The sequence below is a fragment of the Phasianus colchicus genome, chromosome 1 (assembly GCF_987193195.1).
Source record: "Phasianus colchicus chromosome 1, bPhaCol1.hap1.1, whole genome shotgun sequence".
In the NCBI taxonomy this organism is placed as follows: domain Eukaryota; kingdom Metazoa; phylum Chordata; class Aves; order Galliformes; family Phasianidae; genus Phasianus; species Phasianus colchicus.
This window is the reverse complement of record NC_143436.1, coordinates 99,937,417-100,059,312: the sequence shown is the minus strand read 5'-3', so window position 1 is coordinate 100,059,312 and position 121,896 is coordinate 99,937,417. Positions and strand designations below refer to the sequence as shown.

At 37.6% G+C, this 121,896-nt stretch overlaps 4 protein-coding genes across 9 annotated transcripts; 2 read left to right on the top strand and 2 right to left on the bottom strand.

The window, feature by feature from the left end:
* Window positions 1-12,655: 12,655 nt before the first annotated feature.
* HSPA13 (heat shock protein family A (Hsp70) member 13) lies at window positions 12,656-20,887 on the top strand. Its single transcript, XM_031612588.2, has 5 exons — window positions 12,656-12,811; window positions 13,348-13,688; window positions 15,072-15,285; window positions 15,832-15,999; window positions 17,386-20,887. The coding sequence occupies exons 1-5, from the start codon at window positions 12,787-12,789 to the stop codon at window positions 18,054-18,056; spliced, it is 1,419 nt and encodes a 472-aa protein (XP_031468448.2). The 5' UTR covers window positions 12,656-12,786; the 3' UTR covers window positions 18,057-20,887.
* Window positions 20,888-25,703: 4,816 nt separating this feature from the next.
* LOC116241980 (multidrug resistance-associated protein 1-like) lies at window positions 25,704-58,868 on the bottom strand. Of its 4 annotated transcripts, XM_090121122.1 has the most exons (28): window positions 58,678-58,868; window positions 57,656-57,717; window positions 54,230-54,371; window positions 53,002-53,159; window positions 51,778-51,955; window positions 49,753-50,007; window positions 47,783-47,848; window positions 47,044-47,181; window positions 45,564-45,710; window positions 44,269-44,353; window positions 44,089-44,155; window positions 42,281-42,407; window positions 41,537-41,713; window positions 40,882-41,049; window positions 39,294-39,480; window positions 38,139-38,208; window positions 37,178-37,235; window positions 35,861-36,080; window positions 35,299-35,453; window positions 34,145-34,300; window positions 33,080-33,279; window positions 32,183-32,309; window positions 30,811-30,912; window positions 29,833-29,976; window positions 28,831-28,989; window positions 27,958-28,124; window positions 26,837-27,031; window positions 25,704-26,366 (listed from the first exon to the last, which is right to left on the bottom strand). In XM_090121122.1, the coding sequence occupies exons 1-28, from the start codon at window positions 58,717-58,719 to the stop codon at window positions 26,255-26,257; spliced, it is 3,864 nt and encodes a 1,287-aa protein (XP_089977248.1). In that variant the 5' UTR covers window positions 58,720-58,868; the 3' UTR covers window positions 25,704-26,254. The 4 variants fall into 4 exon arrangements, with proteins under 4 accessions (XP_089977248.1, XP_089977259.1, XP_089977255.1 ...); XM_090121133.1 differs by lacking the exon at window positions 34,145-34,300; XM_090121129.1 differs by lacking the exon at window positions 45,564-45,710.
* An 865-nt stretch (window positions 58,869-59,733) lies between these two features.
* RBM11 (RNA binding motif protein 11) lies at window positions 59,734-68,766 on the bottom strand. 2 transcript variants are annotated; one of them, XM_031612609.2, is made up of 5 exons: window positions 68,508-68,766; window positions 64,761-64,923; window positions 64,002-64,080; window positions 63,158-63,251; window positions 59,734-60,790 (listed from the first exon to the last, which is right to left on the bottom strand). In XM_031612609.2, the coding sequence occupies exons 1-5, from the start codon at window positions 68,607-68,609 to the stop codon at window positions 60,458-60,460; spliced, it is 771 nt and encodes a 256-aa protein (XP_031468469.1). In that variant the 5' UTR covers window positions 68,610-68,766; the 3' UTR covers window positions 59,734-60,457. The 2 variants fall into 2 exon arrangements, 1 of the variants encoding a protein (XP_031468469.1); XR_004169645.2 differs by lacking the exons at window positions 59,734-60,790; window positions 63,158-63,251; window positions 64,002-64,080; window positions 64,761-64,923 and adding an exon at window positions 65,042-66,599.
* A 2,149-nt stretch (window positions 68,767-70,915) lies between these two features.
* LIPI (lipase I) lies at window positions 70,916-88,774 on the top strand. Of its 2 annotated transcripts, XM_031612598.2 has the most exons (10): window positions 70,918-73,043; window positions 76,230-76,606; window positions 77,732-77,840; window positions 78,658-78,759; window positions 80,040-80,129; window positions 81,282-81,449; window positions 83,007-83,099; window positions 84,188-84,299; window positions 84,663-84,836; window positions 88,375-88,774. In XM_031612598.2, the coding sequence occupies exons 1-10, from the start codon at window positions 72,965-72,967 to the stop codon at window positions 88,460-88,462; spliced, it is 1,392 nt and encodes a 463-aa protein (XP_031468458.1). In that variant the 5' UTR covers window positions 70,918-72,964; the 3' UTR covers window positions 88,463-88,774. The 2 variants fall into 2 exon arrangements, with proteins under 2 accessions (XP_089977279.1, XP_031468458.1); XM_090121153.1 differs by lacking the exon at window positions 80,040-80,129 and having other exon boundaries at window positions 70,916-73,043.
* The last annotated feature ends 33,122 nt before the right edge of the window (window positions 88,775-121,896 follow it).

Sequence of the window (121,896 nt, the reverse complement as noted above, 5' to 3'; positions counted from 1 at the left end):
GGACGTAGACCAATTATTCTCATTAGAGAACAAAGACAGAACAAGAACTAATGGGTTTAAGATGCAGCAAGGAGTAATTTAGATTTAATACTAGGAAAACACTATAACTATTTGAAAAGTTAGGCAATGGAACAAGTTAACTGAGAAGACTGCAGAATTGCCACTACTAGAGAAATATGAGGCTGAGAACAGACACGCGTCTGTTATGGCTAGTTTAAGACTAACGGTGAAGTTCAGAATCCTTCTCTAGCATACAGGGATGTTCTGGACTCCCTCGCAGACAGATGAGCAGAGGAATCGTAAATAGAAAACCATCCCACGAAAAATGTGGGGTTCATGTATACGAACATGTGCATGTACACAAATACTGCTGATGTTATACAGGTAAGAAAGAGTTCTTGATAGTCACAGCCCTTTTTGTTTTGTCCCAAAACACCATGCCTTCATATCAATCTCTCTCTAGTGCTACCGAAACAATAACACTAAAATTGTCACTACATTTTTGGATCCCAATTCTGCTTTTATGTCTCCAGAGGATGACAAGCTCAGTAGGGGACCAGTAGTAGCTCCAGTAGTAGCTGGAGCTGATTGCGAACAAAAGAGCGTATAACATGGAAACTAACAAACTACTACGATGGGACATATTGCTATAGCTCTATCATGTCCAGCCTTATGCCTTGGTCAGATACAAGTGCAAAATGAAAACTAGATCCTTCCCACTCAACGATTACCTTAAATGTAAGCCAGAAATCATGAAAGGTACAAAAGGGGAAACCGCAGATGTTAATGGAAGCACTGAGTCACTCCTATTGCTACCTGTGGTGTTTGAAAACTGCAGAGACTGCACTGATAAACAGCACTTCTTTGCTATGAAAACAGCATGAAAACACAGGGAAGTAGCAGTATCTTAAACTCAGATACTGTATTACATTTGCATGATCACTACCACTTCTGTTAAGTCCTAAATGCTTTGAAAATCAACATAAGAAACTACTATGCTTTAGAAGGTAAATAGCTGTCAAGGTGTTTGGTGAAATATTTATAAAACATGAATTTCACCCTTTGTCATTAAAAGACCGTCCAGTCCAAAACAAAAACACACCCATTCCAGTGGGTCCTCTAGGGCTATTTGAATCATTTTGATATTTTGGAGTAAATAATTCAATTAATCATGGGCAAGCAGTATATGCAGTATTTAGCCTAGAGTGAGGGTTTATTCTGAAGTTAGAAAATCATTTGAAAAATGCAAATGGGGATGAAGGTATTATAAACGAACTGTTAGCCCAACCATGAAACACTGAAAATGGCGACAGTGTAGTCGAGTGCAAGCACAAACTACTTATTTGCTAATATGCAGGAGTCATTTGGAAAGGCTCCTCTCCTTGCCGTAGGTCAGTGCACCACAGAGGTTATCATCACTGACCAAGCTCTTCGCAACATTTTTGAGGCTATCGTAAAGGCAAGCAAGAAGCATGTGTTGATAAAAAACTGATTTGAAATGTCAGCCTTATGGGAGAAAGTGCCAGCAGAGCTAGCTAGCTTTGTTTCTAATAAGTATAAGAGGATTAAAACCTGCCTGGTCAAGAAGCAAACCCTCAGGAAAAGCAGACAGAAGTCTGACAGGTTTGTGAATCTCATAGCCATGGCAATAATTTTGGAAATGACTAATAAAAAGGAGTCGATAATGCAAAGGACAATCTCTGAAGTGGAGCACCAAATTCCTTGAGGGAGAAAATCAATTATCTCCTATGCAGCTTTGTGGCTGCACAGCTTACAATATGTAAATGCACAGAAGTTACCATAGTCACAGAAACCTGAATATCAAACTTAAAAATGCCATGGAGTTTTACAAGAATCACTGAAAGAATATCCTGCTCATGAATGGATGCATATGGGCTTTATTGAAAGAGATACAGTGTTATTCTAATATTCTTCATTACACAGGCTGACAGCCGTCTAGAGATGTCAGCATCTATGAAAGAGATGCTGCACTGTGGTGAAAGCGGAACGGGGTGACTGGGTCTGGTAGGCAGTACAGAAATCAAATTACCATCAAATACTGTGGGCTGATTTTTAACATCTTTACTCTCGCTGAGTGGTGCCTTATTCTATAACTGGGTCACTGAAATTAATGGAATTGCTTGCAAGTAAAACACTGCTCAATGCACCTTAAAGCACCAGAGCCTGACCCACAGTACGTGTTCAAACATCACCTTAAATTTTAATGTATCTCAGACTTGAGGGTTTTTAAAAATGATTATTAATTTAGAAATACATTCCTTATTGGGATCATGCCTTTTTTATTTTTCTATTTTCTATCTGTATTTTACTAGATGCACAAATATCTGTAGAGGAAATGTCTGAGGATTTGGTCACTTGTTATTAAAAACTCCATTTCCATGCATGTGTGATCCATGTTCCCTGTAGGTTTTGAGAGCAAGGAGTTTATTGTTGATGAAAAGAGAGAAGTACAGCCTGAGGGCTGTTTGGGAAATCCGGACAGACAGAAGCCTCCAAGAGGAGGGTGTTCTGCTCCAGTGTCTGAGGGTGAGCAAGGAAAGGGATGTATGAGACAGAATTAATTTACAATACAGTAAAGTACTGGCTATGAGCATGTCACTTGAAACACGTTTAACTTTTGGATTGAAGGGTCACAAAATACTGTTATCCCTGTTGGGAGATAATTGGCCAAAGAACTGCATCAATTGTGCTTGGAATGAAGGGTTTCCCTAATTAAAAGCATCGTCTTTATGACCACACAAGGGATACATCTGAAAAGGATGAGATCGAGATAGGATAAGGAAAGTTTCTTCAAGAACAGACTCATCAGGAGTAAGGATTCTTCTCAGTTTTGATGTATCACTGACATTTTCTAAAAATGGACATCACCTCTGCGATGTTAGAAAAAGCTGAAATTACTTGGACTCCAGCCATGGAAAGAGAGCAACCCATTGAGGGACATGGATAGGGACCTCCTAGCATTATGGAATGATGATGAGAGAATGGACAGACACTTCTCTTGGGGTAAAAGAGAGACAGTGAACTTGGGAACTGCTGTGTAAGTAGGGCAATAGTTACTCTTTTGGAGCAGCATTGAGTTATGTGCATTTCATTGTGATATGATGCATTTTAATATTAAAAATATGTACATGGAAATAAGAATAAACATCAGGGTTTAGAGATTACACATGATTAACCCATGCAGCTGGTAATTCTCTTAGTTTTGCTCATTATTAATAAAAATTACCATTCTTGAGGAACACACTGTTCTATCTAATGCAGTGAGCAAAAGAGCTGCCCCTGGAGGTGCTATGAAACACTAAAATACATAAATTCTTGGAAGGTATGTATAGCATATGAAGGCCCTAGAAAAGTTAGTCCTAATACCTGTTTTGTACAAGCTGGCCAACACTGCAACTTGAAAGTCATCACTGCTTATATTTATTCCTACTGTCAATCTGAAAGTCTAGTCTGAGGCATCCACAACTTTTAGTCTTATGCAAGACAGGTCACATCAAGAATTCAGTTCACTAGGTCTTGACAGGTACTTTTTTTTTTATTATTATTGAATAGCACGGGGAGCTTATATATATATTTAAAGATAACACAGGAATTGGTTGCCTTAGTAACAGGGTATCTCATCCACCGTGTTTAGTATTTACTCAGAACTGGAAATTTATACTGTATTGAGAGGAAATGTGTTTTTTTTTGTTACTCTACCCACTATTTATGCCATCAGCAGCAAATGTATGCTGTGTAGCCAGAGTTTCCATTTGTAAGCTATGTGAAACCTCTAAGAAGACAGCATGCAGAAATGAAACCGGGGCACCAGGTGTAATGTACTTCTGTTGCAAGTATTTTGAGACAAAAAAATTGTTCCGAGAGTTTAAAGCACTTCACTAAAGATATTCCTTGTCTCATAATTCTAACCCCATCAGTAAAGGCATTTATTTCCCATGGTTTCATATTCCAATGAAAAAAATCTACAGAAAATAGTTATGAAAGAGGATATTTCTATGATGCCAGTTTCCACAACTGTCATAAAGTGCTATACAAATTTAAAATACTGTATAATACTATGTTTTACCTGACATCTAAGTGGGGAGAGGAAGTAAAGGGAACATTTGAAGGGCTGTTTCCAATCTTCTTCAGCCTTCTTCTGGAAGAAGCAAGGAATTAATTAAAGCTGCATCAATTAAAATGCAGGAGAAATTTGAATTAAGCAGAAAAAATCCTTTTAATTTTAAATATAGCCAGGATGCCAAAAGGTTTATATCCATTCTTCTGCAAAAATGCCACAAGATTTTTCATGCTCCCAGAAAACCTTCAGAGACTAAGCAGGTCCTACCACCTGCAGTTGCTCTATGCCACCTGCAGGGCTGCGGGGCCAGAGGAGTGATTTCTGGGGGACAATGACCTATTGAAGCACCAAACCTTGCTCATAAATCTAAGTTTCATACCCTCTGCCTCTGATGGATTTTAGATCAAATCCTAAGGATAGGATCTGCACATTGCCACTTGTCCAGCGAGAACACGGGATGGTGAGGGAGCCACCCAGGGGGCTGGCAGCCCCAGGCACCAGGGCTGAGGCTGGACAGGCACAAGCAGCACCAGCTCCCCTGGCAGCTCACTTCTGGTAATGGTCTGGGCACTGCGCTCACGGGACTACTACGCCAGTGAAAAATCCATTCCCAGGCTGCTCTCTCATTATAATTTCAGATAATGTAAAATGTTTCTATATTAATATCAATTTAATATCTGAAACAACCTCTTTCATGGTACTACAGCAGCCCGTTACAGGATGATGGACTCCAGTCTAATACAGCTTTTCCTCCTCTAACAACTGTGATCTTCTATCCATTTTACCATTCTCACAGAAGACTGTCTGTTCAGGCAGAAAAGCAGATATTATAGTCACATAGAATAACTTAAATGTAAAGGCAGATTGAGACCATTTACTCTACATTAATAAAAGAAGAGTTTGAAAACAGATGTAGAAAGGCATGGTGGTGATTAAAGTGCTATCCAACAAGTACAGTCTTTTTCCTTCACCGTGAACAACTTTCTTCCTGATCCTGACTTCTAGAATTTTGTCTGGCTCTAAATGCTGTTGCATAGATGGGTTTGCAAAGAGCTGGTTAACTGCTGGGTAATAAAGTGCTCCAAAAGGAGCCAGGTTGGGTGTTACTGAGGGTGCTGTGCTACTTCAGAGGGGCAGACAGGTGAATCATGATGCTGGATGCATAGGACTTCCCATGCTGTGTGAGCTGGAAAGCTGCTGGCAGCACACAGTACTAGGGAGGGTGGAGAGGCTGAGCTGCATGGAGACCAATAGTAGGAAGAACAGACCTGCAAAAGAATTTCCTAGAAAAAATTCCTTCCCTGAACTTGTGCATAAAAAGAAAACTGTTACTGTTTCTGTTGCCTTTGCTGTCCTTTTGGACAAGGAAAGCATCATGCTTTGGTCAAAAAAAAAAAAAAAGATAGATTATATATATTGTTTAAAAATGACATAGAGATGCTAAGCTTGTTTTCCTCACAGACTCTCCATGAATTATCGCATTAAGATTTTCATAGGCTGTAAACAAAACTGCATTCTTCTCAGGACATCCTTATACAGGAAGAGCTCTGCTCCTAACTTCTGATCACAAATTTCAGCTAAAATCTATCAATTTGCACTTAAAAAATAATAATAGAGCTCTTCTGAGAACTGGGGAAAGGTTTAAGCTAGTGAAGCTTTTGCCTAATGAAAATTCCAGAAAAAAAATGGATATGCTTTGCTTGTCTTGATGAACTAAACTAAACTATATAAACCACTCACACAGAAGAAGGCTAATCCATAACATCTGTACTCACACACAGAACTCAGAAGGAAGAAATGGAATGGCAATGAATTACCAGCCTCCAGTGGCTGCAGGTAACACTCAGTTCAATGTTATTTTATGGAAGATCTACCATAGGAAATTAAATTACCAAAGAGGCTTAACTATTTGGCTTCTAGTCATGTACTCTTTGGAACTATCTAGACATGCCATATTTCCCCTTGGATTCAGCAAAAACATTTAATACAACTTCAAAAAGCTGTGTGTTACTGACTGTGCACACACAGGAGGATATATGATATACAAATTCTGTTCTGCTTTAAATGAATGAAATAGCAACAAGGATTCTGATGCAGATCTTTCAGTTCAGATTATTTATCACCACTGAATTTGCAAAACCTTTCTTTACCGTTTGCTTTTATTTTGCTGATTCACCTACAATACCTACCAGTATATCTACTGCTACTATAGATTTGTAGCTGCCATCTAACTTTTTTTTTTTTTTTTAGTAAAGCATCATTATATATCTACATCTACCCTACACTTTTCCTGTCATACCTAGCTACTTTTGAAATGAAAGCATGGAAGTTGGTTGCTGTAGCACACAGCAGAGAGAGGACAGATAGCACACTGCATTATTCCTTGGATCCCTCTTACCGAACCAAGGCTAAGGTACTGATGTTTCTTGATACAAACTGAATCTGTGACACCTTGCAAGAGAGAAAACAGCTATTGGGGGAGGTAACAGGTAAGGAGAAAAATGAAATAAGTTTGTTTTTCCTGCAGCAGAAGCTGTCAAGGTCCTTGGGAAAGGGAAAATCTGAAAGAATCAACATCCGTCAGCTCTGTTCACTTTGGGACTGACTGACAGCAAGAAATGAGCTATTATACTGAGACTAGAAATATTTGGAGCTTGTCCAGACATATGAAGAGATGCATTCTCTGCCCAGCAATTCAGTGGAAATTAATATACTTCTATTACATTCTTCTGAGATTGTAAAATCCCTCTGTCTCCCTCATTCTGCTGTTTAATTCTTATTATTGGTACTGTGGGAGCACCTAGGCATGCTGACAGCCCCAGGCCCTTTTTTTGCTATGTGCTAAAAAGAGCAAAAAAAGAAAAACAGACCCTCCCTGCTCAATCAGACTGTTTGCACATTATCAAAATGTTTCTCAGAATGATAACGTAAACATACTGTTACATTTTTAACACTACTTTGTATTCTGCAAAAAAATTCTGAAGCTTAAGGGCTCAGTGCCCACAGATCTGCTGGCACGCAGATTGCACATATCTTGTAAAGTCTACTACGGTGCTGGTGTGTGCATACGTAGCAGCTGATTTCTCAAATGGGCAGAAGCATGCACTTGCATATCTGAGCAGCAGGACTGAGCCAAAAGCATGAGGATGAATTATTGGCTGTAAGAAGGTATTGATGCAGTCCAGCAGACCTATACACAGCACAATCATTCAAGTAAGAGAGGGAGAGCTGGCACGGGGCTTTTATTTTATTGTGATTGCAAGGAGAGGCTCATTTCTGCTTTGGTGGATGGATCATTTTCAGCAGCAAAGCACTCTTTTTTTCTAGAATGGCTCTAACTTTACAGTATCTGCTTCCAACAAACTTTTCTCCAGGCTAAACAGACACTTGCTACTCACATGACAGTGTGTGGGGGAATGATGTTGAGAAAAGAAGACATGCTGTGGCTAACATCTTTGCTTGTCTTGTAAGAGTAATCTGACTAATGTCGGAATGATTCCATCAACATTGTCAGAAATAGGTTTAAGAACCCTGCAGGTACGTTGTAAGCCTCAGCATAGGCAAAGGCTCATGCAAAGCAGACATCAATTGACTAGAGGTGCTGGGAAGGTATGAAGCAACATTAAGGACCTTGACTCAGGCTGATGAGCTTGAGTTTTCTTTTTGTGCACTCTCAAAATTTTTTTCTCCATTTCAGATAGACTAGAGTACATAAGAGGCATTGTGGGATATGCTGTCAAGTGCTACTGGTTCCACATATCTCTCTCTGAAATAAAACCAGACTGAGTTTGTATAACGCTAGATGCGCTTGCTCACATCTTAGTCATATTTGAACTATGTATTGGTTACACTGAAGTATGCTGGACATTCAGAAAATAATGACAACTCCAGCTCCTGCACACAGCTCTAGTTCCTGTACTCTAAAGACAATTAGGAAATGCCATTACCACTTTCCCCAAAGAGCAATGTATAAATGAGGACACTTCTGACCCATTAGGTCTTTGATGGCTACCCTTGATACAAGTCCCTTTCCTTAAAGGAATGGAAGAAAGTTGATTCTGTAGGGACCTCTCTTGAGTGGTGTTTGATACAGCTCATTTCAAACCATACTTGGTCTCCACACTCACTGTCTGTTCTTGAGTTGTACAGTCAATTTCTGTGTTCCTTCAACTGCACACTGTGCAAAGAACAACCTATTCTATTCTATTACTTATTGTTTCTTTTGTATACTTAGATTAGAAATAATTTAGGTCGTGGAATAACTCTTCTATGAAAGTAGGTATGACATAGCACAGTTGCTCCTAGTGTACCAGAATACTATTTCTAAATGTTAAATGAAATAGATTGTCTATGCCAGTGATTCATCAGAAAGACCCGAATGTTCTTATCACATGTACAAACTCACTGATGTCCCCTTGGTGATACTTTCAGGAAAAGAACAGAATCACTGTAAAATAAATATTCCGAGACATCAGCATCAGTACCCCACAAACAGAAAAGAAGGACTTTTCTCTATCCAAACATTTTGCAAAACCTCTCAACCTTGGCCTCGGGAGCTGTGTGTTAAAGTAGTTATATCTGAGCACGTTCCTCTGTTTATCCTTTTGTTGTCACGCCCAATAGATAAAATTGATATGTCTGACTGACATCTGTATGGATTTCATATACACATCACAACAGAAATGAGAAAACGGCCTCCTGGGAGACTGCTAGGACTCTTGTTCATTATCATTATCACTCTCATGATTCAAGCAGATGATGAGACTTCCAATCATATCCTCATTCCTGTGCTCCAGGTTGTGATATGCAGCACATTGTTTCCACCAAACCACTGTACAAATGATTGATTTTCCTGTCACACAGTTACTGCAATATGGCTGTCCCTACTTCTAGATGGGACACCTTAGCTGAGCAGAAGTTGAATTATGTGCTCCAGACCTAGGGACAAATTTAATCCAAGATCCAGGCCCACCAAGTCAGGCTACTGGTGGGTGGGGAGGAAGTAGCTGATCTCACAGCAGCATTCAGCTCTTGGCCTTGCAACATCTGCCATAAACGACACTGTAGTAAAGCAAGAGTGAAGCTTCCCAGTCATTAGGCCAGTAAATGCCAAACTTGTCTCATCTCTTAAATAAAGGGGTCTCTGCTTTTTTTTTTTTTTTTTTTTTTTTTTCCCCACATCACAGCAAGCCATAATCAGTGTGCAGACCAACAGAAATTCAAGTACAGATGCAGGAGAGAGACCAGTGCAAATCCCATTCTGCTCACAGACTTTTTTTCCTGAACTGCTTGTATGACTGCAGCTGTATTCATGAGAGAGGAAATAAAAATTTCATTGTTAACCTCAAAATGATTTCACAAGGGTTCAGTGAAATGGAGATGTTAAGAGAATTAAACAAACTGCACTGAAAAATGAGACACCATTTTCATGACTTATGCCTTTACAAGAATTTGGATAACGACTGCAAAAGGTTAATATGCTTTATATGAATCTGCAGGTTACCCTTAAATATAAAAAGCAATCCTGCATAGCAGGGACATCTGCTGGAAGCTTGACGCCAGTGTCTCACCCCTGCTTTTGGCTATGAATCTCCAAGCAACCCTGCAGCAACTCACAGTGCCGCCAGCCGGAGAGCCAGCTCCTGACTAATTAAAGATTCCCTGCACACCTTCACAACATCCAGGCAGTGGGAGCAAGAAATCTTTAAGCTATACTCGGGAATTTAAATGGAAACTTTTGCATCTCAATTGAAGGTTATACTTTTCTTCCAACCGCCTGACATTGAACTGTCTGTCACAGAGGAAGATTGGACACTGATGAAATCCTTTCCTTCCCCAACTAGATACAGCTGGAGAAGGTCAATGTTTTAATTATGTAGAGGAGACAGTACTCTGCATTTCTGTAATTTTGGTATACGATTGCACCAAGGCTAAGAAGCCACCTTTATTGAATTTAAAATCAAAACATGAGATTTCATATTATAGCATTTCAGTAAATTGTCTCTTTTCTCAAGGAGACATTGACCACACCCTCCACCTGGGAAGTGGCTTCCAATCTCTCTCATGCTTGCTCCTGCACAGTGGGTTTGAACTCTGGTACTCTGTGTTTTGATTTTGGACAATGTTTTGGAAATTACTGCGATGGTGCAGAAAGCATTCACTGAGTCTTCCCTAAGAAGAGGAAGCCCTGTTCTGTGCAATGGCAGGAAAGAGAATGCTTTGCAAACTCAGTTCCCTTTTCTCAAAGTGCAGGAATACAGCTGATGCAGAGCATTCTAGAAATGAAAACAAGTTTTATGTGATTCAACAAATGCTTGAACTGTGTTTAACACATCATAGGTCTATGTTTTCATGGGTACTCCTCGGTGTAATAGTTTCTTCCTGCAGATCCCATCTAATGGGACAGTTCCCATCTAATGGGAGATTGCTTTAAAACCAGCCTCTGCTCTTACACTGTAAGAACAGTTCTCCCCGTCGAGCTATTTGTAGACATAAATATGTTTACCTTCACCTGTTAAAGCACCAGGAAAAAATATTATCCCCTTGAAGGAAATTAATCCCCCAAAAGCTTTTGAAATGTTTTAAAAAGCTTACCACCAGAGTGAATAGATACACTAATAAGCCTAACTAGGCTCTTGGCCCAGACCTCCAGAGACAGGTCTCATGTCTACCTTCTGCTCACATCAAGTGGCAGGTAATGTTGACAGCCTGGTGTGCTGTCCCCAAGGGTTTATCAGCACTGTACAGCCAGCACAAACAGACAGATCAGCAAAGATACCAGAAAGTGTCACCAGAGGCCCTGATCTACTGTAGTTGAGGTGTATGGGTCTGAGTTTGCATTGTTTACCTTTGGGTAAGTGCTAAGCACTGCAATATAGGCATTGCCAGCCATTACAGGGATGTGGCTAACACATCATTTCAGGAAAAAAAAATCTACTTTCCAGTGTCTGCTTTTAACCATGCCTGTGTTCACCAGGCAGTCAGAGTGGCAGGAACTACCCACAGTTTTCCCTTCCCAACTAAATAAGGCTCTTCCTCTGGACCAATGAAAAAAAAAAATTGCTCTATGCAAAGTCAAACTTTTCTCAAGAAACCCTGAATGCAGCATGTCCTGAGGTAAGGGAAGAAAATGAGAGCTGTGTAAATAAAAGAAATGGTTTTAACACCACTAAGAACTCCATCCAGAAGACACTCTGGTAATACCCCAGAAAAAAATGCAAGCTCACTAGGATTATTTCTGCCTATTCTGCAAATGCAAGAGGAATCATCTTTCTGTAGGTCATGGATTAGCCCTAAGCAGACCCTGATACATCATGGAGATGTAGGATTAAGAATAGGCACTTCTGGACTTCATTTGAGTTCAGGTGTTGAAGAACTAAAGTTGCCTTCAAAGTATCACAGGGTGGATACAGGCTTCAATAAGACAAAAGTCAAAAACAGACACAAGGAGGAAGGTGTCTCCTGAAGAAGTGTCTGGTGTGATGTGCAATTGCTGCAGTGAGCAGTATAATGTTCTCCTTGGTTTGACTCCCAGGCAGGTGTTCCGTGCTGTGTAATTCTGTAGGGAGCAGGCAGGCCTCCTGGGAGACAGAGTGAGGCAGGGAGGCCTTGGCTGATCCACTGTGTTTATGAGGCAGCTTTTTTTAGGAGATGGAACAGAAGTATAGGAGAGGGCATGTGAATTCTCTCCTTCAGCATGCACCTCACTGAGTGACCCCAATGCCTCTCAGAGTTTTAATCTCACGTATAAAAACAGAGCCTGGCCTGCAGTTCAAAAAGGATGAAATCTGTCATGGTATTTATAAAGCATCCCTGCACGTCAGTCTTCAGAAGTGTGAGATTTCAATGGGGTCCATATGTACTACTGCATGTGGTGACTATCAAAGACAAAAACTTCAGCAAACTCCTGCTTTTGCTATTTTACTATATGTAAAAGTGCCGGCTCTTGAGTTACATGGGCGAAGAAATACTGTAAACGACCATTGGCACACAGCCCAGGGAGGAGGTGGGCTCACTGTCCCCGGGGGTGTCCAAGAGCCGTGTGGATGTGGCACTGAGGGATGTGGTCAGTGGGCACGGTGTGATGGATTGGTGGTTGGACCAGATGGTATCAGTGGTCTTTTCCAACTTTAATGATTCTGTGATTCTATGATACAAGCTCTCCTCCACTCAGTTAGTTTTAGAATGGCCACTTGTACAATGACACCATTTAAAGAGACGCAATGGAAGTACTCAACACCAATGTCGGGAAAATAAGTTAGACAAGGCCCATAGGGCTGCCTGTCAGCCCACCGCCTCACGGCGGCGTCGCCAACTGCGCCCTCTCCCGCCACAAGCGTCAGGCCGCAATGATGGCAGTCGCGCCCGGCGGGCGCCGCGTCTCCCCAACAGAACTATCACTCCCAGTAAGCACCGCGAGGCGGCCGGCCCGTTCTGCGCATGCGCAAGAAAGATACGACGCATCCTCCCTACCGACCCGTGTTTGTGATCTCTCCTCTCAGCCCATTGGCCAGCACCAGCAGGAAAGGGCCACCTCCCCACGTGCTTTCTGGGAGGTGTAGTTTTTTTCGCTACAGACAGCCCGCGAGCGCCGGCGGGGCGGGTGGGAAGCACGCACTACAATTCCCGGCGTGCCGCGCGGTGCGGCCCGGAAGGACTCGTCAGCAGTCGGCGTTGGCCGGTGCTGCGGCAGCCGGCGAGCAGCGATGGCCGGGCAGATGGCGGTGCTGGGTGCGTGCGGGCAGCCGAGGGGGACGGGGCAGCGCTGGGCTCGGCAGGAAGGCGGGCGGGTGCGGAAGGGTGGCCTGGCCTGAGCCGGGCGGGTCTCGTCGCTCGGGCTGTGCAGGGTTGGTGGGGACGTTGCCAGCCCGGAGCGGTTTTTCATGATGGTTATGGTTTCGGGGTTTTCCCTTGCTTCTTGTGGAGATAGGTGTTGTGCGGGGAAGTAGCTGACAGAAACCTGCGCTGTCTCTCTGCTCTGTTGAAAGACAGCCGTGACCGTCCTTGCCGCGTTGGTTTTCTTGTCTTCGTACGTGGGTTACGTGTAAAATGGAAAAATCACTGTGTTTCTGAGCTAGTTTACCTGTTTGTTTTGAGGCGTAGGGAAGACTCAGGGCTGTGGGAGGGGGATCTCAGGGAGCTGGGGCTGAAGCAAGAGTGAGCGTGTGTGTGATTTTTGTACAGTCTCATTAACTAGGTCTCCTATGAGAATTGTTCATAAGCAGTTACTCCCAAAATAGTAGTTGACCTACTGATTTGTCTTTCAGGTTCGGCAATTCTGGCTCTTCTGCTAGCTGGCTATCTAGCACAACAGTATTTACCGATGCCCACACCAAAAGTAATTGGGATTGATCTTGGCACAACTTACTGCTCTGTCGGTGTCTTTCTTCCTGGAACAGGGCAGGTGAAGGTTATTGCAGATGAAAACGGGCACAACAGCATTCCAAGTATAGTGTCTTTCACCGACAGAGATGTATACGTCGGATATGATGGCCTAGAACTTGCTGATGCAAATCCTCAGAATACTATATATGATGCAAAAAGATTCATTGGGAAAATCTTCACTTCAGAAGAACTGAAGAGTGAAAGTAGCAGGTATCCATTTAAGGTGAGCAAACATCATTTTTGCTTCTCTCCAGGCTATTGATATGTAGGAAGCTTGAAATATGTAATGCAGAACCAGTTCTTCTGACTCTGAGTCATTTGGCTAAATCTGATATGCCTGGAAACCATAAGATGTACTCAGAGAGAAGAGGAGGAAATGCTGGTGGAAGCGGTGTACTTCAGCATGAGAGCTGATGATTTTGTAGGGAACCCGGCCCCAGTGTGAAATGTGTTTCTAGGTTATGTTCCAGCATAAGCTCCAACTCAAAATTTTAACTGTACCTTATTTTACTTTGAGATATATATATTAAAAAAAAGTTTAAAAGTTGACATCTTTTGAAAAGAGACGCTTTTTTGGTTACTACAAACAGTCTTTGAATTCTTATAAAGAGGAACTGACAGAATACCAGCTTATTTACCTCTTTTCAGAATAAAGAACCTATGTGAAGCTTTATGAATAGGATTAACTTAATGATTAAGAGCTTTCATCTTCAAATGTGTGGTTGTATCATGTAGCATTGAAGATGATTGAGCAGTTGTTTACAATCAAGGAATAAAAGTGATGAATGAAGTGGAGAATGTACATAGAATCATAGAGATGTAGAATAGTTTGGGTTGAAAGGGACCTTTAAGATAATCTAGTTCCAACCCCCCTGCTATAGGCAGGGAAACCTCCCACTCATCCATGTTGTTCAAAGCCCCATCCAGCCTGGCTTTGAATGCTTCCAGGGAGAGGGTGTCCACAGCCTCACTGGATAGATACAACTATATCATAGAATCATAGAATCACTAAGGTTGGAAAAGACCCACAGGATCATCCAGTCCAACCATTCACCCATCACCAATGGTTCTCGCTAAACCATGTCCCTCAACACAACATCCAAACGTTCTTTGAATGCCTCCAGAGTCAGTAACTCCACCACCTCCCTGGGCAGCCCATTCCAGTGCCTGACCACTCTTTCAGAGAAGTAGTATTTCCTAATGTCCAGCCTGAACCTTCCCTGGCGCAGCTTGAAGCCATTCCCTCTAGTCCTATTACTAGTCACATGAGAGAAGAGGCTGACCCCCAGCTCACTACAACCTCCCTTCAGGTAGTTATAGAGAGCAATAAGGTCTCCCCTGAGCCTCCTCTTCTCCAGACTGAACAATCCCAGCTCCCTCAGCCGCTCCTCGTAAGACCTGAGCTCCAGACCCCTTACCAGCTTAGTCGCCCTTCTCTGAACACGCTCCAGGGCCTCGATGTCTTTCTTATCGCGAGGGGCCCAGAATAAATTTATTCTTTCCCAGAATAAATGAGCAACATGCGAATCTAATATATGGTGGTAGCAGAGGAGGTAATGTAAGAAAAAGATGTCTTACATATGAGTTATGTCACTTTTCCTCATAGATTTTCAACAACGATGGATCAGCTGAATTTTCTGTGACAACTAATGAAACCTTTCGTGTCACTCCGGAGCATATTGGCTCTCATCTGCTACTGAAATTGAAGAGAATGGCAGAAGACCATCTTGGTATGCCCATTTCGAAGGCAGTCATCTCTGTGCCAGCAGAGTTTGATGAAAGGCAACGGAATGCCACTGTTAAGGCTGCTAACCTTGCAGGTTTGTCTTTTTATTCCAGAATTATTCTGTGGAGCCTTACATTATGTTTATTTCACTAGTGGTAAAGTCTATGGAGAATAGAAAGCCTTAGAATGGATTGCTATAAGACTGCTAACAATTGTGAAGAACAGCACAGAACTCTTGGGTGCCAACAGATGCAGCAGACTAACACAAGCATAGGTGGCTAGGATAATTGACCTTTCATATAAAGATGTTAGTTTTTTTTTTTTTGTCATCTCCAAATAGAGAGAACATACAGAGCACAATTGGACAATAATTAAAACACAAATAGGATGTGGAATCTACTCAGCCAAAGGGTCTTTCAAGAAAACATATTTGTGTAGATGCTTTCATCCTGACAGTGAAATAGTATTACTTCTGGCTGAAATAAGGAAAATAATTTTCTAAGCAATAATACTTGATGAACTATTTCCTTATAGCTGACATTTCACTTAAGGTTAGTTCTAAATAACTAATGGTAAATGTTGTGACAGTGAGAAATATAGTTTTTGGAATTGTATGTGACTATTGCTTTGCTCTTTTTAGGGCTAGAAATCTTGCGAGTAATCAATGAACCCACAGCTGCGGCTATGGCTTACGGACTCCACAAAGCTGATGTGTTTAATGTCCTGGTGGTAGATTTGGGTGGAGGAACTTTGGATGTGTCTCTGCTGAACAAGCAGGGAGGGATGTTCCTCACACGAGCCATGGCAGGTGAGAAAAATGCTTTACTTTTCTGAAGGAGTAGTGGGAAAGGAAAGATATGCCTCACATCACCTTTAGGGAGGTTATTAACATAACAGTCTCACAATGAAGTTTTCATTATTGCCTTTCATATGCAACCAGGTCTGCAATTGGTTTCACCAGGTAAGAGAAATTCAGTTTTAAAGTGACTCTGAGTTATAAACTGTGGTTTAATTTTATCCGAGGCTGTTGATTTTTACCAGTGTAAGTGCTGCTGCTTACAAAAGATACTTTGTTCTAAAGCTTTCTATTACCTTTGTTTGAGCTGAGAGTATTTACCAAGTCAGTTTACTAAAGCTGAGTGCTTTAGAACATCCTTGCCTTGCATCTGGCTCCAGTGCAGTTGTATAGGGCTTGATAACTGCATTGTGTTAACCCAGAAGTTTGTTGTTTTTAATACATATATGCCACAGTGATTCATCACTTGGGAAAGAGTTTTGGCAGCAACATTTACTAAAACTGGAATGAATGCACAACTGCTTTGCAGATGACCCAGATTTGGACAGATCTGAGATGCCATGCTGTTTTTAGCATTTATTTGAGTGAACAGTGTTTGATGTCCAGTAAGAATGGAATAGCAATACTTAACTACTTCATTCTGACTTATTTGGATGGATGTCCGTTAAGTGAATTTCCATTTTCACTCATAGAAGACAGGTAGAAACTTTGAGAGTACTATTCAACACAGATGAAAACTGGCAGGCCACTTTTAAATCTGTTTAATGTAAAGCATGAACAACTCTTTGAAAGGTTTTGGAAATAAGGTGCAAGAATAATCTTCTAGAAGTAATCGAGAATATAGACTACTCTCTCTGAAGGCTAATGTAAGATATACCTGCTAATAGAACTTGAACCTCACTACTTGCATTTACTCACTTTCTTTTGCTTCTCTTAGAATATTTCCATATGCTTCAATGGTATGCAGCTTTTTCATGTGAATGGATGATACCATTGAATAACTTGAAAATATTAGAACAGTAACTCCTACAAAGCTGCACTGTGGTAGTACTAACAGAAAAATCCATCTGGGCAGAGGGAGATGTAAATTTTCTGGGAATCTTAGCTGGGAAAATAATTTGCTGTGAGTTATTGCATTTCAGTGACATGCCACCAGCTACAGATTTTTCTTCCTATTTATTTTTGTCTGTAGGAAAAAAATAATTAAAAAAATCTGGAAGTTACAGTCAATCATGTACTCTTCAGTGGATGATAATTCTGTCTGTTTTCCTAGTTCCTGTTTGCTCTTGTTCTCTGCTTATGGTCCTACTGTTGTTCTGACCCTTGAGTTCTATTTGCCAGTAAAGAGAAGATGTGAGCTGCTTTCTGAATTTTCAGAGGTGATATCTGATGTTTTAGGTAACAACAAACTTGGAGGACAAGATTTTAATCAGAGGTTGATGCAGCATTTATATGACCAACTCAATCAAGTATATGGTTCTCTGCCATCAAGAAAAGAAGAAATACATCGCCTCAGACAGGCTGTGGAAGCAGTTAAGTTAAATTTGACTATTCATGAGGCATCTACATTAAGGGTGTCGTTGACCATGCCACAAAGGAAGCTCACAAAAGAACTGCCTGAAAGTGAGGTAAAGCCACACACTGTTCCTAACAGCAAGCCTTCACAGAAAACAAAAGACTTGAAAAATATTGGAGATGCTTCAGATGGAGAAAACAACTTTGTCAAAGTTGTATTTGAAAGAGAAATTTCTAGGAAACTATTTGAAATGTTGAACGAGGACCTTTTTAAGAAAATTCTTGTTCCCATTGAACAGGTGTTGAAAGAAGGCCACCTACACAAAGAGGAAGTGGATGAAATTGTGTTAGTTGGGGGCTCTACCCGGATTCCTAAAATACGTGAAGTTATTCGGGATTTCTTTGGAAAGGAACCTAACACCTCCGTAGACCCTGATCTAGCAGTTGTAATGGGTGTAGCTATCCAAGCAGGAATTGTTGGTGGGTCCTGGCCTCTCCAAGTAAGCGCAGTAGAAATTCCCAATAAGCATTTACGAAAGACTAATTTTAATTGAAGATGAACTCTTTCCCATTGCATCCCATCTCTCCAGAAGCATACTCAGATGGTGCATACTTATCTGACTGTCAGTGGAGCCTAACCTTAGCCATATAATTTTTTTTTTTTTTTTGGTAATCTGTTTGAGTTAAATGTTATCTTAAAGGTACAAGTGATTTTTAAAGCTCTGAAGTTGTCTTTGAAGTCCTATTTGCCTCTAGATTGGATACAGAATGAAAATCCTAAACATGACACACTCATATTCTTTTGCTAAATTTTATTAGCAAATCTGGAAGAGGTGTTTGTTTAAAAATTAGAGAGTGTGACCAAAGTTTAGAAATAATACAGCATTGTAGTGTGGATGTTCCTGTGTCAAGTATAATTTATTTGGAACAATGTGAAGCAGTGTTAATGCACATAGCACTAGCAGTGTTCAGCTAAAATTTATTTATTAAAATGAGTCATTTGAGCATTTAAAAACCTTTCTAAAAGGCATACTGCAGCTTGAATGAGATTTATACATTCACTTGAATCTTCTGCTGTTCATAACAGCATACTAGTTTTACGAAGACCATGTGGCGAATTACTGTCTCATGTTTGAGTCAAAACATATTAAGAAATTTAGCTCTTGGTAATGTGGAGTTGCTTAGTGTGTCTACAGTGGCTAAATTCCTGAAACATTCTGGATGGTTACAATATCGGTGCTGCTGTCTTACACTTAAGAACAAGTGCATATCACCATTTATACCTCTCTCCACATTATTTGAATACCGTATTAATTTTATGTATCTTAAAGCTACATGTGTATATTTTCCCTTGAATTTTACCAACATGAATTAAATTGTTGCACAATTACAAGTGTATGACATCTTTCCCCCCCACCCCCCGTTCCCCCAGCTCTACAGCTCTTCCCCCTGTTTTCAGGGGAAGAAGTGTGGGACCAAATGAACTACTTAGATGAAGTCTAGTTCCTCTCATTGATGAAAACTCATCCAGCTTTGTCTTTAAATTTTAGCTAGTATCTCTGCTTTAAGTTGTGTCATATTCCTGCTCTAAACTCGGCATAGATAAGAGATGGTAGCAATTCATCCGAGAAGGAAGCAGTGCCTGTAACTAAGGATTAGAGGTGAAGTTTCTTCAGTCTTTATTTTAGGCAAATACTTTGCCACTCACCTATCTAGCAAATGAAAGAGGAGAAAAGGATGATAAAATTAAAAAAAAAAAATTGTTAAGTTCAGCTCTTTTTTTGGACAGTTAAAACATTACTTAATGGGCCAAGGGATTTTTTTATCTATTTAGAACTCTCCAGTGAAGGCATTCAACTAAGGCTTGTCTTCATCCATCAGCACAGTATATCAGGTAAGCTCTAGTAATAGGTGATTCTAAGCCTTTTCTCGTATGCTCCAAAAAATAATTTTGATTAGCATGCCAAGATATCAAGTGCGGGCTTAGATCTATGGTTTAACCCTGATCATGTTAAAATAGGCCTATTATTCTCCTGGCAGTAGACCAGATCTATGACACTGCCTTTCCAACTCTGCTGATGCCACTGTTTGCGTAGCTGTGGTCTAAACATACCTTTGAAGTAATCCAATTAAAAACCTCTTGAATTTTAGTTTTGTTTAGCCATTCCATGGGTGGTCTTTAACTTCACAAAGATTCCCAAAATACTGATAACATTTAATTTCACTGAGTTAAAAACTAAATAAACTTTTTGGATGCTTTTTTTCCCTTCCTTTACACCTTTGGAAGTGACCCTGTCTTTACATCTATATGGGAATTCTCGTAAAATCTGATAATGTATTAAAATAAAATATTGCATGTTTATAAAAGTGAGTGAGGTAAGGGACTAAGGTGAATAGAACTAAAACTCCTGAATTGAAAGAAGTCTTTAGTGAAGTTGATGCCAATATGCAGTACAGTTCTCATATGCAGTTGCCTTCCAGATATATTTGTATACATTCAGTATATTTTTTTCCAGAGTATTTGGAGTCATTGTGGCCTTTCTACTGCCCTGCTGTAAATTCATCTCAAAATGTAGTGGAATTTTTGTAGAACTTCAGGTTGTTTTTCGTTTGTTTAACACAGGTCTGCTTATTTTACACGGTGCAATAAAATAGATTAAAATAAAACCACATTACAGTTGAGCTCAACTATTAAAAGATTTTTGCAGTTTTGGGACAAGTTAGGCAGAAGTGAGGGTGTAACTTTAAACTGTTTAAACAATGCAAATAAAGGAGGTACTTTAGCATATTCCTTCACTTTGGAGGAGGTTAAAAATAAAATTTCTATTTTTAATCTGGGAGTTGTAAGGGTAGGGTGAGTTGTTTATTAAAAAAAATCATTAAAAAAAAAATCACAAAAGGATATTTATTCTTTCAGTTTTCTATGCAGATTGAAGTCAAAAAGCTACTGTACATCAGATATCTCTCAATGCATCTTATTAATTTTTCTGAATTCTGCAATCAAGTTATCTATTTTGTCTTTGATCTTACTACTGTATTTTGGCACAAACCATCATATGTGAAAGATGAGTAGGACACTGCGCTAAGTGGACGTTTCTAGGTACGCAGACGTACTGCTTATCAGAAGTCATTTTTTAAGTAAATTGATACTCGAAGGCTGAAATCCTTCTACAACCTTTCCTGGAAATCTTGAGTACGGTTACCTGTGGTGTTAAGCATATGATAAATTTATACAGTTAAAGCTTGTGTTGCGAGTCGAAATTCGGAATGTCTAAGCTGCCTCACCAGCAGTATGTTCCTGAATTGTTTCCAAATGCAGATGATGAAATGCATTTTATAAATAACCTTTTAGAATGTTTTTAATAAAAGCAATTTCTGTCCTTTGGACCTGTCTTGTTTCAGTTTCCCAGGGAACTATTTTAACAGCACTGTTTCCCTATTTATTCTTTGAATTATGTCAGTCCAGCAGTAAATATAGAAAGCCTTTCTCTCCCCCTAAATAAATAAAATTACCATACACTTAGCAAGTTCTCAGATGATCTTCTCTGTACCTTGCAAGAGATGTTGGTCTGTTGGTACTGAAGTCATTACCTATCCTAGTATTAATCCTAAAACATTTGTTTAGGAAATAGAACCCAATTTGTGTTTTTCCAGTTTCTTCTGTGCTACTTCTAGGAAAAGGTGGGTTTTGTGGGGAGCGTGAAGATAAGTAAGAGATGAGCACCCAGAAAAAGCCTTTCTGGGGCAATCCCTTCCCCATTTGAAATGTTGATATGGTAGCTTCTGCTCTACACGGAAGCCACTGCTGCCCTCAGGTGGGGGACAAGAAGAGGGGAAGAGATGAAAAGCAAGCAGCTATTTTCTCTCTTTACAAAGTTTGTCTCTGCAGGACTATCAAAAAACTGCAATTTCCTAGTCCAGGTTCCTGCTCCTAACAAGTTCTAAAGTCACTATATTCTCTTAGTCAGCTTATGCAAGCTGTAGTATGTTTAGTGTACTTTTTTTGGTTGGCTGTTACTCACTGTCAGAAAAGGATAGTGCAACTTTTTACCTTCACAGTAGTACAGTCACATCTTTGAGAAAATCTCTTCAGAAAGCTTCCATTGTTTCTCACCACCTTCCTGAAACTGCAAACTTTGCTTGCGTTGATGTGTGAGCTAGCAGTGCAGGCACCAGGAACCACCACAGACCCACAGCTGAAAGGCAGAGTACATGTATTTTCATTGCCAGCCTGGGGATCCCTACAGCAGCACTCAGACCAAGGCACACAGGTAGAGACACAGGCACCACTGAGCTTGGTCCATGCTAAAGAATTACAAACCTACTGTTTATGCCTGTTGAGGTGTAGTTCACTTCTGTGCTTTGATCTTAGTAAAGCAGGGACCTCAACCACGTTTAATAGAGCTCCCCTACCTATGTTACCTATACATAAATGTTCTACTTGTCAAACACTCAAAGGATAAACAACATTTATGTATTTTCCTTTATGACTAGTCTCCAGACTGCATATTGCCAGCTGAAGCATGTTTACATCGCTTCATCTCCTTGTCACTCTTCCACTTTTAATCCATTTCTTCCTCCATTTGACCCCCTTTCTTAAGAGACTGCTACTGCAGGGAGTGGCTGTGTGGGAGAGGGTAATTTACAGAGGTGTGTGACATATAGGAAAAGGAATAAATATATCCCTACAATACTGTTTTGAATTAAATGTCTCACCGAAGGCATTGAAGCACTCAGCTCACCAGGCACCACTGGTAGATTATTTCACTTGATGTATTAAGTCCTAGAGATGCTGAATGTCATCCTCCGTGCTAGCTACTCCATCATTTATGTTGGACCAATGCATGCCTCCAAAGTTGGAACAGCATTTTATGATGTTGAAGAGGGTGGCAGACCACTGCAAATCAATGTTGTAAGGTTCTTTGGCATAGAGCCATTACTTCCAAATTTAAAGCAACAATTACTTGTGATGTCCAGTGTAAATATTACATGGGAGAACATACCAGGTGTTCTGTATTTGCTACTTGAAAGAATAAGAATAGAGGCTAACTAAACCCCAGTATTTACATATTGATCTTGCAGAAATATATATAGGGTATATGCTTGTAGTACAAGACTACAAAGCATGATGAGCCAGCCTGTAACACAGGAGGAAAATAGGAATGTCATCTCCTTTCAGTAATACATACTCTGTTATACCAGCTCCTTCAGCTAATACTATTTTGGGTTTGGTAACTTGAGATGGGGTAATTTGTTCACACAAACTGAAGCACAATGGCCTGTGCTTTTTCAGAATGAACTTCAATTTGATGTTGGGTTTATGACACCAAACTACTGTTCCAATACTATGGCTCCTAGGTAAGACAGGTAAGACATGTATTCATCAAAGAATAGTAGCTTCCTGTATTTTGTTTGGATTAATTGCCCAGCCTTTTTCCTGTAAGTGCAGTTTCAGCCTTTCAGCAGCTACTTCAGTTTCTTCTTGCGACTCTGCTGTAATCAACAGATAATCAATAGAAAGATAAACAGCCAAACATTAGCCACTAGCATTTGGTGGCAAATGGAGAGACTTTATATCCCTGAGGTAGTTCTTGAAAAGTATATTGCTTTTTTTGCCTGATAAAGGCAAACTGGCCTTAGCTTTCTGAACCAATCACTGTTTAAAAGAAAGCATTAGCAAGATCTATCACCACTTTTCAACACTGTACATTTTTGTTAATTTTTTCTATGTGAGTAACTATGTCTAATACCATAACTGCAAGTGTTGGGTGACTATTTGATTCTCTGTAATCTACAGCCATTCCCTAAGTGCTGTCTGATTTCTGTACAAGTCAAATAGGATTATTACAAGTAGTCGTGGCTTCTTTAACTATTCCCACTTGTTGAAGTGTCTGGATGGTTTGAGTAACTTCCTCTTCTCCCCAAGATATAATATTGTTTTATGGTCACCACCTTGGCAGTCATAGGCAGCACATAGGCACAGATCAAATAATATATAATATATCCCACTTGCAAAGACCCAAAGCAGAAGTGATTGTTTCAATTGCCCATGCATTGATACCCCCCAAATAGTTGTGAATTGGGACAATTAACACTGTTGTGGTAAATAGAATAGTATTTCCTATTTTTACGGCAGTCTTATTTTATAGGGCAGGGGTTGGATTTACTTCCAGACCATGGATCTGTGTGTGGTTTCTTTATCATTAATACTGCTACATGATACAGAATTTTCAGCCCCAGTATCTGCTAGAGGTAACGCTTTTAAAATTCCTCTAGATCACCATCTGATAGCTAAAAGAACATGGGATGATTGCTCTCCCTCATGGTAAGAGGCTACAGTAACAGTAGTGCAGGGGGACCTGCCAAACTTTAATTTCTGCTGTTTTGACATTTGCTGCCAAAGCAGCTGCTGTGCTACTACCACTCCCTGATCTTCTAACTCTGACTCAGACTCAATCTCAGAATCCAAGGACTCACTCAGATACTTCTATACTGTTCCTTGGGATCCCATGAAGGTTTAATGGAAATCAAAACCATTTTCCATACCTGTGCCTTCCACGTGCTGTTCTGCAATGCCTTGCAGTCCACAACAGTGCTCTGCTTCAGTAGTAATTACTTCTTGCATGATGGCCATCACATCTTGTAAAGTCTTGACTACCCTTCCCACTCTCTCATTTTACTCCATAATGTGACAACTTCACAGTCATGAGCTCTAAGACTGGTAACTAACAACCATCCTAATCTCCCTGGCAATCCATACACAGCTGTCTCAATCATCTGGGGGGTAACTACTATCTTGACATCTGTTTCAGGTCATGGTTCCATCAGAACCATGGTAGCTAGGAAAGTCGCCACACGGCACCAGTGTTCAGTGCTCAGGGCCATCCCAGAATGTGGAAAGTCACCTCTGGCAGCTCTGTGATCCTGCATTTACACCCAGTGTGTCAGTCCACAAAGATAGGCAGCAGAAACAATCACAGACCCACTACTGAAATGCAAAGAAAAAATATTTGTGTTACTTCACCAACAAGGGGATTCACGAAGCAGCAGCTGGGTAGAGGTTCGCAGGTGGGGCTGCAGGCACTGCTAAGGTCAGTCCATGCTATTGGATCCTGTTGTTTTCACCTGCTGATCAAGGGTTTCTGCAGGCGTTGTTTACCTCTATGCCATGATCTTCATTGTGGTCTGATCTTCTCTGTAACAAGGCAGGGAGCTCAAATGTGTCCAACAGGTGCCTCCAAGTCTACCACAAACCTGTGTGATCTATAATACAGATGTTCTACTTGTCAAATACACAGGATAAACAACAATAGGTACAATATATGTTTTCCTCCGTGACTGCTCTCCAGACTTTAGGTCATTGCAGCTGCAAGGTCACTTAAGCATGTTTACAGTCCTCACCAGTCTTCAATTCTTATCCTCCTCACCGATCTTGCTCTTTTAACCCATTCCAACCACAGCTAGTATTGAAGGGTTTAAGGACGTGTAGTAAAAATGGCAATATTTAGAAGGCTTAAGAAGCACAGGAATGTTTAACTGAAACTTTCAATAATACACATATTCTTTTGAGTAGCTCTAAATAGTAGAGTTTTGCATTAAAATCTGCTAGCAAATAGCTGTACCTATTTTGTAGTATTCTTTCACAATGCGATTTTATAAAAACAATACAAGAAAAACAGAGAGCTGTTGGAGAGGGTCCAGAGAAGGGCCACAAAGGTGATCAGGGGACTGGAAGCACCTCCCCTACAAAGACAGGCTGAGGGAGCTGGGCTTGTTCAGCCTGGAGAAAAGGCTACAGAGTGACCTCACTGCAGCCTTTCAGTACCTAAAGGGAGCCTATAAACAGGAGGGGAGTCAACTCTTTGAAAGGGTAGATAATGACAGGACAAAAAGAAATGGTTTTAAGTTGAGGGAGGGAAGATTTAGGTTGGATGTTGGGGAAGTTCTTTACTATGAGAGTGGTGAGGTGCTGGAACAGGCTGCCCAGAGAGGTTGTGAATGCCCTGTCCCTGGAGGTGTTCAAGGTCAGATTGGATGGGGCCCTGGGCAGCCTGGTCTAGTATTAAATGTGGAGGTTGGAGGCCCTACATGTAAAGAGGGGTTGGAGCTGGATGATCCTTCAGGTCCCTTCCAACCCAGGCCATTGTATGATTCTGTGAAATTTACGTTTTTTCAGCTGTTTGAAATAATTTTTCAGTTGTTGAGAAATTACGAAGTCAAAAAACAGAAAAGTCAACATAATTAAGTTTGCTGCCCAAGAATTACTGAAGTATATGTGCAAAAATGTGTGTATATCCTAAAAATCAACATAAAGTGAGATCTGCTTATATGTCCGTACAGTAAGTTGTTTGGGGTTTTATATATTCATGATTATATAAGAATGTATTAACTAAATGGGCATCATGACCAAGCAATTTAATTAAGCACTATTTCTTAATTCTTCACTGTTTGAAGAGCAAGATTTATTTTTTTTAATCCATCTTTACTAGTGCAATATTTAAAATATGCCATGAAAATCACTCCTTCATGGTGTTCGTCCAGTACCAATATAATCAAAATCAGTGATTCGTATAAAAACAGGAAGTTGATTTAAGAAACCTGATCATTATGTATGGACTGTAGTCGTAGTAAACAGCAATGTTGTCAGGAACTTTCAAGGAAGTTCATAACATCAGGAATGCTGCATATCTTTAGAGAGTGTACCGGTTCAAGGAATTCTCATCTTCATAAAGAATTCATTCATTAGTTTTCTTTATCTTGTTATACCCGCCTCTGCAACCATTTCAGAGAAGGCACCTTTTCGTTGTAACAAATTATGTGGTGTATCATACTCTAGAATCTTTCCTGCATCCAGAACAAGCACTCTACAACACAAAAGCATAAAGATTACAGGAAGTAAAAAATTCAACAACATTTTCTAGTCCTAATACAAATACCTACAGACTGGAACTCTTACTTAGAAAATCTATCATTGGTTTCTAAAACTAGTTATATCCATATTAATAAAGCCCTCTAGAAATTGAATGTTTGCTCAGTTGGTAAAAATTCTGCAGTGTGTCCCTTTGTTCTTGAAAATTAAGTGTTCATAATCGTAGCTAATAGTTGCAACCTAGCAGGAAAAAAATGTAATTAGAACATGGAAACAGAATACAAGGTTATCAGTCTTTAATTAAGACTGATACCCAAGTCTTTTGTGATACACTGGGTTGTACAGTGTATCTGTACAACTAAGGAAGCTACTAAGGAAAAAAGAGAGTAAATATCATAGGTCTGCAAACTCATGCATCTAAAAGAAGCCATTAATTTTTAAATGACATATGAAAACTTAACTTACCTTTCTGAATCCATGACTGTATGTAATCTGTGGGCTATTGTTAATATCGTGCAGTTGTAAAACTCTCTTTTGATGGTGGACTGCACCAAGTTATCAGTTTCCATGTCAACGGAAGCTGTCGCTTCATCAAGGACTAGGACCTTTTTCTTTCGAAGCAAAACACGGGCCAGACAGACCAGCTGTCTCTGCCCAACGCTGTTAAAAATACATCGAGAAGGTCAGGTTAGGCACATTGAGGAAGGGGAGAATGATCTTGTTTCTTCACTACTTAGATTAGACACTGGAGCAGATGTTGTTGACATAAAGCTGGGACTAGTATGAAGTCTATCTGTTCCAACTTCGTCAACAACACTTTATACTTCTCAAAACTGAAGAAATATGTCCACCTAATTTTGGAAGTTCTTATTCCTTCTCACTCTGCGTACCAACTGTAAATATGGAGTGACTTTTAAACCTAGCTTTGCCCTCAACTTTGGTATTATTATGGGGAATCTGAATAGGCCAGACTGGATATAATAACGTTCAAGATAAAAGTCTGGATACTCCTGTATGTTACCTCTGGTGAATGCCTTGCAGATATTTCTGAAAATAATCTGTCCTAAAAAACTCAAGTTATTTTTCAATATGCTCCATTTAAATTACTGTTTGTCTCTTTGCTGCTGAAAGCTTCACTATTTGTCTGAGTCCTTATATTTCAAGTGTCACTTTCCTTACATTTCTGTGGGGTAACATTCTACAAATTAAAAATGACTTGCTTTGCTTAACCACATAGAGCAAAAAAAGTTCTCTGTAGTTTTGCTTTTTTTAAATAAATGAGTAAATGAGCATTTTTCTTCCAGATCTAATTAGGTGGTATATGAAGCCCCCACTCCCTATTCATTTATACACTTGAGCTGAAACTACTCCACTTCCTTTGCTTCCCATACAACATAGGCTACAGGACTTCATATAGTTATGACCTCAAAGAAAACTGTGAAGAAAGTCCTACTACCAGAATAATTCTATTTGGAGTGGAAAAGTGTCATCTTTATATTGATAATTTCTGTAATAAATTATCTGGAAATAAACCACAGTTTTACAGTATCAGAAAATAACTACAATAGCACTTGCTATTTATATACCTGAGATTTTCACCACCTTCTGAAATCTCATGAAGGAGCTTCTTTGGAAGTGACTGGACAAAACTCTTTAAGTCACACAGTTCCAGTGCCTCCCACAGTTCATGATCAGAGTGTTTTCCAAGTGGATCCAAGTTTGACTGCAGTGTCCCAGAAAACAAGATGGGATCCTAAACAATAGCAGAGTTTGAGTACAAAGTTCCAACACAGACTTAAAGAGTATGCTATAACACAACATTGCATTAGTGTAGGAAAATGAAATTAATAATTCTGGATCTGTTGTCATTTCCATGGAAATAACAGGAGGCATTACTTTCAAGGCAACTTATATATATACATGATTCATGATAATATATTACTTTATTCCCTATGAATTAGTGATGTAGTTGAGACTTGAAAACAGCATGCATAGATTTACAGATCCTGGAAAATACAAGTTATTCTGGCTAAGATTGTTAAACTAAATCTGGCATAATAAAACCTAATGTCACACTTTTGGTCTGACCCGTTTTGAGGTTTCTTCCATGTAAATGCCAACATGCAATAATCACAACATTTTTTCAAGACAGCACAGTGCAACTATTACCAAAGATTACTGTTCAAGTGAAAAGATAAGACTACCAAAAATTTGGCTTTAAAACCTGACATGCCTTTACAGAACCTGTGTGCAAAGCAGTAACATTCTTGTGGAGTTTTATGCCTCTGTCTTTTGGCAGTCTGTAAACTTCTGGCTTGTAATTTCTCAAAAATAAATAAATAAATAAATAAATAATTCCTCAAGTCAACAAAGTAAAAAAATACTCCACAAAACTTAAATGTTTTGTGCTACAAGCACACACACACACACCAAAAAGTCATCTCAAAAACATATCTCACCTGTGGAATAATGTTAAGATTTCCACGCAGGTCATGAAGTCCAATAGTTGATATATCAATTCCATCTATAACTATTTTGCCTCCACATCCCTCTAGAACTCTAAACAAGCAATTTGTGAGTGTTGATTTACCAGCTCCTGTTCTCCCTACAATTCCAACCTGAAACAGAAAGTTTTCTGGTAAAGACTATGACTTTCTATGCTGAGTGTTGTACATAAAAAGTGACTAATAAATTCAGTTTTAACTTTCAGTTCAAATCTTCAGTTTATTATAGGTGGATAAAATTGTTAAAAACTCACTCTTGACATACTTACAATCACAGCTCTCCCTCCAGTTTATGCCTGGTTCAATGGGAAGCCTTTACTTATGCCTTCCTTTCGTCTAGCACTCCTCAGCTGAAGTGAACTACTCAAAACTAGGTCCTGTTCAGTGTTCCTTGATCCCAAACCCAAAGCTGCTTAACTCCAATCTAGTTAATATATAGCTTTTAATATAGGTTTTCTACAGAAATATTCAGCACAGTGGAAAGAGGTTTTATTTCAAATTTGGATCTTCCTTAGAAATGTCCTATTTGGTTGAAAAATCTAGAATAATTTCAACCTAATCTTTATAACAAATAACATTAAAATAATTAGCATAAATGCTAAAAGTATTTTAACTGTAATATTTTTCCGTATGTTTTTTTTTTTTTTCCAAATGTCTGAAGGTTAAATAAAGCTTTATCTCAGATTCAGAGATACTTGTCCATCATAGTATGTGGGGAAGGATGGGAAGTAAAACATTACCTCCACTTCTGACAGGGATAAGAACTTCTACAGAGTAGGAGAAAATACTTTTCCTTTTTTCATTTGTTTTTTCTTTAATATCTTAGTCACTTATAATTTTTTCTGTTCAACATAATCTTGCTATATTTAGTATTGGAGTCTCTTCATATGAGAAAGTCATAAAAAGTCCAGAAACAGAAGTTTATACTTCTGACTTATTTCTTATTATATACAATACCTTCTCTTCATTCCGTGTCTGAAAGGAGATGTCATTCAGGGCTAAACCATGATCCTTCCTGTACCGAGCTTTGTAGTTAACAAACTCTATTATTCCTCTATCAGGCCACCCTACTGGTGGTCTTTTTGATGTAATCCATGGTTCCTGGAATTAAAAGCATCGTCATTTTAGTATATACCAGGAAATAAGTCCCAGATTATTTAAAAAAAATAGGAAAATTATATACATCTAGAACTCCCAGTAGTTTAGGATAATTCCATTGTGATATAAGGGAAGGAGAAATGTCTTTAAATGATGCAGCCAGCAACAACATTCCAACTTATCTGTTTGTTTGTTAGTCATTTAAGAAGCTGAGCTGTGTAGTTGCTAATAGTTCCCTTATTTGACAGGTAAGGAACTGAATTTAATCCAAAGTCTAATCTTCCGGGTATTTCCAACACACATTCTATGAGAAACATTTTGTTTTAAGGAGTACAAAAGAAAAGCAAGATGTTAACATAAAGAAACAAAAATATTGAGAAGGGTAAAAGAAAAAAAAGATACAGAAGAGGGACTTGTCTCTGAGACAGACCAAGGCTTTTGTGGGTACTACTTTCAGAAAAGCACAATAACCAAGGCCAAGAGCTTTGAAATAAATGCCTCTTCAGACATGTGAATAACAATGCCTCTCTTCCTTGTTTGCCACTCTTAAAATGCTCCTCTTGGTTGCACAAAACATGGGAAGTTGACCTGAGCTGCAGGAGAATTAATCTTACTAGAAAATCTATTGCTAAGAAGGATGCCAAATAATTCACTGGTTCAATATAAAACTGGTAACTATAAATAGAATGAATAAGCTGCATATTAGTGTAAAAAATTGACAAAGTATGGAATAAATTATAGCCAGCTTTTACCACAAACCAATATTAAATCAAATCTAGATCATTTTCTTTGTACACAAATTAAATATCCGTTTACTATTCAAAAAAGAATGCTCACCTCTTTATCCATGTTTGCATATTCACAAACTCTTTCAATTGAAACCGCATTGGTCTCGATTTCACATGCTTTACGCACCCAAAAATTTAGACTCTGAATTATCTGGAGAAGAAAGAAATTGTTGCATTGTAGAATGTAACAATTCAACTATACTAGAACACAGCTTAATGATTTCAAAAATTACCCAAACTAAATAATTTCACAAGCACACGGTAATGGTATAACATGTGAAAGGAAGAACATATGTGGCTCATACTGTGGGCACATCGTTACACTACTTCCTAGATAAAGTACACTAACACCACACACATAAAATAATCTATAATGGAGACAATCATTTGATCTGTTGTGCCTGCCAAATTCTTCAAACATGTGGAATGCTTCTGAAGACAGAATCGGTACCACTTTTCTGGAATCGAGTAAGTAGCAATTCAGTCTGTAGATACAGGGGGAAAAAAGTGAGCCCAAAGAGGTTTTTGTTTCTTTTTTGCATGATTCAACTGTTTTGAGATGTTCTATGTAGCTAAATAAAGACTGGTGTGAATTTCATGTCAGATGGAGATGGAACACAGACAGATGCAGTACCTGCCACTGTCATCACTGCGTACATGATATAAATGACAATTATTCAGAGAGAACAATAGAGAATGGAATTCTTGTGAGTTAGGGGTGATGTGGGTATACCAGGATAGGAAATTCTCTCTCTCTTTCTCTCTCTGTTTCCTCTTTTATTTTTTTTCTCCCCAGGCTCTCCTCCTCCCTGTCTCCCTTCCCAGTTTCTATTATTTCTGAAGTACTTTCCGTGGTGATACTCGGGATGTTGCTAGGCTCCTAAGCACCACACAGTAAAGAAATTCTGGATGCTTTAGTCTGAGTATATGTCATACTTATCTAAATTAGAAACCTATCAATACAGTTAATCTTACTACATGACACTTTCCTAACATAGCTCTCACAAATTTTTTACAAGCACAATGCAAAAAGTAAATGATTTTAATAAACTTTTAAAGTAAGTATCCCCACATAATATTCAGTAAGTGAAGAAGAACAAGAAATCAAATATGAAATATATTTAAATGTGACCTGGTTTCTTACTCTTGATTTAACATAATAGTTAAAAGTAAGCCATACATAGTGTGATTTACTTAATTTTTAAGCATATTCTAATAATTCTTATTTCATCTAAATTCAGGGTAAAAAGAATTACTGTGAGGCTTCCCAGAATTAAAGGAACTTACAGAACAAAGTTTTTCTTGTTTTGAGATTTAGTAACTGCCCCCACTGTATACATTATCTACTCAACTTCACTGTAACAATTCTTCCCTTTTCATAGGGAATGTGACAGCAGCAAAAAAATTATTCCATGACTTACATTTAGAGCGTATGATATTGATAAACCCACTGTAGAAGAACTCACTGTATTTCCAGCCAGTACTACAAACAGTGCAGCAAAGAACACCATTAAATTCCCTAGAAATTCAAGCCTGACAGATAGCCACCTGCAGTAAACAAATCAAAGAAAGTGAGTTACCACAAATTTTTCTTTTTCTTTGAGTGCAGTGAAGATACTGCTAATATAATGGCTCTCCTAGAGCTGTGTCTTAACTTTCCTTTCAGAGAAGGTATGTATCACCATTCAATTTCACAGACAGCCTGGGGAGGGAATATGATGTCTAAAACAAGTATCACAGTTAAAAACATAACGCAGTCTCTCCAGAAATGACTAATGTTCTCTTCACTACTCATATGGCTTTTCAACTCTTCCTGTCCAGATAAAATTCAAGTATATGACTGAAAACTACAATTGAAAATTTTCTTCATGCTAATCTCTACCTGTAGCTGAACCAAATCACAAATGGGGAAGGAGAAATGCTCTTATTCCCTTAAACCTGAGATTCCATTCTCAGGACTATAGGAATAGGCCGGGTTACTACCACATGAACTACTGCAATATAAAATTCATTTGTTCATAAGCTTGTTAGAGGAAGTATTAATTGCAGTACAGTACATAGTCCATGTTTATAATCCTTCTGAATACTTTTTTTGTTGGTATTCTCATCCTAAACAGCACATGCATACTTTCTATTAACTTGCTAGTCACACAAAGAAGAAATCGTCCTACTACTTAGACATCTGTACACTCATTACAGAGGATGCTAGATAAACTGTTCTTATCCCGTTTCTCAAGTAGCTTTGCTCTGACTAAAGGAAACACAATCATTGTAGAATTCTACAGACAAAGGTCTCAGTCAGAGGTGCTATGAAGTACCTGTTTGAGATGACATTGTTGTAGAAATAAACTAAGTTTTCATATACAACATCATTATTTTTTCTAATGAATCTCTCCTGGTGGCCAAATGCTCGGATTGTTGATCCTCCTAGGATAGTCTCTGTGAAGTGGGAGATGACAGGAGAATGTGATGCTCCTGCTAGCCGTCGAATCTGTCGTGAGCTTGCTATGTAGTATCGCTAATCAAACAGTACAGGAAAAAAACAGACATCTTAACTTGTTACAGTTTGCTTTACATTATCTTAAATTATTTAATATTATTTTATATATTTTTTTCCAGTTCTTCTAAAGCTGTTAAGTAATTCCTGTAAATGTTGCATATGAAGAAGTTGGAAAAAAATTACACCAACATCTTAATGCTGAAAAATGTAATATGTATTACTGGGAAGGTTGAATTAAAAGCAAACAATTTCCAAATAATCTAACATATGTGCTATAGTACAAGAGGCATATAGCAACCAACTAAAATTTCCATATAAACTTGAAAAACAGAATGCTCTGTTTCTTATTCACATGAAAATTGTCTTTTACTTCTTTAAGGTAATAATGCCTGCATTTAAATTCCTTAGCAGAGACTGAATCCAGGCCCTCTTTTCCTTCATATACGTTCTTATTTTAAGAACCTTTAAGGTCTTAATTACACAGGTACTTTGAGCTTCAAGACACAGGAATGCAACTGTTAGTCTTTCTGAAACATTATCTTTCAGTTTCTCCATAGCATAACTGACACTTCAGCCAAAAAAAACCAGCAAAGATAATACGGCATCAGTCTATTTTTACATCAATATTGTATCTGTCTAAGAAAAGAAAATGTAAGGAGAAAAATGCAAATTGTTAAAAGTTCCTAAGCACTACAGGATATATTCTAGGACTGTTCTAATTTCCTTTTAAGAAGTTGGAAGATTTTTTTGTGCAAGTAAATTTAGATTAATTCTGTAGACTTTTTTTCCGCTGTAAGTAATAATTTAAGCCTGTAACATTGGTTGTTTTGGAAATCCTATGTACATACAACTAGAAAACATTATAAAAGCCTAATGAACTTACTTGGATAATAAAATACAAGTATCCCAGGGGAATAACTACCACTATGAACAGTGGTGAAGAAAACGTGATAACTAGAATGGTTCCAATAACATCTAGCGTACAGTTCAGCCAACTTCGTAAGTAATAATGAAAACGTATGTCCACTATAAATAAGTCCTGTAACAACGCACAGAAGAATCAAGATTTCTGAGTAAATTTTGCTACTACATCAAAATATAACACCCTCAGTATAAATTAGTAGGATTGCCCCCCACCTGATTACATGCTAATGAAATACATTCATATATGAATATTATTTTTCTAAAGGTGAAGTAGATCCAATGTCTTTTATATAACTCATGATATGCCAGAGAACAGTCTTCTATGTATTCTATGTAAGCCAGTTAATAACTCTGAAGCGTACAGAAATAATCTCCTACTGTACACAGTAACACAATTTCAAATCTTGTTTATAACATAATGCTACTAAAAAACAGAGGCTTTAATGAAAGCCGTATCAACTGACTTACCAGTGCATTACACAGCTAGCTTCAGCTCTATTCTAAAACACACAGCCCTCACCAGTTACTGCATTTGGATTAATCTGTCATGCATCGCAACAATCTGAACAAGCTATTTTTGACAAGACCAGGAAGTATTAAAGTCATAGTAAATAACATTTGTCTGTATAATAAGAAGTTCCAAATAAAGTCAAAGTGCTCCAAAAGCCTAGCAAAAAACACCTGAAAATAACATTCACTGTAAGTCTATATACACTAGAGAATGTGAATTGATGTATTCATTGGTTTTGGCAATGACATTTGATTCCGATATGCAAACAAAAATCACAGAGCTACTTATCAGAAAAAGTGGATTAGATTTAGCTCTAGTAAACTCATTGCACTGTGGGAGTAAAATTTGACAAATGGCATTGTAATGATCATAGATAGGGTCTATACAACTTTTGCCAATAATATATTTTGAGAATTTTGCATGAGAGTAGCTACAGATATTTCTGTAAGTTCTTATGCAGTGAAGCAGCTTTCCATCATTAGAAATTGCGTTCATTTACTTTGATATCTTTTATTTTTCTATAGTACTAAACAGGATTAAATCTGTAGCCACTCAAGCTTCATTTTCTTAAAAGAGAAAATACTCATGAGTTTTCCATTTACCTTTGTGAATCTATTGATGATCTGACCTACTGGATTAGTTTCAAAATGCTGAAGAGGAAGGTGCAATACACTGTCCAGCAGCTGATGATGTAATGTCCTAGAAGCAGCAAGGGAGCCCTGGGTGAGCACGTAGGCACCGCAGCAAACAAGCAGACCTTGGGAACAGATAAAGTAAAAGACAGTCTGAATGGTAGAGGAGGGAGAGGATTTAACTTCTTACCTTGGTTTTAACAAGTTTTTGTACTGGCATTTTGTTGATAAATTTTACTTCTTTGTAAGCATGTCCTCCCTGTAATTAAGTCTCAAGATAGCACACTTCCCTCCCTAACATGCTAACATACATAACTTCAGACGTTCTAAGAACTCAGAAGTATAAAAGTTAAAAAGCATTTTCTACACTGCTGTATATCTATTCTACTGCTCCTCTCCCAGGTTAAACAACTGCATTGTATTGCACATAAATCTGTTTATGAAACAACTAGTATGATTTCTCTAGTAATAAACATTTCAGTAGATCAAAGTTGGCAACGGTGGGAAACCAGTCATAAATGCTCATGCTTACCTTGTAAGAATCCCAAGAGCCCATAAATACCAAGTTTGTAATTTCGTGACTTTTGCCATTCTGTGAAATCACTGATTTTTGCTGTCTCTGCAGTCCAGGTGCTAAGCCACAGATTTTGCCCAATGGCTAGTGCATTTTGTCCTAAATAAGCAGCCACGGTTAGCCACATCCATCGCCAGTCGAAGGCTTGAAGGTATTTTAAAACAACTGACATTTTCATCTGAATTATAAAAATAATTGTTAATAATAATAACAATAAGAATTACTCATAAAAACAATATCATTGTTGAAGACAAATAGATATTATACAATGGAAACTGAATATATTAAATTCACAATAAATCTACAGAATTTATTTCTTAAATCTGATAACTAAGGTACATAAAATCACAGTGCTAAAAGGTTTCACCATCGACTACATTCTGTTTTTTAATCATATGTATCCTAGGCAACCTTGCTTGTGACACTTCACAGTGACAGACTTCAATAATCTTAGATATGCAGATTATTAAACAGATAAGCAATCAAAACACACACCACCACTGCTACCAATAACAAAAACAAAACAGGAAATAAAAAAAACCTCAGCATGCAGTTTATTTAAAGCAAATATTACTCCTGTTCAGCACTGTAGTTAGAAACTTTAAAACTGCTTCTATGGGCTACTGAAGCCAAGGGAACTTGGTATAGCAGGATAGTGTTTCCATCATCCCTGTACGTGAAATTATCAGGGAGAAACTCGGGCCAACAGAAAGGTAGAAGTGATAGCAGTAGCATAGGTTCTGCACCTGTGTCTGCCTTCTCGCTGGAAACTCAGTTCTCATCCACATTCTTGCTCTTATTTTATTTTCCAGGAAGTTTTGATCTTCTTCACATTCTACTTCATTTGTTCCTTTCCATCTCCCTAACAGGTGGCAGACTCCTCTCTCTCTTTTTTTTTTTTTTTGAGAACTGCAAAAAGTACATGTCTAACACGAAACAATAAGGACTAATATCATGCAAGATTTCTAGCCTCTGCTCCAGCACACAGGTATTTAAGCCTCCTAAAGATGAGACAGAGAGACTTTCTTCCTAAATAAAATATTTTAAATGTCTTCTTTCTGAAATATGCAAAACAAACAGAACCTAGAGGTTATATATATAGAAAATGTCAGGGTAAATTGTTAAAGATTAGCAAAAAATTGTAAGGTTTATTTTAAATGGAGTGATTAAATGCCAGGAAAGGAAGAGGAAAGTGAATTGAAAAATAATACATTTTTTATGTATAAAGAAAAATCCAACACAAATACCGGAGTTTTTTTTATTACTGATACTTACACCACCAGTGGCAACTTTTTCTTTATTATTTCTGAGTATTTTCCACTGATCTGAAGAACTGCAAGTAAGAAATACACTTTCAAATCTTCTTGTAAACCACTAAAATATATCCATTTTTAACCAAGTATAAAAATGTATACTATGAAATCTTGTAATTTTTTCTTTCATACATACAACCCGCTCTTAGCTGTTCTAATTTTCTGTTTAAAAAACTTTATCAGAGGACCACACTAGGTATATACCTTCCATTTCTTGTATTGTCACATGCAGATAAAACTGAGCTTGCCCTGCACTGATCGATTCTGCAGTTAGAAATGTAATACCACTCCTTTCTGAGGCATGCAAGTATGCTGCAACTTGGATCTAAGCCCTTGTGTGGGCCAAAGAATAGGGCTAATTATTTGCCGTAACTGTTTGTATTACATCTGGACCAAGGTGATTAAGCTCAAGTGTCCTGCATTGTCTTTGTTTGGTGGGGTCTGTTCTACTCCAGGGAGCTTTGCACTATCTCCTGCCCTACAGATATGCCACTAAAGTACACTACAAATTCATCAAGGAACTCATCTCACTACTTGAAAGATCATAAGTTTTTTTAAAGATGGAAAATGAAAAAATCAACGTGGAAGAAACAACATAAACAACTTGTTAATTTACCAGGAAATCAAACTGCTGCCAGGGCTGAATGTGCCCTTCACTCCCACGTAACATACTATAGACAGGGAAGCAGCCCATGAACTAGATCCCCTGAATTCATGCATCATATCAAACACACTTCTTCCATATAAAACTAATCCAGAAGATGAGCTCCAAGTGCATACTCTGCAGCCAACTGCTAATGGGACATTCAGTCTTAACCCATGTTTACAAAGCTGAGGATAACAACGCAGCCTACAGTATAAGAACTTAGGGTTGTTCTAGCATTGCATCAGATGGGCAATGGCTATTGGTTTTTAATACTTACTGTCTGGGTTTCAACAACTCTCTTTGCTGCAGATTCCTACCTAGTTGGCACTCTTCATTTGAAGAACTCACTATAAAAGCAAAAAATAGTAAAATCGTTTCAATCATTATACAATGAGTAGATGGGCACAGTGAAAGGATCTAAAAATAAAAAGGATGAGTGATGAGTAGGTGTACTTTAAGTTATGAATCCTGTAAGTCAATCTGGTCTTGAGACAAGACAGACATGAGGCAACAAGGTGCCCTCACAGCCCAGAAAACAACTGTTTCCTGGGCTGCATCAGAAGAAGCAAGATTAGCAGTGTAAGGGAGGTGATCCTGCCCCTCTGCTCTGCTCTGATGAGACCTCACCTGGAGTGATGTGTGCAGAAGTGGAGTCCTGAGGACAGGAGAGACATGGATCTGTTGGAGCATGTCCAGAAGAGGGCCACAGAAATGTTCCAAGGGATGGAACACCTCTCTTACGAGGACAGGCTGAGAGAACTGGGGCTGTTCAGCCTGGAGAACGCCCCAGGGAGATCTGAGAGAGGCTTTCCACTATATAAAGGAGGGCTATCAGAAGGGGATAGACTCTTTGGTAGGGTCTGTTGTGGTAAGACAAGAGGAAATGGTTTCAAACTAAAAGAGGGAGATTTAGATTGGATATAAGAAAAAAATTTTTTAACAACAATGGCAGTGAAACACTGGAACAGGTTGCCCAGAGAAGTGCCCTGTCCCTGGAGGCATCCAAGGTTAAGGCTGGACAGGGCTCTGAGCAGCCTGAGGGAGCTGGACCCTGAGCAGCAGGGGAGCTGGACTAGCTAACTTTTAAAGGCCCCTTACAACTCAAACATTTCCATGATTTATAATAAAATATTAGAACTATGGCAGCAAGTAAATTTCCCTCCCAATATGAAGTTAAAAAGCATATTTAAAAAAAATATTGCAACGTTATAGTTTGCTTGAATGTCTGAAAGAAGCAACTTAGAATTAACAATAATTAAACATACTGGCTTTACTCACTCTTCATAGCTAGTTCATGTTTTCTCACACCACCATCTCTACAGTCAACTCAAAACTGTTCCTACTGCCTCTTGCAAATTTGCTGAGGAATATTTTGGGAAGCTTGAATGAAAAGGAAAAATACTAAATAAATACACTATACAAATATTCTCACCTTCATTTGGGGTTGTCTTTTCACTTCTGTTCTCTACACTGAAGACTTGAATAAGCTCAACAAATTTAGCTCTCTTTGAAATGAGTTCTTGGTAGCTCCCCATTTCACTTATTTTCCCCTCTTCCATCACTATTATAAGATCAGCATGAGGGAGGAGTGTTAAGTTATGTGTCACCAAAACACGAGTCTGAAACACAGTGTTTTCCATTTCACCATATTTTTATATTATTTTTATATATATTTATATTATTATATATATTTATTTAATACAAAGTAAGTATTAAAAAAGCAAGTATTAAAAGTAGGGATTTTATTAACATAGCAGTTGAATTTTTCTTGGATTTTGGTTATTTATCTACCTTATTACTATTGTCATTTTTTTTGCCAGCTTTGCTTCATTTCTCTTAAATTGCCAAATGTAATGTCAAATAGTTTATGCTTATAGCTATTTCTTATTACTTGTACTTACCTGTTTCTTACTGTGTATCCTATGTTCAGGAATAGTTTAGATTCAACCATAAAGAGAAAAGCAGATACTACAGCTATTAACATACTAAATATAGTTTGACAGTCTTACTGTTATATCTGCCAAGAAGCCTATGATTACTGGAGTTCTTTCTTCTGTCAGATATTTATCACCCATGAAGCAGACAAAGTAAGAAAAGAGGAAAGGTAGAGAGGGGAAGTGAAAGACGTACTTTGTAATAAGTGAAGTATTCATTTCACAATGATACATGTGTTTTGCAGGAATAAGCTTGAATCAGCAGGAGTAATTTAGACTAACTCATACAACCATTTTACCTTCCCACATTAACAGTTCTTACATGAAAATTTCCTCTGATTCCCCTTTCTCTTATGGAATTTCTTCAGTCAACAAGCCCTTCTTTTCCTAACCTATGTTGGCTATAACTTCTTCACAGCAGCAAGGCATCAAGAGTAACCACAAAGGGTTTCATCTCAATTTGCCATGCAAATCAACAACCATCAGCAAAGTGGAAATGACCAAATGTCATAAAACTCAGATTTCCAGGTGTACTGGAACTGTTGAATCAAGGCCTGAACCTCTGATTGATCACCTGAGGCAAGCACTGAGTCAGCCGTGGGAACACAAGTGAAGGCAATTCAGCTGTGTGACCGGAAGGGATGGAGCCTGGCTGCAGCTCTCTTAGACCCCATTTAAGGGCTGACTGCCACTGAGGAAGGATCTTTCTCTGGAGATCACTCCTCATGAAGTTTCTTATGAGCCTACAACACCAGTGAGCACTCTCCATATATCTCTGATTATCTTTTCCAATGTGATAATCTTACTAACCTAACTTCTCTGTATACTTATTGATCATACACCAGGTCATGCCAGCTCTCAGCCTTTTTTTTTTTTTTTTTTTTCCAGTCTGTGCTATGGCCACTTGATAGGCCTCAGAGCTATGGATTCATCTGTGCTTTTTGTTTATTCCCTTAACTCAGAATAATTTTCAATACAATAGATAAGAGAGAAGCTTTCTCAGAATGACCGAGAGAATGCAGTTATGTCAGGTAAATTATACAAAGCAGTTAATTTCCAACTTAAGAAGCAGCCTCCCTGCTTTACCTTGCTTTTTAAGAGACCTGAAGGCCCAATGAGCTTCTCAAAAAGGTGTTTTCCAACATGTACATCTACAGCAGATAGAGGGTCATCCAGAAGATACAAGTCAGCATTGCTGTACACAGCCCTAGCAAGACTCACTCTCTGTTTTTGCCCTCCACTTATGTTGACACCCTAAAAAAAAAAAAAAGGAAGCTGAAACAATCCACATCTTAATATGAAATACTACGAAGACCAGTTTATCACAGGCAATTTGTTATATTTTTTCAGATATCTAAAATAAATTTTAGTAAAATAGAAAAGTTATAAGTTGGATTTTCAAGTAATTAAAGTTTGTCCTTTGTTGATTAACTTACCATTCCAAAATGGGCAGATGTAAGATACCATGTTAACTACTATTTACAGGCATTATTTACAGTATACAGGGAACCCTTGGAAAATAAAGAGCTGACTCAAACATCTGCACAGAAAAGAGCCATTTTAAAAATTAGTGAGAATTCAGAACTTGAACAGAAGTTCAAAGCTAAGTAAGGAGTTGAGCTATATGTAGTTGTTTGAGCATTGAATAGTCATCAGTGTAAATTATCAAATGGATCATAGATAAAAACATAAAAGCCCTAACTTGAATTATCAAATAATTTCTGACACAGCAGACTCTCACCCTTTCTCCAATCTCTGTTTGATCTCCATTGGGTAATTGTTCCAAATCTGGCAGCAAAGCACAAGACTCTAAAACAAGCTCATAGTATGATCTATTTAGATCTGTGCCAAAGAGAATGTTTTCCTGTAAACTGCCATTTTGAATCCAAGCTTGCTGAGCAACGTAAGCCACTGAACCCTAAATAAAGAGAATTGAAAATGCATTTGTTTGGGCTTTCTGAACACACACAAAAAATAGTATTTAAAAATATGTTTGCTATTCTAGCTTTATCTCAAAGTAATTAGACATTACTTACATAACTCAAACATTATTAAAGTTTTAAAATATTTACTAAGACAATAAAAACTATCTGTTGAATATCACCATACAACAGCTTGCCTCTAATTACTATAAGTGCACATACTTTCAATAAGCCTGACAGAGCTGAGACTTACACCGAGTAAAGTCTTTTAGAAAAGATTTCAGTGACAATCAGGGGCATCCATTTTAGATACAAGATGTAAGAAATGAGAATAGCTTTGCAATTACTTAGATTGAAAGCAATTAAAAAAATATTTACACAGTTAATTTTTCTTTGAAGATAAGAGATTCAAGAAAGTAGTACTAAAGCTTCTATTGCCAGTATTTTTATAGTCACAAATAGATGAAAAGTAAAAGCTGCACTTCAAAAAGCAATTCTGCTTAATTTAGTCAGTGGCCAGTGGGTTAGGATGGGAGGATGGAGGGACAGACAGACAATCTTACTCTTCTATGAACTGTTCCTTCAAGTTTCTCCATTTCTCCAAGAAGAGAAGAAAGAAAAGATGATTTTCCAGATCCAACCTGTCCCACAACAGCAACTAAAGACCCTTCAGGTATGCTGACACTCAAGCTGGAAATAGTGAGAAAGAAATGAGTCACCCTCTTTGTAAATACTGCATCGTATGTTTAGGATGTGGTCACTGCAAGAAAGAAATACTGCTTTACCCTCAGAACAATGAGAAATCAGTGCATCATAGAATCATAGAATCATACAATCACAACGTTGGAAACAACCTATAAGATCATCTAGTCCAACTGTCCTCTCATTACCATTGCTACCACAGACTAAACCATATCTCGTAGCTCGTCGTCCAGATGCCTCTTGAACACTGCCAGGGACAGCGACTCCACCACCTCCCTGGGCAGCCATTCCAGTGCCTGACCACTCTCTGAGAGAGAAAGTTTTTCCTCATGTCCAACCTAAACCTTCTCTGATACAACTTGCGGCCATTTCCCCAGGTCCTGTTCGTTTCCCGGGAGAAGAGGCAAAACCCCTCTTCACCACAACCTTCCTTCAGGAAGTTTATAGTGCAATGAGGTCTCCCCTGACCCTCCTCTTCTCCAGACTAAACAATCCCAGCTCCTTCAGCTGCTCCTCGTAAGACTTGTGCTCCAGACCCCTCACCAGCTTTGTTGCCCTTCTCTGGACACGCTCCAGGCCTCAGTGTCTTTTTTGTACTGAGGGGCCCAAAACTGAACACAATACTCGAGGTGCAACCTCACCAGTGCTGAGTACAGGGGGAAGTTTACATATCTTTTGATATGCAATAATGAGAATAAATTTACCTGTCTGCAGATTAAGAGCTTGTGCTCTCACCCTGTCATAGTACAATCAAATGGCAGAATGTGTAACCAATAAGTGGATTTATTCTTCCCAGGCCTGTAGCTGACTTTCTACCTTACTCAGACAATGAACTGCTAGACTTCTCATGTAACATCTACTATAGAAAATGTGTGAAAAACATTTGAGTATTAGAAGGCTGCCCCTCATCCTCTGGATATTTTGCTAGCAAAGTAAGTATGATCTGATCTCACACGTTTGATACAAGGAGGTTACTTGCTCCATCTTTACTCCATGGTATGTGGATTTAAGCACCTATTGATTTGAATATCCTGTGCTACGATAAATACATTTCCTTCAGATCAGAGTCTAAAGCACAAATGAGACTAAGAAAGACTTTACACAGAGACTATATCACACTTTAATTAAGGCTGATGAAGGTAGTTTATGCCTGGATATTACACTTCAGGCTACACTGTCTGAAATGTGGACACCCATGCCATATCACAGGAAGTCATCTCCTGTAACTTTGAGATTAATATGGCAGACAGCATGGTGAGACAGTTCGACTGGGTAGGCTGTAACCTCCTCATCTGTCCTAGTAAAATTTAACAAAGGTTATCGGAGTCTTCACTTGAGCTTGTTTACTCCATTTCCTTACTAACACTCCAATGAATGCATTGTGTAGCAGTTTACACTCAGCTGAATTTATACGTAAGAAATGACTCACTAAGATGCTGGGGAATCACATGCTATGAGACTCCACTTGGAGCATGAGGGAAACCAGGTCAGATCTGACTTTCCTAGCAGACAACATGGGATACTCTGGAAATAATAATATTCTGGAAATAATAATATCCTTCTGGTATCTTCATCATGAACTAGTGTTAATCAGTACACACTAATCCTGAAAAAAAAATAAAGATGTCACATTTAGCTAGCAGCTCATAAAAAATAATAAAAATCTTACTTTTTTAAGACTGGCAGGCCATTTTTCTCCCAAGAGAAAGAAGCAGCAGTAAGCTCAACAGCATGGTCTATCGTAGTAAGGAAAAAAGAGCAGAATTGCTAATCCATTCCATTAGCTGAGATTCTTAATGATCAGCCATGTAAATTAATGTCCAATTACAAATGAGTAACTCCTGCTTACTTCCACTGTAGTTTGTATCAACATCTTCAGGGTTAAGATCCTCAGCAAACAGAAAATCCTCTAAACGGCTCAGAGAAACTTTGGTCTGCAAGAAGAAACATATATATAGCAAGCACAACATGACTGTGATACCTGAATTCTTAAATAAAACATTAAAATATTCTAGACAGTATGGAAAGATATATTCCTTGTTTTAATTACAGACATTCAAAAGAGGGTATCCAGGTGTTTAAAAACTTATTTTGTTTAAAGTACTAAACAAACTAAAGACATAAGTAAGTGTTGCTTTTATTTTTCCTTGAGAATGTACTGCTTGGTAATTAGAAAATAACAGAACATGCTCAAGTTATCAGTGTTAGAAGACATAGTTAATCTCTGAATGGCTGGTTCTTCCAACTCAATTAGATTGTTTTCAAAAACATATGGTGAAATATATATATTTTTAATGCAACAGCGTGCAGTAACTATCTTCACAGAACAACGAAGACAAAAAATTATTTTACTGTGAGTGCATCATGAGCAGTCCATGACTGTGCTGTGACATAGAATGAGATGAACTTTCACTGATTTTTAAGCTAATGGAACTAGACCTCAGGTAAATTCATTTTTTTATCTAACACCATGCAGACCGTAGAGGAAACAAATCAACATAGGTAGCTGCTTTCATTGGTCTCTATCCTTACAAAAAGCTGGGCTGTATAAAAATGTGACAGTGTATATTCATGGGCAGCTCATATAATATGTTCCTAATAGAATCTTAAAAGCTAGCAGCATCCCTACTGGTATACAATTAGAACTGAAATTTCTTGATGGGGTATCCTCAGCAGCTTAGCTCCTTTTTTCTCTAATCCTTTCAGAGATGACTGGAGAGACACACTACTATAGAGGCCACACTGGGGCCTCCACCACTTGGTAAAAAGGGTTCCAACATATAACAAGTTACTTAAAGAGGTGCAGCCCAAATAGGTTACACTTTTCACTGGACTGTGAAGATGAAAAGTTGAGAAAGTAGGAGCAGAAGATGAGTCTTGACTACTAAAAGAAGAAAAACCAGAAATGGAAAGCCTAGTCCCAATCAGCTGTGCTACCCCATTATCACTCATTAAGTCTGCAAGGGACACTTTAAACATCCTTCATGCTTCTCCTACCGTGAAACGGTGTGCAGTTTTATCTTAACCAAACATAAGTACAGATAATTAAATGATTTAATCATTCATAGTTATAGATGAAGCAAGACAAAAGATCGAAAGGAGAGTAAACATCAGGTTTACAGCACTTACTCATAATTCCTTTACCTGGGCTACAGCAGAGATCACAGATGGTAAATCAAACAAGGGTAGTCGCAAAATGTTAAACAAAGAAATAGATGTAAAAACTTTAGCAGCTGTTAAAACATGCTCCTTGTCCAGATAAAAGTAGACTCCAAATGTAGCCAATGTAACCTTTTAAATGAAAAAAAAAAAAAAAAAAAAAAAAAGCAGCAAATTCATGGTATAACTAAAATTTATGCACATATAATTTTGTTTTTGTATTGTTTTGTTTGCATTTCAAAGATGTGGACTTCTGTTTCTGTTCATAATTAAGCACTTGTCTACATCTGCTGCACTTGGCTGCAATGCTCTGTGCAGAAATACTACAATTTCAGCAAGTAAAATACTGGCCTGCTGTGGTTGATCTAACTGGATCTGTACGAAACTGTGTGAAATAATTTTCCTACCCCAGGAATTGATTTCTTCCCTTTGAAAACATTCAAATGATGTTTCAGGAAATTTACTCTGTTTTTAATTTTTCCTGTTGCTATGATACCGGTCACAGTATCATAGTAAAATTATTTACAACAGATATTTTTACCACTTGGAATTTTTTTTCCCCAAAAAATTGTAGTCTGTCATCATCAGAAAATACACTGCTCTCCTACACAACAGACGTTCAAGCCTTCAGAATCACCCAGAAAAGCCTGAAGTTAAGAACCTGTCCTATGGTGTCTTTTGCACTTTTTCTTGAGTGTAGGAGTCTTAAACTAAACTAGGAAACCTAAACAAGAAGAAATCATACAAAATTGCTAAACAATAAGTTGATAATTTCTGTATAGTTAATTTTAACTTCACAAATTTTTCTGACCCACTGCTTAAAGTATTTCAGTTATCAACATTAACAGACTGGACAGCCTTAATCCTCCCTTTCACTATTCCTAAGGTGTATTCCTCCTCACCTGTTACATATTGCAAGTTAAGCACTTGAAGATTTCAGTTGGGGTAGCTGATCTGAAGCGTGTTCATTTATACCTAAAGAAAGTTGCAGTTTGATCCTTTTACTTTCCAATGGAGTTTAACAGAGAGACATGAAGATTCAAAGGCACAAATGCCCTCCAATCCCACTAGAACAAGGCTGGGATGAATTTGTCTCATATTCATTTTCTTTTTTTATTTATTTACCAGGGGAGCATTTGGAAAGGGACTGCTAAAAAATTCAGATTGAAAATGCATCTTCTTAGAACAGAATAAGTATAAACTAGGATGTTTCTATTGCATAGAAAACAACAGCATGATTGAAACAGCAAAATGAGCTTCATGAGATGCGGATTTGATTTCTCACTTTTAAACAGAGGTCTCCAAAAGCTTAGTTAATCCATAATCTCTTTCTCTCATTCCACTCTCATCATTCCACTGTATTTTTGTGATACTGTGAGGCAACATTTTTGATCCATTCAGCAACTACAGCAACTGGCAACATGAGCAACTGTTCTGCTTGAAAGAATACTTTTATAAAACAAACCATAAAAGGAATACACGTCAAGGTTAACATGGAGTAAGTCTTCAGATATCCTGATGACTTCAAAACATCCACTTCACGTTCTCTAATGCGCATGACCTTCCTTTGATATGAAGGTTCCCATGCATAAAGTTTGAGGATCTATTTGAATGAAAGAAAAAGCAGTGATCATGCTTCACAAAATAAGCTTAAGCTCCAAATGCCATTTTCAAATATTCAGTAACATCAAACTGTAAAAATTTCAATGTTTTATAAACAAAAGTTAGACCCAAGATAACCCAAAATTAGCTTGTTCCTATGGAAGATATGTTCTAGTTTTCCCTTATCCTACACATTTCAATATATTCCCAATGTATCATGAACAATAAATTAGTTTACTTCCGAACAGTATAGATAACAAATTCAAGTAGTCTACTTTAAGAAGTATTTTCCCTACACACCAAAATTTCACTCTGGTGAAGGTTTTCAGACAACTATCAACACATTTTACATTCTAATAAAAAATGTGATAGTAAAATTAATGCATAATGGGCAATCAGTTTTTCAAGTCAAATAATTCAGTAAGTATTTTTCAAAAAAACACTTTAAGTACACTATGTTAAAATGTTTTCTTCTTTAATTTCAATCATTATCTGCTGAAAGATTACTCAAAGAGCCCCCTTTTTTTTTTTTGTCTTCAAAGTTCAAAAGCTAACAAAACAAAGCTAAAACAAATTTCAGAATTCATTAGTTGTAGCATTACCTTTATTCCATGCAACATTTCACTGAGTAACTTGACTCGTTGATCTGAATATTTCATCTGGCTTTTCTGGTTAAAAGATAACAATGTTCCCATTTTTCAGTGATGAAAATAAAGAAGTAAAATATGTGGTGTATTTAGTGAATACATATATTTTATGCTAGTTTCGCCTGAAAAACACACCAGCACTGCAGTTACACCATGTTCAGATATATGTATAGTCGTACCATTCATTACATAGATAAAGGGTAATTAAATACATTATAAAACATTTTTTTCCCTAAAATATCTTATGGAGTGCATTTAAATTCTTATTTTTTTTCTCTGATATCATTATTTTTTTCTATTGAATTAAAATCATAGAAACACGGTACCATAGATTGGTTTTGTTTGAGTAGGGAGACCTTTAAGACCACATAGTCTCAAGCCCCCCACCAGCTCAGCTGCCCAGGGCCCCATCCAACCTGGCCTTGAGCACCTCCAGGGATGAGGCATCACAGCTTCTCTGGGCAGCTGTGCCAGTGCCTCACCACTGTCTGAGTAAATGATTTCCTTCTAATGTCTGATCTAAATTTTCCCTATTTTAGTTTAAAACTATTCCCACTTGTCCTACCATTGCACTCCCTGATAAAAACTCTTCTAATCTCTCCTGTAGGCTCCCTCTAGGGACTGAAATGCCCTATCAGGTTTCCGGTTCCCAGATGTTGAGGAATGATAATACATTTTTGATCTTCAAAATCGCTATGCATGTTAATACAGACAAAGCATTAATATATTATGTCACTATACAAATATATGAATATCAATATATGTAATGTATCAAATCATCAGGTTCAACCATCAACCTAACTTACAAAGTCCATGTATAAATCACATCCCTAAGCACCATATGCAGGTACCTCCAAGAATGGCAACTGCACCAACTCCTTGGGTAGCCTATTCTAATGCCTCATCACTCTTTCCATGAAGAAACACTTCCTGGTATCTGAACCTCCCATGGTACAACTTGAAGCCATTCCCTCCATTGATAATTAATACCTTGTTATTGAAAGAACCAATCAAAGAAATGAAGAAATTATTCTCACTCCCGTGCTACGCAGTCTGTTCTGCATAAAACATTTATAAAATACTAATTAGCAAGCCCTTTACACCTTCAAGTCTTTGCAAATACAAGTTACAAACTTCTAAACAGTTATTTTGTTGTCCTTTATATTTTTTCCTTCTCTCTTAACACAGTAGGGATCTAAGTGCAAATATACCTGCTGTGACTGCAAAAGAGGTGATGGCTTTTACTGCAATGTCTGTATCACAGCTTTACAAAAGAATATACAGATCCACAAAAGAGTATTCACTGTATGTTGCATTACCAAAGGCAAAAATAACACCGAGACTGGTATTTGTCTTGATAATAACACAACATTGTAACAGTTTTTCTCAGTGGACCTCACAGAAATCATCAAGCACTAAAAAGCAATGCAGAGAACTGTAACATGAGAAAAGCAGAAAAGAAATAGTAGCACCTCTGTGGGATTTCCCATAACCTCAGGAAAATGTGCTAAGTTTGAAAGAGCTGCTTAACCCAAATAATAGAGGTGGAAGAGAGCCATCATCTCATATAAAATCCCGTATTTAAAGAATTAACTCAAATGGAAAAAAACTATAACTGCTTCCTACAGTGAGCCATATGGTAATTATTACTAATACAAAAGTACTGTTTTAGTAAAATGAAATGTTAGGCGTGCATCTAAATTCTAATTTAGCTATCATAAAATGTTCTTATGGTGTTCTTATAAAGTTGTGCTCCCCTTCTCTCAGTAAAACACATCTGCAGCTCTGGGTTGCTTATCGTTATGGTTTTAATTGTGACATATCAATATTTCTATACTATCAAACAATTTAACACTTCCTCTCTTCTTCATTCCTGCATTATGACAATTAAATTCCTCATTATCACACCTATTAAAATGTCTCACCTGCAGAGTTTTTACTTTGGCTGCAATAAGCGCATTTAGAGGTATGATCAAAAGAAGCACAGCTACACCGGCTAGTACTGAGGGGCCAAGTTCTTTCCAGAGGAAGATGACAGCCATGATGATCTGAAAAGGTGCTGACCACAACAGGTTGATGTTTACAATTAGCTCCATGAGTTGCTGAGCATCTGCTGACATCAGGTTAACCATCTCTCCAGTTGTATACCTTCGTCGTGAGGAATTGGCTAAAGTTAAGGCCTGCAACCAGAAAATACAGAGGGTAAAAGTTGCAAAAATCAAGAATTTTGATGGGTTTGTTTTCCCAGGAGAAGCTAAAAGCAAAGAATGACAAACAGTAAAACAAAGTTGAACTTAGTGAAACACACTTGTAACACTTAAGGGTAAATAAATTAGGACACTAGCTCAAAGAGAGCTCAGAAGATCTCAGCTTTGGGCTGGTGTGGGAGCCAAGAACAGCAAGCTTCATAGCAAGCACAGGTATAATCCCAATGTGGAAATCTGACATTACATGTCCAAGTGTCTGGGGACAGATACGCAGACAGACCACACACTCACATCCCCTCTAAGGACCTCATATTTATCCACTGTGCCACCTGCAACTCCTGCACATAAAAAGACAGTGCCGCAGCAACTCACTCCACCATCATTTTGCATCATTCCAGAAGCAAAGCACAACCTGATCTGGCATTCACTGACTGACTATATTCAAAGAGTGAACCAAGTTGACTCTCCGCCCTGTAGCTGTGGAAACTTGCCAGAATACATGATTACCCCAACTGCAGCCTCATACTATTCCCTTGCTCATGATGTGATGCACTGACATATCCTCATATGGGACATGAGAAAACAAATTTTCCTGTTTTCCTGAGTTGCAGTTAACAAGCAAAACATTGTATACTGGTTCAGAAAACACCTGAGAAGTCCATACCAAAAGACTTGTTTAAATCTATTTGAGAAAAAGAGGCAATTTAAGAGATAATTTTAATTTTAAATTTAAATAAATTTAAATGTTATTTATATGAGATCTAGATTGTATTTATTTCAGGTCCGGATTGTGTCTCATCTTTCCTGACTCTTGCTTCATAGTCAAATATTACGGTACAAATTCCAATGTGTCATGTTCATAATAAAGCAAAGGTGCAGCACTGAGAAACCAGCTTCATCTCATATGGTATATATTAGTAGTATAATAAATGCTTTAATGTTATTTTAAAACATAGTAAAAATAGTGATCGTATATGTCCTTGCTTTTTCCCTGGACATCCAGCCTAACATGCTTTCCCAGTTCATTCAGTAAATTTGGGAAGATTACCTCATGATCACAGAATCCTAGAACTGTTTGAGATGCTTAAAAATCACCTAGTCCACCCCACTGCCATGGGCACTGACATCTCTCACTAGATAAGTTTGCTCAAAGCACCGTCCAACCCAACACTGAACATTTCTAGTGATGGGTCGCAGACAATTTCCCTAGGCAGCCTGTTCCAGTATCTCACCATCTTCACTGCGAGAAACTGCTTCCTTATATCCAGTCTAAATATAACAAAAACGGGAAGAGTTCAGTTTCTACATTATCTGCCCAACATTATCTCAGCACAGGTCAGATGTCAGGGGGAAGTTCTTTACAGAGAGAGTGGTGAGGTGCTGGAACAGGCTGCCCAGAGAGGCTGTGGATGCTCCATCCCTGGAGATGTCCAAGGCCGGTTTGGATGGGGCCCTGGGCAACCTGATCTAGTACCAGATCCGGAGGTTGGTGGCCCTGCCCGTGGCGGGGGGTTGGATCTCAATGATCCAACCCAAGCCATTCCATTAGAGCCATAGAGTAGAAACACTGCTGAAATTCCAAATTCTTAAACAAACAATTGTCAAAATATAAAGTCAATTTGTTAGCCTGTCACCAGTTTGTAATATCTTGGGTTCTGATCATACTGGTAAATACATTATCTTTAAACACTGAGTGCTTATTTTAAACTTTTGTTGTGAAAGAAAATCAGAAGATCTTATTACCTTCTTGTATATCAGGCCAACAATGGCAGTCTTGACTTTGACAGCAGTAAGCATGTTGTTACGCTGGTATAATTGATGCAGGAGAGTTTGTGAGAGAACTACAAAAAACAGGGCAATAGCATAGCCATATCCACTCCCACGTGAACTCGTGTGATTTTCACTTGCAGTTATCATTGATCTGAAAAGGAAGCAAAATAATTTTAGAATTCTGTGCATGCAGTCAACATCTGACAATAGAACTCTCAGTAAAGGAACACACTGGCAACTTGTTTAATTAAGTCAATTTAAGGTGGATTTAAGTCCAGGTATGGTGGAAGGTCACGAAGAAAACCACATTAAAAACAGCAGTTCTTATCTGTGCTTTCCAATTCGTTACCCTAGAAACAGTTCTCAAACACTATTCTACAAATTAATCAGCTACTGCTGACTTCACAGAGAATGCAGTACAAATAAAGAATGGCAAAAAAAAAAAAAAAAAGGACATTTTAATTAGATGCTTATAGCCACAAAAGCTGCTAATACCAACCACCAAAGTGAGATAGAGAAAAAAATCTTAAGGTAAATTAATTCTTATTTTAATGTTAATAAAAGATTGTCTTAAATAACCAGCAACCACAATATCTTCTAACAGATCTTATACTTTTGCTTAACATCCAGGTTACAACAAATCACACTGACACAGGATGTAGTATGGAGGTTAACAATATTTCTGCTCATTACCATTTTTCTTTGAAAAATTCTTAACACCTCTATGCTAAGCAAATACCTAAAGATGACTTCCATCTGCCTCCTTACCAATAATGTTACAGCTGAGTTGCCACACTTTCCCCTGAAATGTTGAAACTTTATTTAAATGTTTTGTTGAAAAACAGGGATCCAAAAATATTGACAAAAAGCAGAAAAGTTACATATATATATATATATATATATATATATATTTTAATATCCGATTTTGTATTTGATTATATTCAGTGCTGTGGAAGCGAGTCTTATACTACTTTTGTCTCAACTGTTTGACCAAGAAATTCCTGATCTCTTTGAGCTTTTCTTCATTAGATAATTTATAGATAATCACTGAAAAATGAGCAAACAAACAAAACCCAACAAAGAGCCCACCCAATCATTACAACTAAGCTGTTCAGTCTGGCACTGATAATGGTAAGCCTTCAGCTTTACTTCTACTATTGCTCTCTGAACATAAGGTGAAATGCATCAAGAACTTACTTCATTATTTGTGGACTCATGAAAGCCAGAATGTCAGCTGCAGCTTTTAAAAATGCAACTTTGAGCAACAAAAACTTAAATGTTTGCCACAGTGGAAAAATCAAAGATGGTTTATAGAAACTTCTTGACTTAAATAGCATTCTTTCAATATAAGAATCCTGAAACATTACAAGAATATGTACAGAATTAGGAAATTATTTTGCCCCACTAAATCACATTATTAAACAAGTGTCCACTTAAAATCATTATTGTACTTATATTCTGAAGGGCATTTCTAGCAGTCAGAACAGAAGAACTGCTTTGGGGTAAGAAATGAACTCTGGTTTTATTAAATCTGGCTCAAAAAAAAGCTTTAGCTCCTCTTAATTATCACAGTAATGAAGGACAGAATATTTTTTACAGATGAGATGGATAACAACATAATATCAGTATCAGAATTAAAAATAATCCTTAATGAATTAAAAATAATCCTTAATGAAAAGTGCTTTTGAATGCTTCAGTAGAAAGTGCTTCAATAGATATCTCAACAGTAGAAGAAAAAACAAATCTAGAAATAAATGAAAAATACTCAAGAGATGCAGTAAAGCCAGACTGCAAGAACAGCCCTCTTCTCAGTAATTCAAAAATAAAAGTTACACTCTTACTGGATTTACAGGTTAATCTCTCTCTCCTGTAAATATCCTGGCATTATGCAGCAGTTAGTGTATTTTAACATCAATAACAAAAGAACAACTCAGACTGAAAATGCCAAGTTCTTATATGAAAATCACACAGGCAAACTCAAGCAAAACAAACAAAATATTTGTAGGACTCAATATTGATGAAATTAAAGGAAACTGAAGCTTGCTTGTCCAGGTCACAGCATCCACTGGATTTAATGGATTTCTCTAAACACCAGACATACAGAAGTAAAGACAAACCAGGAAGTATTAAAACATTTAAAATAGACGGTGTTTAATCAACAAAGCAAAAGTTGTGGTGATTTCCACACCACTTGACATGTTAAAATGTAACTGGATTTTTTTTGTAAGAGATACGCTTGGATTTGTATTACTAAGAAAAATCCTACTGCCACATTACAGATCACAGATCACAAATACTGATTGGTCTTTGCAATCTACAGCAAGTAGTCTCTTCAACAAAAAGTAGGAATTTTAAAAATCATCTCTAGCTTCTAATCTCTTTAAATTTAGAAAAGGATTTTGCTTATTTTCAGAATTCTCACTACCGTCAATCCTGCAGAAGACTTCTGGATTTCTTTTCTCCATTGCTTTTCAAAGTTAGGACCCACACTGTACGGTGAATCACTTTCATTCAGTTCAAACAGGTCATCTCTTTCCAGAGGCTTTTTATAGCCTATAGATATTAGTCTGAAAAAAAAGGAATTAATTTAGACAGCAGGAAATACAGTAAACTAAGCAAAACAAAACAGTAATTCAAAATCTAATGATATCATTTAGGGTATCTAAGTACAATCTATATTCAAAATAATAGACGTAATCATGACAACTGAAATTGACATGATATATGAAGAGCCCGAACACACTGTCACATATGAACAGCAAACTCTGAAGAAACTTTCTACTTTCAAAGTCTGTCTACATTTCTCATCTCACATATTTCCACATGAAAATAGAGTATTTAATGAATAAACTTGTGTAGCATCACTACTCAGTTACTTTTACAACTGGAAATTAAATACCCCTTTTTAATAAATCAATAAATTATCAGACTGCATCATGTCGCAACTCGTTTTTAACCAAGGTAACAACCTCAGTGTGCTGGGTTTCAGCACAAGTATGATGGAAGTTTCCTTACAGGAGATCCTCATGTGTTATAAATCTGTTTCAACAAAGTGCTGTTATTCACTTATTTATTAAAACAGATGAGAAATCGTTCTTGAAAGTAGCAAAATAGGGCTGATGAATAAGCTGAACCTACAGGAACTCCATTTCAAAGAGTAATAGATGATGTGTATTTTCTGATGAGCAGACATTTCAGGGAACTTGAAGAAAAGCAATGTCCCATTTCTGAGGTGGGAAAAGCGCAGAGACTTATGTTGACAATGTCATTCATCTCAAAGAAAGCCCTAAACAGCTAAAAAGCAACAAGAGACACATGCTTGGATACGGGCAGGTGCCCTGACAATGGCAGCACTAATGCCTTTATGCTGCTGTGAACTTCACTCTCTGAGGGCTGAAATGCAGATGCAGAGTCCATCTTCTCATCTACTCCCATTGTATACCTCTCTGCCAGTGCTGGGCTTCATGCTAATGCGTGTGCCATTGTGCTTAGCAAACGATGGAAAATAAGACTCAGAAAGACTTTGGTAACAAAATTCTAATGGGAGTGGTCTTCACTATCCCCATGTGTCCCCCAGAGCGAGGTACAAGTTTATACTTAACAATTTATTGCTCATATTTGCTTCTGTTTGGGAAAAATGACCATACCTAACATTTACACTATTAGTTTGACTGCATCCCATTAATTACTTCACAGTGAAGCACATCCTAACTGATCAGAACTGAAATCATATTTCCCTACATCTCTCCTTTCGTTAACCATTGTACAAGTGGTTAAAAACCACTTCGACACGTTGGTTAACACTGTGATATAATGACCAAATATCATTTGAACATGTTGCACTCAGTATACTACATACTTTCATATATATAGAATGCAAGAACTGGTGAACGGTGTGAACAGAGTTAAATCCAGCTGGTGTCCAATTACAGGTGGTGTTCCTCAGGGGTTGGTACCTGGGCTAGTCGTGTTTAACATCTTTACAAGCAATCTGGATGAGGGAATTGAGTGCACCCTCAGTAAGTTTGTAGGTGGCACCAAGCTGGAAGAGTCAATCCACATGGGAGGAGGAAGGCTCTACAGAAAGATCTGGACGGGCTGGACAGCTGAGCTGAGGCCAATGGGATGAAGTTCAACATGACCAAGTGCTGGGTCTTGCACTTCAGCCACAACCACCTCAGGCAATGCTACAGGCTTGGGGCAGAGTGACTGGAAGTGTGCGAGGAGGAAAAGGATTTGGGGGTGCTTGTTGACAGCTAGCTGAACGTGTGTCACCAGTGTACTGAGGTGGTCAAGAAGGCCAATGGCGTTCTGGCTTGCATCAGAAATAATGCAGCCAGCAGGAGCAAGGAGGTGATCGCCTCCCTGTACTCAGCTCTGGTGAGGCCATACCTCGAGTACTGTGTTCAGTTTTGGGCTCTTCACTACAAAAAAGACATCAAAGCCCAGGAGCACATCCAGAGAAGGGCAATGATGAGTGGTCTGGAGCTCAAGTCTTACGGGGAGCAGCTGAGCAAATTGGGATTATTTAGTCTGGAAGAGAGACATTATTGCTCTCTACAATGACCTGAAAGAAGGTTGTAGCAAGGTGAGGGTTAGCTTCTTCTTCCAGGTAACCAGTGATGAGAGGTAAAGGCTTCAACTTGCACCAGAGGAGGTTTAGGCTGGGTATTAGGAAAAATGTCTTCTCAGAAAGAGTGGTCAAGCAGAGGAATGGGCTGCCCAGGGAGGTGGTGGAGTCACTGTCTCTGGAGGCTTAAAAGCAACATGTAGATGTGGTATTAAGAGATATGATTTAGCAGGCAATATTGGTGGTAGGTTGATAGTTGGACTAGATGATCTTACAGATATTTTTCCAACCTTACTGATTCTGTGACTGATAAAAAGCATGGTTACTCGGAAAATGATGGCTGAACTCCTAAACTCTGGCCCTGTTGGAGTTACACTCAATGCATTATAAAGTCTGATTCTTTCAGTTTCAGCTTATAAAGTACAGATACCATTTTCAGCTTTTGTTTAAACTAACAATACTGAACTAAGCAAGAAATAGTTATGATACTCAAAATATTTTTTTCTCAATTACAGTTTTTATGTGGGTGTGATTCATGTTTGAAAGGAATAAGAAAAATGTTACAAATAGTCACAAGATGTAACACATGAGATTGTTTCAACTACTATCCAAAACACTAAGTGACAGGAAGCTGTATGGCTTCATATAGCTTAACTTTCAGTTCCTATTTTTAAGTGAAATAATTTCTAAGAAGCAGGACTCTACTGGTTTTTTTGAACAAGTGTTCAAGGATAATGGTATTTGGCCTAACGTGTAAGAGAGAGGAAAACAAGTCTGACATTAGCTACTTCATAAATACACTGAAATGAACTACTGAATATTTGGAGATCCAGCAAATAAAGCACAAAGACCTAGCAAATAAACACTTTATTTATTTATTTATTTATTTATGCCTATTACCAAAATTTTACAAAATAAAAGTAACAAATCAAAAAGGAAAGCCTAATTTGGCTGTTTAAATCCTGTTGTCTAAAATTAGTTTCTGTTGTGAAAAGAACACTGATTTCAACTATCAAAAAATCATGTTTTAAATAGATACTAAGTAACATAAAATAAGTGTTAACTTTATACATTACATATACTATATATACATGCAACAGTATTCTATAAAATAGTTGAATATGATCCCTAAAAATTGTAAACTTTGATTTTTATACAACAAGAAAACAGCAATCTTTGCTTCAGGCTACAGATCCAGCCTGAATGATGGTGTGGAATGTGTGCACCTTCTTACTGAGAGAGCATCAGTAAAAATCAACAAGCTATTTATTGAATTCTTACCTGCTAAACCAGGAATACGTTAATTTATTGAAGCAAGAAACATTTTCTTCAGGGCTGCATTTCTGTTATTAAAAAAAAAAAGAGAAGAAAGAAAAGTGATAAAAAAGTGAAAAATTATTAATGTTACTTGAAATACTAAATAATTTTTTTCCTCATTTTATTCTTTAATCCTTGTCAGGAGATATTTAATTGTTTTCAGGAGATATTTAATTGCAAGCTATAATACTTACACTTTTTTTCCCATGCAAGACACGATAAATGACAGATGTATAGACTTACTGTGCTGTGAGAGGATGATTAACCACCACCTTAGCTTGATTTTGTACTGTTTATGTACACTCTGGAGTACTACACCAACAGGAAAGCATGTCCAAGATGCACAATTCTGACAGGTAAAAGCCTGTGGATTCCACCCCCCACCCCCCTATTGAAAACCTATCGGAGGCGATCACCTGCTAATACCTGAATTGCTGCCCACCTCCTACCCCACTGTAGATGTACGGAAACATGTATTGGAGGAAAACATCTATGGGCTCTCCCTCACTTCTTGAGAAAACCGTACGCCGGGTTCTTATGCTGGGACTTCAGCAGCCCCAGGGTGTGATTCCTGTTGCTAAAGAATTCAGCGTCGCCTTAAAAAACCAGTCACTAACAAGAGATGCAGTTACGATTCTATTCGGTAGGTGGTGTAAAAAAACCACCCATTAGATGCCGCTGGTGCTCTAACATACTGGTATTTTTTTTTTTCCTCGTACTTTCAGTAGAGAAATAAATAAAATAAAATAAAATTAAATTAAATTAAATTAAATTAAATTAAATTAAAATAAAATAAACCTCAAAACGATTAAATGGTAACCTAAGAAATAAGCACACAAGAAGAACGCGCTTGCCCCTGCTGTAAAAATCGCGCGTCCCGCCGCCCTGCACTACAGCTCCCCCGCGGCGGACCCACCCGCCCCGCCCAGCCCTCCAGGGCAACCTCACAACGCCTCCTTCTTCCCTCTCACCCCTTGCGGCTTTACCTTGCCGCCGGCGGGGCTCAGACGCTCGTACAAGCCGGCCATGGCTGCCACGGGCCGCCGTGCGTTCTACGCGACCGAAGCGTGGGAGGGCGGTACGGTCTCCGCCTCCCTCGGCTCTCGCAGCCGGCCTGGTGGCGGCGCGCTCCCCGTCGCGGGGCCCGCAGCGCTGCGGCGACGCTCGACGTGCGATTTCTGCTTCTGTAAAGCAATCTGGTGTATTTTACTTGTGAAGGTTTTCCATTATTGTGTCAGCTTTTGAAATCAGTGGCCTACCGGTATAATGTCATCACTATCTTGCAGCAGATGTGAGATCGTACCTGCATAGCTTAATCCTAGGTACTGGTGGGGGAAAGAAAGATGAAGGGGCAGGTGTTGGTGTGGGAGGAAGCAAAAGTGGTTGGACACTTAACAAGTTTCTCAATACATGGCGGTATAAATCTAAAGCTTGAACTTCTAAGTTTTAGATAGAAGTTCCTTCTAGAAAGAGTTAAATTCAGTCGCTAGTGACATTTTAAGGGTGCTATATCATGGTACTATAGCAGTAATCTCCTAAGAATCGTAGAATCCTGGAATGGCTTGAGTTGGAAGGGACCTCAAGGATCATCAAACTCCAACCCCCCTGCAACATGCAGGGCCGCCAACCTTCATATCTAATAGTAGACCGGGCTGCCCAGGGCCCTGTCCAACCTGGCCCTGAACACCTCCAGGGATGGGGCATCCACAACCTCTCTGGGCAGCCTGTTCCGGCACCTCACCACTGTCTTGGTAAAGAACCAACCTAAATCTTCCCTCCCTCAATTTGAAACCATTTCTCCCAGTCCTGCCATTATCTATCCTTGTAAAGAGTTGGGTCCGCTTCTGTTTGTAGGTTCCCTTTAGGTACTGAAAGGCTGCAGTGAGCTCTCTCTCCTCGTAGCCTTCTCTTCTTCAGGCTGAACAAGCCCAGCTTCCTCAGCCTGTCTTCATAAGGGAGGTGCTCCAGCCCTCTGAGCCCTCTGATCATCCTGGTGGCCATAAACTCAGTTATTTTTCATCCATTTGTTATAACTAATGACTGGAGTCTCAAATAAGCAAATAGAGCACTGGAGAGTAAGTTTATCGAAAGATCTACAGTGTATGCAGTTCTAGTCAGAGCATATCATAACCATAAAGTAGATCACTTTGAGAACTGATACAGTACGTAAGCCTTGTAGTTAGTGCAAATGCCTTTTTTTTTTTTTTAACCTTGCATTTACTACTAGAAAAGTTACAATAAGTGTACACAGTGATACTAATGGAACATAAGATTAGAGATAGATCAGTAAAGAGGAAAAGTTGTAGGTATTGATACTTCAGTGATGAACAAAACTCTAATACAGCGCTTAGAATTTCTAGTCTGTTCTTCAGCAGCTCCAGAGAATCCTTAAAGCAGTCACAATAGTAAGTTCCACAAGTCATAGAAGTGATACATATGCTTTATGAGTGGCTCAAAGTATATATTTGCACAGTGTCTAAATTAGCAAAATAACAGACTTTTGTAATTCCTGGAAAACAGAAGCATAATTACTGACGTTTTCCTTCCATAGGAAAACTGTATCTTTTTAAATATTTCCTATACCTTAAAATACTTTCTTCTTTTACTTGGTTGAGGTTAAATAAAATATCAGTATAATTTATGCATAATGTATTTCAAAATTAATATGAGTCTTGTACATTCCTTTTGTAATAAAGTGCAACAATTAGTGAATTTCTTTCAAATAAAAATAGAAAATATGAGTAAAAATAATCCAGTATTACAGTATTAATGCCTTTTCTTCTTGGCTTTGCACTTATTGTATTTTTGGTCATGATCTCTTTGTCTCATTCTGTCATCTTCAGTACTAGTGTCGCTATCACAACCTTGCTGTTCTCTCTTTCTTTTAGACGTGCTTTCATCCGTCTGGTACACTTTTCCATCACTTGAATGTGGCACGGCCAACTCAAAAGAACTATGCCCAGACTTAAAATTTGCAGCTTGATTCTGATAGGGAGGAATGGATAAGCTTGAAGGCAGTGGCAGAGTCATCTGGTAGTAAGGAAATTGCTGACCCACTGGACTGTGAACTGTGTACTGCTGTTCTAAAAAATGGTTCATCTAGAGAAATACAAACTTGAGTTGTTAGTACCGTTAAGAGAAACTTTTGAAGAGTTTTATTTCGCATGCATTACAGCTTTTACCCTGAAAATACCGATAGCAAAGTTGTATAAAATAGCAAGGTTTAAAAATAAAGCTTATTATTTTATTACATCACCTACTAGAGTAAGAAAAGGTAGACAATCTTTCATGGAACACATATGTAATCTGATTTAAGTTTAAACTTCTTGCTAAGAATTTGTGAATGGTAATCAAACATAGCATTCCTATCATTTCTTTTATGTATTTTTATAAACATTTCTAACTACAGTGACTACTGTTAATATAAAGACATGAGCAGCTGCATTTTTTTTTTTTTTTCAGTTGGGTTTAACTAATTTTGAAGTTATTGGAACAAGTTCCAACAAGCTACACGGAATCAAAGCACTTAGAACACTGCAGTAAGTGCCCAGCTTCTTCCTGCATTTCCTCAAGTTCCACAAGTCTCTCTCATATATAAGGGCTGCTCCGAAAGTAATGCTTCCTAATTTATTATGTTGGCCCACAACATCAGAGGTGGATGTTGGTGGTATGGCAGTAGAGAACCTTCCAATCAGTATTCTGTTACACTTCGGTGCCATGTGACAGATGGCAACAGAGAGGCAGTCTGACAAAATGGCACTCGACACGGCAGTGTGTGTAAAGCAAAGGTGTGTCATTGAATTCCTCTATGCAGAAAAAAACCAGCACCCACTGACATCCACTGATGCTTGCTGAGTGTTCATAGAGATCAAACAGTGGATGTGAGCACAGTGAGGAGGTGGGTGGTGTTTCATCAGTGGTCACAGTAGGTCACCTCCACTGGTAAAGATTTTTACAAGTGCAGCATGCAGGCTCTAGTTCATCGCTGACAAAAATGCATAGGTAATATTGGTGACCATGTTTTGTAGCTGAGAATTAGCTCTATCAAATAGTGCTGTTGTGCTCTTTGTATTTGTTATAGTTTCTATGGAAACAAATAGGAGTTTTACTTACTAGGCAACGTGCGTAAAATGCACTGTCCAAATACAGGAATACAGTTACAAAAGTAATGGGGAAACAGCAGCTTTCTACTGACTGGCAGTAGCCAGAAAAGGTGTGAGAAGCACTGAGTTATGTCCTTGTGTTCAAAAGAAAGCCTCTGAAGTAATATATATGGATAACCAACATAAAGGTTATCTAAACATGTGAAGGCATATGTGTGAACAGCTTCCTGCTGAAACTGAAACAAGCAATCTCTGCTCCTGCTGCAGGACTGTCTTTTCTAGCAAGCAGAAAATGGAATGGAGTTAGTGCTGCGTGCAGGTGTGCTAACTTCTAAGAATTTGGTCTCAGTATTTGCATACTGCATTGTTACTATAAAACGGGTTTGACAGTGAGCAAGTGAGGGACATGGTACCCTCAAAAAGGATCCAAACACAGTGGAAGGTTTGTGCAAGCACCAGATCTTCTGGGGGCAGAGCCTGGGAAGAGAGGAGGCAGGTCACCACTAGATATGTGTGTTTTCCTGCCCAGACTGCAGCTCGTAGGAGCAATCTATTCAGATTTCACTCCTTCTACAGCTACAAAGGGCTGGACTATTCCCCACTCAGACTGTGTGGTAGCAGGACTGTCTGCAGTCAGTATTTCATGTTAAATGTTTGGTTTCCTTCATCCTACCCATTCACACTCATTAGACTCAGAAGTTCCCCAACATGTTTGATGAGTAGGGTTTTACCCGTAAGATGACTTGCCATATGCAGTATCTCAAAGAGATTAGGACAAGAAAATACACCAGTCTCACAGAAGGGAATATGGGTTCTCATCGTTTTACTGCAATGAGTATAAAGAATCAGTGCGAGAACTACATAGACAAGCAGCATTTCAGGCTGGAAAGTCAAATTGCTGTTGCCATAACTTGTTTCTTATATTGGCAGTAGTGGTTTGTTGGGGAAGCATTATGTTTGATTGTAGGACAGAACTAAATTTCAAATTTCTGCTAGGCATATTTGAAGTGAGTAGAAGAGCTAAGAGGCTCCCTTACTGAAACAGCTGTATATGAAGAAGTTATTGCTTGCATGGCTGTAATTTTACTGTTACCTTATCTCACTAAGGGGATTTGATTTGAAACACAGTAGAGTTTCTACTGTCAAATGACTTTTTTTAGCCTCCCTAACTTATACCTTTAGTACATTCCTGCAGAAAGAAAATAGTCTGGTTTGACAGACACCTGAAGTGATAGATAGACCTAACAGAGTGAAATTTAGCAGCCTAAGCCAAGTTTTGAGTCACCAATAAGCACTTGTTTGCAAGAATACCTTCAACTTCATTAGTAAGTTAACGTATTTTTAACTTTTATCACAAACTCACCATCTTCTGAAAGACAGAGTATTCCTGAGGTAAACAATTGTTCATTGGAAAAGGAGTAACAGGAAATGGAGGATTTCCATAAGGCTCTTGATACCTAGGAAAAACAGGAAAATATACAAAGACTAGGCTTCTAACAAATACTACCTTGTAGAGTGCTGATGCTCAGCTCTTGGGCTATAATGAGTGTATTCAAGAGAATAATACAGATATTAACAACTGGACTTCCACAAACAAACAAACCAAGAAAAACAATTCCGAAGACTCAACAAGTAAGCCTGAGTCTACATGTACTGCAGACTCAAAAGAGTTCTGGATTTCTCCACAGGAGTTTAGCTTCCACAGAGAGTTCTGGCATACTTGCAAAAAATAAAAATAAAAATTGAATTTGAGATGCTGAAACATTGAAACTGGGATGTTCAGAGTTCTGTTATAACAGTGTGTACAGGTTCTACCTGTACACTCACGTGTGCATGACATTTGCTTGTATACATTGACGCAGCAAGTAAATTCAATGGAGTAGAAAATGATTATCTCAATTGCCAGATTTTCTTTTCCTCTAAGAACTGCAAAGATTCCTAGTACAAACACCATACTTATAATATTTTTTCACATTCCTGTATCTTGCAAAAATAAATAGGATTTGGAATTTAACTAACTGCACCTCTAGCAAGCTAAATAACCAAACATTAACTGAAGTCCACTGCAAGTCATCAGTACGGATGCAATTAAAGTGTGAAACTGCTGTGTTAATGAAGAGCTAAAGATTGCTTTACTGTATCTACACATCCTTTTTAACATTTTTTAATTATAATCATACAATTTATTCACAGGAGGTCTTTGTTACCTATATGAAGATGAATATAAGTCAACATAGTTCTCAAAACCATGTGTTGGGCTGTTTAGTTCTGAAGAGTGTGAACTCCCTGTAAATAAGACAAGACTGTAATGACTGTTCAGTTTTGACTGTTTGGTTAACAAGTTAAAACACAGAAAGTATTCTGTCACCTGTACTGTACTAGTATATCAAGGCTGACATATAATGGAAAGGTGTCATTTTATGGCAGACAATCTATACCATCAATGAACTGCTTCAAAATGTTTCTTTATCATTTATACTCAGCCACTTACAGAAACATAAATCAGGACTGTTCAATAATCATGAACAGAATCGTTCCCACTGCTTCTGATTTCAGGAACCTCAGCCATTTTACTTAAAGAATTGCCCTGTACAGCCTTCTAGGTAAGGAGTGACACAGTGCAGATCAGGAACAAGTCAGTGTTTGGACTGCAAATATTGCCTAATCATTAGCATTCCAGAAGGTTTGTTTTCATAAACATAAAATGAAGAATAAGACTTTGATTTGACTGTATTTTCCTAACTATACTCTCTTCCAATTAAAATAAAACTGATAGCTTCATGGCTTTAGTATAAAAGCTTTCAAACAGCTTGATAGTTGCTGCTCTTAACCGAGTCAAAACTGCAAGTGAAAGTCACACCCTTTTAAAGGACTGTAGGATTAAAAACTAGTAATTTTAGAACAACATACTTCAAAAAAAGACTTTTGAAAAAGACGTAAGTAATCACTGTGACTGCTAAACCTACCAAACCGATACCGTACTTTAATTGGTCTTCCATACAAACGGATTCCATTCAGCAACGCTATTGCATAAGGCACTGATTCTTTGTGCTTAAAGCAGACAAATCCAAAAGACTTAGGTTTTCCTTCCTTGTCTTTACAAATCGTCACTTTGGTTAATGGTCCGGCCTGAAAGAAATCTGCGTCATTTTCTCATAGAACTTACACTTAAAAAAAAAAAAAAAAAAAAATCACAATCATTTCATGATTATATATACTCCCATAGTCTGAAACAGCATTTCTCAAGTATAAGATTCTTTATTTCATTTTAAAAATCTCTCAAATTCTGAGCATTTATAAAACAAAAAGCAGCCCTACAGATATTAAAATTGGAACCAACCATCAGTCCATGGGTGATGATTCTACTTTAATAATCTGATTATTTTTATTATTTTTAAAATATACTTATGACAGCTGCAAGAAGGAGTATTAGGCTCCTTTGTCTCCGTAACAAAGGTCAACTCATGCATGTACAGTTTCTAGTACAACCATTACATAATTTTTTGCACAGCTAACACAACTGTACAACCAAAGTGTAAAACCAAAGTAATCCATTAGTCTGATTCTAGGAATTTAAGGAATATAGAAGTGGGAAGCATCAAAACTGTTGGAAAACAAGCTTAAATAGAGAACAGTTCTTCTGGAACCACAACAAACTCTAATATTTTCTATACTACCTAGTCCTATCACAAATGCATGACAAGGAATCAAGAGAATCTGTCATCATCTAACCAGAGATAGTGTACTGTTACTGACCAAGAAGAACAAACAAAAACACAACATAAACCAGGGAACAGAACCACTCCCTCTTCCCCCTTAAGAATGCTCTGTTTGGACTCAATGATCCTCACGTGTCCCTTCCAGCTCAGGATATACCATGACATATCTTCATTGAAAAGAAGTCCCATCTCTGCCTACATGCACCATTACAATCCTTGCCCAATACTTCTAGAAGAACCAAATTAAAGCAGTGATATTACATAAATACTGTCTCCATTTTCAAATAAATTTTCATAGCAAATACCAACATCGTTCAGATACAGTAACAAAATTTCTGAATGTCTAAATTACCATCATAGATGGAGAATTCATTGTCCTGAATCAAAAACTCAGCATTGGTAACAGCAGTAGTGCTCTCTGTGAACTCAAAAGTAAACTACAGCTTTAGGCCAACACACGTTAACTAAATGGTGATGATTTGGAGCCATCTTCCTTGACTCTAGCACTGTGATGTCAGATTGAGGATATGAAGGACTGTCGTCTGTGGTAACGTTTGATTGCTGTATGCTTTTGCCATCTGAGTATAAACAACACCTCACTTAAATGTAATGCTCTCGCTGAAACATGAGAAACATTTCCTCCTCTCACCTCAACCTTGATGAAAGCAAGAGAGCCATACAGACAAAGGATCATAAATAATATATCATTTTTATTATTGGTGCAGAAAGAGGATCAGGCTATATAGCAACGGATACTACCTAGGTTGACTTGCGCAGAGAATCTTCAATACGTTGATTTCGTCTTTCCAAGTATCTTCAAATTTGATGTGTTTGTTTTTTTGCTTTGTTTGTTTTTTAAGAGGGGATTTCAGTGACATTCTGAACACGGTTGGTTTTACTTGAGTTGGTTCTAAGGCATTTTTCTGTTGTTCTGCACTACACTGCAGTTTTTCTAAAAATGGCATATATCCAGTCTTCATATTATTTGCCTAATGAGGAGGTCTGGATCTTCAAGAACTAGAAGTAACAGCTCTAGAAGTAACAGGCTCAAACACTTTGAAGATCAGTCTTAAAAATGTAGTCTTCCTGTTCATAAACAAAAAATATTAATAGTTTAGAAGTACTAATAATAGACATGTTATCCTAATTTCACGAGGGAACACTACAGCTCAGGAGTATGTTTTAAGGGCTGAACTACATCAAGAATATCATCTGTGTACTTTCCAAGAAAGAACAATACTTCAAGGAGAAGCATGTGCTATTGCAGCAAAAGCAGAGAAACTTGAGTGAGAACATGAAGAGAAGAAAAAAGTTAAGTAGGTGTTATTGGCATGATCTAAAGATCCAGATAAAAATTAACAGTTCGGTGAGTGAAGCAGATTACACAGAAGATTTGTATAAAACTGCATTCTGAGGACATCTGTTTATTTTCATTGCTTTTGTGCCAGGATTTGTATGGTAAATTACTCATGTCTCCTGGTAAGATGAGCATTTTTAACCTAGCTTTTACAGCTAAATGACAGAATACTGCTTACTGTTGGAAACAGGGATACTGCACAGAAAATCACAGAATCATAGAATGGCCAGGGTTGAAAAGGACCACAATGATCACGGAGTTTCAAACCCCTGCTGTATGCAGAGATGCCAACCACTAGACCAGGCTGCCCAGAGCCACATCCAGCCTAGCCTTGAATGCCTCCAGGGATGGGGCATCCATGACTCTCTCTTACATAATTTTAGGGAAAAGCTACAAACTTAAAGTTACTAAGAGACTGAAGAAGCTAAAAGGCTACAGGGCTGGAATATACCAAGAAAAAAGGCTTTCCAATGCAAATGGAGTAGTGTGCTGATACCTCGCCTACTTAAGATGATGAATATCACATTAATCGATGGAATAAAAATGGTGAGTTAAAATTGTTCTGATTAGTAAATTAAATAGCAATGGAGCCGATTAGTCTGACGCCTTCTTTTTTTGTGCTCTTTATTTTGCAAACACACCAGAAGGCAGCAAAGTTCTTTCTGCAACTGGGAATAATCAGTGTTAGCAGAAGCAAGTGTATCATCACACTGCTGGCAGAACTGCCCAGTGTAAGCTAGATACAGACTGACTGTTTCAGGCAAGCAGAAATGCTTTACCATCATCCATTGCTGTCAATCCATCCCGCAGTTTGACACAGTGCTCCGTTCCACACATACCTGCTTTTCCTTACCACTTTCAGATTAACAAGCCTGGCTTAGCCAAACATTTTGTTAATAGCAAATCAAAACTGAAGCCAAGCCGGTGTCTTAAAATAGACCGCCCCTAAGGCAAGTCTTTCGGGTTTTGGGAAAGAAGAGAGAACAGTTTGGATCCCACCAGCAGAATATCATCTCAAGCATTAAAAGACATTTTGTTATAAAGATTATAGCAATGAAAGTCCCACATCCCACCTGAAAACCTTTTCTATCGCCCGTCCCAATCTATTAACACTTGTAACCTTCTCGCAGATGGGTGACAGAGGGGCAGCTCAACCCAGCAGTGCACCGAGCCCTCAAAGCCACAGAAGCTGCCGTGAACGTCACGAGCAGAAGACGCCATAGAACTGCATTTGGTTTGGGTTGGAAGGGACCTTAAAGCCCACCCAGCCCAGCCCCTGCTGTGGGCAGGGCTGCCCCCCACCAGCTCAGCTGCCCAGAGCCCCATCCAACCTGGCCTTGAGTGCCTCCGGTGATGAGGCACCACAGCTTCTCTGGGCAGCTCTGCCAGTGCCTCACCGCCCTCTGAGTGAAGAATTTCCCCCTAACAGCTTATCTAACTCTCGGTTTTCAGGAGCTGCAGGGCACGCCGGACTACAGCACGGCCGGCTCCCATCGGGGCTGGGCGCTGTCAGGCGGCGGGCAGCAGTGCCAATGCCAGCCGGCGCTGCCCTGCCCTGCCCGCTGCCCAGCCCGAGACCGTTGCCCTGCGTACCTCCAGGCCGCTGCCCCGCCCCGCCCCAACGGCCCGCCCGCCACCTGCAGGAAGAGTTCGTAGAGTATCTCCTCCCGCACGCGGCTCTCCAGGTTCCCCACGAACAGCGTCCGGTCCGCCTCCCCCGCCCGCCCCGGCCCCGACATGGCACAGCAGCCGCCGCCGCCGCCGGGCGCCGCCTAGGGCGGAACGGGGGAACGGGCCCCGCTGCCGTAAAGGGCTGCACGACAGCTAGTCGCTAGGCAACGGGATCAGCGCCCTGAAGAAATAGAGCTAAAAAGCTCCTCCTGACCTCTTGTGGGGTCGGTGGGTACTGCAGATGCTGAGTCGGGACTGAGGGGCAAATGCTCCGAAACCCCTTAAATCCCTCAAGTATCTGGTCATCAACACGAAAGAGCGCTCTGACAGATACTAACAAAACATGATTGCTACCTTTGATGTTAAGCTTGCACTCTAACCCACTGTCACCTAGAATCATAGAATCATCTGAGTTGGAAGGGATCTTTTAAGGTCACCTTGTCCAACTCCCCTGCATTGAACACCCACAGGCAGATCAGTATGCTCAGAGCACCTCCAGCCTGACCTTGGACGTCTCCACAGATGGGACATCCACCACCTCTTGGGGCAACCTGCTCCAGTGTCTTACCATCCATAATGTATAAAACTTGACTTCCTTACATCTAGTCTAAATATTCCTTGTTTCAGTTTGAAACCATTTCCCCATGTCTTATCATATCTTATTCCTGCCAAAGAGATTGTCCCATTCTTTCTTACAGTCCCCCTCTACATACAGAAACGCCTCTCTCAGATCTCCCCAGAGCCTTCTCTTTCCCAGGCTGAACAGCCCCAGTTCTCTCAGCCTGTCCTCACAGGAAAGGCTCCATCCCTCAGAACCATCCTTTTTGTGGTCCTCCTCCAGACACCCTCCAACAGATCTACGTCTCTCCTGTTCTCAGAACTCCACATCTGCCCACAGCACTCCAGGTGGGACCCCACCAGCGCAGAGCAGAGGTGCAGGATCACTTCCTTCAACCTTCTGGCCTTGTTTCTTTTCATGCAGCCCAGGATACAGTTGGCTTTCTGGTCTGTGAGGGCACATTGCTGGCTCATGTCCATCTTGCCATCTACCAGTACTCCCAGTTCCTTACCTGATTGCTACAATCAGCTTTCAAGCATGCATATATATAGCAATATAGCATTCAGTACAAATTTTTAAAGGTGTTTTTTTTTTTTTATATTCCTTTTTTTTTTTTCCAAAGGAGTACATTTCCAGAGGTCATCTTGATGACAGAAGCATAAGAAATCTTTTCAGTGAGTTTATTCTTTTCTCAAGTTTTGACTGTGTGCTTTGCCTCAATACCATTAATTTCTCACAAAGATTCTGTTACTAGTAACAAAACCACATGTTTTCCTTCTATCTGTTTAGAAAGGGATTATCCATTTACAGGTATTATAAGCCTTAGTGTAGAACCAGTAATGAGATTTAAATTTCTTCCAGACAGTCTATTTATTTTTCCATTTGTAATCTTTAGAGGGCTTTTTAAAAAACAAATTTTATTTCATCTTGCCTGGAAGGAAGTAGCACTCAAAAGCTTGTGGGCAAAGGAGGGTCGGTATTTGTTCCGGAGAAGTGCCATGGTTCACAAGAGAAGTCATAATTCTTGTAAGAACACTTTTCAAGATTAGGACATTCTTAAGTAGAAGGGGAAATACACGTGACTGCAGATCAGGATGTTACAATTTGCGTGATAATTTGATCTTAATTTTGAAAGCCAGGCCAGGATTCTTAGTACTTTTGGCTGTTATTTTATCAGCATGTTGGGGGGAGGGAACTGAAGTCTAAGTGCTATTTTCTTATCTGTAAATCTAACAGTCTTTCACTGCAATAAAATTAAGCTTCTAGGTATTTTTTAACTTGAATACTTGGCAAGTCTTTTGTGTTTTTGTAATAGCTGATGCACTCCCAAATGCAACCACAGTTCATTCAGGAGGGACTACCTTTACATTTCTGAGCTCTTGGGACACAAGCAGAGTACTTATGAGACAGTACAGTGATCCTCAAGTGATTTGCACAAGCCACTTCAGAAGCAGATAACCATGAATTCTAATGCAAGAAGAATGTAACCCAAGAAAAGCATCGTACAGAACATGCAGTGAAGAGGCATGAGTAAAACCTGAACTTCAAGGCTCTCACATCTGCTTGTGAACTTGTTATATGACGCTCACTGTTCTTTTGGGGTATTTATGATAGTGGGATGCCAGTGGAAGCCACTCTGTAAACAGTAGTTCAGATTTATGAATTTCCAAGTGGAGTGTCCCTGTTGGTGAACAAAATTCCCCTTTCATGTGACAGTGGTCTGTCCCACAAGTGCTAGTTCAACAAGCTGATTAATATTACAACATTTTCTGAGCATTCATTTGGTATTGAAAACGTTTTCAGATCTTGATTTCTGAGGACTTTAAAAATTTAATTTCTTATTCATGAGTTGCTGAATTAATGTATAGATTCTATCTATATAGGCAAAGAACATACATGTTAAGTACTGGGCATATTGATTTTTACCTTAGAAGGATCTTAATTTTTTTTTTACTCTGTTCTTATGTTAAAGAGCAAAATATAGATATAAGAGCAATGGCATTAGGTATATGTAAAGGTGCATTTATAAGATTTTCTTCTAAGATCAGTGACAGGTTGTTGCATAAATACAGCAAATCATAGAATCATAGAACAGCTTAAGTTGAAGGGGACTTTAAAGATCACTGAGTTCCAACCCCTGTGCTGTGAGCAGGGTTGTCAACCAATAGATCAGGCTTGCCCATGATTTCATCCATCCTGGCCTTGAATGCCTCCAGAGATGGGGCATCCACAGTCCCCCTGGGCAGCCTGTGCCAGTGCCTCACCACTCTCAGAGTAAAGAATTTTTTCCCCACATCTAACCTAAATTTCCCCTCTTTTATTTTAAAGCCATTCTTCCCTGTCCTATCCCTATCAGGCTACGTAGAAACAGTTCTCTTCCTGCTTATAAGTTCTATTTTAGTACTGGAAGGTGGCAATGAAGTCTCCCTAGAGCCTTGTTTTGGCCAATCTAAGTGAGCCTAACTCCTTCAATCTTTGTTCGTAGGAGTGGTACTCCAGCCTTTTGATCATCTTCATGGCCCTGTTCTGGACCAACAGCTCCAACAGCTCTGCATCCTTCTTGTACTGGGGGCCCCAGACCTGGATGCAGTATTCCTGGTGAGGCCTTACAAGGACAGAGTAGAGAGGGAAAATCACCTCCCAGCTGTGCTGACCACCCCTCTTTTGATATTTTCCTAGAGCTCATTACTGGTTCCAGTTAAGCGTTTTCAGCAGTGTTCATATGGAGGCTGCATAACTGTTGTTTGCTTGTGTTCACTGAGATTTTCTTGTAACATTCATCTATATTGCACCCTGTGGTGCATTAGGCTGTGAATCACTAGCCATTTGAGGTAAGCGACTGTCCCACTCTGCACTGTGTTGGTGGAGGTTGAACCAACCTCCACCAGGAAAAGGTTCTTAACAGAGAGGATAGTTTGGCAGTATAGCAGTCTCCCCAAAGCTGCAGTCATGGCACCAAACTTGCTGGTGTTCAAGAAGTGTTTTGGGGGAGCTTATAAACAGAAGGGAGACTAACTTTTTACACCGGCAAATAGGATAGGGGACAAAGGGTAATAGTTTTAAACTAAGAGGGGAGATTAAAATTAGATATTAGGAGGAATTTTATTTATTTTTTTACTCAGAAAGTGGTATGGCACTGGAACAGGTTGTCCAGAGAAGCTGTGGATGTCCCATCCTTGGAGGTGTTCAAGACCAGGTTGGATGTGGTGCTGGGCACCTGGGCACCAGCCTGAGCTGGTGGGTGACAACTCTGCCCACAACAGCGGAGTTGGAACTAGATGATCTTTAAGGTCTCTCCCAACCTATACTATTCTATAATTCTATGATTCTTTTAGTTGAAATTGATAATCCTTGTAGGTCCTTTCCAACTCAGAATAGTCTATGATTTTATGATTCTCTGATTATTTTCGAGTTCTTATAGAATATTTCTTCTGTCACCCCAATGACTTTTTGTGGCAAGTTTCTTTTATCCAGCTCAGTATTCCTAATTACAAGTGAGTGACACACTTGAAAAAAGCAGACATGGTGAGCATCTAATGTGATGTACACCTAGTCACTCTACTTCCTAAGCTCTGTGGGTGTAATGGAGTTGTCAGTAATATGTAACGTCAATTGCTTACGTGTCAACCTGGTGATAACCAAGTAGAGGGGGAAATAGATTAAAAAAATAGTCCCAACTCTGAATGCCCAGAAACCACCTTACCTTCTGAAGTCATTCAATAGGAGGAGTCATGAATTGCAGAAGTTTGAATACAGTTTTACTTTCTGCTTCCTAATCTACATGTCACCTTCATCAGTAGCATTCAGTTAAGTTAAAAATCTAGCATGCTATAAGGAAGCACTTAACTTGTCACTCATTTCAGAATGTTACATAGTACTTTTCTCCGTTTCTGCATGTTAAAATTGTGTTTCTTCATCTGTTTGGTGTACTGGGTGGAATCAGGTAAGAACTATTATCTTATTGTCTGTGATATGGACTCATGGCTTTATTAAGGTATTGAAAACTAATATTTCTTTATTTAAGTTGGCCAAAAGACTAAATCCTGTGTACTGTGCCTAATGAAGCAGAGGGCTGGTAAAGAGAATTTGATCACTTTGAAACTGAGCCAAAGGTTCTCATTTTAAAGTAAATAGAACAAAGTCTGATACTTTATCTCTTGCTGTACTTTGTACAGGGACACACTCAGGTATTTGCACCTTGTATGGAGGTAATTCTAAACTAGTTCTAGCATATTAAAGTAAGTTTGCCAATTTATTGGCAATTCGCTATGTTGACAGCTTTTCAAGTTAAGTGTTATATTTTAAATAGTAAAATTTAATTATGGAAAGGCACTGTAAACTTAAGACACTTATCATGGCTACAAACAGACATAGGAAAGTTGAAATTGTATTCTACCTGAATTAAACTACATATTTAACTGCCCAACCCCTGTTTGTATTTTCTCACTGTACAGAAAAATGTATTTGAGTACTCCCATGAATGTGCACAAAGGGCAGCTGGGTACTGCTTCCAGGTGTCAAAGACAAAGAGACATTTGAAAAACGTCCCCTTAATGATTCATTACTAAACAATTTAAAACAGTAAATTGGCACATTTATGTATTACCTAATTCACAATAATCTTTTTATTCTCTGCTCGTGTTTCACACAACGATTCTGCTCCCAGTTCTCAGCCTTAAGTAAATGAGTTTTATTCTGTTTGATGTTTCTCAGTAAGTAAATAGGTTTCATCAGTTAAAATGCATCCCTTGTGATAGTTTTTTCCTTTACATGAACCAGAGTGCATCTCTGTTGTATGTCATTGTCATTTGATTGATTTAGAAAAAATGAACTATTATTTCTGCCAACCAAATAATGCAATAAGAAATCAAAACATTTAGAGTGATATAAAGGAACTCATCAACTTTTACAATATCTTATTAGAATTCTTTTCTATGTTAGAAATGTAGGAGTGACATTGCAAGGATCAGGGACTGAACTTGGATTTAAGAATATTAGGAAAAGAATGAAATAATTTCATGCTATACCTATGAATCTGAATAGTAAAATTGTAACAAAGTGCCTGTTCTTTTATTATGTAGTTTGTATGTGATGCTTGTGTGTTTGAATTTCTAGTTTTGTCATAACATATTATTGTAAGAAAACTAGATATTAAGTGTGAAATGTTCTTTTACCATTTCAGAATCATATCAGTTGTATGACAGTTTGCCAGGTTCCTGAATACCACCTTCACTGAATTCAAGGGAGCTGAACAGCTCTTGATTTCAGAATTTTTCTTGGATAAATTTCCACAGTGAATTTGAGTTGCCTTCCTGTATCAGTAGTTAGTTAATAACCACTCCAGTAATCACAATAAAAGTTATTTAAATTATTCAATGTTTAAATTAAGAGAACTGTGATATTAGCTTTGAAATATGGGCAATTGTAACGTTTTTCAGACACTATTCTTACAGGTATTGTCATTTATTATAAGGTAAAGGTGGGCACGAAACTTTTGTCTTGTCAGTGTGAGACAGAAAGTTTCAGGCCATTTCTAAAATGCTGCAACTTCAATTCCATTCAGGTTTGCAAATATCCATTATTTTTTCTGATGTTCATTCCAGTGGTGACTGCTGAAGTCACTGTAGACATTTGGTTTGTCCTAGAGGTGATTGGTCTAGTTTCCTCAGATAGTGTTATTTTAGGAACTAAGTTAGTTTTCTTAAATTAATATTCTGTAAGTTAGTATTATTAGTGTTCTTACTGCATCTTTGCTGCATCTTAAGTTCGGCAATTAAGTTCTGCAAACATTGCTTGGCTTTTAGACCTCCACTATGATATCAAGTATCATTTCAGATAGATTGTAACCCCTTGTGCTTGCATCCTTTGCAAGACATAATAAATATAGGGGGTTCCCTATCTGAGAAAATGTGCAAATATAGTGGATTTGATTGCATGCTGGTAAAAGAAGAGCTAGAACTGCCTCCCCCTTAACCAAAAATTACTAAGAAAATCTTTTTTCTTTTTTTTTTTTTTTAAGGAACTGAGTAGGCACTATTCCTCTTCCTTGTTTTGCTTTCTAAAATATGACTGACTCTTGTTTCATAGAATGGGTAATAGCAAGAATATCAACATGGCTGCCATCAAATGCTAAACAAAATGTTTTTATAAAGTAGCCCACTAGAGGTTCAGAGGCTGTCCCAAATTTATTTGCTCATTAAATTGCTAAATGTACAGAGAATCTGGAGTGATCATAGTTCTTCACTGGAGTGAAGAACTATGACAGGCAAAGGAGTTGTGCCCAGAATCCTGAAGCCACTTTCCATACAATATCAACTCAATAGCCAAAGTTTTTTTTTGTTTTTTTTTTAACTCTTTATGGATTGACATTGATATATATACAGGGAAAAATAGAAATCTTTGTAGACTCTTTTGGATATCTCCATCCTTATTTTGGTCCTGACTTATCTAAAGCTTAAGCTGTTGTACCACAATTGTCTGAGTACAGAAATGATAAACACTACATGTTTTCTTATTACCTCTACATGCAATGATCTTACAGCTTCTGATTTTTTTCAGATCCAGAACGGTATCCTTTGTTTTTATCTGTTGGTAATGGTGTCCTTGTGGTGCTCCATAATTAGAGAAGGATGCTGGATCATTCTTTACTGTCAGACAAATGTTTATTGTTGACATATCAACCAATAATGCGTAAGAGTTAGGAACTTTCACACTCCTAGCTGAAAAGAGGAAGAAAAAAACACAGCAGTCTTCCTGTTTATACAACATACACTGGTTGTGATAAAGGAAGAACCTACATTTGATGGTTAAACAAATGATTTTCTTGACACTAGCTGCTAATTTTAATTTAAAACAATTATGGTTTGGAAATAATTAAAAAGATTGTTTTCATATTTGTTTGAAAGAACATAGTGGTATCTGCAAAGTAAATAGTTTAACTGTGGTTTTTTGACTTTCAGTACTTATTCTGGCACCTCATTCCAAAGACCTGTAGTGAATACAATGCGGGTTATTCACTTTTAGTGAGTAAATGTAGAAAAGAAATTGAAGAGGTGATATTTCATGTGGTATGACTCTCCAAATTACTGTCTTATATATATATATATATATTTATTTTTTTTTTTTCCAGATGAGGAGGAAAAATGTCCTGAATTTACAGGTCTTAATATAGGCTTTGCTTTGTCTGGAACAGAACTTCAAGTCCAGCTTCTGCTATACACAAGGGAAAATCAGAATTGTTCTGAGAGACTCATTGAACATAATGTTACTGCATCTAAGTATCTTAATACCTCCAAGAAAACTGTCTTTGTTATTCATGGCTACAGACCAACAGGGTCTCAACCGGCATGGCTAGGTGAAATGAAGGAGCTCTTACTGTCTTCTGGGGATATTAATCTAATTATAGTCGATTGGAATCGTGGTGCTACAACTGTGATTTATATGACTGCTGTTGACAACTGCAGAAAAGTTGCAGAAATACTGAAGAACTATGTTGACCAGATGCTGGTAAGGCATAGAGCTGAATCTGTCTGAAGAAGTTTAAATAGCATAGTTTGTGTGAAAATGAATATTTAAAATATAGTTATGTCTAAAGAGAAGCACAATGAGCAATATTAAGTAATGTGTCTATAACAAAGTACTTACTAACTTTGCATGTTTCTCTTTCACTGAATATATGTATGAGAGTGCATCTCATTTCTTTAGCCAGATGGAATTTTTAGGTCTTCTAGAAACAGAGAAAGCACCAGTGGGAAGGTACAGTGAAAGATATTCAAGTAATACACAACAATAAAACACTGCAAAATATCACACATTTTTACCATTAATAAATTACTGTAATTAAGGATTTTAAATGAAAAAACTCTGACTGATAAAAACATTTGTCTCAAAGTTACATATACTTCTGAATTCTAGGTGTAGTTGATGAAACAATTTTGGTGCCAGTGTTCTTCAGTGAGCCTTAAATTTATATCTTTAATCAAATGAATAAAAAATCTTTAGCATCTTGAAAGGTCCGTGGCAATTCATTTTGAGATGCTTTAAAATTTCAGATTTTACTTGTCATCCCATCATTTTGATAGATATTCTAACAGGTGGATTGTCCCTACTGCACTGCAGAGTCCTTCAGTGGACTGTGGATTTTAGTTGCTTTTTTTTTTTTCTTTTTTTTTTTTTTTGGAGAGATCTCCCTCTGAGGGGAGGGTTTTTTTAATTAGGTACTGCTTTCCTTGGAGAATGGCCCTGAGCTTTGTTAATTGTATTGTATTTTTAATCTATTTTATTGGAAAGATAAAGCAGAAGGTTTTTGCCCTCTAGTTCATAGTTTTAGTTCATCTTTCTTGTATCTGATAAATGTCTTCCACTTCTGTCTCTGTGCTCTCCTTCTCCAAATAAGCTGGTGTGACTGTTTGGAAGAAATGTGACTCAAGCTTCCTTTCTACATTCTTATTTCATAGTTACTACATTATGTAACTAGTACAGAATTTTGAACTGAAACAGAGTTTGTAATTTCCATTTGTTTTTAAAGTTACAGAGTCAGATATAGAACATCAATCAAATGCAAACAATAAATCAGTCTCCTGATGTCTAGTTAACTGTGTATGTGTTTTGTTTTCTATTGTTTTCACATAGGAAGCTGGAGCTTCTCTTGACTCTATGTATATGATTGGTGTTAGTCTTGGGGCTCATATTGCTGGTTTTGTTGGACAAAAGTATAAAGGCAAACTTGGCAGAATTACAGGTAATGTTTTTAATCCTGATGCATGTATTCTAATGTGCTTCTCTTGGTTGTCGTAGTTGTGGATCATATAGACACTAGAACTGAAATGACAAATAAGTACTGATTAGTTAGAAACATACAATAAGGAAAATGCATCCATTATATAAGTTAAAAAAATTCTTCCTTCAGGACATAAGTTACAGTTTTTATTTCCCAATTTGTTCACTTCTAATTTCCCAAATGAAAACTGAATGCTACGTCCAAATGCCACTTAAACAATATGCTGAGTTTCTGCATAGTTGATGGAGTCTAAGATTTTCAAATCTCCTTCAGATGAAAATGTGATCAAAAATTAGTATTATTTTCCTATAACAACTGTTATGAATTCCAACACTAACCTGTGAAATGATTGAGGCTTGGTTGAAGTTGTCTCCATCCAAGCTATCTCCATCTTGAGTTCCGGCAAGAGTAGTTACATTTCACTTTTTATTCTTATAAAATATATAATAGGAATGATATTTTCTGGGGGAAAAGAGAAAATGAGTTCACCTGATTTGATCCTTAATGTAGTTTGCTTATAGTTCCTCTGGAGAATGGGGAGATGAGCACAACTTTCTAGGAGAGAAAGAAATTCAAGGATCTGGGTCGGTAAATCTTGTGCTAGGAACTCATGCTTTGCCAAGCATGTAGAAGACTGGAAACTGTGGTTTTTTTTCTTATAATTATTATCCCTAGAAAAATGTGTGAGTCAATAATAAATAATGCTCTAATGTCAGTCTTGAGTATAACTTTAGAAACAGACTTTAGGATGTGTAATGCTAGCATTATTTCCATGTAGGTCTTGATCCTGCGGGCCCTTTATTCACTGGAGTACTACCAGAGGATAGATTGGATCGTACTGACGCACAGTTCGTTGATGTAATTCATACGGATGCTAATGGTAATAACAAAACTTGAACTTTACTATTTCAACTTGAGGAAAGGCAGGAAGGGGAAAGGGAATGGATAAGTTGTTTTGGGAACACCTGTATAGTGTTGCAGTAGTTTTGTCTCTTGTATGTTATCATGCCTGTTTTATCAAGTAAATGAAACTCATCTTCACTGATGAACTAAGCAATCATGACCTGTTATTGACTGATTGTCTCATAACTGAACCTGAAAATATTGGAGTAACTCTTATATCCAGCAGCTAACTGAAGGCACATGTAGATAAGCAGGGAGTCATGAATCCATTGAATGCCATGCAAATGTAGTCATTTATGTCTTGTTTGTTATAAAATTTATGTTTTGTTTGTTATTGTTTGAATAAAAACAAACAAAAAAAAAAACATTGCAAATTGAATAAAACATTCATATTAAATTAATTTATGATACTATTCTTTGCAGTATAGTTTAGCATAAACATCCTTTTACTCTGATAGTGTGTATGAACCTGAACGTTGCAATTCAGTCATTATCACTGAATTAAAGCCTGTTCCCAGAAAACCAGTCTCAGTTCTGTCACTGAACAGGTCTACTACTTAAAATTCAAAATGGAATTTATTACTGTAAGGATGTTCTAGTCTACTTCATCTGTACAATAATCTGGTTTTGTTTTCTTCCCAAAAATATAAAGTAAACCTTTCAAATCTACCACACTTGTCACAAAGTTTCTTATCATTTCCTTAATAGTACTAATATGTAGCATTTTACTATATAAACTCATATATGAAGCTGTAAAATACCAATTTTTGTAATGCTCCATTAAGTGAATAAAGGTAAGGAAGCTAATAAGGAAGTTAGGTCAGATAGAGATAAATCATGGGACAGAAGTTTGGATTTTTCTACTTCAGTGTATTGTTTATATTAGTGTAGCTCAGAATCCAATCTTGTGCAAAAAATGGGAAATCCTACTCAATTATACATTGGTAAAGAAATTTTGTTGCTACAGAGAACATGAATTTTATAAATTTCTTTGTGCAAATGTGTCATATCTACAGTACTAGAGTTGCTTCTTTCTATCCATTTTATATTGCTTAATAGGAGTCAATAAGAGTGAATAACTTTCTTAAAAGGAGGGAAAAAATAATGAATTTTAACTCAAGATGAATCTCATTTGAAGAAAGAACAATATATTTTCAAATGTTTTCTTTAAAATCTCCATATTATTTTGTAATGCAATCAGATAATAAATTGATCACTGGGTAATTCTGCTTATGTTTTAATTTGTGATATTTTTAGCACTAGGTTTCAGGAAACCTTTAGGAAGCATTGATTTTTATCCAAATGGAGGAATGGATCAGCCTGGTTGTCCACAAACTGTATTCAGCGGTAAATAAAAGTTTGCTCAATTAAAGGGAAAAGACTCCAAAATCAAATAGAAAAGATTAACCTGAGTTCAATGGACACTGCACATACTCAATAATATGGGGGCTGAGAGCATTTATTTTTCCTTTCCCATTCACATTCAACAGATGAGTAATAACAAAGATACTGTTTTTTTTTTTTTTTTTTTTTTTTTTTTTTTATAAAGAACTTCCCGTAAGCATAGATATTCCACTGTATCTTCATTATTGTATACATAATCTGCATGTAGTTATCATTATCTTCCTGTGTTTATATATGGCCAAGTATGAGGGAAGATGTTGTGGGGGAAGGTGTGAATGGTTTGGACAGGGTTACCTGCACATGACATGGAAAGCAAGGGTTTGAAGTCTTTACTATGTATCTTAGGTTCCACCTGGCTGGCAGAGATGTCCTAGGTTTTGAACAGGACTTTTATACTCATCAAGAAGAAAGCACTTTACTGCATGATCTTTTCCTGAAGAATTGTGCTTGTTTCAGCCTCCATAAATCGGAAGAAAAGTTGCTATCATTTTTATTAACTCATTTTTGGTATATATAGGAATTTCCATATTTCTATTACAAACCTGCATACTGCTGGTATGAGTTAGAGCTGCTTCAAAAGCATAGGACTTCCACGTGGGTGCCTGTGAGTATGGCACAATCCCTTATGAGAGATCATCTTTACCACACATTTCTGTTTTGCTAGGAGGGAAAGGATTTTATTACCCAAGAACTTGGATGAAAGAATTTCTAAAGTACTACTCAGAGTAGCTTTTCTACCTAGATGTTACACATAGCTAACTGACCATAAGGCCAATTGTAATGCAGGCTTGAGCTTGATAATAAAGTGGTGACAATTTGACAGTGTGTAGTAGACAGACTGTTTCTTGCATATAAAATCCTGCAGATTTTTTTTCTTCATACCTGCCATATTCAAAGCAGTCCAGTTTCTTATTGCTGTGTTTGCATATCCATTATTATTATTTTTTTTTTATATTTGGAGGTCAAATAAACAGGAATAAAATCATGACTAACAAAGAATGACTTAGTTAAACTGAAAACCTGGTCAATATATTTTCTTTCCTGAAGAAAAATGATGATATATTACATGTGTATTTTATTTTTTCTTTCCTGAAGGTTTTCAGTATTTTAAATGTGACCATCAAAGATCTGTCTTCCTCTTCTTATCATCTTTGAAAAAGAGGTGCAACATAATAGCATATCCTTGTGCCTCCTACTTAGATTACAAGAGAAGAAAATGTGATGATTGTGAAGCTTTCCAACCACTGTCCTGTCCAGTACTGGGTAAGAATTACTCTTTCTGCTTTGAGATGGGTGAGATTTTCCAAGGAATTCAGACTTGCTCTTTCTGGGCTTTCTTCAAAAATCTGTAGAATATTGTTAAGGATTCAACAAGATTGGTTGAGTACAGAGCTGCATACTGTTTTAAACTGTTTAAGGCTTTTTTTTCTTCATAGTTATCTCTGTTAGAGTACTGACTGTTCTTAACCTTTACTGGGCTTTCTAGCCTGAAGTGGATTCAGAATGCATTTTCTCTTTATAGAGAAACTGCTTCTACTTAGTCCATCATGTTAGGCTTTCACACTGTGCTATTATTCCTAGAGTGCCTGTGGTTTTTGTTTCAGAGTAATAATATTCATACCAACTTCATGGTGTCTCTGGCTCTTCTTTTTGAATCAAATTCTTATTTGTAGATGCTTTAGTTGTTTGGGGCTTTATTACTTTTAGAGAAGATCTAGAGACAGTTTGAAAGCATCTACAGTAATGTGAGCATTTGCTAGATGACAGAGCAGGATTTTCACTAGAATTACATTTTTAGAATATTTAAATAGAGGTTAACTTCCAATTCATGCTTTACCTTCTTCACATTCTTAAATACATATATGAGATCAAATCTGAAGAGAAAGCACAGACATATCTGTATCCTACTGTATAATAAGAACCAGCTTTTACAATAGTAAAAACAGTACTTTATAATAGGACGAGAAGACTTGAGTACTTTCTCAGAATGGTTACTAACCATGTTTGATGCAAGCTGACAGAATGTCTGAATTGGAGAAGGAGAAATATGTGATCAATCAGCTGACACTTTTTTTTTTTTTTCCTTCTTTTTAAATACCCATAAAACTAATAAGGAAATGGCAGGTTGCTGCATCTGGGAACTGGGTAGAAAAACAGCATCTTTCTGACACAGGCTCTTCCACTTGCTGTCTTGCAGTGATTTCTGCAGACTAGAACTAGCCCTCACTGTCCATTCTAGTTAAAGAAACGAGACAGACAAAATGGCATCAGCTATTTCAGAAACAAGAACTATTGTCAAGACCCAAAATCAGAAAGCAAATTGCATAAAATGCAAAAAAAAATTGCATGCAAGAGCTTAGGTGGTATAATATATATCTAATATTTTATTTATTGTATCTTATTAGAGAATACCCACAGCATTCTACAGGGTTTAAAAATGCTTACTTTAATGATTCAAGAAAGAAAGGAATTTTACTAAATGTGAACCTGTTCTGTAACTGTTCCAAATATGTGAACTACCTTTTTAGGTTTGCTTTTATTACCTCTGTAGGGTTTTATAAACACTGTTTTTTTTTGAACTTAGTTCTTAGACTAAATAGATTCCAAATATTGGATTATGATAATTTTAGTAATACTGATGTATGAGAAAAATGAAATACATAGAATATTACATTCTGTTATACTTAGGGGATTCCTGCATTTTCCAAGTCAATTATTTTCTAGTACAGTGTTTTAGAAAATTAAAGACAAATCTGTCACTTTTGTATGTCATTATATTGCTAAATATCTGAAATAAAATATTTAAACATTCAATTTCAGGTTATTATGCTGACAGCTGGAAAAATCAGTTAAATCTCAGGAATTCACCGACGAAAGCTTTTTTTGATACTTCAGATAAAGACCCATTCTGCAGTGAGTGACTGAATACACATGCATACACATATATACAAATATTCACAGTAAACTCATCATGAAGTGTTATGGTTGTCATTTGTTAGCTGATTTGAAGTGAATGCACATTAAGAGTAGAAAGGTATTGTTCACTGCAGTATGAAATGGTGGAATAAACCAGGAGTTAACATAAGTTTGCAGACTGGGGCACGGAGAAGAGTGGTTATGGCAGAAGAGTTAGAACTGAGAGAAATATGACTTTAAAAGTAATAAGCTGTACATGAGAAAATAGAAATAAACAAGAGTCTGTAAACTAAGCTAATACTGTAAACCCAACAGGACAAGCTTTTCATTCAAGGTGAGGCTCAGTCTTTTAGGAGGGAATGTTAAAGACGAACATCAAATAAAAAAGACAAAAAATTTGAATTGGCTTCCTTACTTGATAAAGCTGTATCTCCTCTGGATAGCTATGGCCCAACTACAGTATGAGCGGCGGCTGCAGAAGTGCACTAGAAGGCCAGGTCAGAGTTTCTTAATGTGTGGCAGGATAGATCAGTGCTGTCCTTCAGAGCAATGTCTCTCTTCAGCAGTTGCATCCTGACTAATCTGCTCACCTAGCTAACCTCCCACCTTGCCAATCCATAAGGCTTGCATGAATGCTGTTCCTCCCTCTTCCTGCTAATGTACCTCTTCTATTTTCTGGACACTTTACTTTTGTAGATATGTGGTAGTTTCACCACATTAGTAACTCAAACATCTCCACTTTGCAAAGCTTGTCAAGAACTGAAGGTGCCACTTAGGACTTAATTTTGCTTTGTTTACTCAGGCAGGTCAAGCTCTTCATGTTAACTATGATGGCAGTTTTTTTCTTATGCAAATCCTTTCCATATAAAAATTGGAATTACACAGAACTCTAGGCAGCCGTTTGGAAGAAGCTACTTTTTTTTTTTTTTTTTTTTCAATAGCCTTTTTATTTTAATTTGGGCTGGTATATTGGAAGTAAAGGATCACTATTACTATCCAGTAAATACTTCTGCAGAGTGCTACTAGCAATCATAACTGTTGAGGTTCAGTTCTTGAATCTTACTATTTCCTATTTCTTTTTGCAGTGTACAACTATTTACTGGACATTACTACTTGGAATAAAAGCATTAGAAGAGGTTTCATTAAAGTTAAAATAATAGATTATGCTGGAAATATAGTAGAGTCACAGATGAATCGGTACGTCATGATTTGTCTCTAAATCTCTTGTTATCTATTTACCAAATAATTTCCTGAGTTTCCTAATCCTTGCTTCAGACTTATTAGCTTAAGTCTAAAGGTATCATCAAGCTGTTAAATCTTGGCCACAGTTCCTTTTCTTTAATCTGATATGGCTCAGTGTCGGAGGCAACACTCCTCATACTGAAATTATCCTCTCTCCCTTTACAAATTATGCTCCTGAATCCAGTTCTCGGTGTTGTTGTTTTGAACGCTCTCAGATGATCCATCTTGCAAGACCTCTGCTCTTAGTAATTATTATAAATAATAATGAATATTTCTGAAATTAAAAAAAATCTGACTGGAAATGATATTTTTCTTTAGCGAAGTGACGACATTTCAGCAATACAAAAGAGTCAAAATATTAGCTGGATTTTACCAGGATTTTGAGAAAATATCCAAAATTTCATTGACCTTTTCTACGAAGACCTTAGTAGGCCAGAAATACAAGCTTAACATTCTTCAGATGAGACTGAAAGCTCTTAATAATCCAGAAAGGTAAGTGTAATGTATCCAAGTTGTGTATCAGCCAGGCTGCTCAGGACATTTCCCCAGAAATTTGTACTTGCCTCTATTGATTTTTTTATTACATATTCATAAATGCATAAGTATCTTTCTAATCCTCTCTCAAATTCATCATATGGAAGAAGTGTTATGTACATTAATGTTTAATGCAGAGCATCATCAGTTTGTATCTCTTGAGCCTGTAAAAGTCATGCATGTTCCTTATTACAGCAGGCTGTTGCTGCTTTCAGGTCTGAGGGAGCTCTTAAGGACCACTTATGTAGACCAGCCTGACTTAAAGCAGCAGACTGCATGGTGAATTCTCTTCCTGGAGATGAATTTTATGAAGTACTTTTCTGATTTTAATTATGTGTCTGCACAGCTTTTCAAATTCAGATACAGAATGGAGCACTTTAAATACTTTGATGACTGGAATAAGCTTTTAGTCCCGTGCCTGATGGTAAAGATCCTCCAAGACCAAAACATACAGTCTGTGCTTGTCTATCCTTAAAATGAAATAATCACTGTTTATTATACTGATTGCTGTTACTATCCTTTCATTATTTATTTATGTTTTCAAATATTTTAGCAGCATTACTATACATTCATTTTTTAAGTCTCAAAGTTACTTGTACCATGGCATTAGCAATTACGTTTTTAATTTTAAATTCATGATAATAGTGTATTACAAACAATAGTTAGGAAATGCCATGGAGTAGCAGCATTACTGTGTTTTAAAGTAATTATGTATATTTGCTTCATATGAACGGCAGATTCAACGAAGTCCAAATTTAAAATAAAATCTGCACAATGGGTATTAGGAAAAGTTTCTTTACTATGAGTGTACTTAGACACTAGAACAAGCTTCTGAGGGAGGTGGTTGATGCCCCATGGATGTCACTGTTCAAGAGGAATTTGAACAATGCCCTCGGTAATATGCTTTAACTTTTTATTAGCTCTGAATTATCAGCATTGGGCTTGATGACTTTTGAAGGTCCCTTCCAGTGTCCCCTTTCCTTCCCTTCTGATCTTCTTTTCCTTTGCAGTCTTCCCATCTTCCCTTCCCTTCTCAAATAATTAATGAGTGGGAATATTCTTTCATTTATACTTACTTATATTCTACATACAGTGAATATTCCTTTTTGGTTTTGAGTTTTCATGCCTGTTAGTCAGACTCTTGTTAGTTTTAAAGTGAGATGTACTTGCTTTAATATAAGATCCCCTAAAATCCTTATGGAGCTTTATCAGATGGCATTCATATAGGCACATTAGATGTTTTAAGATAATGATGGAAAGAAGTGTGTTGAATCAGCACGTGAAGGTAATTTAAATGCAGATGTTACATTGCCATTGGTTAGTATAATTACATAATTGCTCAATGTAATTGTAACTACCTATATTTACCTTATTTAGTTACATGTAATTACACCAATTACTTGAATACAGGATAATCAACTAGAAACTACTTTAAAAATATTTAAATTATTCACATAACAAACTAGTAGATGAAAAACAGGAACAGATGCAGAGATAAAAGACAATAGGAGTCTCACTCTTCTTTGATTTGAGCTGACAGTGAACAGTGGGATGTCACTGAAAATTGTTTACTGACCCATTATTTGCAAAGGTGGTGTGTAAATGTGGGAGTGCTAAGGAATACATATAATTTTCTGACTCCTTCTCTAATTTCTAAGATAAATAGTTCTGGCTCACACATAAAAACAGAAAGCTTTTGTAATTTGTGTGTGTCCCGGTGTCAGTTCTCACTAAAACCTTTTGAATCTGTCAGTCAGGTTAAACTTAACTGACAGAGAAGGTGAATGTCTCAAAAATACTTATCCCAGCCACTTTTTTTTTTTTTGTTTTTCTTTTAATGAAAGCAAAAACGGGTATAATAGAAAAGATGACCTTATTAATATCTCTCCTGAACAAAAGAGTGGACCAAGCACTTGCTTTTTAGTAGACATGAGAGAAGCCACATGGAGTGAAAGTTTCTGAATGCCTCACTTTCCCAAAATATTTGTATTTTGTTCCTTCTTTGGAGAACCAAACCTACTCACCATGCTCCCATTCCTTGTACTTGACAATGACAAACTTAGATGGATTTCACCTTAAATGAGATACAGTACGTTGGAAACTATGCTTTTGTTCCTAGCATTCATCATCATGTCTAAGTGCTGTATCCCCTGTGATTAGATAGAATCCTTCCCAAATGACCTTTTTTGGAGAACAGGCTACGCAAACGTACTCAGCTGTTTTTGTTGCAATTGGGCTGAAATGCAGCATTGTGAACTGACATTAGACTCAAGAAATGTATCCAAGTAATAATCTTACATTATTCTGGTTGAAATAATGTAATGTCGTCCTCTAAATCTTTTCACAGGCTTTTTAAGGATTTTTTAAATGCTTTTGATTTCTGTGCTTTCATGTCTTTTTTTCTCCCTCTACAAAAATAATACAAGACTAAACCTTTACATTCAAATCAAAACAAATTGTGGATGAGGGACTGCATTAAATTCTATTTTGCATTGTACAAAATACCAGAATTTGTCTCGATCATCTTAGTTGTAAAATCTAATGCCTTAGCTTTGTGAGGACTTCGATGAGACTCAAAAATCTGTCAGTATCCCATGCAGGTAGGTGAAGCCATCACTAGTTGGAAATCTTATGCTAATGGGCAACAGCAAAGGTGCACATTCTTTCTTGGCTTTTTTCCCTTAGGTGTTTCACTGTATGTAAGTGTCAGTTCTGTGTGAATTGTGTTGTAGAGCCAGTTCAAACCAATGCAGATCATTTTGAATAAAACATAGTTTATGTGCCCTTAGAGGAAAGGGTGTGTTAGTCATTTGCTTGTCCAATCCAGCTCACACTATTTATCTATAGTTGTTCATGAAGGACAGAGCTATCATCTCTGCCCTAAGTGTGAAGTTAGCTTCCTTTGACATCAAAAGGTAAAACCCTGTGTGTGAGAGGCACCTTTCATGACATCTGTATGTGTTTGTGTAGTATTGCACAGTTCTGGATTTTCTAGGCATTCAATGACAAATTACTATTCTGCATGAAACTTTCTTGTACCTGCTCTCATCACATCTAAAAAGCAGAAACAGTGTTAAGATGCTTTCTTTGGAATGAAAGAGGAAAAACTTTCATAGCTAGGGAATTCAAAATAAATTGAATTTCCCAATTTTCACAGATACTGGGATGTGCTTGGACCATCATTCTAAAGAATTAATTTTAACTTTTAATTTTAATTTTAATGTTAGTAGCTTTCGGTTCAGACTAATATGAGACTCTACATACTCATGCTACTACGCTTCATCTATCTGATGTTCTGGTTGTTTATAGTCTGGCAAAACTACACTAGTGATGTATAATATAGGGCATAAGATCAGACAAGAAGACATTTTTTGTTGTTCTGAGTACCATCTCTGAGAGGTGGTAAATACTGGAATTGTAATTCAGATACTAAAAGATTTTTCAATTAATTTTAAAATTTCTGTTATGCACATTTTTTCTGTTTCTACTTTCATAGGCTACAACTGTGTAGATATGATTTTGTACTGATGGAGAACACTGAACTGACCTTCAAACCTATCCCCTGCCCAGAGAGGAATACATGAAGAGAGAGAGCTTCTACTAACATAATTTCTCTCATGGCAATGACATTTTGATTATTCCTCAGGATAAAGACTGCAACAAGAGGAAATGAGATAAGCTAGATTTATTTTCAAGAGTCTATGTGGTAATATGCATCACTTCCTTTGAGTGCCTTAGGGTGAAATTCATTGAAATGTTCAGATACCTCCGCATTTTGGAAATTTTAATAAAATAAATGTATCATGGTAAAGAACATACAATGATCTATTAGTTATTATTTGTTAGCAGTGAGACAACTACTGAATTAAAGATGAATTATCTGCATAATCTTGGCACATTATTAATCAAGTCATACATATATTTAATTATTTATTATTTATAATGGATTTTACATTGAAACATAATTATCTGTCTACTAAGTGAATTTAATATACTGTACATGTGATCTACAGATCTAATATACAGCAGTTTTGCTGTCCTATGTTCACTGGATAAATTAATCCACATTTTCTCATTGTTTAATGTCTCAGTCTCTAAGAACTGGAACAATAAGATTTGTGAGCACATACATAAATTTGCTGTTTAAATCAATTATCTTTATCCTCATCCAAGATGAATATCATTGCACCCACTCAGATCTTTTTCTATTAAAGTTATGGACAGGGCAATGACGTTTCAGATATGAAGCAATGCTAAGTCTGTTCTGAAGAGAACAAAGTTGAAATAGATGCGTTTATATTCTATTTCAGTTTGGGCCTCTTCCGATTAGAACTGCTGCTCAAGTTAAAATTGATGACAGTTTTTCAATTATTTTAAGGAATAATCCAGTTCAAACAAGGTTTTCCAATGCCAGCTTGCCTTTTTTGATGATACTGACCATTGAAGAAAAGGTACATATATTATTTTTCTTTAAGAAAAATTATATGTATTTAATCCTCTTTTCTAATGTAAGTAAGTTCTAGGCATGTTTTCCTTTTCCTCCTTTTCTCATGCCCCTAGTGTTCCTGCTCTTGATAGCAATACTTGGTTGAACCTGTTGGCCAATTTCATCTGAATGTCAATAGTTTGGGATGTCCAAAACCTATGATCAGAGAGTTTTATTGAAAATAAACAGATGAGTTAGAAGGCAAATGGAAGATAGTGTCCTAACTACGAAAAATTGAGCTGTAACTTAGTTTTTTATAATTGCAAAAGGCAGCTCCAACATGCAGGTTAATGTGTGCAAAGCTCCAAAGCTGCAATTGCACATGCTTTTACTTGACAAGCTGGGATACATCAAGAGAAAAATATACACACTTGTGGACAGAAATCTCATTATTCCATGAAACTGGGTTTTCTCGGTAGAGTCTCACTCAACTTTGGCGTTTCATTGTATGCTTTTTTTTGTTGTTTTGTATGGTTATGTGAAAATGTTTTGTATTTCTTTATTTCATTCTACTCCTTTTTTTTTTTTTTTTTTTTTAAATCAGCTCCTTGATTTCATTATGTAGTTTTTTACACAGGCTTTCTCTCAGCACCTCTAGATTCCCCTATATGGGTTCTAAGATGTCTTTTTTTCATCATCTTACCTCCCAATACCTGTTTCTTATATCACTTAAAAGGAAGCTTACACACCTGAGAGTAAATTTCACGTGTCGAACAATAATATTGTCATAGACTTTCAGGCAGATAAACGTTTCAGATTGCCTAAGTTTTTTTTTTCAGTGTTGCTTTCTACAGTTTCTTTGAAATATTTATGAAATGTTTTACATGCTATTTTTAAAATTATTATTTATTGCTATTTTTGCTCTGATTTTATGTCCTACTGAAAAGAACTGAAGTACAGAGCATGATTATCATTTTGCATATAAACTTGTATTTTGCATGTCAATTGCAAGTTACTATCCAGAAAAATTAATGAAATTGCATAATCTGTAAATTGACAGCATTATGGATAGATGTGTTGCCCTTTCCAGTACCGAGGCCTTGTTTACTACTACAACTGCTGTTGACATAGTTGTCAAATGGCTGAGATTTTAACACTGTTTTCCAGGTTGTTTACCCAAATGAGCTTAATTTTCAGCAGCTTACTCTATTTAGAATAGAGACACAAAAAAATCTGCCTTTTCAGTATTTGCTGTGGTTGGCATTTTCACTGTAAAATATATTCTTTGCCTTTTACTTGCTTACAAAATAGGCAAGAACTCTAGTGTTGAAGTCCTTGGAAAGGGGAACTTTGTTTTAGGCAGTAGTCATAACTCATATATACAACCAAGCATCCCTTATTTATCATGTAAACATACAGACAAAATGGTGCCTGCACAAGCAATCATAATATATTGAATTGTGTGTTGGAGTGTAAGACATGAGGAACTAAATGTGAAGAATTGAAGACTAAGATACCTTTCTAGGAGTTTTCCATTGTAAATGCTTGTAAAAAATGCCAGCTAAGATGCTTCTGAAGATGCAAGGAGACATGGTAAGGTATGACTAACGGTGTTAAACAGCCATGCAGTATAAAGTTAATGGTAATATTTTTACATATTTAAACTTACCTATATAAGCTATGATGAGGACCATACCTATGTAAGTTATAGCAGAAAAGAAATGATGATTTGCTTCCTTGGGTAAATAGAAGAGGAGCAGTGAAGCTGATCAGGAGGCTCCAGTGAAGCTGATCAGGAGGCTCCAACACGAGACACAAATAAATACTTCTTTTTCTAATTTCCCAGTTTAGCTTGTAATTTCCATTTTGTAAAAGAGACAGTTTCAGGCAGTGCATTTCCAGTGCATAATTGCCCTTCTCAAGCGGCTGAGCACTTGGACTCCATCCTTGTATCTCCCAGCACCAGCAAAAATGTGCTGTAATTGTTTGGAAATGCATTGCTTCTATGGCCCATTGCCACATGCTACTTTGTACTAATTCTGTCAACTCTCTTAAGCGCAGCAGAGGATGCCAGGGTCAGGCAGAAAATGAAAGTCTTCCATGGAGTTCCCTTTGCTGAACCACGTGATGATGATAGCTCAGTGAACAAACTTCTGCATCAGAGCCAAAGAGGGGTTGGACTCATTATAGTACTATTTTGTATTCTCTGTTGGAGTACTAAATATTCACTGACATTTTTCATTTTTACCACAAAAAGATGTTCATATGTCTTCACTGGGAAGATTCAGAATGCACTGAAAACCCCAAGTCAATTTCCACTGAGAAAAATACAAAATGAAGAAATAGGTCTTTTTCAGATTGTTTTGACTCAGAAGTAATGAAGTATTTGCTTTATAGAAGTGCACTGAACTCTGTTTTTCTCCTGGCTCAGAATTAAGCTGTAAGCACTGGCCTGCTACCTGGCCTGGTGATACCTCCATCCTTCAGTTTTCTGGGCTTTTCCTGTATAATGGAAATTTGTCCAGTAAAAAAGAAAATCTTCCCAACTTATACATTGTAAACTTTATTATAGTAGTTTATTTATAGACAACATTTTCAATTGTAAGGAACATTCTCCGTACGTATGAAGGAAGATATATCCCACAAGTAAATATGAGTTCTGCAATAAAAAGCTTATTGTAATGGTACCAAGGTTGTCTCGTTAGTATATACTTATAGCAACATATTCTAAATTATTACTGCCAAATGTGACAAGTTTGGAATATTTTATGTGGTACTTATATTTAGTGCTTATTCACAGGAAGATGAAAATGTTAAATGACAGATTTATAAAGCTAATTTGAGCTTATTTTTCCCATATTTGCATTAGACCTGGTTTATATGTGACATATACATCTTTCCTTTTAAACATGCTACTTCAAGTGTCATGACATTAGGGATAGTCAAGAAATTCATTAAGCACTAGTAATGTTAGAGTTGTTCACTATATCTCTCATACAATTCGCAAAGAGGTTGAAATGGCTTAGATCAAAGATATGTAGAACAAGACCATTTGCCAGTGCAATTTGAGATGGCTGTATTACTTTCAGTGACGCTATACACAGTTAAGGCTGTTTTTTATGGTCTCTGTCTCAGATAACTTCAGGATTGATTTCACATTGGGATTCCTTATTTGTACAAGGTAAAGTGCAGATGTAAATTAGAATTACAGGCTAGGTTTATACGCAGCTTAGTGGAAAGCGATTCAGTAAGAGAGGCTGAAAGGAAGGCAGGGAACACTTAAGGAAGAAGAAAGACCTGTAAATACATCAACTCTTTCTAAATGAATGTTATAAGCAGAGTTACTCCTAAAGGAACATTTCAGAATAATGAACAATTACACAGGACTCTGTTTGGATTGCAAGTGACCAGTACAGCATAGCTGAAGTGAGTGAGAAAGGAAGGACTCAGATGTGGGGACTTGAAGAAGTGCTTAATCAGAGTCTATGCTATATTCAAAGTTACCCACGGCATTTGTCAGCTGCCACTGTAGGCACTCAGCGTGTACCTCAGTTTTCACTTTGACATTTGCAATATTTCTTCTGAGCAAATGCAGATCCGAACAATTTGATGCTGCCCCTTCTAGCTAATCAATACCTGAAGTCATTCACGCACCTCTCCCTTCAGCCTGGTGGGTATACCTGATGCACACATAACCATTTGGATAAAACTCTGCACAAACTATTAAAAAGGATTCTACCTTCTGTTTAAAAAAAGAAAAAAGAAAAAAAGAAGTGTAAGGAAAATTGCATGCTGCTGCTACCTAGCTGATGTAGTTTAGGACTAAAAGGTCATTTGGGAACAAATTAGTCAGCTATGCTATAAGGGACATTTATATCTACATGTCCAGATTCCCAAGGGAGTGCTTTTGCTCTTATGCTGTAAGCTGTCCTGGGCTGGTTGCACTTTTCCCCCTCCTCCTGCAGTTGTGCTGATGTTCAGAGCTAGAGAAAGCAAATGGAAGCCTATCAAGGGGAATGTTCAGTGAGAGAGGAACTCTTAGGTAGCAGTTCTTACTTCAGATGCCATTGATAGATTTGTTGTTTGTTTGTTTTTTTACATTAAATCATCGATTAGTTAAATGAGCCTACTCTTAAAAGTCTGTGTTCATTTGTTCTCAATTCCAATTTAATTGTTTTTCTTTTCTAAGAAAGAGGTCTGTGTACCTACTGCTGCAGAGCTCTGGATTCACTGCAGCCCTGAGAGAGGCTCTGCACTGTGACAGTGAATTCCCTTTTTAATTTCAACTCTTGCATCTTTCTGTGTACTGTAGGAGTATAGGAGAGAAACATTAATAAATATCTTTATGCCCTAAGAAAAGTAATATGGTAGCTTTTCAATAAGCTCAGCTCCCAGGTCCCTGACCTGCTTCAACTTCAGTGCAGCTGCAGAAAGTGGATGTGGTCACTTAATTTAATTTCAGAGCAACCCACTCTGTGTGTCCAGAGATGGCTCTGCAATGCAAATTAGATGTGTCTAAGTAGAAAGGTTGTATCAGAAACACAAGCCTGGTTCAGACCCAAAGGCTTAGGCAGATACTGCCAAAGTGCTATGGATAAAAGTATCCACACTGTGTGTGCCTCAGAAATTGTGAAGATGACACATTTTAGAAGTGGCAAATTATTATATTATTATTTCTACCATGCTTCAGATTACCAGGTATCTGCGTACTTCCTTATTTGGCTGTGTGAGTAGTGGAAGGGTGCTGATTTTTATCACACTTACTGGTTACATGCAGTTTACACGTTAATTGCAAACTGTATTTATTCTTCTTACTTTCACACTTCTTATATTGTTCTGTTTCCCTCACACTGGAAAGGGATAATGATCCCATCAACGCAACTTTCAGAGAAACAAACAATAAAGTATAATTGGAAATGAGAAAATGATGCTAAGAATTTAGAAGAAACAAAAGAGTTGTCAGAAGAGGGCAGCCTTTTCTCATAAACTATAAGTTAATAACAACAGAAAACATCTTAAATTATTCCTTCCACTGTAGCTAGGCATGTCAATGTGGGGTTAATCTTGTTAAGGAAACTGCAGCATGCACAAAACTAGATCACAATACAAATACTTCTCTTTTGTGCTGCCTGGTATTCAAAGGACAGAGGCTTAAATTTGTAGAGTTTTTTCTGTTACGTTGGACAATGGAGTCAGAAATGTTTCTAGGATGAGTCAGCAAAAGGAAGTTGATCATTCTTTGAATACTTTGGGTAACAAGGCTTATTTGCTTTAAATATTGTTGCAGAAAGTTAAGCCCATATTTCATAGAATCATAGAACCTGAGAATGGTTTGGGTTGGAAGGGACTTCAAAGTCCATGCCTCCCCAACCCCTTCTGTGTGGCAGGGCTGCCCCTCCTCAGCTCAGTCTGCCCAGGGCCCCATCCAAGCTGGCCTTGAGTGCCTCCAGTGATGGGGCACCAGAGCTTCTCTGGGCAGCTGTGCCAGGGTCTCATCACTATCTGAGTAAAGAATTTCCCTATAACATCTAATCTAAATCTCCTTTAAATTTAAATCACTCCCCCTTGTCCTATCATTATCAAATGGTTTAAAATGTTGGTCTCTCTCCTGTTCGTAATGTTCCTTTATGTATTGAAAGGCTGCAGTGAGATCTCCCGAAAGCCTTCTCTTCTCCAGACAGAACAACCCCAGCTCAATAAAGCACTAGTGAATTGAATTACAATTTATTAATATGTTTTTAAGCATATCAATCTGTGTCAAATGCAATATTTAGTCATGAAGCCTGTTTCAAATAGGGAAATTTATATCACAAGCAATTGGCAGACTAAACTGATTTCACTGACTGCCTTGCATCTGTCGGCAAACTCCAGCTACAACTAGTCTATCATTATTCCAATGAATGTATCATTGCATGGGAAAAAAGAGAAAACCTAAAATCTCAATGACCATAATTTGTGAACTGATGCAAAAGATTTTGAAGCTGTGTTTGTTTTAAATTCTGATTCGTGATTGAAAGGAGTAGTCTGTGGTTGTGTCTTTGTGAGTAATTTAGCTCTGAGATCAGGGTGATGGAACAGAAACTCCCAAACTCTAGGTAAGGTATTATGAAGATCACCACTAATGTAAGTAGGCATACTTCGTAAAAAATGAACACAAATATGACATTCTCATGCATTATGTATCTGTATCTCTTGGAACTTTTATGCAATAAGACCTTCCCTAAAATCTAAGTTAAAATGTCCAAAGTCTCAGCAAAGCTTATTGACATAGGCCATTGTTTCTAAGTGACTTGAATACAAAAGCTATCTGATGGCTCAGAGCAGGAGTGGAGGGAGCTTTTATCTCATCTACCTGTGGCTGCTCATCTGCTGTATGTGGAAAGGCTAAAATGTAAAAGATGAATACAGGCCAAAGAGGTTGATGACAACCAGCTTTGTAGATAAAACTTAAATTAGCGGTGTTCCCTGAACATATAGGGATTTACATCAGTGAAATGCAATCCATGTGTTTTTGGACCCTCTATTCCCTTGGGAAGTCCAAAAGTGGTCTGTAATATAATTACTGTTGAGCCACAGAGCATGATGCTATCTCTTTTTTATTGCTTTTGTAGCCTTTCTTGGGAACAGAGAGATTTAGAGCCTCCCAGTGCATTCTGAAGAAGAAGAATGAGAAATAGTGAGTAATAGGTGAAAAGTAGGATGAAGTTTCTATTGTTGTTTAACTTCAAGTTGGATGTAAAAACAAACCAAAAATTATATGCGGAATAGACATCTGTTATGTTCTAAGAACAGAAAACCCACCTGCTTGCTATGCAACACTATGCATATTTTTTTATTATGTGGCTAACGTAAAAAAATGTCTCCAAATTTTCTTATGGCCTATACTGATTGAAAATTTGAGGCACTTAGCTGACTGAAGACTCAAAGAAGCTTTTAGAGCTTGGATTGGTAGAGCACTTACACTCCAGGTGTTATAAAGTGATTGGTTAAGATGAGAACTAAGCAAGGACTTAAACAGGAGCATAATTGCAGTCTCAGGCAATTAAGTATATTTTGCTTGAAGATCAGTGATTTCCACAGTGCTCAAAACTATCATACAAGATTTAGTTTGGGCATACTATGTAAACCTATGTCTTTGTTACAATTAAGAAACAAATACACAGAAAAAGGAAGGAGCAAAAGGTTTCTAAAAGCTCTACCATTCTTCTCCCTCCCACCCATCTATGCCATGCTTAAGGATACTCTTAGTTTGTAGTTTCTACCCTTCTGGCAAGCCTAAGGGGAAGGAAGAGAGTTAATCATAGCATGACATACTGCTCAACATGAGGTGCGTGTATTGTTATAGACTGAATGCCAAGACACTCCTCTTTTCCTACAAACTATAGCAAGACAACTTCACTGTAGATGCAGAGCAGATGGGGATTTGGCTTTTCAGTGCTTATACAAAACAATTCTTTCACTTTAAAGTTTTTTTTTAAATTTCAAAGTCATTTTCCTAAAGGAACAGAGGGCTGTACGAAATACTTCAGATCTGTACTTACAATATTGAAGGTGTAGTAGTATATATGATGAAAATTGTGGTTTTTTAAAATAGTTGAATTTTGAATATTCCCAATGTTTTGACTAGAAAAACACACAGGATCCTGGCATCACCACATTATTGAAGAGATATATATAAACTAGAAAATTTCCAGAAACTATATGACTCTTCTTGTCTGTTTGATCGATCTCCTCCTGAGCCAGCTTTCATTGAAGGTAGTAGACTGTATATGCATATACATGCAATAAACTTTTCAGCCTTCATATAGGTTATTGTTAATTTGCCAATAGAATCCCCAGACTACTCTTAGTAATCAATACTCAATCTAATAAAAATCCACTAAGTATTTCCCTTTTTGCATTTTTGTCTTCCATTTTTTCTGAAATAAAAAAAGAGACAAATTGTTCTAATCAGCAAAATTACCAGATTTACTCTGAAATTGTTACAAAAAAAAAAAGCCCTAACTTTCATGAAACGTCTTAAAATAGAATAAATTTTTCAAAAATATCATAAAGGGTCAGGTTTTCAGATGATGTAGTGTTTAGCTCTACCAAATGAAGTACTTGTAATGAATTATATTGTATCTTGTCCATATGCCCTTGCTTCTGCAAACAGAACAGATTTTCCTAATAGCTTTTGAATCTAACCTATTTTTTGTTGCTCTCTTTCTAGTTGTTCTTTGACATATCTATATCTAAAGTCTATTAAATGTAATGAATGAAGGAAAGAAAAGTAGTATCACTGGATGAAAAAAAGCCCAACTGACTCCTGATCAAGACTATCTACCAGCTGTTCAGCAACTCAAGAAAGATTGTGGGTTATTGGTTGTTTTGGTGCATTTTTTTTTGTTCTCTTTTTTTGAGTGGGTAAGATTGGAGATGGCAGGAGGAGGATATACAGATAAACCTCTTTACTGGAAAAGGAAATGACAAAGACTTAATCCAGTATGTCCAAGTAGGTGTCAAAATTGGTACTGAAGCTGGCGTACTTCACTGACTGAAGTACTTCCCTGAGGACTGATATACTAAATGCAGAACAGTGTGGACAAAGAGCAATTGGTCATTGAGAAAACTGGCAGATATCTGCTGGTAACTATTCAGGCTTTTGCCTTTCCTACAAATACAATTGCTGCCCAATCTATTTGTGTATTTTAAGTGATAGCCAAGACCTACCATTTTAATTGCTTCAGCTAAACTGTGTCATCTTTATTGGAATATGTTAGTAAACATGAAGACTTGAGGGCAGTGTAACTGCCAGCAGGAGAGTGATGACAAATCCCAGAGAATGGAGCCAGAAAAAAAGGAATGCAAATCTTCAACCTAATCAGCAGTGTAAAGTGACAGAAATAAAGAAGAATGTAGAGAGTCTTTCAGAAAGAGAGAAAATTAAAGTAATGACAAATGCAAGCTCTGGAAGAAGCTGAGTAAAAAGGAGGGAGCACAGCATTATCTGTACGAAGAGCCTTGATTTACTAAGAGCAGACCTGTTCCACCAAGGCAGAGCTTTGTCCATAAAAATAGCTGCATCCGGGGCTGAGCTAGATGGGGTTCATCCCAGTTCAGATGAGTGATCTTTAAAGTTAAAAGCTGGATCCTGATCTGTCTGTCAACTGAAGAGATGCCACATCCAGTAGGCCCTGCTTTCCAACCTGGTATGCTTTTTGCTGGGAGCCATGCCACCCAAACTTGGCTCAGTGGGCAGCTTCTCCTTCCCTTTCCCACTCACGCACAGAACAAGAAGTCCCCATCCCTGGAACTGGGCACAAATATCTGGCAGCTCACCCATTCCTGTTTCTACCTCCAAGACTGATTTATCTTCCTAATAAACATAACCCATGAGACCACAAGTGCTACTTAACTGCTTGGTTATTAGAAGACATGGAACAGACATGGAATAAATGTTCTGCTTAAAAAATATGTGTTCATCTCAAAGAAAAAATCACAATGAGCATTATTGACATTCTCCAAAATGCAAAGATTGAAAGGAGAAAAAATGAAACGTGAGAAAATCTACTTATGAATGAGCTTTATTTCATAACTAAAGAAAGGAGCAGTATGATTAGATAGTCTCAGAACTTCTCACTCCATCATTTAACTGTGTTTTACACAGAAGTATTCAGCAGAGTCAATGGGAAGACTCTTGCTGATCCAGTGGGTTTGAATGAGTCCAATATTGACGGTTCCCTCACTGGAAAAAAAAAGAAAAAAAGAAAAAAGAAAAAAAAGATCAAGAAGAAAATAACAGGCTATACCAACATCAAATCTAAAGCAAATAAAGAGAACTCTATAAACACATACCTATTTCAGGTACAATGTTACTTAGACTTTGAAAATGCAATTTGTTTTAAAAAATAAGGGTAAAATTAAAAAAAATAAATAGAACTAGAGTTCTTTCAGCAGTTTTATCTCATTATCTGCAGGGCCATAAACGTTCCACTTCATTTCTGTCTCAAATAAGTCTTTGAAGAAAATATAGGGCTTTCTAGCATACAAATCAGTAGAAAAAAGATCCAGGATTGAATGAAATAAGCATAAAACGATTCTCTAGATGGAGGTACAGCTTTTGCCTACAGTGTTAATATATATAACAGTTTGGCATCTCTAAATTATAGCTGTGAAAAATGCTGTGAACCTGCTAATTAATAAGACTTTTCCTCAGACATTTCATTAACCCAGACTTTTTAGTTTTCTGTAGATTGAATGCATGCATGCCTGTTTTTAACCTTTGTACAATGGCTCCTAATCTTATAATTAATTTATTCCCACCAGAAACAGAAGAATATTGGATAATTGAAGTAATACAAAATGAGTCATGCATAATTTATACTGATCAATATTTTTGAGAATAATATTTTATTTTCTCTGATGACTTTTAATTCCATAGAAATTCTGTTCTGTTAAAAAAAACAAAACAAAACACACACACACATACAGAAAACAAACAAACAAAAAATCCCCAAACCAGAACTCTAATATTTTAGAATCATAGAATCATTTGAGTTGGAAGGGACCTTTAAAGGTCACCTCGTCCAACTCCCCTGCAATGAACAGGGATATCTACAGCTAGATCAGGTTGCTCAGAGCACCTCTAGCCTGATCTCCAAGGAAGGGGTATCCACCACCGCCCTGGGCAATTTGTGCCAGTGCCTCACCACTCCTATTGTAAAAATGTTCTTTCTTATATCCAAGCTAAATTTCCCCTTGTTAAGCTTAGTTAAGTGGCTGTCAGGAATAAAGAAAGGGTATCAGAGTAACAGTATTCTTTGAGGCAGCAGGGTAACACATAACAGTCATCAGATCTTTAATTTGCAGCCAAGGACGCACCGAGGGATTGCCACTGTGTCTGTGTGCTTATAAATACCTTCCCAAATAGGATGGGAGTGATCAAAGGAGGAACAATTTATTGCTGAGAAATATTCCCAGATTTAATGAAGGTGTCAGATAATTAAACTACATCCCTTGCATCTTGTCCTTCTTCCCTTTCCCCTTATTTTCTTCCTGTTGTCATTATTGCTTATGCCATCACTTTGCAGAGACCTGGGAGGGGAATTTGCTAGGTCATTGGCTATCTGCCTCCATAGGAGCCCAAAGTTGCAATGCTGATGCTAGATGAAACAGAAGTACTCTTCCTCCATTCATCTGTGAAAAGCCATTGGTTAATTCACACATTTTTCATTAATGATTAAGATTTTATTATCTGTAACAGATAATGAACTAAATATAGCTTTTATGGGCACTACTTCAGTACAGATACCAGGTAATGTGAATTTTACCACTGTTGTACCTCATGAAATGAGGTTAAAGTCCTCACAAGAATGAGATCTTTCTCTATTGGACAAAGAAGGCAAGGAGCCTATATTTTGGAAAATAAAAGATATTTCTGCATTTTAGTTATGATAGCTAGGAGTGCATTGTGTTAGCAAAAAGGAATATGAAGAAGATGGATTGATACCAGTTAGAAAGAGGGTGCAGCAAGTGCTATAGATGCAGGCTGTTGCTCTCAGCGTTTTGCATACCTGTGGTCAGAGGGGCCACAGAAAGAAAATGCTCAGTAAAACCTAATGGGCAAGAGAAAACATATTTTTCTTGCTATCTAAATTATTTGGGTTCCATTTGTCAGTGAGCAGACCAAAACTTCTCATTTAAAATAATTGACTGTATGTTCTCTTATTCTCACTTCTTTTCTTTTAGAGAGTTCAGTAAGAAGAATGTTGTTGTTATAGCATCCTTTCCCCTGATAGTTTTTCAAGCTCTCAGTTATGCATACACTGTTTTGAATTCCTGTTATTTTCCAGTATGTGGATAGTTTTGGTCCTCTTGCTTTAGAATTCATTTTGTTATTCTGCTTGTGATGGTTCTGGCTTAATTGGTGTTTATTGCATAGCACTTTGCTAATTATATGCTTGCTTATTGCAAAATTTAGGAGTTTAAATGTCTATTATATGCTTATTCTGAAGCAGCTCAAAATTTTTTTTACAATATGCTTTGACACTACAGTCTTTCCAGAGAATATCATTAAAGTCCTCCTTCATGTCTTTTAACTTCACCCTTCAAGTTTGTTTCCTTTGTTATTCCTTTTCCATATTTTCCTGTTTAAAAGTTTAGCAAAACAAAATGAAAATTGCAGAAAGGTAAGAAAAGGAAGCAAGGCAGTAATTAACTACTTTGCATGCTTGTGTTGTGAAGCATTCCACCCCATGAAGCATTGTGAAGATTTGTTGATGAGTGCTTATTTGGAAGTGTGTATGGTTAACTTTTTTTCCTCAAGAAATAGTTTGTACATGCATTGATCTGCTCAGTTCAGAGCACTCCTTGCCTTATTATTTATCTGTTGATTTGTTTGTTTGTTGAGTAACGAAAAATGAAATAAACTGGAAATCCTGTCCGAGTGATTCTTAAGGTATGATTTGACAATATGGTCAGAGTAGGTCAGGAAACAGACTGGCTTGAAAGTAATAGAAACAAAAACAGGACCTGGCTTAATTCTGAGGTACAGGTGATAGGTGACACTCACAAACCATCATTCTTGTTCAGCTGAACTCCTGGTTGCTGTACCTACAGTTACCTGTCTCAAAGCTAGCTAGTACAAGGCAATGCTACCACAGCTGTTGAGCAGACTGTAAGCCTGATTTGGGTTCAGAAATCTCTTCTGTGAATGGAGCAGTTTGCCTTCTTAGCAGTGATGTCAGCTTTCCACATGCCAGTCTCTTCAGCACTTACATTTTCTATTCTGTTTTTATTAAATTGACACCTTGACTTTTCTTCCCCCTTCCTCACCATAATGTATTGCTCTCTCATTTCTACCAGAATACCATGAAAGAGGAAAAATGAGATGAATGGAAGAACAACGATAACAAAAAAAACACAACAACCCTACATGGCAAAAACAAGCTAAAAGATATCTCTGATATATTTTTTAACTCAGAAAATTGAAGAAATCAATCTTATTGCACCTGTTTCCAAACAGTTGCATGGAATAAAATTCCAGGAAGATGAAATGAAGCAGAGGATGGGAATAGTCTGGTTTTACTGCAATAAAGAAACATCTGTGAAAGAATACCTTCAGTCTGTATTTCAGATTTGCTTTGAAATCATGACAGCTAGATGGTAAATAGCAGGAGTTTTGTGAATCAATACAAAGATCCCTGTGGCTTCTCACAGTGTTTTCATTACACCCAGTACAGGAGGTATTTCCAAAGAACGTAAAAGGTTTTCTTCTGTGGTGAATTTATTTTACTACAGATTTTTTTCCATCTGAAGATAACATTCAATTTTTCCTGTTGATATTAGAAAAGAAATACTAATAAGAGAATATTTTAGTTATTATGACATGTCAGTAGGAGCTATTGCTACTCTGCTGACATTTAGTAATGGAAAAAAAAATGCAAACCAGAAGAAAAACATAAGATTTGATTTTCAGTCTACTGTGGTATTTCAAGACTTTTTAGGACAAGTTAAAAAGTTTACCAACAGCGAATTCTGATTTCAAAACTGTAAGATTGTTATTGAAGCCAATATATATTCAGAGTAAAACATTTTTCAACAAGAAGGCCTTCATGACTGTAGGTGTATAGAAATAAACAACCATTCATACAATAGGGATAATGGAATTTCATTATATATTTCACTGTGCTGATATCTATGAATTTTTCGGCTTTCTATTAATTTGGCTTTCTGTATAAGTTTTGGTTTTACACTGTTTTCCAAATCCAGCACAACCCAGCTAGTAGAGATGGCAGTAGATCTACTCTCTGTACCTCACTATTTTCTGTCAGACTCTATTAGATAGATACTTTACTTGTTTAATAGCTTCCTTTCCTGTGTCTGTGCTTTCCATAAGTGTAAGTTTTTAAAATCAAAGCCCTCTAGCCTTTTGCAAATTTCTATTAGAAGGCATAAAAATTTGCCTGATTGCAAAGAACCTTATCTGAATGCTGCATAACAGCTCTTCTTATCTTTCAGGCTTCCCAGATTGAAGCCTGAGCTGCAAGAGTTTTCCTTTTTCTGAGTTAGAATGAGCCCATAATTTTATTTTTCAATTATCTGCAATACAGTGAAGGAGTTTTAATTCCTGAAAGAGGAAGAAAGCATTTTGCGGTACAGATTCCTTTTATCTTATTAGAGCCATGCAGCTTGTAAAAACAAAAGGAGAGGAAAATACAAAACAAATTCCAAGAGACTGATCATATAATCAGTTTTGTTGTTTTTTTTTTTTTGAAGTTGAAGTGCTAAAATTATCAATGCAAGCAGTGACTAGCCCTGATTACATCCACTTGTATTAAGAATTCATAAGCAGTACAGGTTTATGACATGAAGATTTTAACCACATAAGTTCTAGTCAGAAACAATGTAATTTGTTCCTTAAATGTATATGGTTTTGATTTACCTAGTAGAAAGACAAACTTTAAAAACACACACACACATCACCTTTTAACCTACAGACAGGGAGAACAGATGATAAAGAATGCAGTAGAGCTGGAGAAAAGGTCAGAAATTAGGAGTATAGGAAAAATATGACCTATACAGGCATGCTATAATTGTGCTGTATATAGTGTCTGTGGAGAATACCATTCCACAGAAAAGACTGCAGCAAAAAGCAAAAGGTAGTGGAAATGTGCCATTTGTATACTCTCATATTGTTTTTCTCTACAGTGGAATGATAACATATGTGTTTGGAGGAAGTGATGAATTCAGGTGTGTTTATAGAAGGCCAGGAAACAAAAGCTGCAACATTCTGAGCAGATATTCCCACTTACCCCACTGCTACTGATAGCACCATATTTCCTTTGTTAGTGATGGCTTGAGACAGTAGGGCCATAACAATCATAACTTACTAAGGACTTGTAGCACTTTCTTCAGACTTCTCCCCAAGAGAGTTTTGTGGCAAATCCTGCAGAAAGAATCTCCAGTCTGTGTTCCTTCCTCATGGTGATGCCTGTCAGCAGCAAAACACCATATAGTTTGGAGCTTATGAGACTCCTGTTGTTACAAGAGATGTTTTCTTGTGGAATCAAGATGAATATGGGGAACAGAGGCAAGGACACTAGTATGTATATGAATGAGCATGAATGTACTACTGTATTTGTGAATAGCTACATGTAATAACCTGTAATCTGTCCATCTTCTTTTGTAAATGAATGTATCTAGCCACCAACTTGACTAAATCAAATCCTAGGCCAGGCGTTGTCTTATCAAGGGAGAAGATGTGATTTTGATTGTTGTTTTTTCTGTATGTCTTGTAAAGGAGCTACTGTTTTTCTAACTTTAGGGCCTGGATAGCCACATGCTTCTCCCAGTAGCTGCATAACAGATCCCATAAAGACACATGCATTTATTAAAACTATGAGCTCATCTTTGGTTTCAGGCCTTTGTCCTGGTTTCAGATAATGCTTTTCTTATCGAGAATAACATTATTTCAAAAAGCTAACAGTATATCTTAAACTCCTATATATCAGCAAAAGATTCTGCAGAGCTCTAGTTAGCAGGAAAGAAAAAAAAAAAAAAGTTTTATTGCATATTAGTGAGAGATAGGCTTCTATTGTCAGCCCACATTACAGCCTCTGCTGACCTAAGTGGATCTGTAACAAGGTAGTCTTTTATCTGGTTTTAAGTGTCACTTTTTCCTAAACACCACTCTGTTTGCTCAGCAATTGGGAAATATTTTGACCCTACTAGCCCTGTATCCTCAATGTCCAAAAGTTGCTTTACACGGTTGAGTCAGATTAGATCAAAACCATGTTGGAGATAAAGAGCAAAACCTATCATAGCTGACTTTTTTTTTTTTTTTTAATGATTTGGGAAACCCATCAGAGGCCAAAATTTTCAGAACAGACTTTTCTGCTCTGACTTAAAATGATGAGTAGCGGGAACTACTAAAAGCAGTTCAGCAGTCTATAAGCAATACTATTGTATTTCCTAGACTTTTTAAGGAAGAACAAGTGATCTCAGCACTGGTCCCACAGGGAAGGAAAGAAGAATATCCTGCATTTTCTTAATTAAATGCTATTAATACTTCTACCTAGGACTATCCATAGTCAGGAAAAAAATAATAGTAGAAAGTACATCCTGATATTTAGGGCAGTGGCCTAGCAACCCAGAAATGACAATTCAAACTCATGGCCATGGAAAAGCATTTCACATTCTTTTACTCTGCCTTTGTTCTCCAATTGTAAAATGAAAAACAGTGGTCTACCTCTGCCTCCCAGAACTTCTGTGAATGCATTAAGACTTGTGGAGCACTTACTATTTAAAAATAGGAAATGTGAAAGTAGAGAGTTCTCAGTGAAAAAAAAAGTTTTTTTGCTACTAAGAAACTCTTCATAGCATTTTACCTTTAGTAATCAGTTTAATCTAAAAATGTTTTACTAACAGAGCTCTCTGAGATTTTTATGTTTTTCTTTCATTTTTTTTTAATTATAAGTACAATTGGGATTTCAAGTTAGGACAAACTGTGCTAGAATTGATGTCAGATTAAAACCTTTACCTCAAACAAAATCTCTGCATTCACTGCCTTTTATAGTTATCAAGTATATTATGTGTCTGGACATAGTATTAGCATACATAACCTACCCCAAAACAAATTCTGTGAATGGCATTTGTCTTCCCCTTCTTCCCACACACTTTCCAGATTTCTCATTACTTTATCATTCATACCAACCAGAGGAAATAATCTCATAGGCCATCTGTTGACCAAGGACACTGCTGCAATCAAAACACTTGATTTTGTAGTAAGCAGTGGAAGCTTTTTTGGATAACTTGAGGGGAACACATATGGGGCACAACCTCCAGTTGAGCAAAATGTGCCCACGTAGAGACGCCCTGTGCATAACCACTGATAGTCTGGATGTGGTGACACAGGTTCACACACCACAGCCTCACCAGCCCTAGGTGAAGAGAGATAAGGACACAGTGCCTCCCTATGAGGGGTACTCACCACAACTGGTGCCAAGATCCATTCTCTGCTCCACCCCCTCACCCCTTCACCCCCCCAGCTGAAATGCTTGGTAACCTCTAATCACCGAAGCAGATAATTCACTTAGCAAGTAATGGGAATAAAAACACGGGGGTGGTTCTCTTCTGTTGCTTGTGTAACTTCTTTGTTTGCAGTTTTTACTGGGAGGAGATCCATCAGTGCAATAGGAAAATCAGATCTGTGGTAATTCCCATCTCTGAGAACAGAGTGACTGCATTCAAATCAGCAATACCGAGCAGGCAGGAGAGCTCTAATTCCTCACTACTTCTGGTAATTGAATGCTGTGTTGGGGAAGATGGTAGCATTAAGCTGTCATGGACAACACAGAATCAAAGCTTAAAAAGCTTAATAAAACACTGTACATCAACTTGGGTGGCAGATCAATGTCCTGGAGCCTGAAGAATACAGCCCTATTGCAGTGGGCACGGTCTCAGGGATGTCAGACAGGCATAGAGAGGCCTGTGCTGGAGCAGCCATCAGCGCTGGCTTTACCCTTGGCTTGGGCCCATTTGGACCCTGTTCCTTCCCAGCCATGCCTGTGGCCCATCTCCAGCTCAGCACAGTTCACCTTGAAGGGGCTGTGGGACAGGCTGGTGAGGGAGGGAGAGAGTGCCCACTGGCCACAGCTGCCCCCAGCCTCAGCACCATGAGGCATGGTGTGATCCACAGTGCACCGTTCAAGGTTCCCTTGAACCATAGCATTGCAGAGTTTCTTGCAAACAATGCTCCCAAGAATTGCTAATTTCAGAGGGATGTATTTGGCTTTCCCTGTCTTCCTAGACAGCAATGCCTGTTTTATTTGTTTATTTAGTATGTTTCCATGTAGATGGGAGACAGCTACTACCAAATGATGGTGGGCTCTCTGTCCTGGATACATGTAGCTGTACATGTGTACAGGTGATGTTAAGTTCCTGCACAGCAGTGTCAGGAATGACAGTGTCATGGTGTGAACAATCTGGCTTTGAGCTCTGGCAGAGATTTAGCAGCTGAGAGCAAGGCCTTCTAATCTACTTGCTGTGACAGTACTCCATGGCATGTTAGCTTTCCAAATCCTTTTATGAAGAAATATTCTCTTCATAGGACATGAAACAGAAGAAAGAACATTTCTGAGCCTCTGTGCTATTTCACAACTGCACTGTAAACAGACAGAGAAAAACTCATTTTTGACAGTGAGAGAACTTGACATGTACTCTGATGGCTTCTCATCCAAATTTTCATGATGGAACATTCTCCATCAGGAATACTGGATGAGTAAATGGTCAGGGTTTGGTCTGTTACCACATGGATTTAAAACTTAACTGTATAACGTAGTGGCTTGAGGCAGGAATAATTGTCTTGAGTGGATTATCTTGGGCCATTGAATATGGTTTATTTTAACCTCCTGTTTCAAGATTTTTTGTAAATTATTTCACATGCACATGAAACTTTATGTTGTAGTAGATACCCAGTTCATCATTTGTATGGATAAGCAAATAGACTAGAGAATGAAATGTGCTAAAATGCTGTACTGAACAATATGTAATTCTTCCTACAGAATTAAACGAATGGAAGCTTGTCACTTTAAATATATGGAAATCTCTTGACTTTAATGATACAATTATAAGACTTTCCTGCAGCAGCAAAGCACACACTAATCTGGAGAGAGTCTTTGAAGTGCAAATTATACATTTCCCACCAAACACTTAAAGTAAAAAATGGGAAACATCAATTCACACTACAGAAAAAAAAAAAAAAAGAAAAAAGACTTCAGATTTTCACAAGAAGAAAGGTTTTAAATTTGCAATTTTCATCTACAAGATAAGGTGTTAATGAATTTTATATTTTAGCCAGATGGGTATGTAAATTTCTTCTGAACTTTGTTACAGAGCATATTTTGCACAATCACTAAAAAGGGTGGAGACTGTAATCAGTTGAGGAAGAAAACATCTAATTTGCCTTGTTGTATTTTTTTTTTTTTTCTGTATAAGTGGAATATTCTGTATTTCAGTTTCTGCTGTCCCTGGCCTCTTTTCATGGCCCTGGATTTTTATGAGAGGAGTCTGGCTTTGCTTTTTTATCTTCATAATGCCTATGTAATTATGATGAAATTTGTGAAAGTATTTTTATTTCCAAATAATCGTAATATGATTAACTGATTTATATTCTAGACTTATTCCATTTCCTTCACCAATTTTTTCTTGTAGTTTAAAATTTTGTTCTGTTGTACAAAGTTGTATTACATATACAGGAATTATGCTGCATAAATCCTTTGTTAAAATGTAAGCAGCCATCACCTTTACAGAACTATTCTTTACCAGCTCACTGCTAAGAATTTCTTCATAACTGCAACACACACACTTGAAGTCATAGGTGGCAGCATAACTCTGACTCTTCATTGTAATGCAATTCTTGAAACAAAAATTTTTTACTCAGGAAAGACTCCTCAACCATGAATTTTATCTCCAATTAGTAGGAATTTTTCAATTATGGACCATTTTCTAAGTGCAGAACTGAGTCCAGCCTAGATCTATTTCATCTATGCAATAAATCAGTAGGACAAATTTCATGCTTGACTACAGCAGTATAAATGTAAAGTAGATTCATTGAAGTCAGCTGAGTAACTGCTGACTTATGCTGCCATTAGTGAGAAGTGATTTGTTGGAAATGTTTGCTTTTTTACTTCCTCATTGCTATAGTTTCTCTACTGGTGAAATGTGGAACATTGGGCCTTAGTAACATTGCAATAATTAAACAACAAAGATATAAAACTTATGCAAATTAAGCATAAATTTTTATTTTGAGGGCTACCTTCCTGTTAGGCAGTAGGAAAACCTGCTTTTCTTTGACAATGGTGGTTATTGTTCTGGGCTATTTCTCCAACCATTCCTTTTGACATTTAATTCTTATTTTAACAAAGATTCCATGTTAGAGACAGTAGCTTGCACATCTTATGACAGTAGGTGCTAGAGAAGAGATGCTTTTAGCTCATCGCCGTATTAAGTACCAGAGAACAAAGGACAAAAATGTTACTGATGCCCAACTCACAGGAAGACATCTTCCAGAGTTCAAATGTTAATACACACCAGAGAGGTCAAGTATGAAAGAACATCGTGCAACACTTGGTTCCATATGCTTTGCTGTTCCTGGAGCTACTTGTAAATCAACAGACTGGTAAAAAAAAGTAACTTCTCTGATCAATTACTACTGTCTTTTTTGTGTAGCTGAAGGGAAACAAGAGTGCACCAGAGAGGATATGGATCACTGTAAATCATGACAGGACTGCTTGGATAACCCATTCTTGAAAATGATTGTTCATGTTCTAATAATCACAAACAGGAGGCTTCCCAGCTGCTCACAGCACTGGATCTAATGGTCTCTTGCATGACAGGATGGTGGGAGAAGAGTCCTGAGAGATTTCAACCTTTACCTACATCCATTCTTCAGGTCCACGTTTACGACAGTGGTCATTTATGACACTAGTCATTTATGACAGTGTCCACTGAAAGAAAAGAGTGATGGTAAAATATTTTGCAGGCCCACTTGCAATAAATTAGATGTCAGTTCTCAAGAGCTGTTACAGAATCACAGAATCACAAAATTGTAGGGTCTGGAAGGGACCTCTACAAATCATTGAGTGCAGTCCCTCTGCAAAGCAGGCTTCCTATCGCAGGCTGCACAGGTAGGCATCCAAGTGGGTCTTGAATACATCCTGAGAAAGAGAATCCACAACCTCCCTGGGCAGCCTGTTCCAGTGCTCTGTCACCCTTACTGTAAAGAAGTTCCTTTGCATATTGGTGTGGAACATCCTATGCTCCAGTTTATTGCTGTTTTCCCTTGTTCTGTCCCCACAGATTGCTGAAAAGAGGTCGGCCATGTCTCCTGGACTCCCACACTTAAGATATTTATAAAGATTAATCAAATCCTGACTCTTTTTTTCTCAAGGCTGAACAGACTCAGGTCAGCCAGCCTTTTCTCATAAGGGGGATGCTCCAGGCCCTGTATCTTCTCTGTTGCCCTCTGCTGGACTCCCTCCAGGAGGTTCTTGTCCTGGAGAGCAGAACTGGATATACTCCAGGTGAGGCCTGACCAGGGCAGAGTAGAAGGGGAGGATCACCCTCCCTTGTCCTGCTGGCCATGCTCTTTTAATGCACCCCAGGATCCCACTGGCCTTCTTGGCCATCAGGGCACACTGCTGGCTCATTGCCAACCTGTCATCCACCAGGATCCCCAAGTTCTTCTCCACAGAGCTCTTTTCCAGCAGATCATGCCCAACCTGTACTGATACTTGTGGTTATTCCTTCCTAGGTGCAAGACTCTGATCTTGCTTTGGTTAAAGCAAGGTTTCTTACTGCCCAGCTCTCCAGCCTGTCCAGGTCTTGCTGAATGGTAGTACAGCCTTCAGGTATGTCATCCACTCCTTCCAGCTTTGTATCATTGGCATACTTGCTGAGGATGGACACTATCTCCCATCAAGGTTGTTGATGAAGATACTGGACAAGACCAGACCCAGCACCAACTGCAGGGGAGCACTGCTAGTCACAAGTCTCCAATCGGACTCTGCACTGCCAATCACAAACCTTTGAACTCAGCCTGTTCTCAACTCCCTCATTATCTACTCATCTATCCCATACTTTCTTGGCTTCATTTTCAGGATGTTGTGGGAGACAGTATCAAAAGCCCAGCCGAAGTCAGGGTAGATAGTATCCACTGCTCTCTACCAAGCTGGCGATGCCATCATTGACGGCTACAAGGTTGGTCAAGCATGATTTTCCCTTGGTGAATCCATGCTGACTATTCCTGATGACCTTCTTCTCTCCCAATTGCTTGGAGATGGCATCAGGAACAAGCTGTTCTATTATCTTTCCAGGGACAGAGATGAGGCTGTCTTATTCATTAATATTTATTATTGTAATAGTTATCAAGACTGGTAATCCTATACTTCTGCTTTGACAACTGTTATCTCTATTACAGCAAATGCAATGGATAAAAACCCCTTCTTTAATTCGGCAGATTGATAGTATACTTCAGTTTATTGCAGTCTTACTGGTCTGCAGTGCATATCTGCCCCTTCTCTTCTTTGGAAAAACACCTTAAATCTAGCCATTTATTGCCCAACACAGCTTTAAAATGTCATATAAAATTGAATTTTAATAGACACTGTAACAATCTATGACCTTTTGGAAACCAATAAATGGTTACAGACAGTCTTGCCTGCAATATCTGCAATAACCCTGTTCTTTCTCCAAATATCTGAATGATTACCCCAGGAATTTAATGAAAACTTCACAGACTACTAGATAGAACAAATAGCTTGTCTTGCCTTATGATTCGTGTATCTGGAAAGAAGATTTTTGCAAATAGAGAAAATGCGTAGAACAAATTGTATAATTATGTGTTGTGAGAGACCATGTAACAAGCCATTGTGTGCTCTGTCATTGCTGAGGTTGTTGCTGGCCTGAGATTCTGAAGTGAAGTTTCACATACCCCAGCTAGTTTCTTATGGGTTCATCTGGTTACACGGAGCAGGGCCTGAAGTTTTCCCTGGCTGTGGTACCCCCTCCTGTGGCCCAGGTGATTTAATACAGCTAAAGCTTGAGTGGTGCTCTGAGTAGTTAGCTACAAGTACCCAAACTAACAAGATTAAAGTTACTCAAAGTGCCTGGACTGTTTGGATTGTGTTTCAGGTAGACACTGAAAAGATTCATCTATGTGTGCTTGTACTAAAAATATCAGGTATTTATGCAAGTTTAAAAATTGTTCGCTAAAACTATAACATTAGGATTCATTTATATAAAGCCAGCAGCCAAGCACCCACAGAGTCTCTCATTCCCTCTCTCTCTCCTTGCAGTGGAGTAGAAGAGATAATGGGAAGGGCAATAAGAAGACAACTGACTGATTAAAATGAAAACAGTTCAATAGATGAAGAAAAGATAAGGAAGGAAAGGAGGAAGGGAGGAAGGAAGGGAGGGAGGCAGGAAGGAGAGAAAAAAAAGAGAGAGGGAGAAATAGAGAAATAAAAGAAAAAAAGTTTGCACAAGTAGTCATGAACCACCTCCTGCTAGCAGACTGATGCTCAGTAAATCTCTGAGCAATGGCTGCTTTGGAATAAAGACTTACCCTTTCTCCACCTACCCCCTTTTTTTTCTGCATCACTGTTTTTATTGCTGAGCATGATGTTTTATGCCATGGAATATCACTCTAGTCAGTTAGGGTCAGCTGTCTCATTCATGTCCTCTCCCAGCTTCTTGCCCATTCCAGTCTGCTAGCTGTGGGGGCTATGTGGGAAAAAGAGAAAGCCTTGATACCTGTGCAAGCATGGCTCAGCAAAAGCCAAAATATCGATGTGTTGTCAAATGCTGTTTTACCCACAAATCCAAAATACAGCACCATACAGACTGCTGTGAAGAAAGCTAATCTTCTCACCAAGACAGCACAGTCGTGGAGAACATAGAAGATTGGTATCTATGGTGAGCTTTTGCTGTTCCTACAGTAGGGGAAACTCGGTGATATTTGTCCTAGATTGAGACCTGTAGTTACAAAAGAGACGTTCAATGCCCAGCTCTTGATGTTTTCTAAATGTATGAAGTAGCTGGAGTTTTAATTGTCAAATGATCTAGTGAAGATAACAATAAAAGCAGATGCAAGATTCTTTTGGAAGGGGTTTTGATACTTCTCTGAATATTTCTAGTTTCTTCTGTGGAGACCATTCTTCACTTTCAACATAAAATAGAACATAAGCTGCAGATTCAAACTGTCAGAAGTATATTTTACCCTGCATTTGAAGGTAAAAAAAAATTTAACTAGAAAGAAAACACACAGATTTATAATAATTTTTGGTCCTTAAAATTCTTTTTATGTAAGACATGAATTTATTTACTTATTTAGCAAATTCTTCAGAGGGGAAAATTATCAGTATCTTTTTTTTTTTTTTTTTTTTGCATTTTATTTATAAAACATGTTTCTAGTGCTATACACTACTGTGATAGTCTAGGACAAATAATTATGTGACAATTAATGGCTTGCTAAGACATATTTTTTAACAGAAATTTATTCAAGAGGAATTTTAAGCAGGCACTTTCAATACTCAATTGAGAGTATATCTTGGTAGATACAATTTGTCTGCCCCACTATTTGAAATATAATTAACAAAGTTTGATATATGGCAGAGAGAGTATTGAAAAGGATGCACAAAACACTAGATGGAAATATCCAAATGCACTGAACTCATCAAAATGCACTGAAATACATCATATTACCAATAAGGTTCCAGTGGAAGGAGGGTTTTCTGAACCCAGAGTACAACTGGAGCCATTAGAATACCAATTTTATTCTGGAGACATAATCATACATTTTAGGAGAGTGAAATAAATCTAATTTAGACTGACTTTCTTAAGCATAGACATTTACAAAAAAGGTGGATTCATCTGAATATATTTCAGGTGTTAAATTATTACAGTTGTTTTTAATGAAGTTAAATCTTGATTTAGAGTTGAGGCTGATTGATTGATTGACTGGTTGATTGATTTCAGTGAAATAGCATGGAAGTTTTTTACTCTCTAAGCAAAGCACACCTTAGTTTGATCAAGTTACTTTTGATATGCACAGTAGTCATGACCAGACAATAATGATTTTATCTTGTATCACACTGGGTGAATTGATTTCCCTTAGTTTATGAAGGATGAAAATAATTAGTAAGATCAAGCTTGTCTATTTCTTTGCTTATATTTATCTAGTTTTCTGGAATTCAGTTTTTCGAGTGACTATCATTACAAGTATGGCTGACTACAGGAGAATATCCTGCTTTATTTGCTTCATTTTTTTATTCAGATTAGTTGCAGTTCTTAAGAGACACATTTGTTATGAGGAGTCCTATGTTCCGACAGTTTCTGCTAGTATTTATTTATCAACTAACTTTCACTATAACTTAGAAGCTGTACTTTACTTTCTTGTTTAATGACACATCTTTCAGGGTTGAAATCCTTAATGTTAATAAAATATTGCTTTACGTCAGTAAAATCATGGAAATTCTTTTACCTTACTATAATAGATGAAGTAATGGCATCACAAAAATAGAAGCTTCATTATTTATTGGCATTCAGACTACATCAGTTAGGCTGTTTGAGTTGAAAAATCTGATCTGTATAATGTCCTATATTCAACAATACCAACTCTTCAGAACTCTTCAGATAATTGATTTTTCATTTTCTGGCTAAATGCAAAAGAATTAAGAGGAGATGTGGATGGTGAGTTTGTTCCTGGATGCTGGAAAGAGCTCAAGCAGTCTACATGTAGCCCTCATGTACGCAAAACTGAATTGTCACAGTCACAGGAATTGAAATGTGAATACAACAGTGCTAGAGCCCAAGCATCTCTGTGATCCTGCCCCTACATTAATAGCAGAGAGTCAGTGAGGTGGAAGAAGAGCCACTGCTAAGAGTACAAAACTTAAATTTCATGTCTCTTTAAGAAAAAGAGAAAAAGATTTAACACTCCATGAAATATATCTCCTATTAAGATTAGTGATAACTTTCCCATTTGCAAGACACAGTTAGAAGATAGACACAAGTAATAGATAATAAAATTACTTCACCACTGGTGGATTCATTTATTATTATTTTTTAAATTAGCAGGTTAGTGTGCATAATAAGTATAGGCACTGCCATACCTACATATGTGTGGAAGGTGCTTGCTGAAATGCAATTAATTAATAATTTTTACCATTTCATTCAGTTGAGTAATCAGCTGCTGTTTTTAACTTCTGCTTCTCTTACCAGCTGTTGTTTCAGGAAATGTTTTCCTTACAAAGCCTTCTCGTACTATTTCAACACTAATGAAATGCAGAAAAGGACTCCTAATGAGCACTTACTCTAAAGCTCCTGTCCTTTTAAAATTTTTGTGAAATATAAGCAGTGAGGGTTAGAGAGCATTCTTGGGTGAACCTTGTTTCTTCACTAAATAGAGAAGTTTTGGTAAAACAGAAGTTTGTCAATCCATATAAAATCCTTTTTCCCACTCCAGCTTGCTAGTTTTACTAGTTGCCTTGCATTAAAAATACTGAGTACTTGAAATGTTGATTGATTATTTCCTTAGCACTCATAAACTCAGCCACAGTGTCATTTTTAACAAGTGATTCCTAATTTGTTTATATTACTGTTCTGACTTTGTTAACTCTACTTTTTTATTTGAAGTGTTATTCCCAGAGTAATGAACAATGTTTTGAATACATCATTTACAGAGGCTTATACGTAGCCTGTGATTGGCTACAAAAACAAGTCCTGTTTGTTTTGGTTTGCATTATTTTCATACCTTAATTTGTATCAAAAAATGGTCACATCCATCCATACACACCTACCATTAATGGAATTCATACAATAACATGTGAATCCAAGCATGCTTTTGGACACAAAAAGCAAAACTGTTGTATCAGCTTCTGTGAGGATGATTTGGGCCTGTCTAATCTAACTGTAGAGTTTCAGCAACCCTGAGGTCAAGGAGGATGATGAGAGAAGGGGAAACAGCAGGAGAAAGTAGAAAACCATTAACAAATTGGAAGAGAGGTATCCATCCTTTGGTAAGAGAGAAAGCCTGATTTAAAATATATCAAGGATACAACTGAGAATTTATCAGGAAATGAGAGCAAAATGACTTCTCAAACACTGGTTAAAAGGAAAGTCTGGAGAAGTTGCCTGAGGCAGGAAAGAATTATTTTTGACACAAGGGAAGGAGGCTTTTAAAACATATCTGAAGAATAGCTATAGATTGTGAGATTAGTATATATATAAGCCAGTGTTAGTAGATGAAAAGAAGCTGTGAAATTAGTTTATAGTGGACTAGAAAACTTGGGAAATAGTACTCACATTTTCCCCAATTACTCTGGTAATCTCTGACTATTTTCACAAAGTTTACATAAAGATTCTTCCAACTTTAAACTTTCATTTGTATATACTCAGAAGGAGGAAGAATGAAGTCTAAATAAACTCCCTTTTTTTTTCTTTTTCTTTCTTTCTACTAGTTAAGTAAAGTGAATGGAATAAAGTCAAATCTCTCAAAAATGCACTAATTCAATTGTGAGGTACCAGATCATTGAAACCCAAGTGTATGCTGAGTAGCGTTGAATATATAATCATTTTTTAAGATTGGGCATGAAACATCACAGCTTCTTCCAGGTCATTACTGAGTGTTATGGGAAGTTACGTTATTTTCCATTTTATGATGACTGGTTCCATTGGTTTTGCCTGTCATACACAACACATCAATATTTTTGGAGTAAATATTCATTTATTCCTATGGTACCTTCTTCAAAGCTTTCTACTGATTTATTTTTTTCATCTATCATTCTCAAGTAATTGTTCCAGCACTTATGATATTTTTTAAAAAATTTATTCCCTAGATTCCTGTTGGCATTGATTTTTTTTCCAATTTTTTTTTTGGTACTATTTTGCAGAATTAATCCTTTTGCAACTTTTTTTTTTTTTTTTTTTTTTCCAATATGTATAATAAGAAAATCTAGAGCAACCACTTTTCTTTCAATTAAAAGACAAAACTAATAAGAGTAATGCTGCATTCCCAACTCTCTGTCTTTCAGAAATACATTAATGGTATTTGAGTTTATCTCTTAGGGAACAGTAGCAAAAGGAATTGAGGTTTCTTTGAATGTACTAGCTCTTTCTCTTCGTTGCCTTGAACTAAAAATGGTTTATAAAAATCATTGAAAATCTAGTTTCACTTTCAAAGGGATTATTTTCCCCATTATGTCTATCCCTTCTCTTTATTATCCCTTAAGATGTTTATTTATAGTCCTTTTAAATTCTGAAAGCAGCCTGGTGGCCTGCAGTATCTGTAATGGAATACCACACTTAGAATTTTTGCATTGTGTGCTAGCAAAGACAATTGCACATCTTAAAGAATTCGCATGGCTTCCAAGTGCTTTGATAGCTTAATAACCAATAGGAACACCTCAGAAATGCGTCATAACTTGGATCTGTACTAAGTTAGATAATATGGGAACAATAATTAAAATTTTTATTTTCCAATAAATCTCAAGCAATAGTGAGATACAGAACTCTGTACTCATCTCTGCTCTAACATGAATTGGAAATTTGTCCTTTCTCCATATGCAGCAAAGAAAAATATATTTTGTCAAATTTGTGAGGCATACAAACATTATTCTTTCCTGTACTTGAAATGAGGTAGTATGTATGAGCTAGTACATAGGTATCTGAAATGACTTGCCCTGCATGAAAGGACAAAGGAAAAAAATCAACTTTCTCTGTCTAACACAAAAAAAAATCAGCACTCTTTCTTCTAGAAATTTATTTGAGTGTGTCTGGAAGTGTAAGTGGTAGCCTAAAATAATTTTTAAAAAAATCAATTACTACTCACTATATTGAGACTTCTACGTCTTTAGTGTTTTTTAAGTTTCTGAATCTTGTCCTAGCAACACTGCTGTTGTTCCAAAACACCCCTTTGAAAATAAAGAGGTAAGGAAAAACATATATAATATTTATTTGTAATAACCATTAAAAGTCACAATCATTTTTTGTGGTAATATATTTCATAGAATCATAGAATCCTAGAAAGGCTTGCATTGAAAAGGACCTCAAAGATCATCTAGTTTCAACCCCTCTGCTATGTACAGGGTCACCAACCACTAGATCAGGCTGCCCAGAAGCCACATCCAGTCTGGTCTTGAATGCATTTAAAACCTTTCTCCCTCATCCCACAACTAGCCACACTCATAAACAGCCATTCCCCTTCTGTTTATACACCCCCTTCAAGTATTGGAAGGCCACAATGAGGTCTCCCTGAAGCCTTCTCTTTTCCAAGCCAAACAATCTCAGTTCCCTCAACCTTTCTTCATAGGAGAGATATTCCAGCCCTCTGATCATCTTAGTGGCCCTCCTCTGGACCTGCTCCTGTGTCTTTCTAGTGCTGGGAGCCCCAGGCCTGGACGCAGTACTCCAGATGGGGCCTCACAAGAGCTGAGTAGAGGGGGACAATCATCTCCCTCTCACTGCTGGCCACTCCTATTTTAATGCAGCCCAGAAGACAGCTGGCCTTCTGGCCTGCAAATGCACACTGCTGGCTCATATCCTGCTTCTCATCTACCAGAACCCCCAAGTCCTTCTCCACAGGGCTGCTCCCAAGAGGGTCTTCCGCCAGTCCGTATAAACACCTGGGATTGCCCCAACCCAAGTGTAACACCTTGCACTTGACCTTGTTGAATCTCATTAGGCTCACATGTCTTTCAGACATATATTTTCATATATTTCCTAATCCGCTGCCAGTGGAGCTTCCACATACCCCATGAATAAATGCTTTTACTGTGCATTGCTTACTGAAAAACAACAGAAGTAGTATAGCTTCCTTCTTTTCTGCTCTTGATGCATCTTCTTATTTTCAGCTCTACTTCGAAGCCTAAAATCGTTTCCTTTCCACCACTATAAGTAGTAGTTGCCTAAACAACTGTTATTAAGAGCAATCATTTGTTTTTTCAGTTATTAAAATTTTCAACACTTGTCCATCTGTTCGCTGTAACATCTTTTTCACATTTAGCACAACAGGAGAAGGAATTCATGAGATTCTTTCCCAATCTAGTGCAGCAGACACTTGTGTTTGCTACAGTACTGTACTCTGCCATCCAAGCTGGAACAGCCATGCTTGTGGGAGCCTGAAAAACAAATAGAGAAAGCATTATTTTAAATGGATCTAAAGTCTTGCTTCCTTTTCTGGTGTTCAAATTTTTTGCCTCTGAGGCAGTAGAGGAAGTTTGTTATTGCTGTTGTTCTTTAAAAAGTTCAAATATTAACATTGTCACTGTGTAGAGGTCAGATTAATAACTGATACAGAAACAGTATTAACATTTGGTTCTTTACGGGAACTTTGGCACTGAAGAGCTGAAAAGATGTGCAAAGGCTTACAATTGTTGGTACAATGTTCAATCTCTTTAGAAAATGCAAAGCAAGAGCTAGATCTTATTTATGAATGCTATCGGTCAAAAGAGGTAAAACTGTATCTTTGTTGCTAGTAAAATATATAAAAAAAAACATTAAATGCTGACTCGTTATTTGAAGTTAAGAATAAAGTGTTCAGAATCAACAAAGACAGGTAGATGCTATGATATCCCCCTGGAAATAAAATTGTTTCAAGCACTAAAATGCTTTTAATGTTTATCCGGTGGTTCAGGGGGGAGGAAGTGCTTTATCTTTGGAGAAAAAAATTGACAGTCTCAACTTCACATCTAACAGCTTTGCTTTTGCAGTGAAAGGCATTTGACAAGTGAACCCATTACGATAATCAAGAGTGCTGATCTAACAACTGCTGTCAGGCAAAGATCTTCTGTTCTTGCTCTCTTCTCTTCCTACTTCTTTACTTATCAGATAAATTCAATGTACAGACAAAATCTGTAAATAAAAATCTTAATTCACTAGATCTTGAGCCTTGGCTTTCAACTTCTTCTCTTTCTTGTCCTTTCTGAAATTAATATATATATATATATGTTTGTGGATGGATTCCAGCTGCAATACTTTGAAGTCTGTGAATTTACAGATTATGCGGTTATTTTGCATGTGGCTTTTGGTTAAGCACTGGTTCCAAAATTGGTAGTTGTGAGAGTAATTAAGATCATTATCTTACTATTGAACATTTTCAAAACAAAGTAACTGAGACCAAAATTCAATTTCCTTATTCCCCGCAGTTTGGTTTGTGGTTTTTCTTTCCAATTGCAGGTGGAGCCAAGATCACAGAATATTTCAATAACCTACAGTTGAGGACTGCTAAATGTCAATCCCTTGAATACAATTACAACTTTTAAAAAAAGCGCATTGTCCATTTGTTCTAAATGTATCTTTGATGGATGCTTCTGTATCTTTGTGACAGACTTTTTCTCCTCTATAACTCAATTGTATGAAGACATATATTGTTGTAAGAATCAATGGCGGTATAAAATCAATTACAAATTGGTCTGGCACTATGAAACTGAGAACCTGGGTGAGATTCTAGGTACAAAGTAATCTAAGTACTTAACCTTCTATGCCATAGCACCCATACGGGTATTATGAAGTTAATTTTCACACAAAAGCGTGATTATATTAGTAATTAGGCAGTACTGTTATTTGTAGTGTAACTGATCTTGGCACAACTAAAATCAAATTGTCATTCAAAGTATGAATTTTTAGGCTAAGGAATTGGGAAAAAGGTAAATCACCTCTTATTTTCACCTGGTAATCAAATATTTTATTTTATACTAATGTGACTATGATACCACAAATAATGGTTTTGCTCATATTCATGCCATCAGTTTACTACTAGGGAGAGTCAGATGCCCCTCTTTGAGCTGGTAGAATGTAAATCTGGCTAACTGGGGGAAAATAAAGGGGTTAGTATATATCCTTCTAAAAAGAAAATGTGAATCACAGCAATTAGGGTAGTGACTTGAATATTTGTCTTATAGGCTTAATTAGAGATGTTGTTACATATATGGTCCATTCTCCATCCTCCTCCCATTCTGTTGACATGTTCCTATCCCGTGTCTACAAAAACTTTTTAATAATATTCTAATCCTGCTGAGATCACTGCCAAAATTCATTTCAGTGTGCCAAATGCTTATACATGAAATTCAGCCTTTTTGAAATTTATGCAGCTAGATATGTATCAACTTAGTGAGACAGTTGCTTTAGCTGATCTTCCTATTTTGACTACAAGAGGTGATCTTCAGCTTTTCTCACTACCTAGCAGTAATACTAATATCTAAAAAAAAGAAAATCTGTTCAGAAAAAATATTTTTTTTCAGTAGAAGTAGGATAATACAATAATTTTATTGAATAGATGATGTATTGGTACAGATGATTGGCACATAAAGTTAAGCATCTCATCTTTGTTCTGAACAGCCAGCTGCTGATACCTACCTAATCTAAACTCTTTTAAGAGGACTTGAGCAATAAATGGTACATATACTAAAAAGTGTCTGGAATACTATTAGATTAGTTTTCTTTTTGCCTTCTTGCCTTCCCCCTTTCCCCCTTCCCCTTCCCCTTCCCCTTCCCCTTCCCCTTCCCCTTCCCCTTCCCCTTCCCCTTCCCCTTCCCCTTCCCCTTCCCCTTCCCCTTCCCCTTCCCCTTCCCCTTCCCCTTCCCCTTCCCCTTCCCCTTCCCCTTCCCCTTCCCCTTCCCCTTCCCCTTCCCCTTCCCCTTCCCCTTCCCCTTCCCCTTCCCTTCCCTTCCCTTCCCTTCCCTTCCCTTCCCTTCCCTTCCCTTCCCTTCCCTTCCCTTCCCTTCCCTTCTTTCATTCATTTTTGATTACTTCTGGAAACATTACCTTAAGTTGTATTCAAATCTTTTGCATCTGTTTATATCATTTCAAAAACATTTCAAAGTCAATATTTGATTTCGAGTTTGGCTCTCCCATCAATCTATTTAACCATTTATTAAGTGTCGATCATAGTCTCTTTCTTACTGTGAACACATATTAGGAATCATTAGCTTTGCCACTAGAGGATAAGCATCAATATGGAAAAGCTCTGTAATGCACACAAGGTGCAGTCAATTGACATTACATCATGTGCCTTGTTATATTACCAAAACAATTAAGTTATCTGAGTATGA

Coding starts and splice junctions, on each gene's coding strand:
- LIPI (XM_031612598.2), top strand. CDS start 72,965: ATGTTACATAGTACTTTTCTCCGTTTCTGCATGTTAAAATTGTGTTTC. Junction 80,130..81,281: donor TCCACAAACTGTATTCAGCG/GTAAATAAAAGT, acceptor TCTTTCCTGAAG/GTTTTCAGTATTTTAAATGT. Junction 84,837..88,374: donor GCTCTTAATAATCCAGAAAG/GTAAGTGTAATG, acceptor CTACTTTCATAG/GCTACAACTGTGTAGATATG.
- HSPA13 (XM_031612588.2), top strand. CDS start 12,787: ATGGCCGGGCAGATGGCGGTGCTGG. Junction 12,812..13,347: donor CGGGCAGATGGCGGTGCTGG/GTGCGTGCGGGC, acceptor TTTGTCTTTCAG/GTTCGGCAATTCTGGCTCTT. Junction 13,689..15,071: donor GTAGCAGGTATCCATTTAAG/GTGAGCAAACAT, acceptor TTTTCCTCATAG/ATTTTCAACAACGATGGATC.
- LOC116241980 (XM_090121122.1), bottom strand. CDS start 58,719: ATGGCCGGCTTGTACGAGCGTCTGAGCCCCGCCGGCGGCAAG. Junction 41,714..42,280: donor AAGGAACAGTTCATAGAAGA/GTAAGATTGTCT, acceptor CTCTTTATTTAG/GGTTCAGTGGCTTACGTTGC. Junction 28,125..28,830: donor ATCTTAACATTATTCCACAG/GTGAGATATGTT, acceptor GCTATTGTTTAG/GATCCCATCTTGTTTTCTGG.
- RBM11 (XM_031612609.2), bottom strand. CDS start 68,609: ATGTCGGGGCCGGGGCGGGCGGGGGAGGCGGACCGGACGCTGTTCGTG. Junction 63,252..64,001: donor TTATATTCATCTTCATATAG/GTAACAAAGACC, acceptor TGTTTTTCCTAG/GTATCAAGAGCCTTATGGAA. Junction 60,791..63,157: donor ACTCTGTCTTTCAGAAGATG/GTGAGTTTGTGA, acceptor GTATTTCTCTAG/ATGAACCATTTTTTAGAACA.